The sequence below is a fragment of the Pan troglodytes genome, chromosome 21 (genome assembly GCF_028858775.2).
Source record: "Pan troglodytes isolate AG18354 chromosome 21, NHGRI_mPanTro3-v2.0_pri, whole genome shotgun sequence".
NCBI classification, from domain to species: domain Eukaryota; kingdom Metazoa; phylum Chordata; class Mammalia; order Primates; family Hominidae; genus Pan; species Pan troglodytes.
Genome location: NC_072419.2, coordinates 56187460 through 56328283, shown reverse-complemented (window position 1 = coordinate 56328283; position 140824 = coordinate 56187460). Strand labels below are relative to the sequence as shown.

At 50.1% G+C, this 140824-nt stretch overlaps 3 protein-coding genes, 3 long non-coding RNA genes, 2 other non-coding genes and 1 pseudogene across 11 annotated transcripts; 4 read left to right on the top strand and 5 right to left on the bottom strand.

Moving 5' to 3' along the window:
• The first annotated feature begins 455 nt into the window (after window positions 1-455).
• LOC100615737 (uncharacterized) lies at window positions 456-1377 on the top strand. Its single transcript, XR_676294.3, has 2 exons — window positions 456-708; window positions 1037-1377. It is a non-coding gene; the product is annotated as an uncharacterized LOC100615737 (long non-coding RNA).
• Window positions 1378-11608: 10231 nt separating this feature from the next.
• Window positions 11609-13004, top strand: LOC107969918 (uncharacterized). Its single transcript, XR_001712083.2, has 3 exons — window positions 11609-11724; window positions 12084-12376; window positions 12649-13004. It is a non-coding gene; the product is annotated as an uncharacterized LOC107969918 (long non-coding RNA).
• A 41628-nt stretch (window positions 13005-54632) lies between these two features.
• SNAI1 (snail family transcriptional repressor 1) lies at window positions 54633-60515 on the bottom strand. Its single transcript, XM_009437412.5, has 3 exons — window positions 60387-60515; window positions 59182-59709; window positions 54633-55650 (listed from the first exon to the last, which is right to left on the bottom strand). Exons 1-3 carry the CDS (start codon window positions 60466-60468, stop codon window positions 55466-55468), a joined length of 795 nt encoding a protein of 264 aa, XP_009435687.2. The 5' UTR covers window positions 60469-60515; the 3' UTR covers window positions 54633-55465.
• A 10761-nt stretch (window positions 60516-71276) lies between these two features.
• LOC112206624 (U6 spliceosomal RNA) lies at window positions 71277-71383 on the bottom strand. The gene has a single exon (XR_002941033.1). It is a non-coding gene; the product is annotated as a U6 spliceosomal RNA (small nuclear RNA).
• A 14129-nt stretch (window positions 71384-85512) lies between these two features.
• Window positions 85513-86805, bottom strand: LOC469968 (keratin, type I cytoskeletal 18-like; annotated as a pseudogene).
• Window positions 86806-88496: 1691 nt separating this feature from the next.
• RNF114 (ring finger protein 114) lies at window positions 88497-106766 on the bottom strand. Of its 2 annotated transcripts, none has more exons than XM_016937201.3 (6): window positions 106594-106766; window positions 101444-101594; window positions 97697-97803; window positions 96929-97043; window positions 94160-94267; window positions 88497-88584 (listed from the first exon to the last, which is right to left on the bottom strand). In XM_016937201.3, exons 1-6 carry the CDS (start codon window positions 106731-106733, stop codon window positions 88579-88581), a joined length of 627 nt encoding a protein of 208 aa, XP_016792690.1. In that variant the 5' UTR covers window positions 106734-106766; the 3' UTR covers window positions 88497-88578.
• LOC112206591 (small nucleolar RNA U13) lies at window positions 102767-102871 on the top strand. Its single transcript, XR_002941009.1, has one exon. It is a non-coding gene; the product is annotated as a small nucleolar RNA U13 (small nucleolar RNA).
• Window positions 106767-113103: 6337 nt separating the features above from the next.
• Window positions 113104-125800, bottom strand: LOC107970053 (uncharacterized). Its single transcript, XR_001712288.3, has 3 exons — window positions 125269-125800; window positions 120531-120742; window positions 113104-114394 (listed from the first exon to the last, which is right to left on the bottom strand). It is a non-coding gene; the product is annotated as an uncharacterized LOC107970053 (long non-coding RNA).
• Window positions 125282-136496, top strand: SPATA2 (spermatogenesis associated 2). 3 transcript variants are annotated; one of them, XM_001167299.7, is made up of 3 exons: window positions 125282-125974; window positions 132742-133179; window positions 134490-136496. In XM_001167299.7, the coding sequence occupies exons 2-3, from the start codon at window positions 132844-132846 to the stop codon at window positions 135714-135716; spliced, it is 1563 nt and encodes a 520-aa protein (XP_001167299.1). In that variant the 5' UTR covers window positions 125282-125974; window positions 132742-132843; the 3' UTR covers window positions 135717-136496. The 3 variants fall into 3 exon arrangements, with proteins under 3 accessions (XP_001167299.1, XP_009435686.1, XP_003317053.1); XM_009437411.5 differs by having other exon boundaries at window positions 125823-126099; XM_003317005.7 differs by lacking the exon at window positions 125282-125974 and adding an exon at window positions 127728-127864.
• The last annotated feature ends 4328 nt before the right edge of the window (window positions 136497-140824 follow it).

The following is a 140824-nucleotide window of genomic DNA, read 5'->3' as shown; positions in this document are numbered from 1 at the left end:
ATGTTGGCCAGGCTGGTCTCGAACTCCCGACCTTAGGTGATCCTCCCTCCTAGGCCTCCCAAAGTGCTGGGATTACAGGTGTGAGCCACTGCGCCCAGCCTAATTTTTGTATTTTTAGTAGAGACGGGGTTTCACCATGTTGGCCAGGCTGGTCTTGAACTCCTGGGCTCAAGTGATCTGCCTGCCTCGGCTTTTCAAAATGCTGGAATTACAAGCACACACCACCTTGCCGGCCGCACCTGGTGTTTTTCTTTTGCTATTGTTCCAGCACCCAGAACGGTGCCTGGCACACAGTAGGTGCTTAATATATCTTAGCTGTTGTTATCATCATCATCATCATGATCATCAAGGCCCTGACTTTCCACTTCCCAGCTGTGTGAGGTCTTGCTCAATTTCACTTCCTCCTTCATAAAGTGGAAATAACGATAGTACCTGCCCCTAGAGCTGGTGAGGACCCGTTCCTGCCTCCCACAGACACCTATTAAGTGCCTCCAGTTTTAGGAACTGGGTATAGATATGGCTGGGAACAAAATGGAAGAAAACAAAAACAAAAATCCCTGCCCTCATGGTGCTGACTCTCCTGTGGCAGAGACGGAGAAGATGAACAGGGATTTTATACCAGGCGTCAGAAGGGAACCAGTGCTAAAGAAAATGAAAACACCGGGCTGGGAGAGGCAGCTGGCATGCGGGCCGTGGTGGTTTTACGTGGTGAGGCGGTATCTCAGTGAGTGACAGGGAGGCATTGGGAGGTGACAGGCCTACTCCGCCTTGGCTGGTTGGGCCTGTGGGCTGCGGGAGGGCTCAGGCTTTGTGAGTGGGGTGGGAACCCTGGATGGGCTCTGAGCAGAGGGACAGGGTCTGTCTGACTTAGCTTCTGTGGCCAAAAGGGGACTGAAGGGGACTGAATGGGAGGCAGGGAGCCCAGGAGGCCACTGCAACGGTCCGGGCGTGAGAGGGTGGGGCCAGGCTGAGTGGGTAACAGGGAGGGGAGACTTGGCCGAGTCCTGGGTCTGTTTTCATCCTCAAATCTTCTCAGGCCGATTTGAGAGTGAGACCCCTGGGGTCTTGGAGCCAGGCCTGGGAAAAGCTACTTCACGTCAGGCCAGGGGCTGTAGCCCTGGCAACCTCCACTCTGCCTGGAAATCCTCCACCTCGGGGCCTCTCTTTGCCCAGACCTGGCCCAGGAGGAGCACATGGGAGCCGGGACCTTCCCAACAATCCTTGCCGTTGGCTCCACAAACCTCAGCCAGTCCTGCAACCTGGGATGCCTTCTGCACCAGGATGCCTGCTACTGTCACTGTTGTCATTAGATAATTAATGAACTATAATTAGAAATCATATCAATAAAATTTCACAGTCTAAGGCTGTTGAAATAGGTACCATCATTATCCTCATTTTAGAGCTAAGGACAGTTTTGGGCGGTAGGGGAGGTGCGGGTGTCACTGCCTGAGGTCACACCGTAGCAGGACTGGGATTCAAACCCCCAGACCTCCGGTTCCAGAGGCCAAGCTTTTGTCAAAGACATGCAGTGAAACAGGCTTCTCAGAGGTTCCAGCCAGTCTTCATTGCAAAACAAGAGGGAAAACCGAAGCCAGGACAGGCTCGGGGACCTGGCCCTGCCCCTGCCCCTGCCCCCAGGGCCTAGAGACCCCACAGCAGCCTCTGCTGAGAGGCCCTTCCCAGGATCTCCCACAGGCCAGGGCTCTGGGCCCTGCAGGAAGTGGCCAGGGCTGGGACAGGCCTGCTGCTTTGATCAGCTTTACGAGCCAGGGCTGTTTACGGAGTCTCAGGCCCCCAGCCCCCTGCCACCCGGGGCTGTGTCTTGTCACCAGCACTTGGGATATTAGCAGTCCCAGGAGAGTCTGCTGGCCAGACGGGTCTTGGCCCCATTTCCTCCAGCCTGGCCCGCACCTTGCCTCTTAGCCTCAGCCCCTGGGGACAGGGAGGGGCAGGGGTAGGCTGAGAGGGTCCCCTCAGGCCAGATACCTCCTGGGCTGGGGTGATCCCAGCACTTCCTCTGCAAGTGCAAATGCAAGCTCAGTCCTACCACAGGCCTTTGCCTGAAGCCTGCAGCCCACCCCCAGGTCTCCCCACCTGCTCCTCTTTTCTGCTTCTCCTCCTCGGGGCTTCAGGTCCCTCCTCAGAGAGCCCTCCTTGACCACACTGTGGAGTCACCCTCCAGCACAACTTCAATTTAATTCCTGGTGCCTGCATCACTGTCTGGAATTCTCTTGCTCATTCTTTATCCTTTGGATGTTCTGTCTTCTTCCCCAGTAAGGGAAACTTGTCTGTCCCACTCACTTTTGTGTCCCCAGCACCTAGCATGGTTCTGGCACACAGTAGGAGCTCAATAAGAGTGTGTTTTTGTTTTGGTTTTGAGACAGGTGCTCACACTGTTGCCCAGGCTGGAGTGCAGTGGCGCCATCTTGGATCACTGCAACCTCTGCCTCTGGGGTTCAAGCGATTCTCCTGCCTCGGCCTCCCAAATAGCTGGGACTATAGGGATATGCCACCATGTCTGCTAATTTCTTGTATTTTTAGTAGGGATGGGGTTTGCTGTGTTGCCCAGGCTGGTCTCGAACTCCTGGACTTACACGATCCTCCCACCTTGACCTCCCAAAGTGCTGGGATTACAGGCATGAGCCATCGCGCCCGGCCTTTTCTAAATTAAGTGTTTCTTCAGTAAAAGAATGATGAACCCTTTCTGGGAGGGAGGCTGTGGGCAGACTGAGGCCCCAAATCATCAAAGCCCCCCATCCCCCGCCCCATGCGTGTGCCTGGAAAATTCACTGGGGCACAGAGGGGAGTTTCAGCCCCACTTTGTGAATGAGGAAACAGGCTTAAAGAGGTGACTTGTCCAGTGTTCCCAGCCTGAAGGAGCAGGGCTGGGATTCTATCCCGGGTCTCTCTGCCCTAGACCCCAGAGTCTCTGTCCCCCAGTCCCATCCTCCCCATCTTCTACTTCCTCATCCCACCCCCCACTCCCTCATCCCACCCCCCACTCCCTCATCCCACCCCACCCCTGGGGCCTGGCTCACGCCTGTGTTGTCTCCTGACAAGAAGCTGCAGGGGACAGGTGTCCGACCAGCCAGGCCGGTTCCAGGGCACGCATACGGGGGCACTTCCCCCCAGGGGCGATGCCGTGGGATGACCGTGGACACCTGCTCCCACACCTGCCCTGCCTCCTCACCCGCCGCCATTCAGGCCCTGTGATTCCCTCAATACCCACAGGGCCACAATGGACTGTTTTGTCCTCAGAGACACCAGGAGCCCTGCTCCAGCCCTCAGCTCCCTGCCCCACCCCCTCGGCTCCCTGCTGTGTGCTCTGTGACCTGGGGCAGGTGCACGTTTGTTCTGGCCTGGGGAGGAGGCAGCAGCAAATGGGACTTGTTCAGCACAGACACCATTGGCAGGGGCCTCTCCACTCATCCCTGCCAGCTGGGGAACTTCGGGGCTGGGAAGGTGAAGAGGGTGGCAGGGATGACAGTATATGGGCACCACTTGGGGCTGGCTGGTTCCCATTCTCATCGAATCTCTAGGTTTTCCAACAATCCTGGAGGTAGTCACTGTGGTCATCCCTCAATCTAGCTGAGGAAATGGAAGTCCAGAAGCAGAGAGGGCAGAGCAACCGGGCACGGTGGCTCACCCCTGTAATCCCAGCACTTTGGGAAGTCGAGGTAGGATGATCTCTTGAGCCTAGGAGTTCAAGACCAGCCTGGACAGTACAGTGAGACCCTGTCTCCAGAAAAAGAAAACAAAACAAAACAGAGAGGGCACAGGGCACTTGTCTAAGGTAACACAGCAAGCAGGATTTGAACCCAAGTTTGTGTGATTTCCCTATTCTTCCAACTTGTCTCCCCTCGGGCAGCTGATGTCACTAGAGACTTTGCCAGGCATTTAGCTATGCCCAAGTTCATTCAGAAGACTCCTGCAGCAGACACGGACTTGCCAAACACTGGGCTAGGTCTGGGGACACAGCATGAACGGGATGGACAGACCCAGTCTCAGGGAGCCCACCTTCCAGTGGGGAGACAGAGAAGAAACCAGCAAAGGAAGCAACCAGTGAGATCACATTAGATACGACCAGGACATGAAAGAAAACTTAACAGGGGGCTGAGCTGGGGGCGCTTTAGGGCTGCTGAGGGATCTCCGAAGAGATGAGGTTTGAGCTGAGACCTGAAGGAAGAGAAGGAGCCACCAGGAGAAGAGGAGAAAGGGTGTCCCAGGCAGCTGGACCTGTATAAGCAAAGGCCCTGGGGTGGAAGAGCGCCCAGTATGTCTGAGGAACAGCAAGAGATAGGGGCAGATTACTCAGGGCTCGGAGGGAAGGGGGAGGGAGAGAGGGAGTGTGAGGAGAAGGAGTGCTCACCCCGCAGAAGAAGATGGGCTGCTGTTTTCTCATCTGAAAATGGTATTAAGCTGCTCCTAAGGCTGCAAAATGACACAGACCCCTAAAGAGAGTTGGAGCTGCCATTCCTGCCTGCTGTAGAGTCATCAGACTCCCTCCTTCTCTGGAGAGAACGTTCTCACCCATCTCCCTCCTCGATCTAAGAAGGGTCAGGCAGAGGAGACAGCTCAGAGCTGGAGGAGCTGGGATCTATGATCTTGGGTGAGGTTCCTCTGGGAACCTGTTTTTCCGTCTGTGAAATGGGCATGGCCCTGGCCCCCACCTCACAGGAGAGGGAGGTTGAGGGGTTTCAGAGCAGGAGCCTGGCACTCAGCAGGTGCTTGGTTCAAAAGAGCTCCCATCTCCCTCGTTGGAGGTGGAGTGGGGTAGGGCGTTGCTTAACCCAGTGCAAGCTCAAACCTGCTAGGCAGCTGGAACTCTGAGCTCAGGCCCTGTCCCACTCCGACAAGAAGGTTCTTAGCCCCAGGTCAGGCCCAAAGAGAGCCATCCTCTCTGCCTGCCTGCTGGGGTGAGTTGCCCCGTCTGAGATGAGTCCAGAAGCCACCTCCTCAGAAGCTTTAGTGCCCCTGAGATCTGAGGGGTGGAGGCTCCAGGGCCAGTCGTTACCCGAGGCAGAGCTTGACAGGGGCCCGAGAGAACCCAGATTCCCAGCCTCCAAACTGTTCCATCACACAGATAAGAAAACTGCAGCTCAGAGAGGGTGGGGAACTTGTCTAAGGTCACACAGCTGGAAGGGTAGGCAGTGTAGACCTGAACCCAGTCTGGCTGACTGTGGAACTTTTCCTACAGAGCCACAATCCTCCTCCACTCTTTCATTTCTTTGTCAAAACAACACAATGAGGTTGGTACTTAGAGTATGCCCATTGCATAGATGGGGAAACCAAAGCTTGGAGAGAAGTGACTTGTCGGAGGACCCAAAGGACTTTTGTAATTTATTCAACAAGTATTTATTAAGCATCTACTATATGCCAGGCCAAAATAGATGAGCAGGGACCAAAACAGATAAGCCCAGCGTTTATGGCCCTCACCGCCCCGTGGGAGTGACAGACATCGAACCATTCAGGAAGTGATATGCCCTGGGCTTTGCAGACAGGCCTGGGTTTGAACCCTGGTTGTCACTTGCTAGCTCTATGACCTTGGGCATATTACTTAACCTCTCTGTGCCTCAGTTTCCTCATGTATAAAATAGAAGATAATAATATCACCTACCTCATAGGGTTGTTCACGGTTCTTAGCCCAGGGTGAGTGTTCCCTAAAGCTATTATTTTCTGTCATCTCATTTTACAAATCTTTTTTTTTGTTTGTTTTTGAGACAAGGTCCTCCCGGGTTCAAGCGATTCTCATACCTCAGCCTCCCGAGTAGCTGGGACTACAGGTGCCCGCCACCACACCTGGTTAATTTTTGTATTTTTAGTAGAGATGGGGTTTCACCATGCTTGCCAGGGTGGTCTCGAACTCCTGACCTCAAGTAATCCAACCGCCTCAGCTTCCTAAAGTGCTGGGATTACAGGCATAAGCCACCATGCCTGGCCTACAAATATTTTTTTAATTATTACCTTTTTAGAGGCAGAGTCTCACTCTGTCACCCAGGCTGGAGTGCAGTGGTGCCATCATAGCTTACTGCAGCCTTGAACTCAAGGGACCCTTCCCCATCAGCCTTCTGAGGAGCTGGCACTATGGGTGAGTGCCACCACACCCGGCTAAATGTTTTTGTTTGTTTTTTATTCTGGAGAGACAGGCTGTGTTGCCTGGGCTTGGTCTCAAACTCCTGGCAGCAAGCAATCCTCCTGCCTTGGCCTCCCAAAGTGCTGGGAATATAGGCGTGAGCCACCATGCCTGGCCTATAGATCTTTATTGAGTGCCTGCTGTATACCAGGCTCTGGTCTGGGAGCTGAGGACACAAGTGACTGAGATGACATAGTCACTGCCTTCATGCTTTCCAACCATCTAGTGTGAGCCCAGGTATCCTGACTTCAAGGCTAGCAGCCACAGAGCTACTTTCAGCCCCCTCCTCCAGGAAGGCTGCCATAATGACCCTGGCCTGCTGGGACCTGCCTCACTCTGAAACTTTTTTTTTTTTTTTTTCTGAGACGGAGTCTCGCTCTGTTGCCCAGGCTGGAGTACAATGGTGCGATCTCGGCTCACTGCAAGCTCTGCCTCCCAGGTTCACGCCATTCTCCTGCCTCAGCCTCCCGATTAGCTGGGACTACAGGCGCTTGCCACCATGCCCGGCTAATTTTTTGTATTTTTAGTACAGACGGGGTTTCACCGTGTTAGCCAGGATGGTCTCGATCTCCTGGCCTCGTGATCCACCTGCCTCAGCCTCCCAAAGTGCTGGGATTACAGGCGTGAGCCACAATGCCCGGCCCACTCTGAAATTCTTAAGCCAACTCTGACACCCTACCCCTCTATCCACCCGGCTCCACCCATTAAGCCTAAGGAGGCCAGAGTTTCCCGTGGGTGCCCCAGATACTCAAGCACCCCCATTCCCAGGCCTGTGAATGTCTACTGCTCCCCAACCTCCACATCTTCCATGGGAGCTTCTGACAGGCCCTGAAAGGCCTAGAAAAGGTGGCTGAGCTGAGCCCCTACCCTCATTCTCCACCTGATGCTGCCTGCTGCTCTGGGGCTGCTTGCCCGGCCTCCTCCTGGGGCATCAGAGCGAGTGTTTATCTGCTGCCATGGGAAGCCCTGAGTCACTCATCTGGAGCTGGCACCCACCGCAGGATGGAGAGGAAAACAGGCACTGGCAGGGTGTTTTCTCCATTAAGTTCCCTGCAGATAGCAGGAGACGGGCAGAGTAGGGATGAGAAGAGAAATGACTTTTTCAGGCATGACGGTCCTTCCTCTGCTGTCCAGGTCTGGCTCTCCCCTGGAGAGTCTCAGCTCTCTACCATGTGTGTCCTCCCCAGGGTCTGGCCATGAGGAAATTGAACACAGAGAAGCCCAGGCCCTTCCCTAGGGCACACAGCAAGCACCCAGCCTCTGGCCTCAGTGAACAGGCAGAGACTACAAACGGGGGGTGCTCGGACCAACCAGACCCACAGAGGGACAGAGGAGACTTGTTTGACCCCCACAGAGTTAGAAACAACTGGAATTTCTTGCCCACAAAATCAGCCTGGGAGCAGGGGCTCACACCTGTAATCCCAGCACTGTGGGAGGCTGAGGCAGGAGGATCGCTTGAGCGCAGGAGTTCAAAACCAGCCAGGGCAACATGGAGAGACTCTGGCTCTAAAAAAAAAAAAAAAAAAAAAAAAAAAAAAATTTAATAGCCAGGTGTGGGCCAGACACAGTGGCTCACTTCTGTAATCCCAGCATTTTGGGAGGCTGAGGTGGGCAGATCACTTAAGGCCAGGAGTTGGAGATCAGCCTGGCCAACATAGTGAAACCTGTCTCTACTAAAAATGCAAAAATTAGCTGGGCGTGGTGGCTTGCACCTACTCAGCTACTCAGGAGGCTGAGAGAGGAGGATCCTTTGAGCCCAGGAATTCCAGCCTGCAGTGAGCTATGATCTCACTACTGTACTCCAGCCTGGTGACAGAGCAAGACTCAGTCACTTTAAAAAAAAAAAATTCTATTACAATTCTGACTTCCCGTTTTCCCACAGCAGCGGGCCGGCTTTCCTACGTGGCAATGAGTCACACCCATCACAGTCTCCACCAACCCCTATTGCTTCACCCTTAACTTATTTAAGTACCTGCCTAGCATCTGCAGGCATTGGAATCATCTGACCCTTGCTTAAAGCAAGGAAAAGAAGAAGAAATGGAATTTTAGGCAGAGGTTAGAGTAGGAAGAATCTAGGCTCCGGAAAGCTATCGCTGGAGGTTCTGGAATTTGCAAGCCCTGGCTGGGAGGGAACATTCCCACTGACCATTCCAGCCTCTGCTGACCCCAGGGCCTTTCTGTGGCCACGGTCCTGGCTGTAAATGCATGCACAGTCCTGGGTACCCTTCCAAGTGGATGTGTGGGCCCTGTGTGTGTATTTCTGGGCACAGAAGACTTCCAGGGTACTTGAGTCTTGAATCTGCCATTTCCTGGCTGTGCGGTCCCAGGCAAGGACCTTACTCTTTCTGGGCCCAGTTTTGTTTGTTTGTTTGTTTGTTTTGAAACAGGATCTCCCTCTGTTGCCCAGACCGGAGTGCAGTGGCATGACCATAGCTCATTACAGCCTCAACCTCCCAGGCTCAAGCGATACTCCCACCTCAGCCTCCCGAATAGCTGAGACTACAGGCACACACCATCATGCCCGGCTAATTTTTTTAAAAAATTTTTTGTAGAAATGGGGTCTTGCTATGTTGCCCAGGCTAGTTTTGAACTCCTGGGCTCAAGTGACCCTCTCGCCTTGGCCTCCCAAAGTGCTGGGATTATAGGCATGAGCCACTGCCCCAGGCCTCTTGTCTGTAATATGAGCCTAGGCTGGCACCAGACAGGAGTAAGAGTAACTTTTACTATTTGATGTAAAGCCAAGCACTTGGCATGGGTTAACAGCTTCAGTCCTCGCTAAGAAATGAGGAGACCAAGGCACAGAAAGTAAAGCGCACAGTACAGGACCCGATCACGAAGGCCAAAAGGCAGCCAGGCTTGGCTCCTGGGGCCATGTGCTGGCTCCCCACACAGAGAATGTCAGCCGTGTGTGCTCTCAGCACTCTCCTGATACTGAGGATGAGAGGCACACATTACATTTGGGGACTTTCTTTTTTTGGGGGGGAGACAGAGTCTTGCTCCGTCACCAAGGCTGGAGTGCAATGGCGTGATCTCGGCTCACTGCAATCTCCACCTCTCGGGTTCAAGCAATTCTCCTGCCTCAGCCTCCGGAGTAGCTGGGATTACAGGCGCCTGCCACCACACCCAGCTTAATTTTTGTATTTTTAGTAGAGATGAATTTTCACCACATTGGCAAGGCTGGTCTCGAACTCCTGACCTCAGGTGATCCACCCGCCTTGGCCTCCCAAAGCACTGGGATTACAGGCATGAGCCACCATGCCAGGCCCATTTGGGGATTTTCTGTATGCATAGGGACCCTATATGCATGGTGTGCATGGTAGACCAGGCCCTGCACACACGTGAGTGCATGTCAGTGTGTATGTGTGTGCAAGTGTGTGCAGGAGAGGTTCTGGGGCCCACAAAGGACAATCATGTGTGTCTATCCATGTACACTCACATCCATTTGTGCACATAAGTGTCTGCTCCTGCACCTGTGTGTCTATTTGGATGTGTGTGTCTGTCCCCGCACGCAAATGTTTGTCCCTACATACAAGTGTCTGTGTTCACATGTGTCCGCGCTTGAACACATACTTATCCTTCCATACATGTGTTCATCTGTGCATACGTCGGGCACTGTCTCCTCTCATACTCTGGCATGAGCTCAGTACATGTAGTCGCCCCCACCACGTGTGTGCACAAACCCGGCTCCACCCATTAAGCCCAAGGAGACCAGAGTTTCCCGTGGGTGCCCCAGATACTCAAGCACCCCCATTCCCGGGCCTGTGAATGTCTACTGCTCCCCAACCTCCACATCTTCCATGGGAGCTTCTGACAGGCCCTGAAATGCCTAGAAAAGGTGGCTGAACTGAGCTCCCACCCTCATTCTCCACCTGATGCTACCTGCTGCTCTGGGGCTGCTTGCCCGGCCTCCTCCCGGGGCATCAGAGTGAGTGTGTATCTGCTGCCATGGGGAGGGGCTGCTGCTGGCCTGGGGTGGGTCTGCAGGAAGGCTCCTTCCCATGCCTTTGCACCCCCAGGAACCCCAAAACTTGTCACCATGCCACAATCACAGAAACATAGACTAATGCACACACACACACCCACACATGCACAACATACATGGCAGACAAACAACACTCCACACACACGTCCAGGCACCTGCCAAAAAAAGACGTGACACACACAGACCTGCACCTATACAGTCACACCAAATTCCAGACACACAACACACACCCACAATACACTGCAGATACCCACAGGCACCTACAAATACAGAAGCACTAACTGCCTGAATCAGAGACACATAATGCAGGTGCACGGATGGGCACACACAGACACACAGGGATGCACAACACCACACATGGACCCACATGCACATGTCCACATCACAGACACACACTCACACGCATACCCCCCATCCAAGGCCGTCCAGCTGGCCCCACACCCCAGCAGAACCGCGGAGAGCTCTGTCCCTCTTGCTCTCTCCCACCTGGCTGTAACCTCCTCCAAGCCATGTCCCCACACACCCCATCTTCCCTACTGCTCCCCTTGGCTGCCATACTGGCCTCCTGGCCAGTCCTGGAACACACTAGGCACATTCCAGCCTCAGGGCCTTTGTACTTGCTGTTCTCTCTGCCTAGAATGCTTTTCTTGACCCCGTGATATCTGCGTGCCTCCCTCCCTCAGCTCATTCCCGACTCTGCTCAAGACTGTCATCTTGGCTGGCTGCAGTGGCTCACATCTGTAATCCCAGCACTTTGGGAGGCCAAGGCAGGTGGATCACTTAAGGTCAGGAGTTCAAGACCAGCCTGGCCAACATGGTGAAACCCCATCTCTACTAAAAATACAAAAATTAACCGGGTGTGGTGGCACGCACCTGTAATCCCAGCTACTCCGGAGGCTGAAGCAGGAGAATCACTTGAACTCGGGAGGCAGAGGTTGCAGTGAGCCGAGATTGCAACACTGCACTGCAGCCTGGGTGACAGAGTGAGACTCCATCTCAAAAAAAAAAAAAAAAAAAAAAGACTGTCATCTTGCCAGTGAGGCTGCGGCTGCTCCTGACCCTGCTCCCCTCACTGTGAACGCAGCCTGCACCTCGCTCCTTCTGTGGCTCTCTGCTTTGACACTGCTACTGCTGTTCTCAGCTCTTACCACTACCTGATATTTATCAGTTGCTGGTCTCCCCATGAACGCCCTGGGGCAGAGGTCTCATTTCATCCAAAGTTGTAACTCCATGCAGTGAGCCGAGATCGCGCCACTGCACTCCAGCCTAGGCAACAGAGTGAGTGAGATTCCGTCACAAAATAAATAAATAAATAAATAAACAAAGTTGAGACTCGAGCATCTGGAAGACTGCCTGGCACATAGGGGTGGTCAGTAAGTAACTGCTGAATGAATAAACACAATAGAATAGAAAGGATTGGAAGGCTCTAGAACAGACCAGAACACACAATAGAACAGAAATAATGCAATGGAATAGACAAGCTACACCACAACAGCCCAGTATAACCCATCAAAGCCAGGCTGATGCTCAGGGCTTCAACAGAATAGGACAGAACAGCCACGAACCCCCTCCTAAAACTACGATCTGGACCTCAGCAGACACCATCAGGGTGGGTGGCCATGAACTGCATCTGGACAGGGGTCTTCCCACGCCCCTCTCCCCCGGCTATCCTGGGCTGAGAGCTTTTCCGCCTGCTCTGTCCCTGTTCCTGCCCAGCCGGACAGGTCAGGGGTGGTTTCTGGTCTGGACACCGGGGCTCTGGCTCCTGTCTGGGGTGATTCCTGCTGAGTCACTGGCCACAGTTCTGGCCAGGCTCCCATGGGCCTGATTATGTTGGAGGTTGGGGGACCATGGCCAAGGGATGAGGCACTCAGCCTACGGGTGCGTGGGGTGAGGGTGGTGCTGGGCTGGCCACAGGCTGCTTCTCTCCGTCACTGGTGGCTTTTACTTCACCTTTCCCATGGCCAGATGATGACAGAGAACACTCTCTCCACCAGTCACCTCCCAGGCCTGACCAAAGGTCTGGCTAGGCTGATGGTTACGAAAGAGAGGGAGAAAGAGAAGAAGAGACTTAGGGGACCCCTCCCCCGCAAGCAATCCTCCACGGGGAAGGCTGGCCGTGGGAAGCTGTCCCTACCCAGTGCAGACTCGAGTCTGGCTTGAGAGCCCTGGCCCACCTCTGGACAGGGTCCCGATCCAAGGCTGGCGCTTCATCTCAGGGCAGGGGCAAGGTGGGGGGACCCTGCCTGTCTGCCTGGAAGGTCAGTTCTCGCCCTAACCCCACCTGGAACTTGACCATGTCTCCGCAGCCCCTCTGCTCAGGACCCTCCAGGGGCTCAAGGCAAAAGCCACATCCTCCTCATTGCCTGCCCCACCTGCCCGCCCCATCCCCTTGCTGGCCTCACCTCCTGGCCTCACCCACTCTGCTCCCACCCGACTGGCCTCCTGCCTGCTCCTTGACTCTGCCCACCACACCCCTGCCTCAGGGCCTTCACACTGGCTGTTCCCTCTGCCTGGAACTCTCTCTCCGCAGACACCCACATGGCTTCCTTCGATTCGTCCTGCAGATCTCCCTGGCATCACTTTCTGAGACACCGTACTCAACCCCCTCCAACAGGGAAAGCCCCCGCGCTATGTCCTGACTCCCCCAGCTGTGCCTGGCTCCCCGACCTGTGCCTGGCTCCTCCAGAGGCACCTGTTCCAGCCCAGTGTGCAGTGTGCTCATTGTGCCATCTCCTCGGGTGGAGTGATGGCTCCATGAGGGCAGGCAGGTTGTCTACTCTGTTCACTGTTTAAAGCAGGGCCCAGCCCGAAGGAGGTGCGCAATACCTTCTGGGCAAATAAATGAATGAATGGATGAACTAAAGGAATTGGGAGGGGGAGTAGGAAGAGCACACTTAAAGCTCAGGCAGGTGCCAGGCGTGGTGGCTCACGCCTGTAATCCCAGCACTTTGGGAGGCTGAGGCGGGCGGATCACGAGGTCAGGAGATGGAGACCATCCTGGCTAACACAGTGAAACCCCGCCTCTACTAAAAAAATACAAAAAATTAGCCGGGCATGGTGGCGGGTGCCTATAGTCCCAGCTACTTGGGAGGCTGAGACAGGAGAATGGCGTGAACCCGGGTCGTGAACCTGGGAGGCGGAGCTTGTAGTGAGCCGAGATTGCGCCACTGCACTCTGGCCTGGGCGACAAAGCGAGACTCTGTCTCAAAAAAAAAAAAAAAAAAGAAAGCTCAGGCAGGCCCCAGTGTGGTGGGTCACGCTTGCAATCGCAGCACTTTGGGAGGCCAAGGCTGGTGGATCACTTGAGCTCAGGAGTTCGAGACCAGCCTGGGCAACACAGCAAAACCCCATCTCTACAGAAAAATACAAAAATTAGCAGGGCGTGATGGTGCACGCCTGCGGTCCCAGCTACTCAAGGGGCTGACGTGGGAGGATCACCAGGGCCCGGGGAGGTCGGGGCTGCAGTAAGCCGTGATGGCACCACTGCACTCCAGCCTGGACAGCTTCACTGAAGAGGTGACATTTAAGCTGAAGCCTGAGATTTGAGAAAGAACCTTGAAGTGTTCCAGGCAGAAAACACAGCCAGTGCAAAGGCCCTGAGGCTGGAACCTGGTCAACACACTCAAGAAAGAGAAGGAAAGCCGTGAAGCTGAGTGCAGTGTGTGTGTGTGTGTGTGTGTGTGTGTATGTGTTGGTGGCGAGGGAGGGAGGAGTTTGCAGCCTATAATGCAGGGAAGTGCAAGGACCCCACTCTGACACCCCAGAATCTCCTTGCCCCCCGGCAGGTGGCTTTCTGTCTGTCCCACCCAACAATGGTTACAACTGGTGTCTCACTCTCCACTCCCTCCCTCCCCCAGATTATCCCCTTCCCCTCCCTCCACCCCGCTCCCCCTTTTCCCGCCTGGCCTGGCAGAGCCGGGAAACAGTGACTCAGGAGTCTGGCCGACTCAGGCCTCCCTCCCCTTCGTGTCAGGCTCCTGGGCTGGAGCCAGCTTTGGCCTGACATCCAGCCTCAGGCCTGACGTCCAGCTGGGCTCCGGCCAGGGGTGCCCTCTCCTCAGCATGGCAGACACTCCACGTGGCTTCTTACTGGAGGCAGGAATAAGAGTAACAGCCCAGGTCATGTAAATATAACCTTCCCCACCACGTGCCGTGGCTATCCCCATTTTCCAGGGGAGGAAACTGAGGCTCGGTGAGGCTGTGACACTTGTTACACACCCTGGGGATGTGGTGCTGACAGTGGCGGTGCCCAGTTGGCAAGTGCAGGGCAGGGGGCTGGTTGGGGCTGAGGCTTCACCAGTGTAGACAGGCTGCAGACTTCCCCAGGTACCTCCCAGGCAGGAGGGACCCAGGGCTGCAGGCCTGGCCTTGGATCCTAACACTCCCGCAATGCCAGAGCTGGGGTCTCCCTTTCTCACTAACCCCACCCCACATACACTCACCAAGAAAGAAACAGGCCAAGAGTCAGGGAAGGAAAATACCCAGCAAAGGAGACAGGGGACACTTCCTGGGGGTCCTGGGCCCTCTCCCCATTTCCTCCATCAGTGACCCCCACCATCAGCCAGTGACCTCAGTTGAACAAGTTACTTCATTGTGCAGAACACTAAACCACATTTTTCCAGCCTTCTCTGAGAAAGACACACGTGGTTCAGAGTTTGGGCTCCAGTCAGATCCTGACTGTCTGGGTTCAAGCCCCATCTCAGCCGCTTCTTAGCTGTTCAACTCTGGGCAACCGTCTCCACCTCTCTGGGCCTCAGTTTCCCATCTGAACAACGGAACTTCTAACAGTACAGCCTCCCAGGGTTGTTTTGTGCCTTGGCACACAGCAAGTGCTCAAAGAATGTCCGCGTTGTTCTCCACAAGCCCTGATCTGTGCAAAACCTCAGCAGAGAGGCTCAGGGACCCCCACCCTGTGTCCATGTTGAAAACTCGCCTGTGGAATTCTCGGTCACCCCATTCCTTCTGACGGAGTTACAAATTCAGATTAGATTTTTATTCTCTGACATCCACTTAACAGGCCACAGTTATTATTGTTTCTGGCCTAAAATACAATGTGTTTCTGGTGAATTAATGGGTCCAGGCTACTCTCTCTCCTGAGGAGATAAGGTCCCAGCATTTCTGGAAAACTATGTGCTGTTTTCTGATCTGGAACATTCAGTTGTAGCATGGACATGGGACTTTTGAAGTAGACACTACTTCTACTTCTGGGCCACCCAACATTTCCAACCCTGGGGAGAAGATTCTGGGGGTCCCTGACTCCCCTGTGCCCCAGAGCTGCACCCGAAACAAGAGCATGGGATTCTGGGGCTGGGGGGACCCTTGTGTAGAAAAGGATAATAACAACATTGATAACCATAGCAGCAGGCCAGCCTTATTAAATTTTTTTTTTTTTTTTTTTTTTTTTTTTTTTTTTTTTTTGAGGTAGAGTCTTGCTCTGCCTCTCCAGCTGGAGTGCAGCGGCTATGATCTTGGCTCACTGCAACCTCCGCCTCCAGGTTCAAGTGATTCTCCTGTCTCAGCCTCCCAAGTAGCTGGGATTACAGGTACCTGCCACCATGCCCAGCTAATTTTTGTATTTTTAGTAGAGACAGAGTTTCATCATGTTGGCCAGGCTTGCCTTGAACTCCTGACCTCAAGTGATCCATCCGCCTCGGCCTCCCAAAGTGCTGGGATTACAGGCATGAGCCACCACGCCTGGCCTTATTTCATTCTTATCCTCACCATTTGAGGGAGTTTTTCTCCTTAGCACCATTCACCGGGGAAACTGAGGCACAGAGAGGTGAACCAGCTTGCCCAACCTCACTCAGCCAGGACGGAGCAGGAGGGGGTGGGAATCCATGCAAGTTTGATAGAGAAACACTGACTTTTACCTCTTTCCTCACCTTTTCCACAGATGGCAACTCAAGAGGCTAAGTGTGGACCGAAGTCACCCTTGTTACTGCTCTCATAATCTCTCTTTTTTCTCACACTCTTCCTTCTCAGCTTTAGGTTCAAGTTGGTTTGGAATCCAACAGGCCTGACATCATCATTTCTCACCAGTGTAACCTTGGCTCATGAATTCTGCTTTCTGAGCCTCAGTTTCCTCATCTGCAGAATGGGGGCAGCACAGAGCCTCCCTCATTGCCTTGTTGTGAGCATTCCCCAGGATCATGAGTGCTTTAAAAGGTGCTTAGGTCGGCTGAGCACAATGGTTCACACCTGTAATCCCAGCACTTTGAAGGCTGAGACGGAAGGAAGATCGCTTGAGCCCAGGCGCTCAAGACCAGCCTGAGCAACATAGTGAGATCCCATCTCTATTTATATATTTGAAGTGCTTAGGTGGTAGTTCCTCAATAAATTAAACAGAATTACCATATGATCCAGTAATTCCACTCCTGGGTATATCTCCAAAGAACTGAAGATAGATATTCAAACAAAAACTTATACACAGGCCGGGCACAGTGGGTCACGCCTGTAATCCTGGCACTTTGGGAGGCCGAGGCAGGTGGATCAACCTGAGGTCAGGAGTTTGAGACCAGCCTGGCCAACATCGTGAAGCCCCGTCTCTATTAAAAATACAAAAATTATTTTTTGTATTAAAATTAGCCAGGCATGGTGGCGCACACCTGTAGTCCCAGCTACTCAGGAGGGTGAGGCACAAGAATCGCTTGAACTCGGGAGGCAGAGGTTGCAGTGAGCCAAGATCCCGCCACCCCACTCCAGCCTGGGCAACAGAGCGAGACTCCGTCTCAAAATAAACCAACAAAAAACTCGTACACAGATGTTCATTGCAGCACTATTCATGATAGCCAGAAAGTGGAGGCAACCGAAACTGAAATGGCCATCAACTGATGCAGAAATAAAATGTGTACCTACATGCTACATACCATATACGCACTACAGCATGGGTGAACATGTGAAAGGCCACATAGTACATGATTTCATTAATATGGAAAGGCAAATTCACACAGATGGAAACTAAGTGAGTGGTTTCTAGGGGCTGGGGTGTTGGAGGGATGGGAAGTGATGGCTTGTGAGTCCAGGGTTTCCTTTCGGGGTGGTGGAAATGTTCTGGATCTAGGCAGTGGTTGCACAATACTGCAGATGTACTAAATACCAGTGAATCGCACATGTTGAAAGGTTGCATAGCAGTGCGTGCCATGCAGCAAGCATCCAGTGAAAGTCATGATTGTCTCTGTGATTTTGGGGGAATCTTTTGGGGCTCAAGGCTTGGGTTCCAGAGTTGGCTTCTGAGGCTTAAGTTGAGTCAAAACTGCAATCCACAAAACACGGCACTGATTTTCCCTGCCATCCATCAACAGCACCCATGCTGGGATCCTTGTGGCCACATTTTCTGCACCACGGGGGAGTCAATAGGCATCTCATGATAACTCTACCCAGCTGGCCTTGTAACTGTGGAGGAGGAAAGACAACATATCCCCACACACCCAATAAACAGATACTATGATGCCATGTACAGATAAGGGTAAGGGGTAAAGAAGGGCCTGGTTTAGCCAGGGTCATCAGGGAAGGCTCCTCAGAGGAGGTGACACAGAGTCTGAACAAAGCAAAGGAGGAGCCAAGTGGATCTCTAACTGCGACCTTCGAAGCTCCAGGTGATGCACCCCCACCCACCTCTCCCACCTCAGCCCCACCAGGCTCCCTTTCTATGCATTCCCTGGACAGGCTCCTTCTCTTTTTTTTTTGAGACGGAGTCTTGCTCTTTCGCCAGGTTGGAGTGCAGTGGCACAGTCTCAGCTCATTGCAACCTCTGCCTCCTGGGTTCATGCGATTCTCCTGCCTCAGCCTCCTGAGTAGCTGGGATTACAGGCGCCTGCCACCACGCCCAGCTAATTTTTGTATTTTTAGTAGAGACGGGGTTTCACTGTGTTGGCCAGGCTGGTCTTGAAATCCTGACCTCATAATCTGCCCACCCCAGCCTCCCAAAGTGCTGGGGTTACAAGCATGAGCCACCACGCCCAGCCAGGCTCCTTCTTACCATCTGGGTCTCTGCTCAAATATCACCTCCTCAGGGATGCCCTCCCAGACTGCCTGGTCTCAGTCACACTCCATCACCTTCCCCTGCCTTGTTTCCATCTTAGCACTTTTCCCACCCACAATTATCTTCCTTATGTCTCTATGATCTGTCTCCCCCATCAGACCATCAGCTCTATGAGAGCGAGGCTTTCAGTCTGTCTCATTTTCTGGCATATCCCCATGCCTCATGCCTAGAACGCAACACATAACAGGTGCTCAAGAAATATCTATAGAAGTAAAGCACAAATACATGAGTGAATAAATGTGTGAATAAGTGAATGAATGAATGCTTCTTTGTAGACAGGTGGAGGCTCAGGCCCTGAGAGGGGCCAAGACTTCCCCCAACGACACACAGGTGGGGAGAGGGGTGACTCCAGGGGCCCTCTCTCTGCCCAGGCCCCACCTGGAGTGTAAGCAAGGCCGATTATTGACCTGGAGCTGTGGGGCAGGCAGGAAGCTATGTGGCCAAAGTAGGTTTGGGGACCACTGCCCCACCTATCTCCTTCCCTCTGATGCCCCCTCCGCCGCACAGCTTAGGATTTCTGCCCACTCCACTCCCTAGCCTGCATCCTGGCTACACCAGCCTCCAGCTGTGGGTGACCCATAGGGACTTTCCCCAACAGGTGAGGGCTGGGGCAGGGGAAAGTGTCAGGTGGCTGCCAAGACGGGCTCTCTGTTCCCGAAACTGCCATCCAGGAAGTGAGCAGGGGTGACAGAGTGCCCATGACACTGGGACTCTACCGAAGCCCCCAGCTCAGCCAGAATGCCCGTCCACATGAGCCTGAGCAGAAGGACACACTTCTCTGAGCCTCCATTTCCTCACGGGCAATAATTCTCGCCTTTCAGGGCTATGTGAGCAAGAAATGGGGTTGCACGGGCAAAACACCTCCCACGGGCTTGCCCAGGTGTTGCATAGGACACACTTTCACTAAGAGATAGAGTATGGGACATATTTCTACCAAAAAAGTGTTTGTTGTTTATCTGAAATTCAAATTTAACTAGGCATTCTGGGGTTTGTTGTTGTTGATCTTGTTGGGTTTTGTTTTGTTTTGACACTGGATCTTGCTCTGTTACCCAGGCTGGAATACAATGGCACAATCATGGCTCACTGCAGCCTCCATCTTCTAGGCTCAAGCGATCCTCCAACCTCAACCTCCCGAGTAGCTGGAACTACAGCTACAAATCACCACGCCTGGTAAATTTTTGTATTTTTTTTTTTTGTAGAGATGGAGTTCCGCCATGTTCCCCAGGCTGATAGGCTGGTCTTGAACTCCTGGGCTCAAGTGATCTGCCCCCCTCAGCCTCTCAAAATGCTGACATTATAGGTGTGAGCCACTATGCTTCGCCAGATCTTCTTGTTTTTGTTTTTGCTAAATCTTTTGTTGTTGTTGTTGTTGTTGTTGTTGTTTTGAGATGGACTCTCGCTCTGTCGCCCAGGCTGGAGTGCAGTGGCGCCATGTCAGCTCACTGCAACCTCCACCTCCCAGGCTCGAGCAATTCTCTTGCCTCAGTCTCCCGAGTAGCTGGGATTACAGGCACATGCCACCATGCCCAGCTAATTTTTGTATTTCTTTTTTTTTTTTTTTTTTTTTTTTTTGAGACAGAGTCTTGCTCTGTCGCCCAGGCTGGAGTGCAGTGGCGCGATCTCGGCTCACTGCAAGCTCCGCCTCCTGGGTTCACGCCATTCTCCTCCCTCAGCCTCCCGAGTAGCTGGGACTACAGGCGCCCGCCACCACGCCCGGCTAATTTTTTGTATTTTTAGTAGAGGCGGGGTTTCACTGTGTTAGCCAGGATGGTCTCGATCTCCTGACCTCATGATCTAATTTTTGTATTTCTAATAGAGACGGGGTTCCGCCATGTTGGCGAGACTGATCTTGAATTCCTGACCTCAGGTGATCCACCTGCCTCAGCTTCCAAAGTGCCGGGATTACAGACATGAGCCATGGCACCTGGCTAATTTTTGTATTTTTAGTAGAGACGGGGTTTCACCGTGTTGGCCAGGCTGGTCTCGAACTCCTGACCTCAAATGATCCGCCCGCCTCGGCCTCCCAAAGTGTTGGGATTACAGGTGTGAGCCACTGTGCCCAGCCTGTTTTTGCTAAATCTGACTATCCTAGTCTGGCAGGAAATAAATGTTCAATAATGTTCTCTAAATGAATGAATGAATGAAGCTAAAGTGTACTGGCTGAAGGAATACAAAAATGAATGAGTGATTGAAGAAATGGCAGTATCTCCTTCCTTCCCTATTGTAAACTCTAATATGGTCTACTAGGTCCAAAATACTGGACACTGATACCATATAATTGACATATGTAAGGTTTTTTACTTTAAGATAAGTAAAATTTGATAGTTAGTTTTATTTTTAATAAATAGAATTTTAGGGAAACTTAACAATTTTTTTTAATGAAGGAAAACTGGTTTCTCACCCAAACCACACAAGTCAAAGAATTCTTCACTATAAAATGAACTTTGTTTCATAAAATATGTATGAAAGCAAGTTACTAATATTCTAAACCTTTTAAAAACTGCATACAAAGTTAACACATCAATACTTTCTACAAAACAAAAGAGCATTTAATTCCAAATGGCCTAACCACATCCTAGTTATAGAACTTCAGGGTCTACTCCAGGGACATAAGTCCAAGTATTGTTGGAATTCAGAGATCCTGTAGACTTATGGATCTATCAGTGACAAGTGAGAAGCTTATCCCATCCCAAATAGAGAGTATAAGTTCAAAATCGTGATACATTAAACAAAACATTTTAGTGAATATATTAAAAAATTAAACTCACATATGCCAAAGAACAGAAGTGTGACAGATGAGAAAACTCAAAAATACTCTAACATATGTTTTGGTCCTCTGGCACTTTAATCAATTGAATCAATGTAAATTTTAAGATTGCCAATATTTCTTTGTGAATCTGACACCAAAAAGGCAGCTGGAGAAACAGCATCAAGCGACAATATGGAGAACATAAAAATGGACTCTCATAGGCCAGGCGCGGTGGCTCACACCTGTAATCTCGGCACTTTGGAAGGCCGAGGCAGGCGGATCACCTGAGTTCAGGAGTTTGAGACCAGCCTGGCCAATATGGTGAAAGCCCATCTCTACTAAAAATACAAAAATTAGCGTGTGTGGTGGTGCATGCCTGTAGTCCTGGCTGCTTGGGAGGCTGAGGCAGGAGAATTGCTTGAACCCAGGAGGCGGAAGTTGCGGTGAGCCAAGATTGCGCCACTGTGTTCCAGCCTCGGCGACAGAGTGAGACTCTGTCTCACAAAAACAACAACAAGAAAAACAAAAACGAATGAGTGATTGAAAGCCCTTTTTTATAGGCATTATTACTACGGTTATTACTCTTTTCTCACTTATGGTTCAAAAGTTCCTGCTTTTGAGAACCATCTTTCTCCTTTCTTGGGCTCACGACAGCAGGCTGGGGGAAGCCGAGGCTTGCAGAGGGAAATGACTCACCCAAGGCCCTCCAGGCCTGTCTGCATCGAGGTCGAGGCCTTTTCACACTTCCAGGCAGCTTCTGCCCTCCACACAATCATAACACCTGTCCCAGCCTCACACACAGGACCCCTTCAAATCTCACACAGCCCCACGGAGCTGGGGAAACTGCCAACCAAGAGACTGAGGCTCAGAGAAGTGATGGGACCCCTCTGAGCTCATGGTGGCATCTCCGGGATGCTGCTGTCATCCAGGGGCCCTAGAGCTGTGGCTGGCAGAACTCCAGGCTTGGCTATCAACTGGTGACTCCTGCAGCCCCATGCCTACCTGCCCTGGCCGCCGCTGGACCAAGACCCAGTGAGCAATTACTCAGTCCAGGCTGAACTGCGTGGAGGAAAATCCTCCTTTGCAGCTTTGCTCCCTCGGGCTCCACAGCCGGGAACTACCTCCCCCAAGGCCAGTTCATCTCCTGGCAGCGCCGGCAGATGTAGAAACCCAGGCCTGTCTGTGAGCTGGCAGCAGGTAGGAGGCTGGCAGAGCTTGTGCCAGGCACTCTGCCAATGTAGCCAGCGCTGTTTCATTCAGTCACTCAACAAACATTTATGGAGGGTCTGCTGGGCCAAACACTGGGTCCATTCCTTGTTGGCTGTTGGAAGAAGTAGATCAGATCATGAGTGTTTAAAAAGAGCCTAGCACACAGCAAGCGCTCATGTAGCTATCCTTCTTCCCTGAGCAACTACTGTGTGCCTGGCACCATGTGTGGCCCTGTTTGGCCTGAGAGGGAGATAGGATCAGACAAGGAAATCAGAGTAAAGAAGAGCCTGGGAAACTGATCAAACCTGTTATGGCTCATGGAGCATATACTCCTGTGCTGGGCACAGTCCTGGCACTGTCTCACTTAAGTCATGACAGCCCCGAGCAGTGGGACTGCTACTATCCCTGCTATACAGAGTGGAAAGAGAAGGCCAGGACTCTGCCACAGAATTAGCACTGCTCTAAGATCTCCCGGCCAGGCGCGGTGGCTCATGCCTGTAATCCCAGCACTCTGGGAGATCGAGGTGGGTGGATGGCTTGAGGTCAGGAGTTCGAGACCAGCCTAGACAACATATTTAGGAGAGAAAGAGCAATTGCAGAACACCTACTAATTGAGTCAACTTCCTTCAATGAGCAATCTATCCATCCATCCATCCATTCATTCATTCAACAAATCTTTATTAAGACCCAGCACAAGGCAGGCACTGGAGATGCAGCAGTGAATAAAATAAGCAAAACTAAAGCTTCCTACAGTACCAGTAAGAGCACAGAGTCTGGAGCCAGATGCCTGGGTTCAAGTCCCAGCTCTGCCACCCACCAGCTGTGTGGTCTTGGGCAAGAAGCTTGACCACTCTGAAACTCAGTTTCTTTTTTTTTCTGAGACGAAGTTTTGCTCTTGTTGCCCAGGGTGGAGTGCAGTGGCACAACCTTGGCTCACTGCAACCTCCGCCTCCCAGGTTCAAGCAATTCTCCTGCCTCAGCCTCCCGAGTTCAAATAATTCTCCTGCCTCAGCCTCCCGAGTAGCTGGGATTACAGAGATCTGCCACCACGCCGGGCTAATTTTTTGTATTTTTAGTAGAGATGGGATTTTACCATGTTGGCCAGGCTGGTCTTGAACTCCTGACCTCAGGTGATTCACCCGCCTTGACCTCCCAAAGTGCTGGGATTACAGACATGAACCATCATGGCTGGCCCCTAAGCACAACCTTTAACCTTGGTTTTCCAGGCCCTACAAGACCCTAGACACCCAGTGTCCCAAGAACCACCTGCATCTGAATGTCCACTGGGTGTTCATCTCCTCTGCCTTTGCCCCAAACGCACAAATATGCATCTGCTGGTGTGGGGCCCCAGGATCTGCATTTTATTTATTTTTTTTGAGACGGAGTTTCGCTCTTGTTGCCCAGGCTGGAGTGCAATGGCACGATCTTGGCTCACTGCAACCTTTGCCTCCCGGATTCAAGCAATTCTCCTGCCTCAGCCTCCCAAGTAGCTGGGATCACAGGAATGTGCCACCACACCCGGCTAATTTTTTGTATTTCTAGTAGAGATGGGGTTTCACCATGTTGGCCAGGCTAGCCTCAAACTCCTGACCTCAGGTGATCCATCCGCCTCGGCCTCCCAAAGTTCTGGGGTTACAGACATGTGCCACTGCGCCCTGCCAGGGATCTGCATTTTAATAGGTGTCATTGGTGATGGCTGTACTGGGGCCCAACATGGCCAACTAGGCTTGGAACTGGGCAGAGATGCAAGTCATCCAGGCAGAGGTGAGAGCAGGACCAGGATGTGATATGGGCTGGAGTAAGCTCTGGTTTATTTCAGACAGGAAGGAGAGTGAGGAAGGGGTTAGGAGGAAGGATAGAGGGAAGGAGTAGGAATGGAGGGAGGGAGGGAAGGAAGGAGGGAGAAGGGAAGGAAGAGAGAGGAAGGAAGGGATGGATGGAGGAAGAGAGGAAGGAAAGGAGGAGGTAGGGAGGGGGAGAAAGAGAGAAAGAGGAAGAACGAAAGAAGGAAAGAATTTTCATTTGTCCCAAGCTTGCCCAAACTGAGTTTGCAGCCAGACCACAGGGCTTTCATTTTCTCCCGATTTTTCTGCCAGAGGCAGAAAACATTCTCCCTTGGGAAGCTCAGAAATAGCTGAGCTCAAAAACTAGGCTGGGTGAGGATTTCAGGCTAGAGGGAGGGATTTATACCAAAGGCCTCTGTAGAGTCTGGAGGTTAAGGACACAGCCACTGGCGCCAGTCGGCCTGGGTTCAAATCCCAGTTCTGCCCCCTTCCTGGCTCTGTGACCTTGGATTTGGCCTCAGTTTCTCTCCCACAAAGCAGGAATCAACAACAGTCCCAGGCATGTTTGCATCTGGGCATTCACATTTCATCCATGGGACTTGCCTCCTCTCCATCTTTGCAGCCTCCACTCAGCCAAGCCTCTCCTCAACAAGGCAGGATGAACCCCCAAGTCCAGGATTCCACCCAGCCCATTTAGCAACCCCAATAGAAACGAAGTGCCTCTTTCCCCATGGGTCCAGCAAAAATCCCAGGCCTGTCTCTCATTGGCTGAGAGGATGCAGTGTCCTGATTGGTCAGTACTGAGGGCATGCCCCACCCAAAACCCTTGGACTGAAGCACAGAGAAAAGAAGAGTCCATGCTGGGTGGGAACTTAAAACAGATGTCCCTACAAGGGCCCACAAGGAACAAGAATAGGAGAGAAGCCACTGGCTGGGCACAGTGGCTCAGGCCTGTAATCTCAGGACTTTGGGAGGTGGAGGTGGGTGGATCGCTTGAGGTCAGGAGTTCCAGACCAGCCTGGACAACATGGCGAAACCCCGTCTCTACTAAAAATACAAAAATTAGCCAAGCATGGTGGCGGGTGCCTGTAGTCCCAGCTACTTGGGAGGCTGAGGCAGGAGAATTGCTTGAACCAGGGAGGTGGAGGTTGCAGTGAGCTGAGATTTTGCCACTATACTCCACCTTGAGCAACACAGCAAGACTCTGTCTCCAAAAAATAAAATAAAATAAAAATACAAAAAGTAGCTGGGCGTGGTGGCACATGCCTGTAATCTCAGCTACTCAGGAGACTGAGGCAGGAGGATCCCTTGAACCTGGGAGGTGGGGGTTGCAGTGAGCTATGATCACACCATTGCACTCCAGCCTGGGTGACAGTGTGAGACCCTGTCTCAATTAAAAAAAAAAAAAAAGAGAGAGAGAGAAAAAGAGAGAGAGAGACAGAGAAGCCAACACAGCACTGGTTGAGCACCTAGCATGTGCCAAGTGCTTTCACATGATCCTGTTAAGCCTCCCGACAAACCTGCCTGATGATGTTGCTTTGGGAAACAGGAAAGGGAGCCTTGGAGGAGGTGAACAGACCAGGCCAAGGCCACTCAGAGCAAGCTCTGCTTCTGAGCCCTTCCCTCCACCCCGGCCCTGCCTGATGATGTTGCTTTGGGAAACAGGAAAGGGAGCCTTGGAGGAGGTGAACAGACCAGGCCAAGGCCACTCAGAGCAAGCTCTGCTTCTGAGCCCTTCCCTCCACCCCGGCCCTGCCTGATCTCGACCTCCACGAGGGGGGAACTAATAGGGGCCGTTCATAAGACACTCGCTGCAAGAACAGTCGCTGCCGTTTCCCCATGGCTGAGTCCCTGCTGACCCCTGAGGCTCTGAGTGCTCCAGACACTTGCCCTGGGTCACACAGCAGGGAGAGGGGAGCCAGGGTCTGCACCCAGAGCTGCCTAAATCTAATTAGGGCCTGAAAGGCAGGGCTAGCTCCCACCGTCGGGGCCAGGGTTACAGTGGGAGGAGCCTGCCGCCTTTCCAGCGACCTCCTGGACCTTGTCTCAGCTGGAAGAGGGCCCCAGCCTCTGCTCTCATCTGGATGTGACAAGAAACAGCCCAGCAGCTCACCCTAGACAGGGCAGGGGCGGAGCTGGAGAGGGTGGGAAGGGAGGCGCCAGCCATGCTCCCTGAGGAGTGGTGAGGAGAGCAGGCGCCGGGGATGGAAGGCCTGGGTTTGAACCCATCTCTGCCCCTTAAATCCTGTGTGAACTGGCGAGTACCTGACCTCTCTGGTCTCCTCTGCAAAGTACGTCCAGGCAACCTGCTGGGGGTGTGGGAAGCCCCCAGGAGCTGGTGCTTGTAGCTAACATTTACGAAGCCCTAAGCCTGGCCAAAACCTGGGATTGGCCTAGGATGAGCAAGCACTTCCTTCATCACCGCCTGTGGGGAGGGAGGTGCTCTTATTACCTCCACTTTACAGAGAAGAAACTGAGACACAGAGGAGGTGACTTGCCAGACGATAGTTACACAGTCAGGAAGTGTCAGAGCAGGGACTGGAACCCAGGCAGACCTGGCTCCAGAGCCCACCTCTTCGCCACTCCCCAGCGCCGGAATGCAGTCAAGTTCCAGGTTAGCAGCTCCTTACCCTGTTGCTGTTGACATCTACCAGGGTTTCTGGAGTTAGGGTCCTACCCTGGTCTGGAAACGGAGGCGGGGGGAGGAGGGGAGGGGACGAGGGGGCGCGGTGGGGGGTGGGGGGGAACTTCCCTATATTCCATCCCCAACAGCCACCCTGTCAAGGAAATGGGCCCGGAGGGGGTATGTGCGGCGCCCAAGGGTGCACAGCCGTGGGGTCAGGTGTGGCTTATCAGGGCAGCGTCTTCCCCGCCGGCATCTCCTGGATCCCCCTCATTTATACTCTCTCTCTCTACCCCCCGCTGTGGGGCGGGGGCTGCCTCCATGCCGGCTCCACGCTGACTCCTTCCACGCTGGCTACAGGACATTTGTTACTGTGTCAGTTCTAGCTCCCACCCCGATGGGGGGGCCGGCAGGCAGGGGGCTTCCTGGCGGCCCTGGGAGGGAGGAATGCGCCCCCACCCCCAGCCCCATATGGCCTCCTTCCTGGCCCATCTGCTTCCCATTGCCCTACGCGGCTGCTGCGGGGCCGCTGGAGCCCGCCCGCAGGGGTGTGAAGTTTATGTGGCTGGGCCTGGAGCCGGCGGTGACAGGGCCACACACGTTCACACAGACACACACTGGACACCGCCCACCAACCCTGCTGCATGTGTGCGCACACACACACATCAGTCCACCCCCCACGTCCCCAAATACACCCACAGTCTCACATTCACTCCCATCAACTAACACCAGAGACTTTCAACTCACACACACACACCAGTGAATGCCATACCAAACCCTGACACACACACGTACACAACGCACTCTCAGGACGGACCCCTGCTCACACACACAGCCACACACAACACGCTGACTCACACCGCCTGATACCCTTCCCAGATGTGCCCCTACACTCACACCTGCACACACACACACACATCCACCCCAACACACAAAGACACACCAGCTTATCCAGATGATACAAACACAAAACGGTGACTTCCACACAGGCCCAGACCTCGGAGAGGCCATTGGATGGGGAAGGGGCCCCCTCCAAGGCACAGGATGGCCTCTCCCCCAACCCCTCTATCAACAGCCCAGACCCCTGTGCCAACACAGGCCACACGCTGTCCCACCTCCTCCTTATTCAACCCTAGAGGCCGAGGAGGCCATTCCTCAGAGGAGGCCTGGAGACCAGCAGCCACTGGCCGAGGTCTCCAGGGAGTGTGGGCAGAGACCGATTCCAACCCAGGCCACCTACACTGGGCACTCAGCACTCCAGCTCAAACCCCTGAGGGAGCCCCCATCTGACTCCCCTCCTTCTGGGCACCTGCACCATCCCCAGTGAGATCCTATCACTCACCACCACCTCCAGGGCCCTCGAAGAGAATTCAGGGATCTGTGAACTTGGACTGGGGGAAAAAAAGGGATGTCTTGATTTTCACTAACCGCCAACTGGAATTTGGCATTTCCTTCCCTTACGAGCAGACGTGGGAAACCACAGTGGCAGTAGCTGGACAGTGGCTTTGTCAATCAGAAATCCCTTGTCCATATCTCTTTACAGTGTCATAGAAAGAGCATTCGTCCTCTTCCTGATTTCAAAATTACCATAGTTGGCTGGGCATGGTGGCTTGCGCCTGTAATCCCAGCACTTTGGGAGGCTGAGGAGTTTGAGGCCAGCCTGGGCAACATGGTGAAACCCTGTCTCTACCAAAAATACAAAAAATTATCTGGGTGTGGTGGTGTGGGCCTCTGGTCCCAGCTACTCAGGGAGCTGAGGTGGGAGGATTGCTTGGGCCTGGGTGGTGGAGGCTGCAGTGAGCCATAATCATTCCACTGCACTCCAGCCTGGGCAACAGAGTAAGTGCCTGTTTCAAAAATAAATAAATAAACAAAAACCAAAAAGCACAGCTGTCACCATATCAAACATTCAGCTATTAAATATTTTAATGACTTTAGTTTAATATAATGTTTTACTTTAATGCTATACAAGTTCATTTATAAAGGTAAATCTAAGGCTGGGCGTGGTGGCTCATGCCTATAATCCCAGCACTTTCGGAGGCTGAGGCGGGCGGATCACGAGGTCAGGAGTTTGAGACTAGCCTGGCCAACATGGTGAAACTCCATCTCTACTAAAATTTAGCCAGGTATGGTGGCGCGTGCCTGTCGTTCCAGCTACTCAGGAGGCTGAGGCAGGAGAATTGCTTGAGCCCGGGAGGTGGAGGTTGTGGTGAGCTGAGATTGCCCCACTGCACTCCAGCCTGGGCAACAGAGCGAGACTCTGTCTCAAAAAAAAAATATATATATATATATATATATACACACACACACACACACACACACATGAATCTAAATGTATAATAAAAAAGGGATCTATGGCACAGGAGCTGATCAGAGCCCCGAACTAGGCCCAGGTACTGTATTCTTACACACTTCTACTATTATAGCTTTTTACAGTGAGGACCACAGTACAGCTGGAATAGCTTGCCCAATTCTAAATGGCTGAGCCAGGATTTGAACCCAGGCAGCTGGCTCACCCTTGAGCTCTAAGCTATTCTATCTGTGGGAACCCAGTGCCCAAGCCCCGCCCCCAGGAAGAGGATCCTGGGGTCTGGGAGGCCCCGTCACACACACCATCCATCCTGGGGACCTGGAAACCTCCTGTCCAGCCCAGGGCAGGTCCACCTGGCTGCCCCAGCCAGAAAGGAGCCAGGGCAGCGTTTACAATGTGTGAGAATTCTCACCCCGCAGCAGTGGCAGTCAGAGTAGGCTCCCAGCTCCCAGGCCCCGGCTCTGCTGGAGGTTCTGCAGTAAGCTGAAAATGAGCTTCCTCTGTGGGGCCCCAGGAGGCAGGAACAGCCGGTGGGTCCTGGAGCCTTATCATCCCTTATCGTTGATTCACCTGACCTTCTGCTTATCTGTAACTCAGGAAACCTGTCTTCTGCTAGCCAGAAACCAAGTCACCAGAAAGAAAGCTGAGGCTTTCTTTGTCTTCCACGGCCTGGCTTCGTCCATTCATTCATTCACTGCTTGAGCATTTCTTGAGCACCTACTGTGTGCTGGGTTGGGGGCAGAGGCTATAGCTGTGAACAAAGTCCCACCCTCACTGAGCTCACTGGCAGGTGGAGGAGACAGACAAGAAGCAAGTGAACCAAAGGCATGCAAGATAATAAAAAGAAATAAGTATCTTTGCTGGGGGCAAAGAGAAGGGCCAAGGCAGCAGGGCTTAGACACATGGTCTGAGAAGGCTTCTTTAAAGAGGCGATCTTCAAGCCCCAGCCTAGCGGAAGTGAGGGAAACAGCTGCAGAGACAACAGGGGTAAGAAAGTGTTCCAGGAAGAGGGAACGGCAAATGCAAAAATCAACACCTGGCTACCCTGAGCTTCACTTCTGCCTTCTCTGAGTCTGAGTCTGAAATTGGTCCTTTGTGCCAGGTGTGATGGCTCATGCCTATGATCCCAACACTTTGGGATGCCAAGGTGGGAGGATCACCTGAGATCACGAGTTCGAGATCAGCCTGGCCGAACATGGTGAAACCCCCGTCTCTACTAAAACTACAAAAATTAACCGGGCATGGTGGGGGGTCCTTGTAGTCCCAGCTACTTGGGAGGCTGAGGCAGGAGAATCACTTGAACCCAGGAGGCCGAGGCTGCAGTGAGCCGAGATTGTGCCACTGCACTCCAGCCTGGGCAACAGACCAAGACTCCATCTAAAAAAAAAAAAAAAAAAAAAAAGATAAAAAAGAAAAGAAAAAAAAGAAATTAGGGGTTTGCCCCTTCCCCAAGTCCCATATCCTGGAGGGTCACCTGCCTTCCCCTTCCTCCAGTCATCCTCTCATGCCTCCTCTCTCCTTCCAATCCAAGGACCCAGGGTGTTAATTATATATGCAACCTGTGCAGCTTTTCCCTTCCCTTCCCTTCCCTTCCCTCCCCTCCCCTCCCCTTCCCTTCCCTCCCCTCCCCTCTCCCCTCCTCTCTCTCCTTCCCTCCCCTTTCCCCTCCCCTCCCCCTCCCCTCCCCCACTCCCTTCCTCGCTCCTCTCTGTCTCTCTTTTTTTTGAGACAGTCTCACTCTATCACCCAGGCTGGAGTGCAGTGGCACAATCTCGGCTCACTGCAACCTCTGCCTCCTGAGTTCAAGTGATTCTCCTGCCTCAGCCTCCCGAGTAGCTCGAACTACAGGTGCCTGCCACCATGCCTGGCTAATTTTTGTATTTTTGGTAGAGACGGGGTTTCACCATATTGGCCAGGCTGGTCTCGAACTCCTGACCTTGTGATCTGCCTGCCTTGTCTTCCCAAAGTGCTAGGAGTACAGGTGTGAGCCACTGTGCCCGGCTCTTTCTTTCTTTCTTTTTTGAGACAGAATCTCGCTCTGTCGCCCAGGCTGGAGTGCAGTGGCGCGATCTCGGCTCACTGCAACCTCTGCCTTCTGGGTTCAAGCGATTCTCCTGTCTCAGCCTCCTGAGTGACTGGGATTACAGGTGCACATCACCATGCCCGGCTAATTTTTTGTATTTTTAGTACAGACAGGGTTTCACCATGTTGGGCAGGCTGGTCTCAAACTCCTGACCTCAGGTGATCCACCCACCTCGGCCTCCCAAAGTGTTGGGATTATAGGCGTGAGCCACTGCGCCCGGCTCTTTCTTTCTTTTTTGAAGCAGGGTCTCGCTCTGTCTCCCAGGCTGGAGTACAGTGGCATGATCACAGCTCATTGCAGCCTCAACCTCCCAAACTCGAGCAATCCTTCCACTTCAGTCTCCCGAGTAGCTGGGACTACAGATGCGTGCCACCATGCCCAGCTAATTTTTAAATGTCTTGTAGAGAGAGGATCTCGCTATGTTGCCCAGGCTGGTCTTGAACTCCTGGGCTTAAGCAATCCTCCTGCATCGGCCTCCTAAAGTGCTGGGATTACAGGCCTGAGCCACTGGGCCGGGCTTGACTTTTTGTTTCTATGTCCCTCTGCCAGGGGCATCCGTCTGTTGCCTTGCCTGGGATGGAAACCCAGGAGTCAAGAAGCTAGTGGCTCCTGCCCTCTGTTCTTCGTTGGGCTTCTGACACAGTGCCTGGCCCATCCGCACTTGACAGATGAGAAAACTGAGGTTCAGAGAGGTACCTCGGGGTGGCTCCAGCCCCACCATGGCAGCTCCGGGCTGGGCACCTGCAGGTCCTGGGCCCTTAACTTTGATCTTATTAATGACCTCCACTTTCAGGGGCCGCTCCAATTTCTAGTGTGGTTCAGGTGTCCCCTTAGGCCATGGGGCACGGCCCTGGCATCTGAGTGTGCCACCGTCTCCTGAGTGTCTCAGCCTCAACTTGTGGTCCATGGGGCGGACCATCGTGTTAACAGCATCCGTAAGTGACCGGTGTCGCTGGTTGCTCCAGTGTCCTGGGCCCCAGGCCGCAATTTAGTCCTGCCGCCCCAAAAGGGAAGGGCCGATTCAGCGGAGGGGGTCAACGAGGCCTGGAGAGCTTGGCCCTGAAGGCGTTCTCCCAGGGCGGGGACGGTGAGGGCGCCTCCTGCTCCTCCACCTGCCGGCCGGGGCGCGCGGTGGTCCCGGGAGGGCCGGGGAATGCGCGGGGGTGGTCGCCGCCCCCAGCCCGGCTCACGTTTCCGGCCCGGGCCGCACAGCCCCCGCCGCCCCCTCGCCGCCGCCGCCGCCGCCGCTGGCCGCCCCCTCATTAAGGCGCCTCGCCTTCCACCTCCGAATTTTCCACGCAGGGTTAGCCTGGCGACGCGCTGTCTGCGGGCCCCATAAAGGCGGCCGTGTGCTGCATTCGTCTCGCCGGGGCCGCGGCCTGGAGGGGCGCCCGGGCTGCGAGGGGCCTCCCCCTGCGGCTGCAGAAAGGGCCCCCTCCTCGGCCCGGCAGGCGCAGCCTCCAGAACTCCAAGTTCAGAAACACCGTAAAGACAAAGAGCAAACATCGCAGCCAGCCTGCGCTGGGCCCTGCTAAGGGTGCGGAGGGGCTTCAGAACCCATGGCATCCTCCTAGCCGACCTGGGTGGCAAAGCCTTCTCTGAGCCTTTGCAGGAGGGTAGAGGAGGCTCAGAGGTTGGAAGAAGTTGTCCAAGGTTGTGCAGGAGGAATGGGGCAATTACAATGAGTCGGGCTCCCAGCCCAGCTTCGTTGTGGAGCCTCTGCTTCGTGCCAGGCACTGCTCTAGGGCTTGGAGTATTGCAGTGAACAGATGCAAACCTCCCTGCCCTCCTGGGGCTGACATTCCATCGGGGGAACCAGACATTGGCAAAGAAACCCCTGAAATAAAGTGTCAGGTGCCAGTGAGTGCAGGGGCGGGGGGGGCGGGGCGGGGGGAATAATGCAGGGAAGGGGGTTGGGAAGTGACGGTGGTGGGCATGAAATGGCTCCTGGGATGGTCAGGGAAGGTCTTTTGTTTTTCTTTCTTTTATTTTTCGTTTTATTTTATTTTATTTTTGGAGCCAGAGTTTTGCTCTGCCCACCAGGCTGGAGTGCAGTGGCACCATCTTAGCTGACTGCAACCTCCACCTCCCAGGCTCAAGCCATTCTCCTGTCTCAGCTTCCTGAGTAGTTGGGACTGCAGGCATGCGCCACCTAGCTAATTTTTTTTTTTTTTTTTTTTTTTTTTTTTTTTTTGAGATGGAGTCTCACTCTGTCGCCCAGGCTGGAGTGCAGTGGCGCGATCTCGGCTCACTGCAAGCTCCGCCCCCCGAGTTCAAGCGATTCTCCTGCCTCAGCCTCCTGAGTAGCTGGGATTACAGGTGCCTGCCACTGCGCCCAGCTAATTTTTGTATTTTTAGTAGAGACGGGGTTTCACCATCTTGGCCAGGTTGGTCTTAAACTCCTGACCTCGTGATCCACCTGCCTCAGCCTCCCAAAGTGCTGGGATTACAGGCGTGAGCCACCGTGCTTGGCCCTTTTTTTTTTTTTTTTTTTTTTTTTTTTAGATGGAGTCTTGCTCTGTTACCCAGGCTGGAGTGCAGTGGCCGGATCTTGGCTCACTGCAACCTCCGCCTCCTAGGTTCAAGCGATTCTCCTACCCCAGCCACCCGAGTAGCTGGGATTACAGGCACCTGCCACCCCGCCCAGCTAATTTTTGTAGTTTTAGTAAAGACGGGGTTTTTCCATGTCGGCCAGGCTGGTCTCGAACACCTGATCTCAAGTAATCCACCCACCTTGGCTTCCCAAAGTGCTGGGATTACAGGCTTGAGCCACCACATCCAGCCTGTTTTTGTTTCTTTTAAATAAAAACGGGTCTCACTATGTTGCCAAGGCTGGTCTCGAACTCCTGGCCTCAAGCGATTCTCCTGCCTTGGCCTCCCAAGGTGCTGGGATTACAGGCATCAGCCACCATGCCTGGCCAGAAGGTCTTTTTGAGGGATGGAGTCCTGTGGACAGCTAGACCCTGCCCGCCAGGCCCTGCTGTCCTGTTGCCACTGGTGATGCTGCTGGAAGTCCCCTCATTAAAGCATCTTCCTGGAAGAGTGTTCCAAGAAGCAGAAATAGAATGCACAAAGGCCCTGTGGAAAGACCATGCTTAGCTATCATTCCTTCATCATTTACTATAGGTACCTCTCATGCTTTCTTTCTATCCCTTTCAACCACTCTGCCAGTCCAGGAATCTGTGGAATGTTCCTTTTCCAGCTGAGGGCACTGACGCTCAAAGAGGTTAAGAGGGTGAACCAAGAGGTTAAGAGACCCCCTAGCAGGTCAGTAGCCAAGCTGAGAGTTGAACCAGGGTCTCTCCTGCTGGTACATTGCTGTGACCGGGCAAGGTCAGGTCTGATTCACCTCTGATCCCCTATCCTTGAGCACAGGGACTGTCCGGGGCAGCAAGGGAGGGACAAAAGAGAGGAAGAGTTTGAGAACAATGCCCACCTCCACACCCATTGGTAGGATTCTTCCTGGTGGCTCATCTCTATGTGAAGATGCATGCAATAAAAATATCCTTTTCTTGGCCGGGCACGGTGGCTCACGCCTGTAATCCCAGCAGTTTGGAAGGCCGAGATGGGAGGATCACTTGAGGTCAGGAGTTCAAGACCAGCCTGACTAACATGGTGAAACCTTGTCTTTACTAAAAATACAAAAATTAGTTGGGTGTGGTGGCACACGCCTGTAATCCCAGCTACTCAGGAGGCTGAGGCAGGAGAATCACTTGAACCTGGGAGGCAGAGGTTGCAGTAAGCTGAGATAGCGCCATTGCACTCCAGCCTGGGCAAGCAGTGAGACTCTGTCTCAAAAACACAAAACAAAACCCTTTTCTGAGCCTTTACTCTGCACCGGGGACTTGCCATGCATTCATGTAAGTCATGTATTCAAGCCTCATATCTACCACATTACAGATGGGGAGACCGGGACACGGGAGAGTCTCTTGCCCAAAGTCATGCAGCCAGGGAGTGGCAGAGCTGGGATTTGAGACCTAACACTTGCACTGTAAGCCACATGTAGACAGCTACAGTGGTGGAAATGACAGTAATAAAACTGCCAGCCAGTGTTTCCAGCATATTCCATGCGGAAACTCACATGGAATTGAGTGAGTGGAATAAGAGGTGAGGCTACTTTATTTATCCCCATTACATGAATGAGCAAACTGAGGCTGTGTGAGGTGCAGTGAAGGGCAGAGATAGAATTTGTCCCTGGATTACACGGTGTTTCTCTTTCCACACCCCCAACTCAACCTCCTGAGTGAGGGAGGCGGAGTTTGTAGCTGGAAATTGAAGATTGAAAGAAATACGGGCCGGGCGCGGTTGCTCATGCCTGTAATCCTAGCACTTTGGGAGGCCAAGGCGGGTGGATCACGAGGTCAGGAGATCGAGACCATCCTGGCTAACATGGTGAAATCCCATCTCTACTAAAAATACAAAAAAAAAAAAAAAAAAAAATTAGCCGGGCGTGGTGGCAGGCGCCTGTAGTCCCAGCTACTCGGGAGGCTGAGGCAGGAGAGTGGTGTGAACCTGGGAGGTGGAGCTTGATGTGAGCCAAGATTGAGCCACTGCACTCCAGCCTGGGCAACAGAGCTAGACTCCGTCTCAAAAAAAAAAAAAAAAAGAAAGAAATACAAAGCCCTCTTAAACATCAGTAACACCATTCAATAGCCCAATAAAAAGCTGGGCAAAGGATAATCAGAAAAGCAATCCCCACAGACTAGAAAGAAACCATGTGTCTGATAACGAACCTGTGGCCGGGTGTGGTGGCTCACGCCTGTAATCCCAACAGTTTGAGAGGCTGAGATGGGAGGATCACTTAAGCCCAGGAGGTTAAGGCTGCAGTGAGCTATGATCCAGCCACTGCACTCCAGCCTGGGCAACCAAGCGAGATCCTGTCTCAAAAACAAAAAACAAACAAACAAAAACTTATCAAAGCGAGACGTGGTGGCCCCTTGGGAGGTTGAGGTGGTAGGATTGCTTGAACCCAGGAGTTTGAAACTAGCCTGGGCAACATATCAAGACCCTGTATCTATGAAAAATAAATTAGCCAGGCATGGTGGTTTGTGCCTGTAGTCCCAGATACATGGGAGGCTCAGGCAGGAGAATCACTTGAGTTCAGGAGTTCAAGGCCACAATAAGCTATGATTGCACCACTGCACCCCAGCCTGGGCAACAGAGCAAGATCCTGTCTCTAAAAAAATCAAAAATCAAAATAAATAATAATAATTAAAAAGAAGCTAATTTGTGTGGGACTGAAATGTTTTGTTTCTTGATCTAGGTGCTGATCACACAAATGGGTTCACGTTGAAAACAGGCATTGAGATGAACACTTCTGGTCTTTTTTATTTTGGGGGATGGACACTTCTGATTTGCATCTTTTATATTGTCATGCTTTCGTTAAAGTTTTTTTTTTTTTTAATCCAGACAGTTCAAGAAAGAAAAAAATGTAACAAGTCAGTCTCCTTCCTGCCCTGAAACAAACCCCAAGTTTCCTCCACGGAGGCCACCAGACACAAGTGTTAACACGTCTGTATTTATGCTTAAAAATACTCTGAGCCAGGCACAGTGGCTGGGGCCTATAATCCCAGCTACTTGGGAGACTGAGGCGGGAGGATCACTTGAGTCTAGGAGTTCAAGACCAGCCTGGGCAACATACAAAGACCCCCATCTCTAAAATACAATTTTAAAAAATTAGCCAGGGGTGGTGGCACATGCCTGTAGTCTCAGGAGGCTGAGGCAGGAAGATAGCTTAAGCCCAGAAGTTTGAGACTGCAGTGAGCCATGATTGTGCCACTGTACTCCAGCCTGGATAACAGGGTAAGATCCCATTTCTGAAAAAAAAAAAAAAAAATAGGTAGATAGATAGATAGATTGTGGAAGACCCTGTACTTAGAGGAATTCTTTCTTGTCCCTTGGGCCTTTATGTTTTTATTTTTCTAAAAAGCCTTTGCTGGACACAGTGGCTCACACCTCTAATCCCAGCACTTTGGGAGGCCGAGGTGGGTGGATCACTTGAGGTAAGGAGTTCAAGACCAGCCCCTGTCTCTACCAAAAATATAAAAATTAGCTGGGTAGGGTGAGGCGCACCTGTCATCCCAGCTACTTGGGAGGCTGAGTCAGGAGAATCGCCTGAACCCGGGAGGTAGAGGTTGCACTCAGCTGAGATTGCGTCACTGCACTCCAGCCTGGGCAACAGAGCGAAACTCTGTCTCAAAAAAAAGAAAAAAAAAAAAAAAAGGAAATGCAGCCGGACGCAGTGACTCACGCCTGTAATCCCACCACTTTGAGAGGCTGAGGTGGGTGGATCACCTGAGGTCAGAAGTTCAAGACCAGCCTGGCCAACATGGTGAAACCTTGTCTCTACTAAAATATAAAAATTAGCCGGTCAAAGTGGCGGGCGCCTGTAATCTCGGCTACTCTGGAGGCTGAGGCAGGAGAGTCACTTGAACCCAGGAGGCAGAGGTTGCAGTGAGCTGTGATCGTGCCATTGCACTCCAGCCTGGGCTACAGAGTGAGACTCCGTCTCAAAAAAAAAAAAAAGAAGTAAAATGCATTTCTACGTTTTCCTCCCTGTCTCTTCCCCTGGGCACCCAGTCTTGGTGCCACCATCCCCCTACCCTTTCATGAGGGCTGCAACCCTTCTCCAGCCTGGTCCTTGCATTCACTCACTCTCCAACCCCACCCAGCCCATCCACAAAGACAGCTCCCACCCCTTCTTCCTCTCTGACCTGCCAGGGAAAGCCACAAGCTGCAGGTGCCTCCTCCCCGGCCTCCCACTTCCTTCAGTCCCCACAGCCTATTTCCCACACGCAGCCAGAGGGAAGTCACTCCTCCGCATAAAATCCCCTGGTGGCTTCCCACAGCTTAGAATAAAATCCAAATGCCTGGCCTTTGGCTGTGGCCTATGAGGCCTGGGGGATGCCAGCCCCTGCCCGCCTTCTTCCTACCTCTCTCCCCCAGCCACACTGACCTCTTGCCATTTCTTCAACACCCCAAACATTTCCCCACCCCAGGGCCTTGGCACTTGTCATGCTCTCTGCCTGCAACTTCCTCCCCCTCTTCCAGTTATCTTTGCCTGGGTAACTCCTACTTCTTCCATCTCTGGGAAGGCTCCGCCTAATATCCCCAAGTCTCTGACTAAGCTGGTGCCCCCCGTGGCTCTCCCATAGCACCCTGCACTCTTCCCGGGCAACATCACTCCCTTCCCTGAGAAATGGGTTCGAATCCCTGCTCAGCCATTATCACCTGGAATGACCTTGGGCAAATCCCTCTTTCCTCTGGGACTTGGGCCTCCTCATCTGTCTGAATGGGGGTGTGATAGTAACAGCACTGTGCTTCTCTGAAGGGCTGCAGGGAGAACCTATTCCTGGGCTCCAGAACCAGTTGCTTTGCCTCAGCCAGGACCCCAGACAGACTGTATCCTTCTCAAACAGCGCATATATATATTTTTAAGACAGAGTCTTGCTCTGTCGCCCAGGCTGGAGTACAGTGGCCTGATCTCGGCTCACTGCAACCTCTGCCTCCCGGGTTCAAGCGATTCTCCTGCCTCAGCCTCCCGAGTAGCTGGGACTACAGGCACACGCCACTACGCCTGGCTAATTTTTCTATTTTTAGTAGAGGCGGGGTTTCACCATGTTGGCCAGGCTGGTCTTGATCTCCTGACCTCATGATCCACCCGCCTTGGCCTCCCAAAATGCTGGCATTACAGGTGTGAGCCACTGCGCCTGGCCCAAGGCTGTGTCCTTCTCAAGCCAAGGTGAGTTGTCAGCATCCTGAGAACAGGGACTTGTCTGTTCCCTGTTGTGTCACTCCTGGCCTGGCGACCTTAGGACTGAGGGCACATGTGGTGAATGCAGGAAGGACTGAGCTATGATTGCAGGGGCTCAGAGCTGGATCCTTGAACCTTCTGCAGACTTGTCCCCTTCCCAGAGAAAAGAGTCGGGATGAGAGCCAGGGCTCAGCTTCTCCTTCCCAAGGCGGTGGACTCTCCAGCAGAAGTGACCCTAGCCCTGCCACAGGACAGATCCCATTCAAATTTTGGTGCCTAAAGAGAGTTACTACGTGACCCAGAAATGCCACTCCTTTATTTCCCAAGAGAAAGAAAAAGTTATCAAATTTTGTACTTTATATATGGCACTTTACTATTTGTCAATTACATCTTGCGAAAACTGTTACGCACACACAGCTACTAAAATGGCTAAAATAAAAGATAAAAACAGGCCGGGTGTGATGACTCATCCCTGTAATCCCAGCACTTTGGGAGGCTGAGGTGGGAGGCTCACTTGAGCCCAGGGGATTGAAACCAGCCTGGGCAGCATAGCAAGACCCTCATCTTTACAAAAAATTAAAAAATTACCCAGGCATGGTGGTGCACACCTGTGGTCCCAGCTACTCAGGAGGATGAGGTGGGAGAATCATTTGAGCCCAGGAGGTCGAGTCTGCAGTGAGCTATGATCATGCCACTGCACTTCAGCCTGGGTGACAGAGTGAGACCTCGTCCCCAAAAAACAAAAACAAAACAAAACATTAAAACTGGGCTGGGTGCGGTGTCTCATGCCTGTAATCCCAGCACTTTGGGAGGCCGAGGCGGGTGGATCGCCTGAGGTCAGGAGTTTGAGACCAGCTTGGCCAACATGGCGAAACCCCATCTCTACTAAAAATACAGAAATTAGCCAGGAGTGGTGGCACGTGCCTGTAATCCCAGCCACTTGGGAGGCTGAGGTGGGAGAATCGCTTGAACCCAGGAGACAGACATTGTAGTCAGCCGAGGTCACACCATTGCACTCCAGCCTGAGTGACAGAGTCAGATTTCATCTCAAATAAATAAATAAATAAATAAATAAATAAATAAAACTGATAATGACAAGTGCTGACAAGGATGCAGAACAACTTCAGCTCTCTCAAATGTTGCTCGTAGTCCACACACAAACCTGGACAGGAATGTTCACAGCTGCATTCTTCATAATAGCCCCAAAGTGTTTCCACTCATGAACCCAAATGTCCATCGGTTGATGAATGAACAAATAGAATGTGCTGTATTCATCCAGACACAAAAATAATGAAGTTCTGTTATGCACTGCAACATGGATGAACCTCAAAACCATTATGCTACGTGAGAGAAGCCAGACACTAAACACCACGTGATGACTTGTATGATCCATTACTATGATGCCATTTCTATGAAATGTCTAGGATAGGCAAAGCCATAGAGACAGAAAGCTGATTAGTTGTTGCCAGGAGCTGAGAGGAGGAGGAAATGGGGAGTGACTGCTCATGGCTATGGGGTTTCCTCTTCAGGTGATGCAATGTTCTAGAATTAGATAGGGATGATGGTTGCACAACCTCGTGAAGATACTAAAGCCTGCTGAATATCCTTTAAGTGGATGTAGCCTTTAAGTGGATGAATTGTGTGGCATGTGAGTTATATCTCAATATAGCCATTTTTTAAAATCCTGGTGCAGGGCCGGGTGTGGTGGCTCATGCTTATAATCCCAGCACTTTCGGAGGCCGAGGTGGGTGGATCATGAGGTCAGGCGATTGAGACCAACCTGGCTAACACGGTGAAACTCCATCTCTAAAAAAAAATTAACCGGTCGTAGTGGTACTTGCCTGTAGTCCCAGCTACTTGGGAGGCTGAGGCAGGAGAATCACTTGAACCCGGGAGGTGGAGGTTGCAGTGAGCAGAGATCGCACCACTGCACTTCATCCTGGGTGACAGAGTGAGACTCTATTTCAAAAAAAAAAAAAAAAAATCCGGGTACCAGCCAGGCGCAGTGGCTCACGCCTGTAATCCCAGCACTTTGGGAGGCCGAGGCGGACAGGTCACCTGAGGTCAGGAGTTCGAGACCAACCTGACCAACATGGAGAAACCCTGTCTTTTATTATTATTGTTATTATTTTCGAGACAGAGTCTCTCTCTTGTTGCCCAGGCTAGAGTGCAGTGGCGCGATCTCAGCTCACCACAACCTCTGACTCCTGGGTTCAAGCTATTCTCCTGCCTCAGCCTCCCAAGTAGCTGGGATTACAGGCATGCACCACCACGCCTGGCTAATTTTGTATTTTTAGTAGAGACAGGGTTTTCCATGTTGGTCAGGCTGGTCTCAAACTCCCGACCTCAGGTAATCCGCCTGTCTCAGCCTCCCAAAGTGCTGGGATTACAGGTGTGAGCCACTGCACCCAGCCTGAGAAACCCTGTCTCTACTAAAAATACAAAAATTAGCCAGGCGTGGTGGCGCATGCCTATAATCCTAGCTACTCGAGAGGCTGAGGCAGGAGAATCGCTTGCACCCAGGAGGCGGAGGTTGTGGTGAGCCAAGATCGCGCCACTGTACTCCAGCCTGGGCGACAAGAGCAAAACTCCATCTCCAGAAAAAAAAAAAAAGAAAAAAAAAAACCTGGTGCCACCACTTACCTAATGGCTGTGCATTCTTGGACAAGTCCTTTGTCTTTTCTGAGCTCAGTCCCTGACTCTCTCGAAGGGGCTGTCACCCCATGCAGCTCATTCCCTGGAATGATTGAGTCACAGCAGTGCGCACCTGCAAGGTGAAGATTTGTGGTCTTGGTGAAGATTCGTGGTCTGGGTGAATATTCGTGGTCTTGGTGAATATCGGCCCCCCAGAGTTGAAGAATGAGCTGTCCATAGATACTGAGGTAGAGGATGGATTCAGTTCACTGGCAGTGCTCAGGGTGGGCACCACAGGGCACCCAAATGTCACTCCATGGCCCTCAAGATTGACAGGGTGGCCATGACTGCAGAGTGCCAGACCCCCTATGTCCCGGAACATTGCCAAGTGTTACATGTTTTTCCTCTGTGTGTGTGTTTCTGTTTAAAAAGAAAAATACATACTCCTTACTGTTACTATTTTTTGTAGAGGTGGGGTCCCATTATGTTGCCCAGGCTGGCCTTGAACTCCTAGCCTTAAGGGATCCTCCTGCCTGAGCCTCCCAAAGTGCTGGAATTAAAGGTGTGAGCCTGTAAAAACCCAAAACCCATGCCTGGTGCATGCTCATTACAGAAATTCAGAGACCTATAAAAAAGAAAACTTAACCCCAGCCACCCCACTATCCAGACAGAACCACTGTTGACCCCCAGGGCAGACAGGCGCTTCCCTCTGTGTGAAGGCAAGGATGGATAAAGCTAGAGGTAAAATTTTATAGAAATGGGGCCTTGGCCAAGCGCAGTGGCTCACGCCTGCAATCCCAGCACTCTGGGAAGCTGAGGTATGTGGATCGCCTGAGCTCAGGAGTTCAAGACCAGCTGAGCACCATGGTGAAACCTCATCTCTACCAAACATTAGCCAGGTGTAGTGGCATGCACCTGTGGGTCCAGCTACTTGGGAGGCTAAGGTGGGAGAATTGCTTGAACCCAGAAGGTGGAGGTTGCAGTGAGCTGAGATCGTGCCACTGCACTCCAGCCTGGGTGACGGAGTGAGACTCAAAAAAAAAAAAAAAAAGAAAAAAAAAGAAAAGAAATGGGGCCATATCATTTTTTCAGGCTGCTTGGCAAACTGCTTTTTCTGCCTGTCAGCACCTTCTCAAGGCGATGTGTGACAATCGAGTTTGTCCGTGGGACTATTGACTGCTTGCTTGTGAACTAAAAGATGCTCCCTTAGGGGAAGCTATCATAATACAGACGCAGAAGAGGTTAAACATTACCTAACAGGAAATGCCCTCCTCCTCGCCATTGCCTCAGCCTCCTCTCCCAGAAAATCACTGTGACTGTGGGTACAAACCTTCCAGATCCTTCCTTTTTTCCTTTCTTTTTCTCCTTTCCTTTCTGTCAACAAATATTCACTGAGTACTGACCGCTTATTCGTTCATTCATTTAATTGTTCAAGAAACATTTTGGGGCCGGGCACTGTGGCTCATGCCTGCAATCCCAGCACTTTGGGAAACCAAGGCAGGCGGATCACGAGGTCAGGAGTTCGAGGCCAGCCTGGCCAACATAGTGAAACCCCATCTCTACTAAAAATACAAAAATTACCCAGGCGTGGTGGCGTGTGCCTGTAGTCCCAGCTACTGGGGAGGCTGAGGCAGGAGAATCTCTTGAACCCCGGAGGTGAAGGTTGTGGTGAGGTCAGACTGTGCCATTGCACTCTAGCCTGGGCAACAGAGCAAGATTCCAGCTCAAAAAACAAACAAACAAACAAACAAAAAAACAAAACCTAAAAATTAGCTGGATGTGGTGGTGCATGCTTGTAATCCCAGCTACTCGGGAAGCTGAGGCAGGAGAATTGCTTGAACCTGGGAGGTGGAGATTGCAGTGAGCCAAGATTGCGCCATTGCACTCCAGCCTGGGTGACAGAGAGAGACTCCATCTCGAGAAGAAGAAAAAAAAGCACTTTGGGCTGCTAATCATGTGCCAGGCTTATTCTTTCTCTGTTCATATGAGATACATATAATGGGCCGGGCATGGTGGCTTATGCCTGTAATCCCAGCACTTTGGGAGGCTGAGGTGGGAGGATCACTTGAGCTCAGGAGTTTGAGACCAGCCTGGGCAATGTGGCAAGACCCCGTCTCTACAAAAATAATAATAATAATAATAATGCAAAAATTAGTCAGGCGTGGTGGCATGCACCTGTAGTCGCAGCTACTAAGGAGGCTGAGATGGGAGGGTCACTTGAGCCCGAGAGGTCAAGGTTGCAGTGAGCCGAGATCTCACCATTGCACTCCATCCTGCATGACAGAGCAAGACCCTGTCTCCAAAAAAAAAAAAAAAAAAAAAGAGAAAAATATACATACCATGTATATTTTAGGGATTGTATAATCATCTATAATTGCAAAGTTTTCAGAACACACCAGGACTCCAGGTAACATATACAATCCACTTGTGCTGGGCATGTAGATTGTTGATGGTGTTTGCTCTACTGAAACGTGCTGGGTAAAATGTGTGTGTTAAAGTGCTTTTTATTTTATTATTGGGTCAAAAGTTAAGCACATTTTGGTGACCTGCAAAGCGAAGCTGGAGAAGGCAAGGACTCATCCAGGGTCACAAAGTGAGACATTGGTGGCATTTGTAACCGCAAGCAGAAGATTGACAGCCTTGGGAAAGCCCCGTGCCCAGCGCTGGGTCTTTCCCTGGGGTAAAGATGAGTTTCTCTGAGGGATCCCCGTCCCGAGGGCCCCCATGAGTGACACACGGGTTTCATTTCTCCTTGCTGCTACCTTTTCAGCCCCATTTAAGCTTTTATTTCAGGCCATAGCTCCAGCTAAACAGAATTGAGTTTGGTGCCCTGCGTCCCCTAGCCTGAGGACCTTCCAGGTTGTACCCAGAGAGGAAGGGTGCACGGCAAGTGTCCCGGCTCCTCCAGGTCTGGGCTACCCAGCCCTGGCACTCAGGATTCCAGGGGATGAAACAGGATGCCAGACCCTGGGATCTGCAGGCCAGCTCAGGTCCCCAGACTTTGGTAAGAGACGCAGAGTGCCTGAAACCGTAGGATTATCCTCTAGATGAACTTGGAAAGCTTCGCTACTCTCCCTTTCTTCATATCCGTAAAATGGGCATAGTTACAGCCACTGTTTACTAAAGCTTACTCTTCCAGGCCCGAGGGCAAGCAATTTACAAGTTTTTTTTTTCTTTTTTCTTTTTTTTTTTTTTTTTGAGACAGAGTTTCTCTCTTGTTGCCCAGGCTAGAGTGCAATGGCACGATCTCAGCTCACCGCAACAACCGCCTCCTGGGTTCAAGCGATTCTCCTGCCTCAGCCTCCTGAACAGCTGAGATTACAGGCATGTGCCACCACGCCCAGCTAATTTTGTATTTTTAGTAGAGATGGGGTTTCTTCATTTTGGTCAGGTTGGTCTTGAACTCCCTACCTCAGGTAATCCGCCCACCTCGGCCTCCCAAAATGCCGGGATTACAGGCGTGAGCCACCGTGCCGGCCAATTTACAAGGATTTACTCACTGAATCTGTACAACAACCCCAGGAAGGAGAGGCTGCTTGTCAGATAAGAAAATGGACACTCAGAGAGGTTGAACAACTTGCTCTAGGTCACACAGGAGGTAGGCAATGGAGCAGAGACTGAACCCAGGAAGTTTGACTCTAGAGCCCCTAAACTCTTTAGAACCTTCTCTTATACCCATATTGCCTCAGGCTGTTGTGATGATTAAATTAAATAATCGGTGCAAAACAGGTAGTGAACTGGAATGAAGTGTTTCTGTTACCATCATCGTCATTATTATTTGCCTGAGTGTTTGCTCTTTGCCTCCCTGGGTCCTTATTTCCCTCACTTGGCGAAAAATCCTGTCCCGGCATCATCCTTGTCTCCTCCCTCAGTCTGCTCATCCATGTGTCGCCAAACAGCACCCCTGCCTCATCTGCCACCATCACGGGGCCGTGGCCACCTCCTCAACTGCTCTTCCTGCTGCCAGACCTGCTCCCATCACAGTGGCCCCAGGGATCTTTCCAAAGAGTAAACCCACTCAGTCCCCTCCCTGCCAGCCCCTCCCATGGCTCCCCATTGCCCTCAGGATAAATCTGTAGTTCCCCCCTCTGAGGCCCGCATGGCCTGGCCCTGATGCAAGCCGACCTCTCCCTCTGCGGCTGTCACCCAACCCTGGGGTACCTGCTCATGCAGTAACCTCTGCAATCAGGGCTTGGTGGAGTTTTGACCTAGGGCTCTCTCTCTCTTCCTGGAGCCACAGAGGCAAAATCCTACTCACCTCCCAAGTCTCCTCCTAAGGGTCCCCTCCTCCAGGCCACCTTCCTGACCCTCCTGCAGGGTTTGGTGAGTGAATAATAAAAACTTCCTGGATCTGCTTAAGGCTACAGTGAGCTGTGATTGCACCACTGCACTTCCACCTGGGCGACAGAGTGAGACCCCCCCCCCCACCTCCGCCGACCTCCAAATAAATAAACAGATAAGTGCACCTGGATTCATTCCAGACCCTGAGAAAGCCTTGCCAAGCCTTTGGTTGTAGCCACCGGTACACCTGGGGTTGAATTGTAGAACCCAGAGATATGTTCAAGTCAATTCCCAGGACTTGGGAATGTGACCTTATCTGGAAATAGGATCTTTGTGGATGCAATCAAGTAAAGATTAGATAATCCTGGATTAGGGTGGCCCCTACATCCAATGACTGGTGTCTTAAGAGAAATAGAGACGGCTAACCAGTCGCAGGGGCTCACGCCTGTAATCCCAGCACTTTGGGAGGCCGAGGCGGACTGATCATCTGAGGTCAGGAGTTCAAGACCGGCCTGGCCAACATGGTGAAACCCTCTCTCTACTAAAAATACAAAAATTAGCCGGGCGTGGTGGCACATGCCTGTAATCCCAGCTGCTCTGTAGGCTGAGGCAGGAGAATCGCTTGAAGTAGGAGGCAGAGGTTGCAGTGAGCAGCCTGGGCGAGAGAGTGAGACTCCATCTTGGAAAAAAAAAAAGAGAAACAAAGACACAGAGAAGAGACAAGGAAGGCGTCTACCCTACAGTCTGTGGAGGAAACACAGCCCTGTGGATGCCTTGATGTCCTGCTTCTGGCCTCTGGGACCATGAAGGAATAAACTTCTGCTCTTCCCACCAAGTTCATGGGAATTTGGTGGGGGCAGCCCTAGGAAACTAATATATCACCCAACTGTGGGTTTCACAGCAGAAGGAAGTCTAACCAAACAAACTCAAAAACAAAAATTCAAAATGGGCCAGGCGCAGTGGCTCATGCCTGTAATCCCAGCACTTTGGAAGGCTGAGGTGGGCGGATCACTTGAGGCCAGGAGCTTGAGACCAGCCTGGCCAGCATGGTGAAACTCCGTCCTACTAAAAAGACAAAAAAAATTAGCTGGGCTTGGTGACACACACCTGTAATCCCAGCTACTTGGGAGGCTGAGACATGAGAATCATTTGGACCCAGGAGGCAGAGGTTGCACTGAGCTGAGAGCGAGCCACTGCACTCCAGCCTGGGTGACAGTGAGACTCTGCCTCAAAAAAAAAAAAAAATGCTGGGCGCAGTGGCTCACGCCTGTAATCCCAGCACTTTGGGAGGCTGAGGCAGGTGGATTACCTGAGGTCAGGAGTTCGAGGTCACCGTGGCCAACATGGTGAAACCCCATCTCTGCTAAAAAGACGACAACAACAAAAGGCATGATGGCAGGCGCCTGTAATCCCAGCTACTCGGCAGGCTGAGGCAGGAGAATTGCTTGAACCCGGTAGACGGAGGTTGCAGTGAGCTGAGATCACACTACTGCACTCCAGCCTAGGCGACAGAGGGAGATTTCATCTCAAAAAAAAAAAAAAAAAAAAAAAAATGGTGACCACACAGTGTTTCTGACAGGCACATATCAACTCACTCATCATTCCTTCAGCAATGTTTCCCGGAGCGTGTGCCTCCCACATGTGAAAGGGACTCCAGGGATCACTGCACAGTGAACGAAGAAGACAAAATTTCTACCTGCATGGCTGGGCATGGTGGCTCATGCCTGTAATCCCAGCATTTTGGGAGGCCGAGGCGGGCGGATCATGAGGTCAAGAGTTCGAGACCAGCCTAACCAACATGGTGAAACCCCGTCTCTACTAAAAATACAAAAATTAGCCATGCGTGGTGGTGTGCACCTGTAATCTCAGCTACTTGGGAGGCTGAGGCGGGAGCATTGCTTGAACCCGGGAGGCGGAGGTTGTGGTGAGCTGAGATTGTGCCATTGCACTCCAGCCTGGGCAATAAGAGCGAAACTCCATCTCAAAAAAAAAAAAAAAAAAATTCCACCTGCATGGAGCTGACATTCTGGTGGGGGAAGACAGTCAACAGAGAAACTCTGAACAGGGAAATGAGTGTTTTGTCAGATGGAGAAAATAACAACAGGGAAAGGGGTTGGAATGAAAGGGAGAGGGATGGGAGGTGAGTGGCCATGTGGCTCTCTAGGGTAGTGCTCCTGGCAGAAGGAGTGGCAGTGCAAAGGCCCTGAGGGGGCAGGGAGCCTGGTGTGGCTGGAAGGAGTGAGGGGGGCGGGGAAAGGGATGAGGTAGAGGTGGTGGAGGCCCTTGTGGAACCAGGTGAGACGGAGCCATGTATGCATGGAAATATATTTGCTCATTTTTTTTTTTGCTGGGTGCAGTGGCTCACATCTATAATCCCAGCACTTTGTGAGGCTGAGGCAGGTGGATCATCTGAGGTCAGGAGTTCAAGACCAGCCTTGCCAACATGGTGAAACTCCGTCTCTACTAAAAATACAAAAATTAGTGGGGCATGGTGGTGGGCGCCTGTAATCCCAGCTACTTGGAGGCTGAGGCAGGAGAATCACTTGAACCCAGGAGGCAGAGGTTGCAGTGAGCTAAGATCAGATCATGCCACTGCACTCCAGCCTGGGCAACAGAGTGAGACTCTGTCAAAAAAAAAAAAAAAAAAGAGAGACAGAGAGAGAGAAAGAAAAGAAATATAGTTGCTTTTTTTTTTTTTTTTTTTGGAGACAGAGTCTTGCTCTGTTGCCCAGGCTGGAGTGCAGTGGCACAATCTCGGCTCACTGCAACCTCCGCCTCCTGGGTTCAAGCTATTCTCCTGCCTCAGCCTCCTGAGTAGCTGGGATTACAGGCGCCCGCCACCACGCCCAGCTAATTTTTTTGTATTTTTAGTAGAGACCGGGTTTCACCATGTTGGTCAGGCTGGTCTCGAACCCCTGACCTCATGATCCACCCACCTCGGCCTCCCAAAGTGCTGGGATTATAGGCGTGAGCCACCACGCCCGGCCAGTTGCTAATTTTTTTAACTGACAAAGATGTAAACCAAGATCTCCATGGCGTCATGCTGGGGACAGTAAAGGCATAAGGATAGAGAGTGTTGATCACATGCCACTGGAGCTTCACATGTCACCTTCTCACTCTTTTAAAAGAGGGAATACATTCCTGTAATATTTATGAAACTGACAATTTGGGCAGGTGTAGCGGCTCATGACTGTAATCCCAGCACTTTGGGAAGCTGAGGTGGGAGGATAGGTTGAGTCCAGGAGTTCAAGACCAGCCTGGGCAGCATGACGAAACTACATCTCTGCAAAAAACACAAAAATTAGGCGGGTATGATGGCGTGTGTGTTTAGTCACAGCTACTCAGGAGGCTGAGCTGGGAGAATCTCTTGAGCCCAGGAGGTTGAGCCTGTAGTGAGCTGAGACTGAGCCACTGCACTCCAGCCTGGGTGACAGAGTGACACTCTGTCTCAAAAAAAAAAAAAAAAAAAAAAAAAAGGAAAAACGAAAAAAATAAACAGTTTGAAAGCAAAGAAGAACAAGGACGGTCCTGATCCCTGTCTACCAGGAGACCCTCGTCCCAGCTCAGAGGACACCCATAAGTAGCCAACAGGTCACTAATGCAGCCCAGATGTGCCCAGAGATGGCCTTGGCCCCAGACCTGCCTGCCTTGACACTTGCATGGAGACTGGCTTTATAGCCAGTTTATTTCCTGGACTCGTTTTGAAGAAAATCCCCGGGGAGGATCTAATGGCCTGGCCAGATCCTGCTGCTCCTGGCCCCATTTCTCCCAACCCACAGCTCTAAGCCGCTGCCCCGACAGAGGGGAAGTCCTGCAGGAGAAAGCCAGCCAGTGAAGTAGAAGGAATGATGGGGTTAGAAAATCACCGTTTGGGCCGGGCGCAATGGCTCACGCCTGTAATCCTAGCACTTTGGGAGGCCGAGGTGGGCGGATCCCAAGATCAGGAGATCAGGACCATCCTGGCTAACACGGTGAAACCCCGTCTCTACTAAAACTACAAAAAATTAGCCGGGTGTGGTGGAGGGTGCCTGTGGTCCCAGCTACTCGGGAGGCTGAGGCAGGAGAATGGCGTGAACCCAGGAGGCAGAGCTTGCAGTGAGCCAAGATCGTGCCACTGCACTCCAGCCTGGGCGACAGAGCAAGACTCTGTCTCAAAAAAAAAAAAAAAAGAAAGAAAGGAAATCACCATTTGGTAACCACCATAGTAAAATGTAATTGATTTAGGCAAAAAGAACCTGAAAGGGATGAAACTTGTGGATGGAAGTTTGAGGCATCATAGGATCACATGGTCCTTTCCGTATCTTGTGAGGAGATACTCGGAGGCATCACATGGTCTTCAAGTATCTCTTCACAAGATACAGATTGAGCGCAAAGGGAAAAAGAGGAACTTCAGCAAGGAGGGACCTGGCGGGCCCCACCTTAACCAAGCAGTCAAAGTTGATGTCAGTCTGGGATGAGCCGACCTCATGTGCTTCATGACACCTTGCACCAAACAAGACACATGCTGCTTCTGTGGTTCTGCCCAAAGTGCATATCCCAAATGTAATTATGAGGAAACATCAGGAAAAAAACTGGAGGGCATTCAACAAAACAGCTGGCCTGTACTCTTCAAAAAACGTCAATGTTGTGAAAGACAAAGAAAGGCTGAGGAGCTGCCTTGGGTAAAAAGAGATTAAGTGAGCGGTGGCTCACGCCTGTTAATCCCAGCACTTTGGGAGGCCGAGGCAGGTGGATCACCTGAGGTTGGGAGTTCGAGACCAGCCTGACTAACACGGAGAAACCCCATCTCTACTAAAAATACAAAATTAGCCGGGCGTGGTGGCTCATGCCTGTAATCCCAGCTACTCAGGAGGCTGAGGCAGGAGAATCACTTGAACCCGGGAGGTGGAGGGTGCAGTGAGCCGAGATCATGCCATTGCACTCCAGCCTGGGCAACAAGAGAGAAACTCTGTCTCAAAAAAAAAAAAAAAAAAAAAGAGTCAGGACAAGTAGCTGGGCATGTCTGTAATCCCAGCATTTTGGGAGGCTGAGGCAGGCAGATTGCTTGAACCCACAAGAGTTCGAGACCAGCCTGGGCAACAGAGTGAGACCTTGTCTCTGTTAGAAAAAAAATTTTAAATAAATAAATAAAAGAGTGAGGACAAGTGAATGCAGTGTGTGATCCTTGCATTGCATCCTGGTCATTCCCCACCAGCTACGCCCCCCAAAATGCTGTGAAAGACATCATTGGGACACTTGCAGAAATGTGATTATGACTATGGATTACAGAGTAGCATTCCACCAATGTTAAATTTCCTAATTTTGATCATGAAACTATGGGAGAATGTCCTTATCCTTAGGACACATAGCTTAAATATTTAGCAGTAAAGGGGCATTGTGTCTATAACTTACTCTCATATGGTTCAGGCCGGGCGCCGTGGCTCACAGCTGTAATCCCGGCACTTTGGGAGGCTGAGGCGGGCAGATCACTTGAGGCCATAAGTTCGAGACCAGCCTGGCCAATATGGTGAAACCCCGTCTCTACTAAAAATACAAAAATTAGCCGAGCATGGTGGCACATGCCTGTAATTCCAGCCACTGGGGAGGCTGAGGCACAAGAATCGCTTGAACCCAGGAGGCAGAGGTTGCAGTGAGCCAAGATCACGCCATTGCATCCCAGCCTGGGTGACACAGTGAGACTCCATCTGAAAAAAAAAAAAATTCAAATGGTTCAGAACTAAATAATGTGTGTGTATGTCTAGGAAGAGAGGGAAGATGTATCCATGATAAAACGTTAACGTATTGAAGAATCTGAATGTACGATTCCAGTTTACTGTTTCTTGCAATTTGTCAGGCTGCAATTATTTCAAAGTAAAACGTCTTAAAAATCTTTGAAAAATGGCTCCTTTCTTCCCTCCCTTCAGTCCTTATCCACCCCAATCCCACCTCCTGCAACCCATCAGGGAACCACTTTTGTTAGTATATTGTCCTAACCTCCAGAGTCTCCGTATGCAAATACAAACAAGAATGAATCACATGTTGATGATTTTCATCCCTCTTCTGCCCACAGAAGGGAGCACATCTGCCGGTGATTTCTTTTTCACTTAGTGCTTTGGGGTTTGCTCAGGATCAGAATATAGAGGCTTTCCCCATTCTTTTCTCAGCTTCATAGTATCTACCCCCACTAGATCCAACATCCTCTTGGTGGTGTGCTCCACCAAGCCCGGCCTTTTTTTTTTTTTTTTTTTTTGAGACGGAGTCTCACTCCGTAGCCCAGGCTGGAGTGCAGTGGCACGACCTCGGCCTACTGCAACCTCTGCCTCCCGAGTTCAAGGGATTCTCGTGCTCAGCCTCTCAAGTAGCTGGGATTACAGGCGTATGACACCACACCCAGCTAATTTTTGTATTTTTAGTAGAGACGGGGTTTCACCATGTTGGCCAGGCTGGTCTCAAACTCTTGGCCTCAAGTGATCTGCCCCACCTTGGCCTCCCAAAGTGCTGGGATTACAGGTGTGAGCCACCTCGCCCGGCCAATTTTTAAATTTTTTTGTAGAGACAATGTCTTGATCTGTTGTCCAGGCTGGCCTTGGACTCCTGGGCTCCAGCAATCCTCACACTTCAGCCTACAAATAGCTAGGACTACACAGATGTGAACCACCATGCCCAGCTTCCCCAGATAATAATACTAAATAACTCTCACCCACTAGGGCTCAGGTGTGCTGGGCCATGGGCTGGGTGGCCACAACTGCCACAAGTTTCTTAAATACAGGCTTCATCTCCAAGGCCACCAACACCCTGAACCAGGCCACCATTCTCCCTCCTTTCCCTCCCTCCCTCCCCTCTGGCCCTTTTTTGTTTGTTTGTTTGAGACAAGGTCTCCTTCTGTGACCCAGGCTGGAGTGCAGTGGCGAGATCTCAGCTCCCGACCTCAAGCGATTCTCCTGCCTCAGCTTCCCAAGTAGCTGGGACTACAGGCATATGCCCCACCATGCCCGGCTAATTTTTTATTTTAGTAGAGACGGGGTTTTGCCATGTTAGCCAGGCTGGTCTCGAACTCCTAGCCTCAGGTGATCTGCCTGTCTAAGCCTCCCAAATTGCTGGGATTACAGGCATAAGCCAGGGTGCCTGGCCCCCTCTGGCTTTCTCATGGTCTCCCTGCCTTTGTCTTTCTCCTCCTGGATCCCTGAGATCCATTCTCCCAAGCAGCCAGGGAGATCTTTGTAGGAAAGGTACAGCAGGCCTCAGCACTCTCCTGCTTTACAGCCCCAGTGGCTGCCCTAGGGGCTTAGACAAAATTCCCACCTGCTTAGCACCACAAGCTCTGCAGAGCTGGGCCCACTCTCCTCTCCCACCCTGTCTTCCCAGTCCCTCCGCCATCCTGGTCTTTCTCATGGGGGCAGCACATTCCAGCAGGCTTGCTATTCCCTCCCCCAGATCCTTCCCTGCCGGCATCTTTCTCCTCCTTCAGGTCCGGGCTGGAATTCAGCTCTTCCAGGGCTCTCACTGCCTTGGCCTGGGGAGCCCCACCCCGTTGTTCTCTAGTGCCTGGCACCCTTTCATTCTGTCCTGGCACCATCACTGTAGAAAAGCGGCTTGTTTATTTAATCACTTGTTTGCTTTCTCTCTCCCCGACCAGAACATACGTCCCATGAACGCAGGGATGGCCTGTCTTGTTCACGGGTGTAACCCCAGGGCCTGGCACACATGGTACCCTCGAAACCCCTGAATGAATGAATGCCTCTGTACAGTCTCCGAGAGGAAGGCACTACTGTCACCCTGTTTTATAGACACAGAAACTGGGGCCCCCAGAGGGAGAGAGCCTTACTCCAAGTGCCCTGAGAGTCAGCGGCAGGAGCCCAGCCTACGGAACTCCCAGGATGACCTGAGGGGCCGGGCTTGGTGACCTCAGGCAAGCCCACCTCTGTGCCTCATTTTCCGGAGGCCCGACCCCCAGGGATTATGTGAAGTCATGAAATCATTCATTCAGCACCTACTGTGGGTGGATGGAGACGACCTAGAGGGACCCGCAGGGACCCAGGACACAGTAGGCCTTCAGCTCATGGATGCCCAACCCCCATCCCCCCAACTCCCTAACTTCCCTTCAGGGAGGCAGGCCACAATTTGGCGATTGTTAGAGAACGTTTTTTTTTTCCTTTTGGGAGGAAAGCTGCAAGTCATTAAGGGCTGCTCCCGGCCTGTGGGTCACCATTTCCTGTTTAGAAGAAAGAATCATCTCTCCTTTGGAACATGAAGCTCCCCCCACCCCCAGCCTGACTCTGGGGCTCCGAAGCTCTGGGACGCCTCAGCTCCTCACAGGAAACTGGCACCTCCAGCACCTTTTGTGTTCAAAAAGGACACTCATTTTCTCCTGGCCCCAAGAGGCCCCCAGTGGTGAGGTCACCACCATCAGCTGGCAGGGAATGAATTACCCTAGCCCAAGACGCAAGCTGACCGTCCCGCCGTCCTCGGAGCAGGAAGCTGAGTGACCCCTACCCTTTGGCCTGGCTTCTCACCCTACTGGCTCCAGCCAGCCAATTTCCTCGCATCAAAGGCCATTTGGTACCCAGCAGCAAGACGGAGGTGTGGGACTGACAAGGAGGCCCAAGGGGGCCTGGAGCCCTTGGAAACAGGAAGGACATCCTCTGTCTCCTTGGTCGCATTCCACTCGCATCTGGGGGAAGCGGACAATCCCACCCCAAAAGACCTGCAGTGCTGGGGCAGAGCTTTGCAGCCTGTCTAGTTGATAAGACCCAGGAAGCCAGCTTTGCACTCCGTGGGCCAGATCAACTTCAAAATTCAAGAACGAGAAAGTAAAAAGCCACAGTGTATAGTGAAGAGCTCGTATGGATGCCGCTGGCTCACCCAAACAGCAGCAGACAGGACACCCAGGCCAACGGGAAAACCCAGTCTCATAAGGTCCCTGACAGCGACACCCAGGACTCCAAAGCCCTATGTTTCCAAGGACAAGATTTAAGGCTGTGTCAGAAATATCTAAGCTTCAGGAATTCCTGTCCCCTCCTCCCTTATCAAAGACCTTTCAAAATACCCACTCCTCTATGACACCAAAGACTTTTTAATATATAAATTAACTGCTTTATTGAATATCAATAAACTGTACATATAACTATACAAAACGTTTCCTTGATACAAAATGTTTGAAATATAAATACCAGTGTACCTTTAAAACTGTAAACATCTTCCTCCCAGGCCAACCTGTCGGGCCCCCAGAATAGTTCTGGGAGACACATCGGTCAGACCAGAGCACCCCACTTGGGCCCCCGACAAGTGACAGCCATTACTCACAGTCCCTTTTCAGACATTGTTAAATTGCCCGGGAAACAGGTGCCACCCCGCCAAACAGGAGGCTGAAATAGCTGCCTGGGCTCGGGGCATCTCAGACTCTAGTCTGCCACCGCCTCCGCAGGCCCCGGGGCTGCACCTGGGGGTGGATTATTGCATAGTTAGTCACACCTCGTGGAGGGTGGCCTGAGGGTTCCTTGTGGGGGGGTGTGTGTGAGGGGAGTGGGGTCCCCTGAGTGGGGTGGGAGCTTCCCAGTGAGTCTGTCAGCCTTTGTCCTGTAGCTCAAAGCAGCTGTATCCAAACAGCTCTGGATACAAAAACCCACGCAGACAGGCCAGCTCAGGAATCCCCCAGGGCTGGGGGCCAGCTGCCCTCCCTCCACAGAAATGGCCACGGGAAGGCCTCTTCCAGAGCCCAGGCAGAGGACACAGAACCAGAAAATGGTCTTCATCAAAGTCCTGTGGGGCTGATGCGGCCAGAAGTGGGGCACTCAGGAGGGAATTCCATGGCAGGGAGAAGGATGTGGGGTCCTTCCTGCTGGAGCTGGGGAAGGCTGTCAGGCAGGGGCAGGTATGGAGAGGAAGAGGGATCCTCGAGGGTCAGCGGGGACATCCTGAGCAGCCGGACTCTTGGTGCTTGTGGAGCAGGGACATTCGGGAGAAGGTCCGAGCACACGCCTGGCACTGGTACTTCTTGACATCTGAGTGGGTCTGGAGGTGGGCCCGCAGGTTGGAGCGGTCAGCGAAGGCACGGCTGCAGTGGGGACAGGAGAAGGGCTTCTCGCCTGGGGAGAGAACGCCAGAAAGGCCGAGAAAGGCCGAGTGAGCCGTGGGACAACAGCTGGCAGTGATGGGAATCCCTCCCCGCATACCCCAAACCCTGAAGGAATCCCATGATCCCAGGAAAGCCAGGCCTCCGTCAAACACGCAGCCAGGGTCCAAAGGCCGGGACCTGACGGAGCTCTGCTGCTTCCCACTGTGCAACTCTGGGCAAGTTGTCTGGCTTCTCTGAGCCTCCATTTTCCCACCTGTAAAGTGGGGCTATTCACCCCCCACTCATAGGGGTTGGTAAGTGACAGAAGGTAGGGTACTCATCCACATCCCGCAGGGACGTGCGAAGTGGTGAACAATGACTCAACACCTTTACTGATTCATCCTACTGTCACTTGATCCTACTGTGGTCTCATTTCAGAGACAGTGAAACTGAGGCCCAGAAGTAGCATGTTCAGGGTCCCCTGGCAGGACCCCAAAGCCTCTGATTTCACCTACTGCCCTTACTGCCTTCAGTCAAGGGAGGACGTGACTGGTGTCCTTACGATCAGTCCTGGAGTCATTCCTTGATTTACTCTGTTGGGGGCCAAAGCCAGAGTCAGCCTTAAGAGGCTTCCCCACCCCCACCTCCAAGCTGGTTAGGCCACTCCTGGGGCCCGGCCAGCAGCCTGCTTTCCTCACCACCCCACCTCCTGCGCTGTAATCCCAAATCTCCTTGTCTGTTCTCCAATCAGGCTGAGTCCCATAAGGGCAAGGGCCTCCTTTGAGTCCCTTCTAAGCCCCAGCCCAGGGCCTGGGACCCTTTCTATCACCCAAGAGGCTACGGAAACCTGTGGCCCTGACACACCATCTGCCTGGCCAAGGCTGTGTTGGGAAAAGTCTTGCACATGGAGCTGGGTGCCCAGTAAATCCTCAACAAGCCCTTAGAGAATAAATAAGTCTGTTTTAAAAATTAAAGAGGCCTCAGAGGAGTCTGCCCCCTCACTCATGCCTCATAACAATCCCTGCTCCAACCAAAAAGCTATATAGTTCCAAAAACACCAATAATGTTGATTTGTTTTTTTCTGGGGAATGCAGCATTTTCCAAATAAAAGGTCATAACAGTAACTCATTAAACAAAAATCTATTGAGGCTGGGTGTGGTGGCTCACGCTTGTAATCCCATCACTCTGGGAGGCCGAGTGAGGCAGGATTGCTTGAAGCCAGGAGTTTGAGACAAGCCTAGGCGATAAAGCAAGACCCTGTCTATAATTTTTTTTTTTAATCTACTGAGCTCCTACTAAGTGCTAGACACTATTCCATAATACTGAATAGTCTTTTTAAAAAACATGCAATTCTCCAATCCCCTCACGCCCAGTCTGATATGCCCGCAAGGTCAGGGCCCGCCTGTGAAATCCCAGCGCTGGATGGAATTTAAGAGCTGAGAGTGAATTCATTCCATCACCTCCTGGGTGCCTAGGGTGCCACACTGAGCTACCAGGGTAGGAGAGAGTCCAGAGGATGGCTCCAATGGGACCCATGCATTCAATAGGGACTTATGGAGCGCCTGAGAGCTGGACTCAGTCTCATGGGGCAGAAATGGAAACTCGCCACTCCAAAGGGTGGGGGACATAGAGGATTGGGGGAGGGGTGCCTGAGCACTACTCCACTCTGCCATTACTCAGCAGCCTCCACACGCCACGCCTGAAGGGTTTGTTGATTGCATTCTAAGTCTTCATGTGAATGAGAAGGGTAAGTTCACCCTTGTGAACTAAGGGCTGACTCTGGAGATCTGGAAAAGGGGCTGGAGTCCATTTGTAAGACCAGAGTTACGACAGCACCTCCCTTCCCTTCCCAGGGCTGTTGGTGAAGTCCTGAGCACTACCTCCTGCACAGTAAGTGCCCAAAGTGTGATGAGACCTGAACCCGAACAAAAGGGGAAGGAGACATTCTAGGACATGAAGGGCTGGGGGCGGGGGCTGTGTGCACACGCAGGAGGCACAGACCCCCACTCCTTGGATCCCTCGCCCCCCAGACGCCTTCATGGTACTCCTGGCAAGTGTGAAATCGGCACCAGGCCGGCGGGGACAAAGGGCGCCGAGGGGGGCACTGTACATGCGATATCCCCGGATTAAAGGGGCCTGCCATGCAGTGGGCCAGCAGCTGTGACTGGAACAGGTGCTGGGCACCGCTGCCCCATGCACCTGCTCCACCCCTCCCAGCCCCCACCCACTGGGCCCACCATTAAGGCACACAATGGGAGTCAATGAGGACCGCAATGATACATTTCAAGGGGATTTCTGTGTCTCAGCCATGGCTTTACATTAAAATAATGTCCGGATGGGAGGTGAGAGAGGCAGGCAGGACTGCAGCACCCTGAGGGGTTCAACTGTCCCAAAATAGAGCCCTGTGAGCTGGGCAGGCACCCAGGAGGCCAGGCAGTTGGACCTTTACATGTTAAAATCAGAGCAACTGGTGCACGAAGGAAGAGAAATGGGTAGCCTTAGTCGAATAAGATGCCAATAAAGCCCGCGAAATGCCAGTCCTCCCAGATACCTCACTGACCCTCACCGCTCAGAGGTCAGGCGCCAGGCCAGGAAATGGCAGAACCTGGCCAGCTTGAACCCTGTGGAATCTTCTCCCTCAACTGTCACTCTCCAAAGAGCAGCTCCAGGCACAGTGGCTGCCACCATTCAAGTTCTAAAAAGTTCTACCTTTTCTCCATGTCCAGAAAGTTTTTTACACATTTAGTAAATTTTCGAAAGACGTGATTGTGTTTTCTGCCCCAAAGATGCCGTTTCCTGGTCTGTGTGCTAGGATTGAGTGGGGGTGGGGAAGCCGACCTGAGAACCGTTCGGGTATAATAAATTACTATAAAGTGATTAGCCACCTTTACAGCCACTCTCTAAAACATACGCTATCATAGTTTTCCCCTGAGGCTCAGAGAGGTTAAGTTGCTTGCCCAAAGTCACACAGCAGGGAAGCAGAGCAAATGCCAAGGAACCATTTTTGTGAGAGTTTAGCAGGTACCGGCACTTTGCCAGGTGCTTCCCATATGCATTCCTGCATTTAGCCTGTATAGAAACCCCACGAGCTGTTCTCATGCCCATCTGAAAGATAGAGAAAATGAGGCTCACAGAAGAGAAACATCAGCCTAAGCTTTGAGAAAGTTCTCAAAGAAGGATTCAGAGCCAGGCGGGGGGTCTGACAACATCCTGTCTGGCTAGGGAGGGGGCGGACCCGGGAGAGGGTGTGGCCGGGTGGGCCCCTTCACACCTGGCCCCCACAGCAAGGTGTTGGTTGCACCTTTCCCATATCCAGCTCCGACCCATTTGGCTGAGAAACAGGCTGCAGGGGATTGGGAAGGTGTCTGCTTTGCCCATCTGCTTAGCTGATGAAGAAAGTTTCTGCCAAACGTTTCCAGAGAGCCAGGCCCTGGAACTTGAGCTAGAAGTTAGAATACTCGGGGCCTCAGTGTCCACAACTTTGGGAATGAGAACAGCAAGCCCAGATTCACAAAAGCTGCCAGAGAGAGCAACGGTGGGGGGCGCCTGGAGGGGCACGTACCAGTGTGGGTCCGGACATGGCCTTGTAGCAGCCAGGGCCTAGAGAAGGCCTTCCCGCAGGTTCCACAGACGCAGGGCAGCGTGTGGCTTCGGATGTGCATCTTGAGGGCACCCAGGCTGAGGTATTCCTTGTTGCAGTATTTGCAGTTGAAGGCCTTTCGAGCCTGGAGATCCTTGGCGTCAGAGAGCTGGGCCAGCTGCTTGGGCACTTGGCCCAAGCCTGGGAAGGCAGCATAGGCCTCGGCCTCCAAGGAAGAGGCTGAAGTAGAGGAGAAGGACGAAGGAGCCGGTGAGGGTGGGCTGGGGGGCTGGGAGCCTTTCCCACTGTCCTCGTCTGACAGGGAGGTCAGCTCTGCCGCCCTGGGACTCTCCTGGGGCCGAAGGGAGGCCCAGGCAATTGGCTGGGCTTGGGGCGCCAGGACAGAGTCCCAGATGAGCATTGGCAGCGAGGCGGTGGGGTTGAGGATCTCCGGAGGTGGGATGGCTGCCAGCAGGTGGGCCTGGTCGTAGGGCTGCTGGAAGGTAAACTCTGAGGGAGAAAAAGCAGAGTCAGGCGTTAATTAAATCATTCACTCAATCAACAAACATGAGCCCACCGCTGGCCAGGGGCTGGGTGGGGCCGATTCTCAATACATAATTAGATCAAAAAAATTATCCACAGGACAGACCAGGTTCCTGCCGTCCTCGCCCAGGTCACCCAATCTGAGTCTCTCACAGACCCCCAGTTGAAGGAGGTCATTTCCTGATCTCCCTCTCCTAAGTCCCCAGTCTCCAGCCTGAGGCCAGAACCCCATCATCCCAGCCCCGGAGCCACCACCCTGCCCCAATCCCCCTCCTCACACACATCTCGTCTCCCCACCCCTCCCCTCAACCCTCTGGACTCCGGACTCTCCCCAGCAGCGTCCAGAGGGCCCTCCTGACACAGGCCTCCTCTCCTTCCCCTCTTGCGGAGCTCCTCCGCCTCTCGCCGGCTACAAAGGCCCCCCAAGCTCAAGACCCCTGCCCTCTACACGGCACTCCCCCAACCACCCAGACAGATCCCCGGAACTGGGGACCCACCTGCCCGGTCTCCCGAGCCCGCAATGGTCCACAAAACATCCTGTGACTCGATCCTGGCTCAGGCAGGCCGCCTCCCTCAGGTGCCCCCCACGCAGCCTTCGCCTGTCTCCCCCAAACCTCCTGGAGCCCAGAACCCCTCCAACGCACCTGGATTAGAGTCCTGCAGCTCGCTGTAGTTAGGCTTCCGATTGGGGTCGGAGGGCTTCCTGACGAGGAAAGAGCGCGGCATAGTGGTCGAGGCACTGGGGTCGCCGATTCGCGCAGGAGTAGCGCAGAGTAACCACTCGCTAGGCCGTGCCGCGGCGCAATGAATGCAGCAGCGCCGCCAACTCCCTTAAATACTCCAGGGGGGTGGGAGGGGAGGGGCCTTATCTGCCACGCCCCTTTGTCACCTCCGCGCCAATCGGAGGCTCGTCTCCGCCGAAGGCCACTCCCCGAGCAGGTGCGCCGGGGGCCGGCCGGGCTCGCGCCGCGTGGCGGTGAGAGCCCGGGCGGGGACTCCTCCGAGGCGGGGTTCGCTGGCGCAGCGCGAGTCGTCCCCCGCGCTGGGGCTGTCCGGGGCGGGACGTCAAGCGAAGCGAGGCCCCTGCGAGGTGGGACCCCGGCAGGGCGCCGCGCGCCCACCGGCTCAGCGCCCGGTGGTCGGAGCGCTTCTGACGCCCCCTGGCGCTGTGCGCCGGCCGGGACACCTGACCTTCCGACGCCCGCCCCCGCCTCGGGCTTGGGAGGGGGCGGAAATTTCCTCCGCCCGGCTGGCGCCTGGAGAGCGTGGCATTGACGAGGGAAACGCACATCGCTGGGGAGGAAGCGAGGAAAGGGACACCGCACGTGGCTCTCGGCGGCTTGAAATGCCACGGACTTTTTGCAAAGCAGCCTGGCCCAGCTAGCCAAGAGCACCCGTTCCTTCCCTTATCCAGTGTTTACGGAGCGCCCAGCACGTGCGGGGCACTGTACCTGGGGCCAGGGCACAGCCCCGGACAGGACACTCAGAGCCTCTCCCGAAGGGTAGCTCCTGGTCCAGTGAGGGAGACAGACGAAGTAAACAGATAATTACAATGCAAAGGGAAGTGTGCTTTGGTGGGGGAGAGACGGGACGCGGCGACCGTTAAGAGGCGGGTCACCTGACAGGGGGTCGGGGTGACTTCCCAGAGGAAGTGAAGAATTATCAAGGGAAAAGGCCCGAGGTAAGAAGTGGCAACTGCTTCAGAGTAACTCCTAGAGAGCAGCTTCCAGGGATGGGGTGGGATGGGCATGCCCGGAGGAGTCAGATGTGCTGGGCCCCAGGGCCTCGTAGGAGTTTGGACTTTGCCTCAAGGGCACTGGGGAGCCACCGAAGGATTTTCAGCTGAGGAGGGACCTGGTTAGAGTTTCGTTGAAAAAGATCCCTGTAGGCTGGCGGGAGAAAGAAGGCATGGGCCGGGCGTGTCTCCTCACCCCGTGAAGATCCTCGATCCTGTGTCTAAAGGCTGTAACACGGCTCCATAGGGGCCCTGACTGAATGCATGTGGGGTGGGCCCAAGTGAGGGGCAGCTGCACCCCCACCCCAGCTTCCCTGGGAGGCGTACCAGGCCCGGGGGTGGCGCTGAAATAAACCTCACAGGTCTCACCGTTCTTGTTTCCACCTGTGAAGGAAGACTATAAAAACCTATAAGCACCCCACACCACCACCACCACCAACCTGAAGGGCAGAACTACTGTCTGTTTAGTCACTTGGTGCCGGGTGTGACAGCCGTGAACAAAATCGTCCTCCCCTGGTTCTAGCTGGAGAGCGGGGAGTAGGCGGGGGACAGAAGCAGTAAGCAGTCATTAAGCGGAATACTCCCTGTCCCGTGTCAATTTAGCTCCAATCAGGATCCTTTGCTTGAAGCCAGAGTGAGGCCAGATCACCCCCTCCTCTGCTCAAACCCTCCCATGCGCCTGTCTCAGAGTAAAAGCCAAAGTCCTCTTCTCAGCCAACTCGGCCCCGCTGCTCTGACCCCAGCTGACCTTGGCTTGAGCCTCTCTCCCTCCCCCATGCACAAGGATCCCGCCCCCAGCCTTCCTTCTGTTCCTCCAACATCCCAGACCTTTCCCACCTTGGCACCTGCTGCTCTTCCTCCTCTTCTCTACGTCTCTTGCTCCTAGATCTTCAAGCTGGCTTCCTTTCATTCTTTGTTTCAGCAGCAACTTCACCAACTGCTCAGCCTCGTTTAGTAAAGAGAGAAATGGCAAATCCAAGCCACAGTGAGCTGCCATTTCATGCCCATGAGAAGGACAACAAGGAAAAATTTGGTCACTATCAAGAGTTGATGAGGAGGTGAGAGCTGGCGAGAGGGTCGGTGGGCATAGTCACTTTGGAAAAGTTTGGCATCAGCTAGCAACAGGTGACTCCTCTCCCTGCCTGTCCTCAAGCCATCTGCATCCCAGGGGCTGCAGCTGACAAGTCTGTCCTCAAACCAACTGCATCCCAGGGGTTCTCAGCTCTGGCAGCACATTAGATCCCCACAGGGAAGGATTAAAACACCTAAGCCTCGGCTCACCCCACCCCCACCTACATCTTGATTTAATTAGTCTGGGGCCTCTGGCTTCAGCATTTTAAAAAACTCCCCTGGGGATTATAATGAGCAACCAAGCAAAGTAAAGAACTGTTGTCCAGCCCAAACCCCGAAAAAACAAAAAAGGATATTCATTGTACCCTCGTTCCTAATAGCAAAAAAAGCAAAAACAAAAACAAAACTGGATACAACACAAATGTTTATAAACAGTAGACTGGATTAATGAACCCTGGTGCAATCCTGTAATAGAATACTATACAGCAATAAAAATGAACTACAACTCCATGCAGCAACAGGGATAAATCTCAAAAACACAATGTCGAGCAGAGGTCACAAACAAATGCATAGTTATTTGGATTTATATGAGGTTCTGAAGCAGGCAAACGAAACCCTATATTATTTAGGGATGTATGTGGGGGTTGTAGAATTAGAAAGAAAAGCAAGGAAGTGTTTTTTTGTTTTGTTTTTGAGACGGGGTCTTGCTCTGTCACCCAGGCTGGAGTGCAGTGGCACAATCACGGCTCACTGCCACCTGGAACTCCTGAGCTCAGCCTGCCAAAGTGCTGGGATTACAGGGGTGAGCCACTATGCCGGCTGCAAGGAGATGTTTGATACAAAATTCTGAAGAGTGGCTGGTGAGGAGGGGAGGCAAGAACAGGCTGCACATGAAGCTTCTAGAATTTTGGTAATGACCTGTTTCCTAGGCAGGGAGGGATCTTTATTGTTAGTCTTTCTACTGTACATAGACTATTTTACCGTATCTTCATGACATGGTAGTGTACAGAGACAATTTAAACACTTTTAGGTATGAATAATATATTTAACACAAAAAATGTTAGTCAGTTCCTCAGGGGAGCCTTCCCTGATCACCCTAGCCAAAGTAGGACCCACCCTTGCCCCAGCACCCACCTTCTTTTTTCTTTTTTTCCCCCTTTTTTCACTGAGACGCGCTACCATGCCTGGCTAATTTATTTTTTGTAGAAATGGGGTCCCACTATGTTGCCCAGGCTGGTCTCAAACTCTGCGGCTCAATTGATCCTCCCACTTTAGCCTCCCAACTTGGTGGGATTACAGGAGTGAGCCACCGCGCCCAGCCCACCTTTCTCTCTCATTGTCTTATTCTGTTTTCTTCAAAGCACATAATGGGGGCTCAATCAAGTACTTGCAGGCAGCCACTGCCTGGGCCTCCCGCTTTCCACTTTCCTTCAGTGGTCAGGCACCTGCGCGGGGCATGGGGGTGGGAGGCAACGCAGAGGGGAGGGGCCTTGCTCAGATCGGATCGAATTGTCCCCGCCGCCCCCTCCAGGCCCGCCCTCGCTCCACTCCCTCCTGCAGGCGGCGGAGACCACGAGGTGAGAGGAGGCTTCGGGCCAGGCCTCTCGGCCGCAGACCCAGCTCCCTTTGCAGGGGAAGGTGAGGTGACACTTTTGATACTGTGGGGTCAGGTCCTCCCGGAAATGGGCGACATCTGCAGCCCAGGTGGCCTGGGACCCGGCAGGGCCAGGCCCTCCCCAGCTCCCCACACGAGGGGTCCCGCCCCAGGCCTGGGGCGCGGTCCTCTAGCGCCCTCTGCTGGCCAAGGCGCCTCCCTGCAATCGTCGCGGGGTGCAGGGGGCACGCGCCTTTCAGGGAGGTGAAGGCTGGTATAACTGCCGGGAGGGCAATCTGGGAATACCTAGTGTGCTCACGAAAGGCTTCTGGAAGGAAGGTACATTTGAATAGACACCTGCATTTTCTGCAGGTGCCAATCTCCCACTAGAAGTAAAACCAGTAGCTAAATAATGTGATTTACAGTTACCCAACTAAAAGAAGAGTCTCCCTCCATTCCAGACCAACTTTTCCCTCCCCAAAGCAACCTTTTTTTTTTTTTAAACCAGTGTCTTGTATGACCTTCCAGGGATGGCCTATGTATATATTAATATGTGCATGGGCAGTGCGTGGTGGCTCACACCTCTAATCCCAGAGCTTTGGGAGGTCAACGTGGGAGGATCGCTTGAGCCCAGAAGTTTGAGACAAGCCCGGGCAATATAGCAAGACCCTGTCTCAAAAAAACAAAACAAAACAAAACAAAAAATAGGCAGGTTACATGCCTGTTGTCCCAGCTACTCGGGAGGCTGAGGTGGGAGGACCACTTGAGCCTGGGAGGTAGAGGCGTCCATGAGCCAAGATCATACCACTGCACTCCAGCTTGGGCAACAGAGTGAGATCCTGTCTTTAACTATATACATATATATATATATATATGTACAGCCCTTTATGTATTACAAATAGGAACCTCCACACTAACCTACACCTTGCTATAGTAACATTTTTTTGTTTTGAATCGTCATCACATGGGTAATGCTATAACAATATTCAGTGTTTTGAAAATCATTCCATATCATTACACGCAGCTCCCTTAATTTTCTGCAGGGATGCGGACTATTCATTGTATGGATTATACTACAGTCACGCAATTTACCTAACACGAAGACTCATGATGGGCATTTAGGTTAGATTGCAATTTATTGGCTACTACAAATAATGTGGCAATTTCAATGAATGCCCTCTACACACATCATTGCACTCCACATCAAATGGTATGTTATATAAAATGTTGATACATTTGTCCAAATGCCATCCAAAAAGATTAAACTGAACTATACTCCCACTAGCAGGGAGTTGAGGGCCCCTTTTCAAAAGTTGCCCAACACAGAGTATTGTCTTTTTGTTTTTCTTTTTTGAGACAGGGTCTCGCTATGTTGCCCAGGCTGGAGTGCAGTGGCATGATCATAACTCACTGCAGCCTCCATCTCCTGGGCTCAAGTGATTCTCCTACCTCAGCCTCCTGAGCAGCTAGGACTACAGGCCTACAGGCATGAGCCACCACACCTGACCCTGTCTATTTTTTATTTTTTGAGACAGTCTCACTCTGTCACCCAGGCTGGAGTGCCATGGCATAATCCCTGCTCACTGCAACCACCGCCTCCCAGGCTCAAGTGATCCTCCCACCTCAGCCTCCAGAGTAGCTGGGACTATAGGTGCGAGGCATCACATCTGGCTAATTGTCTTTTGCATTTTTTTTTTTTTTTTTTTTTTTTTTGTAGAGCCGAGGTTTTGCCATGTTGTCTAGGCTGGTCTCAAACTCCTTGGCTTAAGTGATTCACCTGCCTCGGCCTCCCAAAGTACTGGGATTACAGTCATGAGCCACCTTGCTGGCCTTTAACTTTTTTATCTTTGCCTGTCTGATAAGGTAAAATGGGATCTCCTGTTGTCATTTGCATTTCACATGACTAGGGTGGAGCATTTTTTTTTTTTTTTTTTTTGCGACAGAGTTTCACTGTTGTTGTCCAGGCTGGAGTGCAATGGTGTGATCTCGGCTCACCACAACCTCCGCCTCCCACGTTCAAGTGATTCTCCTGCCTCACCCTCCCATGTAGCTGGGATTACAGGCATGTGCCACCACACCCATCTAATTTTGTATTTTTAGTAGAGATGAGGTTTCTCCATGTTGGTCAGGCTGGTCTCAAACTGCCAACCTCAGGTGATCCACCTGCCTCGGCCTCCCAAAGTGCTGGGATTACAGGCATGAGCCACCGCGCTCAGCCGTGAGCCACCACGCCCAGCAGTGTGGAGCATTTTTTACATACACCAAAGCCATTTCTGTTTCTCTGTGTTCTGAACTATTGCTTCATGTCCTTTGGTCACCAAATTGATGAACTTGATTTCTTTCCTTTTTTAAAATCCTGCATGTCCTTCCAGTGAATGAACTTCTTAATTTCTAAGAGCTCTTTATTAGACTGGTGGCCCCTGTTGATTAGCTCGTTATCAGTGAATGAATTGATCAGGAGTTGGAAAGTTAATCTTGACCAGGAGAAAGACATTGTCTACAGAAAGTTCAATGAATGAGTCAATGCTCTACTGCCATCCTCATCCTGGATTTAACCTCTTCCTATGCCTCACACTTGCCTAAAAACAAACAGTGATTCAGCCGTGGGCCTTATCCAATAAGCCCTCTGTGAAGTCACCATTTCAGAATACAAATTGCTTCTAAGGGAGGTTTCTGGGTCGAGGTCTGAGTCTGTTGGGCATTACCCATGGGGGAGGCTCCAAGGTAAGCTATGCAAGCCTTTGTAAAATGGTATTTATTTTTTATCATTTTAAAAATTAGAGATGGGGGTCTCACTATGTTGCCCGGGCTAGTCTCAAACTCCTGGGCTCAAGCGAACCTCCCACCTAATCCTCCCAAAGTACTAGTATTACAGCTAGCCTTTTCATTCCTATTTACTGAGCACCTGCTGGGTGCCAGGCTCGTTGTAGGAGGCTCACCTCAGGGATGTCCCTATAGCATCCCAAAGTTGTATTCTAGGCTCCTGCATACAGGCCGAGGCCATGCGGGGACCAATGAATACATTACCCATCTGCCCCGAAAAGAAGGAAAAAGCTCTGGATGTAATGAAATCATATCAAGATATTAAGTGCTAAAAAGCAAGGTGCAAGACGTGCTCGGTGGCTCACGCCCGTAATCCCAGCACTTTGGGAGGATGAGGCAAGTGGAGCACCTGAGGTCAGGCATTCAAGACCAGCCTGGCCAACATGGCAAAACCCCGTCACTACTAAAAATGGAAAAAATTACCTGGGCACGGTGGTGTGCGCCTGTAATCCCAGCTACTTGGGAGGCTGAGGCAGCATGGCTTGAACCTGTGAGGTGGAGGTTGCAGTAATCCGAGATTGCACCACTGCACTCCAGCCTGGGCAACAGAGTAAGACTTTGTCTCAAAAAAAAAAAAAAAAAAAAGCAAGGTGCAAAACACCATTATACAGGTATTTCTTAGGACATTAAACCATCTCTGGAGAGAGGGTAATGTGCCTGTCTCTGAGGAGTAGCTGGTAGCTGTCAGCAGGGGTGGAAGGAAGATTCTTTACTAAATATCCTTTCCCATGTCTTGATTTTATTTTTTATCATTTACAAGTATTATCGGCATTATTATTATTATTATTTTAGAGACTGGGTCTCGCTATGTTGCCCAGGCTGGTCTCGAACTCCTAGGCTCAAGCAATCCTCCCTCCTCGGCCTCCCAAAGTATTGGAATTCGGGTGTGAGCCACGAATCTGGACAATTGGATTAATTTTTAATAGGGTAGCAAAAGTCGTCCATACGGCCAGGCGCAGTGGCTCACGCCTGTAATCCCAGCACTTTGGGAGGCCAAGGCGGGCGGATCACGAGGTCGGGAGATCAAGACCATCCTGGCTAACACAGTGAAACCCCATCTCTACTAAAAATACAAAAAATTAGCCGGGCATGGTGGCAGGCGCCTGTAGTCCCAGCTACTCGGGAGGCTGAGGCAGGAGAATGGCATGAACCCAACAGGCAGAGCTTGCAGTGAGCTGAGATCACGCCACTGCACTCCAGCCTGGGCGACAGAGCAAGACTCCGTCTCAAAAAAAAAAAAAAAAGTCGTCCATGATAGAGGAACTGTTGAGTGTAAAACAGGCCCATCAATGGAATCTTTCACGACTGTTAAAATGTTCACACCTGGCCAGGCGTGGTGGCTCATGCCTGTAATCCCTGCATTTTGGGAGGCCAAGGTGGATGGATCACCTGAGGTCGGGAGTTCGAGACCAGCCTGACCAACATGGAGAAACCCTGTCTCTACTAGAAATACAAAATTAGCTGGGCATGGTGGCGCATGCCTGTAATCCCAGCTACTTGGGAGGCTGAGGCAGAAGAATCACTTGAACCCAGGAGGCGGAGGTTGCAGTGAGCCGAGATTGTGCCATTGCATTCCAGCCTGGGCAACAAGAGCAAAACTCCGTCTCAAAAAAAAAAAAAAAAATTATGTTGATGCTCGGCCAGGCGCGGTGGCTCACACCTGTAATCCCAGTACTTTGGGAGGCCAAAGTGGGAGGACCACTTGAGGTCAGGAGTTCGAGACCAGCCTGGCCAACATGGTGAAACCTCATGTCCACTAAAAAGACAAAAAATTAGCTGGGCATGGCAGCAGGCACCTGTAATCCCAGTTACTTGGGAGGCTGAGGCAGAAGAATTGCTTGAACCCAGGAGGCGGAGGTTGCAGTGAGCCGAGATCGTGCCACTGCACTCCATCCAGCCTGGGTGACAGAGGAAGACTCCATCTCAAAAAAAAAAAAAAAAATGTTGATGCTGTTCTGTGGGTACATAAACCCTCCCTGGTCCCAGCTCTCTTGTAGGAAAATCCAGAGCCTTCACTATGGCCCACAACAAGGCCCTACAGGATTGGCCCCCTGTGGCCCCTTGAGCTCCCCACCCTAGCCCCCATACTCACTATCGCCCACAAGGCTCCGGCTGCAGGGCAAACCACATCAGCCATGCTTCTGCTTTGGGGACCTTGCATCTGGTGTTCCCTGTCTCCTCTCAGCTCTTCTCCCAGATAGCCACAGGGCTCACCCCCCATCGCAGCAAAGCCTCCCAGGCCACCACTTCATCCCCCTGTCCTCCCTTTCCCTCTGGCACGCCTTCCCCTCTTGCTGCTTAGTTTTTCTCCACTTCGCTCATAATCTGGCATGGTGTATGTTTCACTGATTTTGTTGATTTCCCTTTAGACTGGAGGTTGCCAAACTACAGCCCTCAGGCCAAATCTGACCAAGGTTTGTTTCTTGTATGGTCCTTGAGCTAAGAGTAGCTTCTACAGATGAACACTGCAACCGATTTAATGATAGATAACAGTTACTTGGAACCTCAATTAAGGCAATATGTGAACCTTCAAAATTCCATGCTTGCTGGACCTCATGGTTCATGCCGGCAGTCCCAGCACTTTGGAAGGTGAGGCGGGCGGATTGTTTGAGCCCAGGAATTCGAGACCAGCCCAGGTAAAATGGCAAAACCTCACCTTTACAAAAAGTACAAAACTTAGCCGGGCATGGTGGCATGTGCCTGTAGTCCCAGCTACTTGGGAGGCTGAGGTGGGAGGATCACTTGAGCCCAGGAGGTCAAGGGTGCTGTGAGCGGTGATTGTGCCATGGAACTCCAGCCTGGACAACAGAGATTCTGTCTTGAATTAATAATAATAATAATAATAATTCATGCTTACAAAAAAAACTGGCTGGGCCCAGTGCCTCACACCTGTAATCCCAGCACTTTGGGAGGCCAAGGCGGGAGGATCAGTTGAGTCCAGGAGTTCCAGACCAGCCTGGACAATGAATGTATCAAGACCCTATCTCTATTATTTATATTTTAAAAACAGACAGGCTGGGCACGGTGGCTCACGCCTGTAATCCCAGCACTTTGGGAGGCCAAGAAGGGTGGATCGCTTGAGTTCAGAAGTTTGAGACCAGCCTGGCCAACATGGCAAAACCCTGACTTTACCAAAAAATAAATACAAAAATTAGCCGGGTGTAGTGGTGTGTACCTATAGTCCCAGCTACTCAGGAGGCTGAGGTGGGAGGATTGCTTGAACCTGGGAAATCGAGGCTGCAGTGAGCCAATACTGCACCACTGCACTCCAGCCTGGGTGACAGTGAGAGACCCTGCCTCAAAAAAAAAATTAAATTAAAAAAATGAAAAACAAAATTGTACTCAAATATTATTATAAATATTGTCCATAAAAATTTTGTGGGAATTTGTTTTCTCTTGTTATATGAGTACTGACATAACATCCTTGCTATTTAAGTCTGCAAAACCTAAGCATTCACTTTCTGCTCTAGACAGCTCCACACAGGCAGGAACTTTGTCTTGTCTGCTACTATGACCTGAGCACCAAGAACAGGGTCTGGTTCAGTAATTATTAGCTGAATGAAATGAATGAATTCATATATATATATGTGTGTGCGTATATATACATATATATACATGTATATATATGCTTTTTTTTTTTTTTTTTGGAGACAGAGTCTTGCTCTGTTGCCCAGGCTGGAGTGCAGTGGGATGATCTCAGCTCACTGCAGACTCCGCCTCCCAGGTTCAAGCAATTCTCGTGCCTCAGCCTCCCAAGTAGCTGGGATTACAGGTGCGAGCCACCATACTGGGGTAATTTTTGTATTTTTAGTAGAGATGAGGTTTCACCATGTTGGCCAGGCTGGTCTCAAACTCCTGACCTCAGGTGATCTGCCCGCCTCGGCCTCCCAGAGTGCTGGGATTACAGGCATGAGCCACCATGCCCAGCCGGAACTCATATTTTTAACTGAAAAAAATATCAGGTGTTAAAAAAAAAAAAAGAAGAAGAAAAAATTCAAGTGGGCTGGGTGCAGTGGCTCACGGCTGTAATCCCAGCATTTTGAGAGGCCAAGGCAGGAGGATCAGTTGAGCCCAGGAGTTCAAGACCAGCCTGGGCAAGATAGCAAGACTCTGTGTCAACAACAACAAAATCAATAATTAGTTGGGCATAGTGGCACACACCTGTAGTCCCAGCTACTTGGGAGGCTGAGGTGGGAGGATCCCTTGAGCCCAGGAGTTGGAGACTGCAGTTAACTATGATCATGCCACTGCGCTCCAGCCTGGGTGACAGAGCAAGACTCTGTTGCTTTTTCTTTCTCTTTCTTTTTAATTAAAAATATGGAATGCTTTATGAATTTGTGTGTCATCCTTGCATAGGGGCCACACTAATGTTCTGTGTATCATTCCAATTTTAGCATATGTGCTGCTGAAGCAAGCACAGGACTTCATCTCTTAAAAAAAATATATCAGGTGAACAGCATATGTAATAGGCTGCCTTTTGTGCAGATGTAAATAATATCTGTCTCTGAGAGGTCCAAGAAGCTGACTGCTTCAGAGGACAGGAACAGGGTGGGGTAGAAAGATGTCTTCTTTTTCTACAAGCATTTTTTTTTTTTTTTTTTTTTGAGATGCAGTCTGGCTCTGTTGCCCAGGCTGGAGTACAGTGGCTCGATCTCGGCTCACTGCAACTTCCACCTCCCCGGGTTCAAGTGATTCTCCTGCCTCAGTCTCCTGAGGAGCTGGGATTACAGAAACCTGCCACCGTGCCCAACTAATTTTTGTATTTTTTTAAGAAACGGGTTTTTGCCATGTTGGCCAGGGTGGTCTCGAACTCCTGACCTCAGGTGATCCACCTGCCTTGGCCTCCTACAATGCTGTGATTACAGGTGTGAGCCACTGCGCCCGGCCTCTAGGAGCCTTTTTGTTTGTTTTTTGTTTTTGACGTGGAGTCTCTCTCTGTCACCCAGGCTGGACTGCAGTGGTGCGATCTTGGCTCACTGCAACCTCTGCCTCCTGGGTTCAAGCGATTCTCCTACCTCAGCCTCCCCAAGTAGCTGGAACTACAAGTGTGCACCACCACGCCCAGCTAATTTTTTTTTTTTTTTTTTTTTTTTAGTAGATATGAGGTTTCACCATGTTGGCCAGGCTGGTCTTGAACTCTTGACCTCAGGTGATCCACCTGCCTCAGCCTCTGAAAGTGATGGGATTACAGGCGTGAGCCACTGTGCCCGGCCTAGAAGCCTTTTTTAAAGAATATGAATGTTTTATTTCAGATATATGTGTCACCATTTCAAATAAACTTTTCATGAAAAAAACCCAGCCCCCAAAAATGAGGCAGATACTGACAGCCTCTGAGACTCTTCTTCCTCTGTCCAATGGAGTAATATGTCTGGTGACCAACCAGCCCAGTTTGCCTGGCACTGAGGGTGTTCTGGGGCAATCCTGGACAAAGTGGGATGAGGTGGTCACCTTGGAAAACAGAAAGCTGTGGAAGCCTTCGAGGGTGGACATGTGGGGGCTGAGCTGGGCCCTGAAGCCAGGCCTCTCTGCACCTGCCCGAGTCCGATCACACACCTGCCAGAGCCCAGCTCTACACCTGGGAGATCGATGCCTCTGGAGCTCAAGGACTGAGATAGGCCATTGGGATATCTCTATAGTGCAAAACACACCTTCCCCAGTGAGTCTCCAGGCACTTGCAGGGTGGGCGGGCTCAGGGGCTCATACACGCACACTTGCTCGCAGACTGTCTCAGGCCTTGGCCCCTTACCCATCAGACTGCACTGATAGAGCCCTGCTTTCTCCATCTTCCTCGCAGAAGGCTGAACCTACCTCCAGGAAAGCCCCAGGGTCTCCTGGCTCCCCTACCTGCACCTACCTTGCATACCTGTAGAGCTTTGTGCACCTTTGACCCACAGCAGGTGAGAGGTATTGGCAAGAAGGGGAAAATGAGAGCAAACTCTTTTGTTTTTTCTTTTTTTTTCTTAGGGACTTGGCTGCCACACAGACCACAGTGACCTGGCTCTCACGGCTGCCCGCAGTCTCCTTTTTTTCCCCAAGGATGCCTGGAATACCCTTCCCCAGATCTTCCCAGTGCTGGCCTCAGTTGAAATATTACCTTAGTGATGCTAATGCCATTTCCCTTTCCCATCTCTGTCACATTGGCCTTGAGTGGTAGGCAAGATGATCAGCTCCATTTTACAAATGAGGAAACTGAGGCTCAGAGAGACGCTTTACTAACATGTCCAAGGTGTAGTGAGTAAGCTGTGGCGTGTACCTGGCTGAATGGGCTAGGATACTGTGATAAACCAGCTGCGCACAGACAAAGTTCCTGCACCTGCGTAGCTCACAGGCGAGGGGGGAAAGGGGGTAACAGCTGGTTCAGTGTTCTTGCAACTCCAAGGCACCTAAGGTGACTCAGAGGAGTGAGAACCAGGCTGACTCCAGGTTGAGGTCACAGGCATGAGCAGGTGAATGAGGGGGTTGGGGGTGGGGTGGGGTAAGAGGGCATTCCAGGTGACAGTGATAAAAAAGTCCAGGGGCAGATGAGTGTTCCAGGAAATGAAAATGTTCAGGGAGTCCCCTTAGAGTTTCTGAGACTGCCAGTTTGTTGTTGTTGTTGTTTTATTTTATTTTATTTTATTTTTTGGTGAGACAGAGTCTCACTCTGTCGTCCAGACTGGAGTGCAATGACGTGATCTTGGCTCACTGCAACCTCTGCTGCCCAGGTTCAAGTGATTCTCCTGCCTCAGCCTCCCAAGTAGCTGGGATTACAGACGCCTGCAACTGTGTCCGGTTAATTTTTGTATTTTTAGTAGAGACGGGGTTTCACCATCTTGGCCAGGCTGGTCTTGAACTCCTGACCTCGTGATCCACCCGCCTTGGCCTCCCAAAGTGCTGGGATGACTGGTGTGAGCCACCACACCCAGCTGAGACTGCTAGTATTATTTTTTTAAATCAGAAATGTTTAAATGGAGTTTAGAAAATTGTGGTCTGTTTGTCATACTTTTATTGAAAACATTAACACTTTTAACACATACATACAAATCACTACAGAGCACGGACCCTGGAGTGGAGCCTAGCCCTTCAACCTCTGCTTATGTGAGCCCGGATCAGTCCCTTCCCTTCAACTGTAACCACACCCAGGACAGGAGCTGAAACTGACGGCCACCTCGGCAGCCCAAATACACACACACCCTCACCAAGAGCAACCCCTCTCCTGACCTCACCTGGCTTTTCTCACTTATCTTGGAGATTAATAGTTTCCAGATAAAATATACATGTGAATTTTAGATAAACAACAAATAGGTTTTTAGTGTATAAGGAAGGCTGCATGAGACATATGCTTCATTTTAAATTCAAATTTAACTGGGCCTTCTGTGGTTTTATTTGCTATTATCTGCCAACCCTACTTGGAGATGGGCTTCTATCAGCATTTCCAGCACAATCTATAACCAGTCCCCTGTTGATGGGCAATTAGGTCGTTTCCCATTTTTTGCTTTCCAGGAACAATAGCCCCGTGAAGATCCTTGCACAAAGGACTCTGACCTCATCTACGATTGTATCTGCTGGGTGTGTTCCTAAAAGTCACTTAGTCACTTTCCTGACTGGATTCCTGTGGCCATAGAGACCCCATGGATCAGAGGAATTCCTTCTCAGTCTCCATCGAAAGCAACTCCCTGTCACCCTCCCAATCTTGCTCTCTCTCAACCCTGCTCTTTCTTGTCTCTCTCCATCTCTTTTTTTTTTTTTTTTGAGACAGAGTCTCACTCAGTTGGCCAGGCTAGAATGCAGTGGTGCAATTTCGGCTGACTGCAACCTCTGCCTCCCAGGCTCAAGCGATTCTTGTGCCTCAGCCTTCTGAGTACCTGGGACTACAGTCATGTGCCACCAAGCCTGGCTAATTTTTGTATTTTTAGCGGAGACAGGGTTTCGCCATGTTGGCCAGGCTGGTTTCAAACTCTAGAACTCAAGTGATCTGCCCACCTCAGCCTCCCAAAGTGCTGGGATTACAGGCGTGAGCCACCGCACCCAGCCTCTGTTTCTCTCCATCTGTTTCTTTCCCCCTCTCTCTGCTTCTATAGATCTCTCTCTCTCTCAGTCTTTCTCTTGCAATCTCCCCGACTGTCAGCCTCTGTCCCTTCTCAGAGACTCTCTCCTTTTGACCCAGCAGCTCTGCAAACAAAATAATCTGACAAGTTGGGGAAGATGTATTTTTAAGGATGCTCACTCTAGTACTGTCTGTAGGAGTCAAGCTGGAAACAACCTAAACACCTATTGATAAACAAAGTATGCTCTGTCCCTACCAGGCAGCATCATGCGGCCATTTGAAACACCACCACATTAACATGGAAAGATATTGACATATATCAGAGTGAAAAACACAACTTACAGATGGAAAGTAAAGCATTCACGCATTTCAGTTTCAATCAAAAATACAATGCCCCAGGCCAGGTGAGGTGGCTCACGCCTGTAATCCTAGCACTTTGGGAGGCCGAGGCGGGTGGATTGCCTGAGCTCAGGAGTCGAGACCAGCCAGGGCAACATGGTAAAACCCTGTCTCTACTAAAATACAAAAAAAATCAGCCTGGCATGGCGGCATGTGCCTGTAATCCCAGCTACTCGGGAGGCTGAGACAGGAGAATCACTTGACCCTGTGACCCTGACCCTGGGAGGTGGAGGTTACAGTGAGCCGAGATCGTGCCATTGATCCAGCCTGGGTGACAGAGCAAGACTCTGTCTCAAAAAAAAAAAAAAAAAAAAAAAAAAATATATATATATATATATATATATACACACACACACACACACACACACATATATATACATATATATATGCACATATATACATATATATAAAATGACCCAAAGACATGTAAGAGTTTCACTGCTGATTGAAATAGTCATCCTGGTTGTCTCGGGGATGGGGGATAGGGGGAGGCAGGGAGGGAAGTGGGGGCAGGGGGGTAGGAGGAGCAGTGGCTTCCATTTTCTTCTTTATATTTTTCTTCCCGGTTATTTTTAACAAGCGGCATTATAATTTTTAACACTGTGCATTTTTGCATATTTACTTTATTATACCCTACCTGCATGTTCATGTGTGTATATATATTTTTATATGCACATACACTATTATTTTCTAAACCATATCAGAGTGGATTAGAGATGTCATGCCCCTTTACCCCTATACTCTTTAGTGTATGTCTGCTAAGAACAAGGACATTCTATTATGTAACTCTGATATCATTATCAAAATCAGGAAATCTAACATGGATCAATTACTTATTCCTTATTCCATAGGCCATATTCAACTGGCCCAATAACATCCTTTATAGCAACCCCCACACCCTCAAAGATTCAATTCAGGATCATGCAGCATTGCAGTGTTGTCAGGCATCTGTAGTTTCTGATCTTGACATTTTGGAAGATTTGTGGACTGTCCCTCAATTGCATTTGCCTGGTGCTTCCTTATGACGACACTGAGCTTGTATGTTTTCCTGCCTGGAACCACAGAAGTGGTGCTGCCTCTTCAGTGCATCCCATTGAGTCATCTATGGTCTGTTCCATTATCTGTGATAGTAACTTTCATCACTTAGTTAAGATGGGATTAGCTAGGTTTCGCCACTAGCAGTGATTCTACAAAGTCACTAATTTCCCTTTCTAAATAATGTATGTGATCATCTGAGACCATGTAAATAGACTAGTTTTTGTTTTTTGTTTTTTTTTTTTTTTGAGACAGCGTATCACTCTGTTGCCCAGCCTGGAGTGCAGTGACAGGATCTCGGCTCACTGCAACCTCCACCTCCTCGGCTCAAGAGATCCTCCCACCTCAGCCTCCTAGCTGGGATTACAAGTGTGCGCCACCAAGCCTGGCTTATGTTTTACATTTTTTTGTAGAGATGGGGTTTCACCATGTTGCCCAGGCTGGTCTCGAACTCCTGGGCTTAGGCGATCTTCCCACCTAGGCATCCCAAAGTGGTGGGATTACAGGTGTAAGCCACCACGCCCAGCCCTAGATGATTTTTATAATCAGAAAAGGTAATCATTACTTTAAATTCTTGTAACCTGTAAGGGCTGAGCTAGTCCACCTGATTCTAATCACCGGGCGTCTCCACCCCACCCCTGTCACAATGTGTTTGCTGTAGCACTATCCGGTCTTTTTCTTTTTTTTTTTTTTGAGACGAGTCTCGCTCTGTCAGCCAGGCTGGAGTGCAGTGGCATGATCTTGGCTCACTGCACCCTCCACCTCCTGGGTTCAAGCGATTACTCCTGCCTCAGCCTCCAGAGTAGCTGGGACTACAGAAGCATGTCACCACACCCAGCTAATTTTTGTATTTTTAATAGAGACGAGGTTTCACCATGTTGGCCAGGATGGCCTCGATCTCTTGACCTCGTGATCCAACTGCCTTAGCCTCTCAAAGTGCTGGGATTACAGGCATGATCCACCGCGCCCTGCCTTTCCGGTTTTACATTACATAAGGACTTTTGAAATCAGCCTACAGATAGATTTCACCCGAGGCTTTTTTAAAGATACAGATTCCCAGGCCCCACCAATTAGAATCTCTAAGGCAGGGACCTGAGAATAGATTTCTGTAGCGAGTGCCTTCCAGGTAATTCATCTCTTCAGGCCAAATTAGGGAATCACTTCACTTCATAGTAATGTTTAGTCATCAAACATTAACAGCTAGCCTGCTGGGGTGGGGTTGGGCCCTGGGAGGGCTCAGGAATGGAGGGGACAAACAATAGTGACATTGGTAGCTCGCATTGATTAAGCACTTACATTGTGCCATGCTCTGGATTATTTCACTAAATTCCCACAACTCTATGAGAAAGACACTTATTAGCCCCATTTACAGATAAGCACAAACAGATTAGAATAACTTGTCCAAGGTCAAGCTAGTGAGTGATCAGCTGACCCCTAGATCAGCTAGTGAGTGTGGATGCTGGGAATAGGAGACTCCACACAGTCTGTGTGGGGGACTATACATCTAATTGCACCTCTGCACTGGAATATCAAGTCTCACTTCTTGTCCTGGGCAAATGACCTCAGCTTCTCTGGGCTCCATTCCCTCATCTGTAAAGGTAATGCTATTTAGTATCCCTCCACCAATGCTGGCTAAGATAATTCCATGAGATCCACTTTCCTGGAGAAACTGAATGCCTGGTTTTGATCACCTTTCAGGGCCTAAAGTGGGGAGGATTAAATCAAAATTATTGTCAGGAACCAGGAATGAAAATAATTACCATCATTGTTGCTATTCTTGTATTCATAGGGCCCAGCTGAGCCCTGCATGGGACATTCAGCAGAAGACACTGCAGAAAGCCAAGGAATAACAAGGGAGGAATAAAGGGACCACATTGAAGACCTGGGCAGGTCAGACCCCCTTGGCAGTAGCCATCTTGCCTGCCCACCTGTCTTGCCTCCTCTGCCTTCCAAGTTCCGGTTTCATGTGCTTCCGATTTGAGGCCCTGCCTCCCCATGGTGATGGACAACAGGAAGCCAGAGCCAGGGGGTGACACTGCCCCCTTCAGGCTCTCCTTACTGCTGCACCAGACTCCTTCCAGGGTGGACAAGCTGCCATGTTAAGAAAGTAACCACTGGAAATTCTTTTTTAGTTCTATTTCAATTCTAGAAACATTTATTGAGTCTACCCGGGGTCAGGCATGGAGGCCAGTGGTGCATAAGACAGACACAGCCATTACCCTCAAGAGCTTAATTTCTTGTAATTGCACAAATAACTTAATGAGAAAGTGTGAGTTGCCTGGCACAGAGCAGATGTTCAGAACATTTGTTCTGCAAACATGTCGAGTAGGGTTGCTAGAGTTAACCAATAAAAATACGGAATGCTCAGTTAACTGTGAATTTCAGATAAATAGCAAATAATTTTTAGGATGAATATTCCTGGCATTTACTTCCTGGCCTGCTTGTGCAAATTATTCACACTCGTATGCAATATTTGGAAAATATTTATACTAAAAAAGTATTTGGCCAGGTGCGGTGGCTTGTGCCTATAATCCCAGTACTTTGGGAGGCCAAGGCAGATCCCTTGAGCCCAGGAGGTAGAGGCTGCAGTGAGCTGTGATGGTGCCACTGCACTCCAGCCTGGGCAATGAAGCAAGACCCTATCTGAAAAAAAAAAATTTAAAAAAAAGGCAAAGATGGGCCTGGGGCACCAAATATTCCAGAGGAAAGGGAACGTGTGTACTCCTTGAGGTGGGGAACATGACCCACTTGAGGTGCAGAAAGAAGACTTGTATGGGGCTGGGCGTGGTGGCTTACCCCTGTAATCCCAGCACTTTGGGAGGCCGAGGCAGGCGGATCACCTGAGGTCAGGATGTCGAGGCCAGTCTGACCAGCCTGAGAAACCCCGTCTCTACTAAAAATACAAAATTAGCTGGGCATGGTGGCGCATGCCTGTAATCCCAGCTACTCGGGAGGTTGAGGGAGGAGAATCGCTTGAACCTGGGAGACAGACGTTGCGGTGAGCCAGGTTGGGTTGCGCCATTGCACTCCAGCCTGGGCAACAAGAGCGAAACTCTGTCTCAAAAAAAGAAAAAAAAAAAAAAAAAAAAAAAGAAGGCCCGTGTGGTTGGAGTAAAAAGAGTGCAGAAGTAGATGTGAAAATATCAACCTAAATAACAGAGAGAGAGGCTCTCTAAAAGAGAAAGGGTCCTCAGCCTCCTGAGTAGTTGGGACCACAGGGGTGCATCACCATGCCTGGCTAATTTTTTATAGAGGTGGAGTCTTGCTATATTGTCCAGGCTGGTTTAGAACTCCTGGCCTCAAGCTATCCCTCCTGCCTCCACCTCCCAAAGTGCTGGGATTACAGGTATGAGCCACTGCACCTGGCCATATACAGTATTTTAAGATAACAACCAGAATCATGACTGACACAGTCACACAAGAAACATCAGACTTTTATAAATTGAATATAATCTTTAGAATATTCACATTAATTGGCTGAGCACGGTGGCTCACGCCTGTAATCCCAGCACTTTGGGAGGCCAAGGTGGGCGGATCACAAGGTCAGGAGTTCGAGACCAGCCTGGCCAACATAGGGAAACCCTGTCTCTACTAAAAAATACAAAAAATAAGTCAGGCTGGTGGTGGGTGCCTATAATCCCAGCTACTCGGGAGGTTGAGGCAGGAAAATCGCTTGAACCCGGGAGGCGGAGGTTGCAGTGAGCTGAGACTGTGCCATTGCACTCCAGCCCAGGCAATAGTGTGAGACTCTGTCTCAAATTAAAAAAAAAAAATTCACGGCCGGGCGCGGTGGCTCATGCCTGTAATCCCAGCACTTTGGGAGGCCGAGGCGGGTGTAGCATGAGGTCAGGAGATCGAGACCATCCTGGCTAACATGGTGAAACCCTGTCTCTACTAAACAAAATACAAAAAATTAGCCTGGCATGGTGGCGGGCACCTGTAGTCCTAGCTACTCTGGAGGCTGAGGCAGGAGAATGGTGTGAACCTGGGAGGTGGAGCTTGCAGTGAGCTGAGATTGTGCCACTGCACTCCAGCCTGGGCAACAGAGCGAGACTCCATCTCAAAAAAAAAAAAACAAACTCACATTAATAAAATATCCATACAAATTTAACTTTAGAAGAGATTAACATAACCAAAATTATGACAGATAACATTAGGTATCTATGAATTTATATAATTTTTGAAATATTTATATCAATAACAGACCCATAAATGTAACTGAAAGATCTAGTAATAGAATCACTTATCACTTGACAATGCTTCCTGTACAACTTACCAGATAAACCTAATCATTTAATATCTCTACAAGCTGAGAAATACATCATTAGAGGCCCTCCATTGGCCCAACTGCAAAATCCCTAAGTTCATTCCAGTTCAAAAAGACTTAATTGGCTGGGTGTGGTGACTCAGACCTGTTAATCCCAGCACTTTGGGAGGCTGAGACATGAGGACTGCTTGAGGCCCGGAGTTCCAGACCAGCCTGGGTAACATAGTGAGATTCCCATCTCTACAACAAAAAATAAATACAAATTTAAAAGAAAAAGAAAACCTGCCAGGCAAGGTGGTTCATGCCTGTAATCCCAGCCCTTTGGGAGGCCGAGGGGGGCAGATCACCTGAGGTCAGGAGTTCGAGACTAGCCTGACCAACATGGTGAAACCCTCTCTCTACTAAAAATCATGGTGGTGTGCGCCTGTAATCCCAGCTACTCAGGAGGCTGAGGCAGGAGAATGGCTTGAACCAGGGAGGCAGAGGTTGCAGTGAGCCGAGATCACGCAACTGCACTCTAGCCTGGGCGACACAGCAAGACTCTGTCTCAACAACAACAGTAACAAAAATTAGCTGGGCGCGGCAGTGTGCCTGTAGTCCAAGCTACTCGGGAGGCTGAGACACGGAGAATTGCTTGAACCTGGGAGGCGGAGGTTGCAGTGAGCTGAGATCGCGACACTGCACCCCAGCCTGGGTGACAGAGCGAGACTCTGTCTAGAGAAAAAAAAAAAAAGAAGAAGAAAACCTGGGCCAGGGGCAGGGGCTCACGCCTGTAATCCCAGCACTTTGGGAGGCTGAGGCAGGCGGATCACGAGGTAGGCGGATCACGAGGTCAGGAGATTGAGACCATCCTGGCTAACACAGTGAAACCCGGTCTCTACTAAAAAATGGAAAAAATTAGCCGGGCGTGGTGGTGGGCACCTGTAGTCCCAGCTACTCGGGAGGCTGAAGCAGGAGAATGGCGTGAACCTGGGAGGTGGAGCTTGCAGTGAGCTGAGATCGTGCCACCGCACTCCAGCCTGGGCGACGGAGCGAGACTCCGTCTCAAAAAAAAAAAAAAAAAGAAAAGAAAAAAGAAAACCTAGTTGTTTTAACATAGGGGATATGAATTTTTTAGTTTTGTATCAGTGTATTTTTAATCTATCTTTAGAAAGACGTATAAATAATTCCCTTCTAATTACAGCCAACTTGATCACACACAAAATGCCTTTCATAAGTTTTCCCTTCATGAACACCATCATGACTTATTCGGACCATTGATGATGTGCTTTGACTCTGTGCCCTGTCTTATACTGCCTCTTCATTAAGTACCAATCATTTTACTTTAGAACATAAATTTACCAGAGACTCTTTCCCACACAAAATTATTCTTTTCTTTTTAACTTTCCTTTTAAAAAATATATCTTCATATCCATAACTTCCTTCATATCTCTGTCTCTCAGTTATTGGTTTCTTACTATCTTGTTTCTATTTCCTTCATAAGTCCATATTTTCTTTTTTTTTTCTTTTCTGTTTTTGAGACAGAGTCTCGCTCTGTCGCCCAGGCCGCAGTACAGTAGCGCATTCTCGGCTCACTGCAAGCTCCTCCTCCTAGGTTCAAGCGATTCTCCTGCCTCAGCTTCCCATGTAGCTGGGACTATAGGCACGTGCCACCACGCCCAGCTAATTTTTGTATTTTTAGTAAAGATGGGGTTTCCTCATATTGGCCAGGCTGGTCTCAAACTCCTGACCTCAGGTGATCTGCCCGCCTCAGCCTCCCAAAGTGCTGGGATTACAGGCGTGAGCCACCGCGCCCAGCCAGCCCATATTTTCAAAAAACTTACATAACCTCCAAATTAAACAAAATTATTCTTTTATTTTCAGTAAAGAACACATTTTTGGCCAAGTGTGGTGGCTCACGCCTGTAATCCCAGCACTTTGGGAGGCCGAGGTGGGCGGATCACCAGGTCAGGAGATTGAGACCATCTTGGCTAACACAGTGAAACCCTGTCTCTACTAAAAATATAAAAAAATTAGCCAGGCATGGTGGCGGGCGCCTGTAGTCCCACCTACTCGGGAGGCTGAGGCAGGAGAATGGCGTGAACCCGGGAGACAGAGCTTGCAGTGAGCAGAGATTGCACCACTGCACTCCAGCCTGGGCGAAAGAGTGAGATTCCGTCAAAGAAAAAAAAAAAAAAAAAAAAAAAAGCGCACACTTTCGGCCAGGCATGTGGCTCACGCCTGTAATCCCAGCACTTTGGGAGCCCAAGGAGGGCGGATCACTTGAGGCCAGGAGTTCAAGACCAGCTTGGGCAACATAGCGAGTCCCCGCTTCTACAAAAAAAAATTAGGTGGGTGTGGTGGCACATGTCTATAGTCCCAGCTACTTGGGAGGCTGAGGCAGGAGGATCACTTGAGCCCAGGAGTTCAAGGCTGCAGTGAGCTATGATTGTGCCATTATATTCCAGTCTAGGGGACAGAGTGAGACCCTGTCTCTAAAACAAAACAAAACAAAACAAAACAAAACAAAAAAGCCTCTACCAAAAAGAGGGAGGCTCAACCTGAGAGAAGACTCACCAGGGCAGAAAAGGTGAGCCATGGAAGCAGTGCGCTCAAAGGGCTCTAGTGAATACTGTACACCAGTTCCAAGAATCACCGATTTCTTCCAGTACTAATCTTTTTCAGGTCCCATTTCAGACACCATGTATGTCAACCTAAGTAACAGAGAGAGGCTCCCTAGAAGAAAAAGATATTTAGTCAGGAATAGAGCATTACCATGAGAATACATGTGTCATAGCAAACTACTGCATTGTCAGGGAGGTAAAGGAAGACAAAAGTTTTTGTTTTGTTTTTTGAAACAAGTTCCCCGTCGCCCAGGCTGCAGTGCAGTGGCACAATCATAGCTCCGTGAAGCCTTGAACCCCTGGGCTCAAGTGACCTTCTCGCCTCAGCCTCCTGAGTAGCTGGGACTGCAGGCACGTGCCACCACACCTGGATAGACAAAGGTTGGTTCTTTTTGATGATCAAGTATCAACCAAGCTATGGAACAGACAAAGTTGTTTAAAGGACAAAATGAGGGTTACTTTTTAAAAATTGTTATTTTTTTTATCTTTGAGATAGGGTCCTGTTGTGTCATCCAGGCTGGAGTGCAGTGGTACAATCTTGGCTTATTGCAGCCTTGACCTCCTGGGCTCAAGCAATCCTCCTGCCTCAGCCTCCTGAATAGCTGGGACCAGAGGCGGGTGCCACCACACCCAGCTAATTTTTTTTTTTTTAAGAGGTTAGTCTGGCTTTGGTCCTGAACTCCTGGGCTCAAGTAATCCTTCTATCTCTGCCTCCCAAAGTGCTGGGACTATAGGCATGAGCCACTGTGCCCAGCCTACATAATTAAAAATAATTTTTTTTTCAAAGACGAGATCTCACTATGTTGGCCAGGCTGGTCTCTAACTCCTGGCCTCAAGTGATCCTCTTGCCTCGGGCCTCCCAAAATGTTGGGATGATAGGCGGGAGCCACTGCACTGGGCACGTAATTTTTTTGAAGATTTATCTTTGGCTACAAAGATCATTAACAAGGGTGAAGGCAGCATGAGGTTGTATAGGCAGTTGCCGGGCAGATGTCCTTGTAGAAGTATTTTTTGTATTAAGTTGCATTCTGGGCTGGGTGCAGTGGCTCATGCCTGTAATCCCAGCACTTTAGGAGGCTGAGGCGGGAAGATCACCTGAGGTCAGGAGTTCAAGACCAGCCTGGCCAACATAGTGAAACCCTGTCTCAACTAAAAACACAAAAATTACCCAGGCATGGTGCTGCGCACCTGTAGTCTCAGCTACTAGGGAGGCTGAGGCAGGATAATCGCTTGAACCTGGGAGGCAGAGGTTGCAGTGAGCCAAGATCATGCCATTGTGCTCCAGCCTGGGCAATAAGAGTGAAACTGTCTCAAAAAAAAAAAAAAGTTGCATTGCGATGGCCTTTGTGCAAGGTTGTGTTTTTGCAGTCTTTTGTGATGGTTTTTGTTATCAGGCATGCAAGCATTCACTGCATAGCCTTCCCTGACTCTATGTGTCAGGGTTTTTTGGGGGTTTTTTTGAGACGGAGTTTCGCTCTTGGTGTCAGGGTTGTTTTGTTTAATACTGGTGACTACATTTTGATTCTGACCTTTCACAAGAAGCCGATGTTGGAGACGTAGGCAGTTGGCAGAGGTCACAGGGTCTTGAGGACCCTGTGAGGTGTGGGGCTTTGAGGGTAACTGAAGCCACTGAAGGGTGTTAAAGGATATGGTCGGTCACATCTGGATTTTTGGAAGATCCTTCTGGCTGCTTGGTGGCGGAGGACTGGATGTTGGCTGGGCAGCAATGGAGAGAGGTCAAATGGAAAGTTGTGGCAGTATTTCAGATGAGATCACAGTGGCTTTTAAGATGTAGGTGTCGGCCAGGCGCGGTGGCTCACGCCTGTAATCCCAGCACTTTGGGAGGCTGAGGCGGGTGGATCACGAGGTCAGGAGATCAAGACCATCTTGGCTAACACGGTGAAACCCCGTCTCTACTAAAAATACAAAAAATTAGCCAGGTGCGGTGGCGGGCGCCTGTGGTCCCAGCTACTCGGGAGGCAGAGGCAGAAGAATGGCGTGGACCTGGGAGGCGGAGCTTGCAGTGAGCCGAGATAGCGCCACTGCAGTCTGGCCTGGGCGAAAGAGCAAGACTCCATCTCGGGAAAAAAAAAAAAAAAAAAATGTAGGTGCCAGTGGGATGATAAGAAAACACAAATGTGGGGTTTGTTTTGTTTTTTTACCTCTGAACTTTTTATTGGCCTCCTGTTTCCCAAAGGGTACCCTGCTTCTGCTGGCTTAATGTCTCAGAACTTTGGTATCGTTGGTCTCAGACACCACTTTGCCATCCACTGTCTGGCGGGTGGTGGTCTTTTGGATGGTTTGCATGGAGTTGCGGCTGTCCAGGGCATCACCAAGATTGAAGTCCTCGCTGTCTTCCAGCAGGCGGCAGTAGGTGGTGATCTCAGCCTCCAGCTTGACCTTATGTTCAGCAGGGCCTCCTACTCGTGGGCCTGGCACTGTCCCTCTGCCTGGGTCTGTGCCAGCTCTGACTCCAGGTACAGCAGTATCCCACTGAGCTGTTCCATCTGCAGGACATAGCGGGCCTCCCCCTCCCTCAGGCTGTTCTCCAAGCTGGCCTTCAGATTTCTCATGGAGTCCAGGTCGATCTCCAAGGACTGGACTGCATGTTTGAGTTCTGAGAGAGTCATCTCAGCAGTTCCAACCTCAGTGGACTGCGTGGTGACTTCTGTGGTGTTCTCCTCAATCTACTGAGACCAGTACTTGTCCAGCTCCTCTCAAGTTCTTCTGAGCCAGCTCGTCATATTGGGCCTGGATGTCTGTCATGATCTTGCTGACGTCCTGAGATTTGGGGGCATCTACCTCCACAGTCAACCCACAGCTGGCAATCTGGGCTTATAGGCCTTTTAGTTCCTCTTTGTGGTTCTTCTTCATGAAGAGCAGCTCCTCCTAGAGAGCCTCGATCTCTGTCTCCAGCTGCAGCCAAGTGACATTGGTGTCATCAGTGACCTTGCGGAGCCCATGGATGTCGCTCTCCACGGACTGGCGCATGGCCAGCTCTGTCTCCTACTTGACTGTAAAGTCATCAGCAGCAAGACGGGCATTGTTGATCTGCAGAACAATGCAGGCATTGTCCACAGTATTTGTGAAGATCTGAGCCCTCAGGTCCTCGATGGTTTTGAAGTGATGGCTCCAGTCTCTGACCTGGGGTCCCTTCTTCTCCAGGTGCTCCCGGATTTTGCTCTCCGGCTTCCAGTTCTTGGTCTCCAGGCTCCCCATTCTGTCCAGGTAGGAGGCCAGATAGTCGTTCAGGCTTTGCATGGTCTCCTTCTCGTTCTGGATGCCTCCCATTCCTGCCAGATCCCCAGCCATCCCCCCGGCCAGGTCCCCGGACCCCATGCCGCCCCAGAAGCTGGTGGAGCGGGACTCGGAGATCCGGGAACCAGAGCCCCGGGCACCTGCATAGACGCTAACCATACTGCTGACCGGCCGGGCGCCATAGCTGGGCGCCTGGACAGAGCCCAGGGACTGGTAGTTAGTGGAGAAGGTGGAGCGAGTGGTGAAGGTCATGCTGTCCAGTGGGGAGAGCGAGAGGACAGGACTCAGGCTTTGCCAACAACATTATTTATTTTTTTGTTATTTTTTTGAGACGGTGTCTCACTCTGTCGCCCAGGCTGGAGTGCAGTGGTGTAACTGCGGCTCGTTGCAACCCCTGCCTCCAGGGTTCGTATGATTCTCCTGCCTCAGCCTACTGAGTAGCTGGGACTACAGGCACCCGTTACCATGCCCAGCTAATTTTTGTATTTTTAGTAGAGACAGGGTTTCATCATGTTGGCAAGGCTGGTCTCGAACTCCTGACCTCAAGTGATCTGCCCGCCTAGGCCTCCCAAGTGCTGAGATTACAGGTGTGGGCCCCCACATCTGGCCCAAATGTGTTATTTAAGAGCTAAAATTAACTTGAGGCAAGAGAGCAAGAATCTGTCTCAAAAAAATAAAAATAAATAAAATTAACTTGATTTGGTAATATGGGGCATGGAGGTGGACAAGGAGTTAAAGATGAGGTGTGGGTTCATTCTTGAGCAATTAGAAGGATGGTGGTTACGTCTGCCGGGAAAGAGAAGCCGAGCACACAGCGTGGGGTGGTAGGAAGGTGGTGGATGAGTTCAGTTTGAGCCATGCAGAACTTAGAATGCCTTTATTTATTTAGAGATGGAGTTTCACTCTTGTTGTCCAGGCTGGACTGCAATGGCGCAATCCTGGCTCACTGCAACCTCCGCCTCCCGGGTTCAAGTGATTCTCCTGCCTCAGCCTCCAGAGTCGCTGGGATTACAGGCATGCACCACCACGCCTGGCTAATTTTGTATTTTTAGTAGAGATGGGGTTTCTCCATGTTGGTCAGGCTGGTCTTGAACTCCTGCCTCGGCCTCCCAGGTACTTGAGAGGCCAAGGCGGGAGGATCGCTTGAGCCCAGGGGTTCGAGACCAGCCTAGGCAACATGGTAAAACCTCGTTTCTACCAAAAATACAAAAATTACCTGGGCGTGGTGGCTACGCCTGTAGTCCCAGCTACTCGGGAGACTGAGGTGAGATGACTGCTTGAGCCCAGGAGGCAGAGGTTGCAGTGAGCCAAGATTGTGCCACTGCACTCCAGCCTGGGTGACGGGGTGAGACCTTGTCTCAAAAAAACACAGAAAACATACCTGACCACATCAGACTACTTCAAAATCCCACCACCACCATCACCACGCAGTTCCAAGCCCCCATCACCAGCTGCCTGGATTCCTGCAGCCGCCTCCCTGGTCTCTGCTTCCTGTTTCCCTACTACAGTCCCTTCTCCAAACACAGCCAGAAGCATCCTTTAGGAATCTAAGCTGGATCACCTCACTTAGAACCCAAGAATGCTGAGAAAAGCCCAAGGCCTGACCATGTGTACACAGCCCCTCTGGTCTGCCTTCCAGACTGCCCCGCGCTGCCTCATTCTCTCCCTCATTCACTCCACCATGGGCTTACCAGCCGCCTCCTTGCTGCAGGGCCTCAAGTGTAACCCATGTGCTCCCACCTTAAGGCCTCTGAACTTGGTTCCCTCTGCAAGGAATCCTCTTCCCCAACATGGTCACTGGGCTTCTCCCCATTTCATTCAGGTCTCAGTTCAAGTGTCATTTTCTCGACCTGTTTTGGCATGACACGGGATTTCATTTCCAGAGGATGTCAGACCTCAAAGAAACAGGCACAAATTGCAATATTCTGAGGTAACTGGCGTCCAGGACTCAGCTGATACTTAGACAGAGGTGGCCTGCACGGATGTGAGGGAGGAAGAGGCCTCCCAGGTTTCTGGCTTGGGTAGTTACCACTGCAAGATGGAATAATACAAAAGAAGGCATGGGTGAAGATTGGAGATGCTGAACTGTCTCGGCTGTATTAAATTTGAGGTTCCAGGGCCGGGTGCAGTGGCTCATACCTGTAAAACCAGCACTTTGGGAGGCCGAGGCAGTCGGATCACGTGAGGTCAGGAGACCAGCCTGACCAACATGATGAAACACCACCTCTACTAAAAATACAAAATTAGCCGGGTATGGTGGTGGGTGCCTGTAATCCCAGCTACTCGGGAGGCTGGGGCAGGAAAATCACTTGAACCTGGGAGGCAGAGGTTGCAGTGAGCCGAGATTGTGCCACTGCACTCCAGCCTGGGCAAAAAGAGCGGAACCCTGACTCAAAAAAGCAAAACAAAACAAATAGGTTCCAGGCCAGGCTCGGTGGCTGACACCTGTAATCCCAGCACTTTGGAAGGCCAAGGTGGACCACCTGAGCCCAGGGGTTCAAGCCCAGCCTGGGCAACATAGTGAGACCCTCTTACTAAAAAAAATTAAAAAATAACATTTCTATGGGATTGGAATGAAGCTCAAGCAGCCAAACACTACAGTGAGCACCCACGATGCAGCGCTGTGCAGGGAGAGCTCTGTATACTTTGCTCCTTGGATCCTAGCATCCTTAAGAGGCAGATAAAATTATCCCCACTTCATAGGAGACAGGTTCAGAAAATATTCACTAGATGCCCCACAGCTAACAGCAGAGTATGAACTTAAACACATCCAGGACCTGAAACTTGACCCTGCGGAGCCCCTTTACTACAAGCCCTCAGCACTGCTGCTGTTATCCGCACGTAGCAGAAGCCGCATGTCTAAAGCCTTGCTATATGGAGCGCTGTCACTTCTCACCTCCCAGAGCCTCCCAACTGTAACAAGTGTTCTTTTTCCAGAGGACAAGCACCATGAGGCCCAGCTGGTGGCATCAGCTGAGATTTGACGCCAAACAGGACTCAGCAACAAGCAAGAACTTCCCTTCTAGAAAGGGTAACCATCTTCTGGAGACTCCCCAAGCCCATGCTATGGCAAATGTGTTGAATGAAAACAAGAACCATAGCTTACCACTTAGATTAAGTTATGAAATTTATTTATATTTTACCTTTTAAAAGCCGGAACATAACAAATCTCACTTTCTGGAAAGTCATCTTATTAGAAATACAAGAAGTGCACTTAATACAAGGAAGTAAGTTTCTCGGTGCCACCAGTGAGGTGGACATACACTCACATCAGTCCCTCAAACGAAGGTTTCGCCAGATTTCCCTCCAGACTTCTGAGATGATCTAAATTCAGGAAGGTCTGAGTGAACTTTTTCCAGAAATTACAGTGAACAAGCTGACCTTAACTTTTGGGTCCTCCCGAGAAATACTAATGAAAAAACTATTTTTTTCCAGTGGGCCCTGTCTTTGCTGGCTTCTCGGCATCTGCAGCTCTTCACCGGCAGGCGCAGAGCCCCACAGCAGCAGTGTACAAGCGCGAGGTAGCACTTGCAGCCCCATCAGAGACATATGACATCAAAGAACCAACCTAAACCCATATGCCTTTTGGTCAATCAGAGGTTCTGCTCCTACAGATTAGGCTGACAGCTCTTGGACTTATATTTATTAATATTTGTGAAATATGAACTCCAAGGTTCTTGAGCTGTTCCTAAAGCAAGTTTCCAGCAACAGCTTTTATTAACAACTGTTCATCTTGCGATGTGCTGTGCCTTATGAACGATGTCTCGTCAGAACAGACCAGGGGTGGTACTGGGTTTCCTATAGCTTCTCTCTGCATCTACAAAGCAGGTTTTCAAACACATTTTACATGTCGAAACCAGTGTCATAAGGAAAACATTTGTGACAGAAAAACAATGCTCAGTTTAATCTAAGTTACCAAGCAGAAGGTAAAAGAACTAGTACCCGCTGAGTCCCCAAACCTCTTTCTTCTAATTCATCTGAGGATTTTTTGTGCTTCTAGAACAAGAATGTAGGCAGGCTCCCAAATGGAGAGGTAAACATGACCGCGTTGTCTGAAACTACTTCATTAATTGTAAATCAGAACCAAAAAGCTCTGGCCCTCCCACTTCTCTTAGCTGACCCTCCTCCCCACTTACGGATAAACAGACTTTAACTTCCCTAACCCAGAAACACTTCCACCAAAAATGTATGGTTATACCTTATCCTAAAAAGGCACCATGCAGGCATTTAAGACTGAACCAGTGAACTCTAAGTATGTAGTAGTAGAAAATATCACTAATCAAAACTTCCAGCATCAGATGGTACAAAACCCCAAGAGGACTGGTGACATGTACCCCGGGATGGCAACCCCAGCTTCTGGCAACCCCACAGCCCAGCGGGAGCTTCAGCTCTGGTCAGGTGCACGGCTGCCAAAGTCTGCACACCTTGGGGACAAGGAAAGGAGACACTTGCTTCATTGTGCTATTCATGACCCAGAAAAGGTCCTGGCTGGCTTGAAGGACCCAAGAGACAAACACTGGATGGGAGGAATGAGTGTGAAACAAGAGGTGGAGAAGCTAGATTATCTTCCACAGGAGGCGGCAGAAGCTCCAGGAAGTAGCCGAGAACCAATACGAACTCGACCGTGTGACAAACAAGGTTAACAGTAGGGGAAGACAGCTTTGGCAAGAGCCCAAAGGGAAGAGAAGGGCTGACCTGGGGACCCACTTCCCCTGTCAGAAGTGACCCTGTTCCAATGCCATGGCTCATTTTCAGGTCTGTTGAACAGGTAAGGTACAGGAGTCATAGGTTTCACGTTTAATATGTAATGGAAGCTCTGTAACATGAGACAGATAGCAAGCACGGACTCTGCTCACTGGTCGATGATGGAGCGCTGCAACACCTGATTCATCATGTCCTCTTCATCAACATCATAATCCTAAGGGCAAAAACAGACATGCAGCCTCAGCAACTGTTTCCAGATGCAAAGACTGGCTTTCAGTAGAAGCAGGACAGCCTAGCAACTGGATCCGGAGCAGGTTGCCAGGGACCGGATCCCCAGTGCAACTGTTTGTGATGCTAGGTATGTAACTTTGGGAAAATTAATCTGTCTCTGCTGCCTTCTCTTTTTTTTTATTTGATGGAGTCTCGCTCTGTTGCCAGGCTGGAGTGCAGTGGCACAGTCTTGGCTCACTGCAACCTCTGCCTCCCAGGTTCAAGTGATTCTCCTGCCTCAGCCTCCCGAGTAGCTGGGACTACAGGCGTGCACCACCATGCCCAGCTAATTTTTATATTTTTAGTAGAGACAGGGTTTCACCATGTTGGCCAGGATGGTCTCAATCTCTTGACCTCGTGATCCACCCGCCTTGGCCTCCCAAAGTGCTGAGATTACAGGCATGAGCCACTGCACCCAGTCTGCTGCCTGATTCTTAAATGAAGTTAAGGATGCCTCCCTTAAATGGAGATTGAGAAACCCAGACAGCACACGAATGGAGCCTGGCACAGACCAAGTGCTCAGAACGTTTGTAAGTCTGTCGGAACAGAGCACGCAGATGCACTGAGCTGAAGAGTTGTTTCTGAGAGGTGGAATCAGTGCGCAGTACAGAATCAGATTTTTAGAGCCATACAGTACAGCAGAAACTATAGCGCAACTAGCCCTCTTTAATGAGTCATTTTTGTTAATGTGACACAGATGAATTACATTCATCTGTGTCACATTAACAAAAAGGGCAGTTATTCTGAAGTCTGAGTTTCAGACACTGTCAGACTGAGAATAAATATTCTTTATGACAATTTAGCAGAGAGCTTTCTTTCTTAGATACTGAAATTCAGCCATCAAGACCGAATACCACTCTAAAATCCTAACTTGACATCTATATATGTAAGTAAGAGGTTTACTTGATATAGTTGGCCAAATTTACCTATTACTATAATGGCAAGACAACAGTGTGCCCCTTTGAAACCATCCAGCTCTAGGGAAAGAATATAAACCTGACAGCCGTATTTGGCTAGTGGATATATGCTATTTGACCTGAAGTATTTTTGAAGATAATTAAAACCTGTGAAACCTCCTGTGAAATTTTCCTGTCCTGCTTGGGCATGGGGGGGTGGAGAAGCTAGGCAATGCTGCGCCTGCATTTCCACAGGAAAACAAGGTGATGGCAGCATAACGAGTCAGGCACCACCTGGCTTGGAAATCCTCAGGAGGATCATTTCAATTATGGTCCCCATGGACATGCAAGATTGAGCCTCCCAAGTCCAAATTGTTGTTGTGTGTGTGTGTTTTTTTTTTTTTTTTTGAGACAGGGTCTCATTCTGTTGCCCAGGCTGGAGTGCAGTGGCATGATCTCAGCTTGCTGCAACCTCCGTCTCTTGGGCTCAAGAGATCCTCCTGTCCCAGCTCCCTCAAAGTAGCTAGGACTACAGGCAGGAGCCACCACACCTGGTTACTTTTTGTATTTTTTGCAGAGACAAGGTTTTCCCATGTTGCCCAGGCTGGTCTCGAACTCCTGAGCTCAAGCGATCCACCTGCCTCAGCCTCCCAAAAATGCTAGGATTGTAGGTATGAACCACTGCACCACACCTGTCCCCAAACCAAGTTCTATAACAGGCAGAAATTATATAAACCACAAGAAAAGTAGACAAAAATTTGGTGGCAGGGCTAGGAGATGGAAAGAGCAAGTATCACTGTCTCTGTCTCAAAGACTTACCAGATCATCTTCTTGTTTGTTTTGAGACAGTCTTGCTCTGTTGCCCAGGCTGGAGTGCAGTGGCACGATCTTGGCTCACTGCAACCTTGCCTCCCAGGTTCAAGCGATTCTCCTGCCTCAGCCTCCCAAGTAGCTAGGATTACAGGTGCCCACCACCACACCTGGCTAATTTTTTTTGTATTTTTAGTAGAGACGGGATTTCACTATGTTGGCTAGGCTGGTCTCGAACCCCCGACCTCAGGATCCGCCCACCTCGGCCTCCCAAAGTGCTGGGATTACAGGTGTGAGCCACTGCGCCCAGCCCAGATCATCTTCTTAAATGTCACTCTGGGCTGGGCGTGGTGGCTCACGCCTGTAATCCCAACACTTTGGGAGGCCAAGGTGGGCAGATCACGAGGTCAGGAGTTCGAGACCAGCCTGGCCAACATAGTGAAAGCCTGTCTCTACTGAAAGTACAAAAAGCAATGGGGCATGGTGGCATGCGCCTGTAGTCCCAGCTACTCAGGAGGCTGAGGCAGGAGAATCACTTGAACCCGGGAGGTAGAGGTTGCAGTGAGCTGAGATCACGCCACTGCATTCCAGCCTGGGCAACAGAGCAAGACTCCATCTCATATAAGTAAATAAATGTCACTCTGGCCACCTGCCTGGCCCATGAATAGAAACTGTATAGTAGCTACAGTATACAGACTGGAAGCCCATCTAGCTCCCCAGCTACAGCTGCCTGCCCGCCTCTTCCACTTAGTCTTCTTTTCTCTCTTGTCAATCCCCTTTATCACTGTATCCAGTATACAGACTGGAAGCCCATCACAACAGTGACAAAGTTCAACACTGGGGATCCCCATTTCCCCTTTTGAGAAGAGTGAAGTAGCCGTGCCACTCCCCCAGGGGAGGGATCAGAGCCCAGGCTCCAGACTTACCACAAAAGTGTCATAAGAAAACCGGTGCCGGCGCTGGATGTGCTCTCTGAAGTTGGCGCTGCGGTAGTTGGGGTCTCCCCAGGGCATCGAGGCACATATTGGACAAACCTTTCAACACAAAAGCAAGGTCTTAGGCACCCAATTTCCAAGCTTGCACCAGCCCTCTGTGGCCTGTGTCTGGCCTCCTTTCTTCCAGGACAGCTTTCCTGACATACTGTCCAGGGCCAGTAACTCCTTCCTGTGCACATCAGCAGCCCCAAAAAAAAACTGCAAATTTCCAGCTCAAGTCAAATGACACGTGGGACTGGGTAAAGTTCAAATCATGATACCACCCTTTCTCATTCCCTACTGTAGGCAGAGAAGTGAGTCAGCCTGGTGGGGGGCCTAGACTGGCCTTCCAATCCAGCACACAAGACAATCCAAAAGCATGAGGAAAACTAAGAAAATAAGCCGATGAGCAATGTCCCAGGGAAGTAAAACACAGCCTTACATGCATCTTAACAAAGGAAATGCTCAGAAGAGGGGGATCAGGCTGAAAAGCCCTCACACAAAAGGTTGATTTGGTTTTTCAAGATTGGGAAGTATTTGGAAAGGCAAAGAGGACATGAAAGAGTGCTCCAGGCCGGGCACAGTGGCTCACACTTGTAATCCCAGCACTTTGGGAGGCCAAAGCGGTAGATCACCTGAGGTCAGGAGTTTGAGACCAGCCTGGCCAACATAGTGAAACATCTTCTCTACTAAAAATACAAAAATTAGCCTTGCATGGTGGCACACGCCTGTAGTCCCAGCTACTTGAGAGGCTGAGGAATGAGAATCGCTTGAACCCTGGAAGTGGAGGTTGCAGTGAGCCAAGATTGTGCCACTGCACTCCAGCCTCCAGCCTGGGTGACAGAGTGAGACTCTGTCTTAAAAAAAAAAAAAAAAATTGTGCTCCAGAAGAGAGGCAGCAGCACAGAGAAAAGGCCAGAAGGCGGCAGTTACTGTCAACACATGTAAACAACCAGACCAGTGAGTGCAGAAAACTCATGCCAGGGAGAGAGAAGACCTAAGTGCCCCCACTTAAAGGTGGAACCCTACTCCACAGCAAGGAAGATACAGTGATAAAGGGGATTGACAAGAGAGAAATCTGGGATGGTAGAAGACTGAGTGGAAAAGGTGGGCAGGCAGCTGTAGCTGGGGAGCTAGAACATAGGGTGGGACTAGAGACTGAAAAGGAGATGGCTTCCAAAGGGAAGGGAGAAACGCAGAGTTAAGAACTTGCAGAGGGAGAGGAAGACAGAACAGAGGGCCAAAGGCTGAAGAGAAGGCCTCAACATAGACAACATAATCAGAGGGATTTCAGAAGCCAAAGGAGGGGAAAAAGACAGAAAATTAGGCTGCCATACCAGAAAAGTTCAGCAATAACAGTATCCAACAAAATTATGAGTGCAAGTAACATTTAACCAAGTCAATCTGTATCTAAGACTTTAGCTTATAAACATACATAGATACAGGCAAAGATATGTTTCTCAAAATGGCCAGTTCCATCTTAAGATGAGCATTGATAGCTGCCCTAGTACTCTCACAAAAGCTCATTAAAATTCTAAAATTTCTGCACCACTGTTTACAGCAATGGAGCTGAAGGCTGCCCATACAACAGAGTATGTAGTTCAAGAGAAGCAGTATGAGATAAATGGAAAAATTAAAACTACAGAGGAAGTATACACCTAACTATAAAAAAAGACCTGGTCTGTCAATCACATTGAGAGAGAAAGGTAACACATTGCTAAGATGGAACAAATACTTTTTTTGGGAGGCGGGGGAGGGGGCAGTTTTGTTCTGCTGCCCAGACTGGAGTGCAGTGGCAGGATCTCAGTTCACTGCAACTTCTGCCTCCCAGGTTCAAGCAATTCTCATGCCTCAGCCTCCCAAGTAGCTGGGATTAAAGGTGCCCGCCACCATGCCTGGCTAATTTTTGTATTTTTTGTAGAGATGGGGTTTCACCATGTTAGCCAGGCTGATCTTGAACTCCTGACCTCAACTGATCCACCCGCCTTGGCCTCCCAAAGTGCTGGGATTACAGGTGTGAGCCACCGTGCCCAGCCTACATTTTTTTTTTTTAAAGGAGACTACACATGCCAGTAGGTGATATCTGAGTAAAATGTCCAAGGATTGATAAGCCTTTTCCTAATAATTTCACCTAAATCCTCTTTCCCCACAACTATGAAGAAGCTACTTCCAAAAATAAAATGGCAGCTTCATGGAGAAATTTGGTGGACACCAAGGGAACCAAGTTAATGTTACCAACAACAGACATCACATGACTTAATGTAGCACCCAGAGGACAGAGAACTCGTGTACCATCCCTGCCTCTGCCTTGGGGGGAGGGGGAAATTGCTATGAAAGACATTACAATTGTTAAAATTAAAACATGAATTTCACATTAGACATTAGATTGAATCAATGTTAAATTTCTTGAATGTGATTAATTATACACACAAAAATATAATTTTCCAAGAAAACATTCTTGTTCTTAAGACATACACACTCCTGTATCAGGGTGCGAAGTATGCAGGGTGCAAAAATGGTCATGGTATCTGTAGCTTATTCCCAAGTGGTCAGCAAAAAATGTGTACTATAGAGCATGGTTAAGCAAATATGGTAAAATGTTAACAATCTGTCAATCTAGGTGAAGGGCACACAGGAGTTCATTCTACTAATCCCGTCATTTTTCTCCAAGCTTGATCCTTTCCCTTAATGAAGTTTAAAAAAAAAAAAAAGGTTACTCACCACAGATTTGGTATCCGTGCTATGGAATAATTTGCAGTGTTCCACAAGTCCTTCCTGATCAAAGTTCTTCTCAGGACAGTAAGGACAAGGAAAGGTATAACGGTTTGGAACATTCCTGGAAGGTGAAACACAGGAAAAAAGAAAACTTTTCTGTGAGTACCTTTCCATTAAACTTCAACCACAGTACACTCCAAAAAGGAGCAAAGCTCACCGAATGTGTAATGATAAGGATGCTGATGATCACTTCAGACTCAGGTCAAGTGTTGTGAAAATAATAGCTCAGCTGGCCGGGCGTGGTGGTTCACGCCTGTAATCCCAGCACTTTGGGAGGCCAAAGCAGGCGGATCACCTGAGATAAGGAGTTCAAGACCAGCCTGACCAACATGACAAACCCTGTCTCTACTAAAAAATACAAAATTTAGCCGGGCATGGTGGCAGGTGCCTGTAATCCCAGCTACTTGGGAGGTTGAGGCAGGAGAATCGCTTGAACCCGGGAGGCAGAGGTTGCAGTGAGCTGAGATTGCACCAGTGCACACCAGCCTGGGCAACAGAGCGAGACTCCGTCTCAAAAAAGAAAAAAATATAGCTCAGCTAACATCTGAAGTGAACACCAGAGTCCTCCCTTGCATACTCCTCCCAAAATACTTGTATCAGCTTTAGCCAGCATAACAATTCATACAACTAAACCCCTGGGCATGCAAGGTGTCCAACCTCTTTGTATTAATAGCAAGAGATGACCTCCACCTAAGGGGAGACTGAGTCATTTACCTTGGCTGAAGAGATGCATCCTTAATGGTGGCCTTCACACCTTCCATGATGTAATTCTGGTATTTGGAACAAGTAGCCACGTGGGACCGGATCTTGGACAGGAAGAACTCAAATAGGAAGAATCAGAGCCCACAAGTTAGTGAGGACCTTGCAACAGGCAAAATATAGTCCCAAACAAGGGCACAAAGAAAACTAGACCTACACCACCCTGGCAAATAATCTCACCAAACTCCTGACTGTGCTGATGGGGCTGAAACCCTGATTATTGCAGATTTCCCATTAATACCAAGGCTGCTATTTTATTCGACTAAATCAGGATATCCACTTCCACTCCAAAATAACTCTCCTAGAGGTTTGCTCCTATTCATGATAGGCTGTCTGCTCACAGACAAGCTCCAAATCTAGGATGTTTTTTAAAGTTTTCTATACTAGCATTTAAACTAGTCTCCTTACAGCAAGCCAAAAACCACATTCTGTTATGTGCAGCAGAGAAAAGTGATCCTTTAGGTAAAACATATAAAAGCCACTAACCCTGGTTAAAGTATCTATCACCAGCCTCTGAGAAATAATCTTAAATTCTCTCTCTCTTTTTTTTTTTTTGAGACGGAGTCTCACTCACTCTGTCGCCCAGACTGAAGTGCAGTGGCACCATCTCGGCTCACTGCAACGTCCGCCTCCCGGGTTCAAGTGATTCTCCCACCTCAGCCTCCTGAGTAGCTGGGATTACAAGTGTGTGCCATCAGGCCCAGCTAATTTTCATATTTTTAGTAGAGATGGAGTTTCACCACGTTAGCCAGGCTGGTCTCGAACTCCTGACCTCAAGTGATCTGCCTGCCTCAGCCTGCCAAAGTGCTGGGTTTACAGGCGTGAGCTACCACGCCCGGCCCAGCCTTTCATATAAAATCTAGGCTGTGCAACAGTAAAACAGAAAGAGAAGAAAACCCAGAGAATAGTGCTTCATTACAGGTTTTCTAAAAAGAAAGAAAGTTTTAAGAATTGAAGAAAAGAGGGAAGATAAAGGAAAGAAAAACATTTTCAGAGGCATGCCAACAGTACAATCACTAATCTTGAAACTGGAGAAAGGCAAAAGCATACAGTAAAACAAACAAAAAGCCCATCATGGGCGGAGTACGGTGGCTCACACCTGTAATCCTGAGGGAGGCTGAGGTGGGCCATCACTTCACGCTCCCAAGTTCGAGATCAGCATGGGCAACATGCAAAACTCGTCTCTACTAAAAATACAAAAAAATTAGGCAGGCATGGTGACACATGCCTGTAGTCCCAGCTACTTGAGAGGCTGAGGTGGGAGGATGGTTTGAGCCTGGGAGGCAGAGGTTTCAGTGAGCTGAGACCACGCAATTGCACTCCAGCCCAGGCAACAAAGCCAGACCCTGTCTCAGAAAAAAAACAAAACAAAACCAAAAACCACATTATGCATGCATAAATAAAGATGAAGAGACCGGGTGCAATGGCTCATGCCTATAATCCCAGCATTTTGGGAGGCTGAGGCGGGCGGGTCACGAGGTCAGGAGATCGAGACCATCCTGGCTAACACAGTGAAACCCTGTCTCTACTAAAAATACAAATATATATATATATCTGTGTGTGTGTGTGTGTGTGTGTGTGTGTATATATATAGCTGGGCGTGGTGGTGGGCACCTGTAGTCCCAGCTACTCGGGAGGCTGAGGCAGGAGAATGGCGTGAACCCAACAGGCGGAGCCTGCAGTGAGCTGAGATCACGCCACTGTACTCCAGCCTGGGCAACAGAGTGAGACTCCATCTCAAAAAAAAAAAAAAAAAAAAAAAAAGAAGGCAGTAGGGAATTGTATTTCAATATCTTGAGTTTCTAAAAGTAAACTTCAAAGGGGGAAAAAATGCTCTAATATTTGAGCTCCAGCTTACCATGATGATTGTCTCACCTCCAGCTCAAGAACTTGACTTTAAGCTACAAACTGAGGAATCCTCAATTTTTTTTCCTTTTTTTGTAGAAACTGGGTCCACTATATTCCCCAGGCTGCTCTCAAACTTCTGGGCTCAAGCAATCTTCCCACCTCAGCCTCCCAAGGAGCTGGGACTACATGCATACACCACTACACACAGCTGGTTTTGTTTGTTGGTTTGTTTTGGTATATACAGAGTCCCACTATGTTGCCCAGGCTGATTTCGAACTCCTGGGGTCAGTGATCCTCTTGCCTTGGCCTCTCCAAATGATAGGATTATAGGCATGAGCCACCATGCCCAGCCTCAAGAGTGAAGCCCCCAATTAAGACACAGAAAATAGCCCTATTCAGCATTGAAATGGCCCTACTATGCATCCCTAATACTAAATCACGCTGAAAAGGAGATGGTAAGGTATATTCTTACTATCGGCATCCATACCGAAGTGTTAAAAACAATGAAACTGACATGCAAGGCTGTCCAATATGTAAGAGAAAAAAAACCTGAAAGTGGAAAAAAAAAGTTGGGAATGAATGTACATTTGAAAAAGTGAAAAAAGTTGAAGAAATATATATATTATAGTATAATCTCATTTTGCAAAAATCCTACAACTTGGTTGGTAAAAATTCTACAGTGTTTGTCAAAGGGCAGAAAATGTTATGCAGCTTTCGAAATTGAATCACTTTTTTTTTCCTTGAGACAGGGTCCAGCTCTATCGCCCAGGATGGAGTGTAGTGGCACGAACTCAGCTCACTGCAACCTCTGCCTCCTGGGTTCCAGCCATCCTCTCACCTCAGCCTCCCGAACAGTTGAGACTACGGGCACACACCACCATGCCCTGCTAGTTTTTTGTATTTTCAGTAGAGCCGAGGTTTCACCATGTTGTCCAGGCTGGTCTAGAACTCCTGGACTCAAGCAATCCACCCACCTTGGCCTCCCAAAGTGTTGGGATTACAGGCATGAACCACCTTGCCAGGCCTTAAGTTGAACGAATTTTGAAGTAATCTCTGGAATGAGGAACAAGCCTACATTGTTGTGTATTTTTGTACGGTCTGCAATTTTAAAAATTTTAATGATTCTAAAATCAACAAGGCTGTGTATATCTCTTGGAAAATAAGACAACAGTATTTTTCCTTTCCAGTAGCAGTTATAACAGGTATGAAAATAAATATACTTGACTCTGATTATACAAGAGCATGGATGCATTTCAAATGTTAGCTATTGTTATTACAATCCAATGATTTCATATTGACTTTTTTTTAAGAGACAGGGTCTTGCTGTCAGCCAGGCTGGAGTGCAGTGGCATGATCATAGATCACTGTAATCCCAAACTCCTGGGCTCAAGTGATCCTCTGGCCTCTGCCTCCTGAGTAGCTGGGCCTACAGGTACATACCACCACACCCGGCTAATTTTATTTTTTTGTAAAGATGAGGTCTCACTACGTTGTCCAGGCTGGTCTCTTAACTCCTAGCCTCAAGCTCTTGCCTCGGACTCCCAAAGATCTGGGGTTACAGGAATGAGCCACCACGCCTGGCCATAATTGATCTTTTATAGGAAAAAACTGGGATAACTGATTTCTATGGCTTTCAAACCTAAAATATATACTTAACCAACTCTTAAAAAAAGAAACAAAAACCAGTAAGGTTATGAAAACAAACCAGCCCAGCCATCACCACAGGTAATTGGCATGCACGCGTGCTGTTAGTGACCTAGTCATGCTCTAACTTCAGCAACAACATGGCAGCTGTACGTTTTACCCCAACTTATCATGGAAAGACATGGACTCTTCCACATCACTTCCACATACATTCTTACGGCAGCCATGGCAAGAAGTCTCTGTGCTCTCGATCTGCCGCTCGAGCTCCACGGCTCGGACGCCAGGTGCCAGAGCGCTGCGACACACCCCACAGACAGGCTTCTTCGGCTTCAGACATTCCTGCAGGCATGCAGAGCAAAAGCTAGAACAAGACATACAGAGAACCTCTGTCACGCATCATGGAGACAAGACGACAAATATGGATCAACTTTTAAAAAGACATCAATGGATAATGGAGTAAAAAACAACTTGCTCTCTCCTCCCAGTTCAAATACTAAGTCTTTCCAAGCCAGAAAAAATGAGGGATAGGAGTGGACTACAAAGAACACACAACTACAGAAACAAATGCAAACTCCTGTGATAGACACAGTGAAGGTGTTAAGGTTGAGGCTTCAAGCCTTAGGCCCTGCTACTGAAGGATCTCAGTGGGGTTTCTTGAATCTCCATTTTTTCCTTTGTGAAATGGAGAGAGTAATACCTACCTCTAGGACTGCTGGGAGGATACAGTTTGTATAGCAGACCCCTGGCAGAGTGTCCAGCACGTACAAAACGCACCACAAACGGGAGCTGCTATCATTACAGGTGAAGGCAAAGCACTACAGGAACATAAAGGGAAAAGCAACTAGTGACCTGAGAAGGAAAGGGCTGGTAAGACTGCAGTGAAGGCTGGGAGCGGTGGCTCACGCCCGTAATCCCAGCACTTTGGGAGGCCAAGGCGGGCAGATCACGAGGTCAGGAGTTTGAGACCAGCCTTACCAACATGGTGAAACCCGTCTCTACTAAAAATACCAAAATTAGCCAGGCATGGTGGCAGATGCCTGTAATCCCAGCTACTCGGGAGGCTGAGGCAGGAGAATTGCTTGAACCTGGGAGGCAGAGGTGGCTGCACACTCCAGCCTGGGCAACAGAGTGCGACTCTGTCTCAAGGGGGGGGGTGGAGGGGAAGACTGCAGAGACGGCATCTCTGATCAGCCTTAAAAGGGTTCAGCTCAGCCAGGTGCGGTGGCTCATGCCTGTAATCCCAGCACTTTGGGAGGCCGAGGCGGGCAGATCACAAGGTCAGGAGATCGAGACCATCCTGGCTAACACAGTGAAACCCTGTCTCTACTAAAAATACAAAACTTAGCTGGGAGTGGTGGCGGGTGCCTGTAGTCCCAGCTACTCAGGAGGCTTAGGCAGGAGAACGGCATGAACCCAGGACGCAGAGCTTGCAGTGAGCCAAGATCGCGCCACTGCACTCCATCCAGCCTGGGAGACAGAGCGAGACTCCATCTCACAAAAAAAAAAAAAAAAAAAAAAAAAGGGTTCAGGTGGATCCTTTTGTAGTTCATGAACCTGAGGACTGGGTGTTCATGCGCATGTGTGAGATGTGCCACCCTCGAACCTTGTTACAGATGTTGGCCCATTACCCATCTGGCATTTTAAAAAAAGAGGTCAGCTAGCAGAGGAAGGGAAGACTATTCTAGGCCTAATTTAGGCTTAAAATTCATATGTATCTGAGGAAATAAAAATCTAACAGACTTTTCCTCATAAACAGTAGGGAGCCAGGAGTTTAAAAGGAAGGTATTAACAAAACAAGGCCAAATCCAGGTTTCAGAAAAATATCTCTGTGCTATCATGGAAAACAAAGTTTTGTTACTTTTTTTTTTTTTTTTTTTGAGACAGAGTCGTGCTCTGTTGCCCAGGCTGAAGTGCAATGGTGCGATCTCGGCTCACTGCAAAATCTGCCTCCCCGGTCCAAGCGATTCTCCTGCTTCAGACTCCCAAGTGACTGGGGTTACAGGCGCGCATGACCACACCCAGCTAATTTTGTATTTTTAGTAGAGACGGGGTTTCACCACGTTAGCCAGGCTGGTCTCGAACTCCTGACCTCTGGTGATCCACCCGTCTTGGCCTCCCAAAGTGCTGGGATTACAGGTGTGAGCCACTGAGCCCAGCCCTATAGTTTTTTTTTTTAGGTGAGAAGGTGAGAAGAGACAAAGTAGAAACCAAACAGACGGCTAAAGGCAGAGGATTGTGAGGGTCTGACTGAAGCAGCAGGGGATGAATTCAGGAAACCATTCACAGAAAGGTAGAATCAGGAGGACTTGATAACTTACTTACTTTGAAGAAAAGAAGTCAAAGATGACCAAGTTCCTATCCTGAAGCCTAGGAAGATGGTAATGCTGAGATAAGGCATACAGAAAGAATGGAGAAGACACCCTGGGCTACTTACCCAACCTGATAGATTAAGACAGTATAACCAAATCTGCCAGAAAGAACTAAAGATATATAATGAAAGGCCATCTTCTGAACACTTGACCATTTTCTACTGCCTCTAAGAATCTCCTTCCTCCTTGTCATTAAGTTAGATGTTAATGCTGTTAGGCAAAATTCCAGACCAGGTACAGAGAAGGTGAGGGAGTCTATTCATTCACCACTGAGGGCAATGGAAACTTGACAAAGCCCTGTTCTCATGATGCTTACATTCTAGAGTGAAGGGAAACACAAATGTTAATTTCAGATAGTGATTAAAAATATGAAGGAAATATGGCAAACAGACCAGCTGGGGTGATCATAGAAAGCTGCTTCTGAGGAGTTGGCATTTGAGCTGGGTGGGACCTGATTACGAGGACAGCCACACAGATCTGGGTGCAGAGCTCCACACCAAGATCACGCCACACACAAATGAGGACTGGAAAGGGAGGCAGGCAGACCTTGGGGGCCACGATGCGGTAGACCATGGTGAGAAGGGCAAGCAATGAGGCAGTAGAGACAGGCAGGGCCTGTGGCCATCACTTGTGTTGCCTGTTCACAAAGGCAGATGACAAGAGGAACCCAAGAGAGCACAGAGGGTCCAGTGAGTATAATGGAACCAAACCCAGCATGCAGATAAAAGCAGCTCGAAGTCTCTTCTCAAGCACACACACAGGTACAGCTCATCTATCAAATGTTCACGAGTCACTTTGTGCCTGAGACATGCCCAAACTACCAGCCTGCTTTTGAACAACTCAAATATCCTGGGATGGCTTTTCAGTTTCTATTTCCTACTTATGCGCCCTTTTCTAGTTCAGCCTTCCGATGCTCCACTCCGTCACAGTGCTAGGAAGAAATTCCCTTCTCTTGGGCACCCAGCCAGCTGCCTTTCTCCAGCTGTATTCTACCAGATTGGAGAACACAGTCATTCAGGGCTTGAAATAAAGTTTTATAAAAATCCAATGCCCCAGCCAGAGTTGCAGTGATGCTCAACTTTCCAAGCACAAAAGGTAAAAATCAACTAGGCACAGGAGAAAGCAGTCGGTTGGAGCTAAGGGGGATTTGGGCTGCCCTCACAGAGGTGCTTCCATCTGTCTTCAATTTGCACTGAACTGCTGATCACGTGGGGCTAGGACAGCGAGGATAGAGAAGAGCCAAGGTTTGAAAACCAGTACTGTTCCTTGCCCTCTGACCTAGGAAAGGTTCACCAAGCTCAAGAAAATCTCAAATTTTGCTGCTCTTCATTTAGCAAACTGTGCTGGGTCTAGCCTTTTTACAAATGTTAATAGTAAATGAAATCCACTGAATTAATCCAAAATCAGGTAAATCTGATCCAAGGATAAGTGGATTCAATGAAAAAGCTAAAGACCACTTCAACTCTCGTGAAGCTTGCTTACACGACTTATTAGTTCATTCAACCATTACCTGATCACTCACCCCACGCACAGAGGTGTGATCCCTGAAATACCCTCCCACTTGCAGAATGAATTTTTACAATAGTTTGACCAGTCATTGGTACTTATTTATAATCAATTCACTGGACTAAACTCTGAAGGCAGAGTCTACCCCAAAATCTGGCACACAGAGGCCATTCCAGTCAGTTCAGGGGCAATAAAGATATGGCCACTCCGTCATGAGCTGTTAAGTTTTGCTCTGTGCAAGCAAGGAGAAGGAAGTTAAGTCCCAGAAAGGAAGTGGGGGAATTTAGATGGGGATGGTATTTGGTGAGGTAACTTAACCTGGGACTTGAAGCCTGAAAAGGGAGGGGTGGGGGGAAGAGTTCCAGGCTAACCGAATTGCAAAGATGAATAGCCTAAAGCAACATGATGAAGCAAAAAGCAGCCAGCTAGATGCCAACCACTGTTCTCTGGACTATTGAAATGGTCACCTGCAGTACATCTGGGAAGAGCTAGGCCACGGTGACCCTTCCCTAAGAGAGCCTCGGACCCTAAGTGTATTCACCTGTAAAATGGCTGCCAACCCTCCCCCGCTGCAGGGTGGCTACAGAATAATGCCCATGGAGTGCAGTGGCTACTGTGCCCGCTGCCAAGACCAATGCCAAGGTGATCCCACGATAAGCACTGAGAGAGGCCAGAGGAAAAGCCAATTCTGAGGCAAGAAGCAGGTGGCCACGTTGTCTACAATTCTTTCAACTCAGATGTGTTTGTGCGTCTGATGGAACAAGGCTTAGATTCAAATCGACCAACCTCGAAAGCCCCGGCCACAGCCCAGGACCTGGACTGGACATTTATACACATATCTGCTTTAATCATTATAACCACTCTATTCACAGTATTCAGGTCATGAAGGCTTAATTGAAAACTGAAAGAAACAAACCTCCTACACAGGAAGTAGAATGCTAACAATCCCATCTGCCAACTCCCACCCCCCTTTCACAGCTAAGGGCAAACTGGCCAGATCCCCATAAAGACTTCCCTTTTGTTGTTTTAGTCTAGTTCAGCGTTTCTCCCGACTTTAGTGCACAGTAGAATAACTCGCCACAGCTAGACACGACGCCAAATGTCCTATGCTTTAAGAGCGACGTGGACTAGAAAGGAAACGTCGGCTCTCCAAGGGCGGACTTCGGAGCCTAAAGTCCCCGCAGGGCACGAGTCCACTATCACGTGTGGGAAGGAGACTGACAGGCCGCCTGGAACATCGCAGGCGCTCAACAGACAGCAGCTGCCCCGCTAAGACGGGCGGAGGGACGGGATACTTAGGAGTGAGCGGGGCGGGACAGAAGAGCGCCCCGGCAGCTTTCACGGCCCTTAGGAGCCCCGGGGGACACCCCCGGGAGGCCCCTCTGGGTGGGTCCTCTGGCTCCCGCCCTGAGACCCATCTCGCTCCTCGGCTCCATTCCCTTCCCAGTTAAGCGCCCCCCGACCAGGCCCGGGCTCGCCGCTTACACGTGTCCGCAGGGCACCTGTACCGGCTTCTCGTACACCTCTAAGCACACGGGACACGTGAAGCGTCCTAGGGGGTCAGCCTCCGCCGCCGGCCCCGCCAGCTGCGCAGCACCCCCGCAGTCCCGCTGTTGCGCCGCCATCTTGCTGCCGCTCTGCGCCGCGCAACGGCGGCCGATGAGGAGGAGGCCGAGGGGGCGGGGCTCGCGGGGCGGTGAGCGGTTGGGGGCGGGGCTAGCGGGTGGGCCGCCCCTCGGGGCCCCTCTGACGCAAGCGAGCTAGAGGCCGAGGGAAATCTGGAAAACGTGGAAGCCAAATCCAAAGGCTGCCAGAATTGGGACGGGCTCTGCGCGTGGGCCGCTGTTTTCCAAATTTATCGTTAGTTCGGCACCACTGGCACTATCACTATTTATCTTCGAATCAAGTTGCTTTTTCCTTAAATTTATTTATTTATTTATTTAATCTATTTTGGGACAAGGTCTTGCTTTGTCGTCCAGGCTGGTGTTCAGTGGCGCGCACGATCATGGCTCCCTGCAGCCTCGACCACCGGGGTTCAAGCGATCCTCCCACCTCAGCCTCCTGCGTAGCTGGACCACAGGCAGTCACCACCATGCCGGACTAATTTATTTATTTTTGTATTTTTTGTAGAGACGGGGAAAGGAGGGGGGGAAGGAGCGGTGCAGAGAGCGGGCGGGTCTCACTGTGTTGCCGAGGCTGGCCTTGAACTCTTGGACGCAAGCAATCCGCCTGCCTCGGCAACCCGAAGTGCTGGGATTACAGCGGTGAGCCACAGTACCCAGCCATTTCTTAAATTTAAGCAAATTCTAATAACAGATCTAATTCCTGAGCTGCAAGAAGAAAATCAATATCATTTATTTATACAAAGGAGCTGGGCAAGGTGGCTTACTTCTGTAATCTCAGCACTTTGGGAGGCCGAGGTGGGCGGATCGCTTGAGCCTAGGAGTACTAGAGCAGCCTGGCCAACATGGTGAAACCCCGTCTCTACTAACAATACTAAAATTAGCCAGGCGTGGTTGCCCATGCCTGTAGCCTCAGCTACTCAGGACGCTGAGGCAGGAAAAGCCTTTGACCTGGGAGGCGAAGGTTGCCGTGGGCCAAGATGGCTCACTCACTCCAACAGTCACTAAACTCCAGCCTGGGCAACAAGAACGAAACTCCGTCTGAAAAAAAAAAAAAAAAAACACAACCTGGCTAACAGGGTGAAACCCCGTCTCTACTAAAAATACAAAAAATTAGCCGGGCGTGGTGGCGGGCGTCTGTAGTCCCAGCTACTCGGGAGGCTGAGGCAGGAGAATGGCTTGAACCTGGGAGGCGGAGCTTGCAGTGGGCCAAGATCGCGCCACTGCACTCCAGTCTGGGCGACAGCGCGAGACTCCCTCTCAAAAAACAACAACAACAACAACAAAACAAAACAAAAAACCCCAACAACAAAGTACATTCATTTCATATTGTGCAATCATCACCATCAGCTATCTCGAAAATTCTGGTCTTCTTGCTAAACTGAAACTGAAATTCTGTCCCCATTAAACAATAACTTCCTCTTCCCTCCTCCCATCCCCATACCCCCAGGCCCTGGCAATTTTCTGTCTATGATTTTGAAGCACTTATAGCTATAAAATTTCCCCTGAGCATTGCTTTCACTGTGTCCAGTAAATTTTGGCCTGCTGTGTTTTTGTTTTCATTTGTTTCTCAATATTTTCTCTATTTATTTAATTAATTTATTTATTTTGAGATGGAGTCTCACTCTGTCGCCCAGGCTGGAGTGCATTGGTGCGATCTCTGCTCGCTGCAGCCTCCCTCTCCTGGATTCAAGCAATTCCCTTGCCTCAGCTTCCCAAGTAGCTGGGATTACAGGTGCCTGCCAAAATGCCTGGCTAATTTTTGTATTTTTAGTAGAGACAGGGTTTCACAATGTTGGCCAGGCTGGTCTCAAACGCCTGACCTCAAGTAATCTGCCAACCTCGGCCTCCCAAAATGCTGGGATTACAGGTGTGAGCCACCCAGCCTGGCCTGTTTCTGAGTATTTTCTAATTTCCCTTGTGATTTCTTCTTTGATCCATTGGTTCTTTTAAGAGTGTGTAAATTTCCACAAATTTGTGAATTTTCCAGTTTTCCTTTGATATTGATTTCTTTTTTTTTAACCCCCCCATATTGATTTCTAGCCTTATCCAATTGTGCTTGGAGAAGATATTTGGTATGATCTCTTTTATTTCTTCTTTCTTTCCTTCTTATCTTTCTCTCTTTCTCCTTTTCTTCTGTCTCTTTTCGTAGAGATGAAGTCTTGCTGTGTTGCCCAGGCTGGTCGCAAACTCCTGGGCACGAGCCATCCTCCTGCCTCAGCCTCCCAAAGTGCTGGGATTACAGGCCTGAGCCACCACGGCTGGCTGATGTCTACCTTTTAAAATCTCTTGAGGCTTAATCTGTGGCCTAACATATGGTCCATCCTGGAGGATATCCCATGTGTGCCTGAGAAGAATGTGGATGCTGTTGTTGCTGGGGAGTGTCTGTACATGTGTTAGACCTGGTTGTCTTACTGTGTCGCTCAAGTCCTTTATTTCCTTACTTGTCTCCTGTTTGTTCTATTTATTCTTGGGAGTGGGGCATTGAAGTCTCTAACTATTATTGTGGAATTGTCTATTTCTTCCTTCAATTCTACCAATTTTTGCTTCATATGTTCTGATGGTCTGTTATTAGGTATATAAATGTTTATAATTGTTATATCTTCTTGCTGTATTGAACTTTTTATTAACATACAATGCCTTCTTTATCTCTTGTAACCTTTTGGACAAGTAATTTTTCTTTTTTCTTTTTTTGAGACAGGGTCTTGCTCTGTCGTCCAGGCTGGAGTGCAGTGGTGTGATCTCAGCTCACGGCAACCTCTGTCTCCTGGGTTCAGGTGATTCTCCTGTTTCAGCCTCCTGAGTAGCTGAGACTACAGGCATGCACGACCACGCCTGGCTAATTTTTGTATTTTTAGTAGAGACAGGATTTCACCATATTTTTTAGGCTGGTTTCAAACTCCTGACTCAGGCGATGCACCCGCCTCGGCCTCCCAAAGTGCTAGGATTACAGGTGTGAGCTACCGTGCCCGGCCTGGACAAGTAATTTTTCTGATATTAGTATTGCCAGCCCTCCTCTTCTTTGGTCAAGCAAAAAGATATTTGCATGAAATATCTTTTTCCATCCTTTCAGAACCAGTCTATAAAGTGAGTTTCTTATAGACAGCAATACAGTTGAATCATGTTCTTTAAAAAAAAAAAAAAAAAAGCTGGGTATGGCGGCTCATGCCTGTAATCTCAGCAGGAGGAGGCTGAGGCGGGTGGATCACCTGAGGTTAGGAGTTCAAGACCAGCCTGACCAACATGGTGAAACCCTGTTTCTACTAAAAATACAAAAATTAACCAGGCCTGGTGGTGCATGCCTGTAGTCCCAGCTACTCGGGAGGCTGAGGCAGGAGAATCGCTTGAACCTAGGAGGCAGAGGTTGCAGTGAGTGGAGAACGAGCCACTGGACTCCAGCCTGGGCAACAAGAGTGAAACTCAGTCTCAAAAAAAACTTCTTTTAAATTAATTTTTTTTTTTTTTGAGACAGAGTCTCCCTCTGTTGCCCAGGCTGGAGTGCAGTAGCACAATCTCGGCTCACTGCAAGCTCCGCTTCCTGGGTTCACGCCATTCTCCTGCCTCAACCTCCTGAGTAGCTGGGACTACAGGCGCCTGCCACCACGCCCGGCTAATTTTTTTTGTATTTTTAGTAGAGACGGGGTTTCACCATGTTAGCCAGGATGGTCTCGATCTCCTGACCTCATGATCGGCCCACCTCGGCCTCCCAAAGTGCTGGGATTACAGGCGTGAGCCATTGCGCCCAGCCTAAATTTTTCCTTCCTTTTTTCCTTCCTTCCTTCCTTCCTCCCTCCCTCCCTCCTTCCCTTCCTTCCTTCGTTCCTTCCTTCCTTCCCTCCTTCCCTCCCTTTCTTTCTTTCCTTTTTTTTTTTTTTTTTTTTTGAGACAGAGTCTCACTCTGTCACCCAGGATGGAGTGCAGTGGTGTGATCACAGCTCACTGTAGCCTTGACTTCCCAGGCTCAAGTGATCCTCCTGCCTCAGCCTCCTGAGTAGCTGAGACTACAGGCATGTGCCATCACACCTAGCTATTTTTTCTATTTTTTGTAGTGATGGGGTCTCACTATGTTGCCTAGGCTTTTTTTTTCTTTTTTGAGACAGGGTCTGGCTCTGTTGCCCAAGCTGGAGGACAATGGCAAAATCTTGGCTCACTGCAACCTCCACCTCATGGGCGCAAGCCATCCTCCCACCCCAGCCTCCCAAGTAGCTGGGACTATAGGCGTGCACACCACACCCAGCTAATTTTTAAATTTTTTGTAGAGACAGGGTTTCACCATGTTGCCCAGGCTGGTCTCGAACTCTTGAGCTCAAATGGTCCTCCTGTCTTGGTCTCCCAAAGTGCTGGGATTACAGGAGTCAGCCATCATTATTAAAATTTGTTTGCTTAAATTTAAGAAAGGGCTGGGCATGGTGGCTCACGCCTGTAATCCCAGCACTTTGGGTTGCTGAGGGGGGTGGATCACTTTTGTCCAGGGGTTTAAGACCATCCTGGGTAACACAGTGAGACACCCCACCACCCCCAACTCCCTCCCCCATCTCTACAAAAAATACAAAAATAAGTGGGAGGGTCACTTGAGGCCAGGAGTTCAAGATCAACCTGGGCAACGTACCAAGACCCTGCTGTCTACAAACAAACAAACATAAAATAAGCTGAGTGCAGTGGCATGTGCCTGTAGTCTTAGCTACTCAGAGGAGGGTTGCTTGAGCCCAGGAGTTCAAAGCATCATTGAGCTGTAATCTTGCCACTGCACTCCAGTCTGGGCAAGAGCAAGACCCTGTCTCAAAAAAAATAAAATAAAATTAATGCCAGGTGCAGTGGCTCCCACCTGTAATCCCAGCACTTTGGGAGGTCAACATGGGAGGATCGCTTGAGGCCAGGAGTTTGAAACCAGCTTAATCAACATAGCAAGACCCCGCCATCTCTACATTAAAAAAACTAGCTACGTGTGGTGGTGCACACTTGTGGTCCCAGCTACTCAGGAGGCTGAAGTGGGAGGATTGCTTAAGCTCTAGAGATCGAGGCTGCAGTGAAACATGATTGTGCCACTGCATTCCAGCCTGACTGACAGAGACCCTTTCTCAAAAAAAAAAAAAAAAAAGGCCAGGCGCAGTGGCTCACACCTGTAACCCCAGCACTTTGGAAGGCCGAGGTGGATGGATCATGAGGGCAGGAGATCGAGACCATCCTGGCTAACACAGTGAAACCCCGTCTCTACTAAAAAATACAAAAAAAATTAGCCGGGCGTGGTGGCGGGCGCCTGTAGTCCCAGCTACTCGGAAGGCTGAGGGAGGAGAATGGCGTGAAGCCGGGAGGCGGAGCTTGCAGTGAGCTGAGACTGCGCCACTGCACTCCAGCCTGCGCGACAGAGCAAGACTTTGTCTCAAAACAAAACAAAACAAAACAACTAAATAAAATATAAAATTCTATTCCCCAGTCTTACTAGCCATATGTCTAGTGCTCAATAGCCACAAGTGACTCGTGGCTACATATTGAAAAGATCAGACACAGAACATTTCCATCGTCGCAGGAAGATCTATTGGACAGCGCTGCTATAGATACCCTCATGCATGTGAGACAGCTACATGCACACGGATATCCAGGACAGCGTTGTCACACTAGGAAGATACTGGAAGCAACCAAAATGATGATTGGGGGGTGATTAAATAAATGCAATAGATATAATTACTAGTATATCAATTCCATGAGGTCAGGAGGTTTTGTCAATTTTGTTTACTGCTGTATCTTCAGCTTCCAAAATAATGCCTGGTGCATGCTAGGTAATTACATAAATATTTGTTAAATAAATATGAAGCTGATATTGAATCATTTCACATATATATATATAACTTTTTTTTAAAATGGAGTCTCACTCTGTCACCCAGACTGGAGTGCAGTGGCACGATCTCACCTCGCTGCAACCTCTGCCTCCTGGGTTCAAGAGATTCTCCTACCTCAGCCTCTCGAGTAGCTGGAATTACAGGCACGCGCCACTGCACCTGGCTAACTTTTGTATTTTTAGTAGAGACGGGGTTTCACCATGTTGGCCAGGCTGGTCTTGAACTCCTGACCTCAAGTGATCTGCCCACCTTGGCCTCCCAAAGTGCTGGGATTACAGGTGTGAGCCACTGCAACTGGCCCAAAAAATATTTTTAATTAAAACAACATCAAGATGCCAAGTAATGCAACTAATATATGTATATGTTTGTATATGATAAATAGATGCCTTTGGAAAGTAGGGTGACCAAGTGTCCAGGTTTGCCTGGGAGTGAGGGGTTTCCCAGGATGTGAGACTTTCAGTGCCAAAACTGGGAAAGTCCCGGGCAAAACAGGATGAGTCAATTGCCCTACTGGAAAGATTTTTTTTTTTTTTTTTCTGAGACGGAGTCTCACTCTCACCCAGGCTGGAGTGCAGTGGGACCATGTTGGCTCACTGCAACCTCCATCTCCTGGGTTCAAGCAATTCTCCTGCCTCAGCTTCCCGAGTAGCTGGGATTACAGGCGCCCACTACCACGCCCGGCTAATTTTTTTATATTTTTAGTAGAGACGGGATTTCACCATGTTGGCCAGGCTGGTCTCGAACTCCTGACCTCAGGTGATCCACCCGCCTCGGCCTCCCAAAGTTCTGGGATTACAGGCGTGAGCCACCGCGCCCGGCCTCCTGGGAAGATTTCTGAGAATCTGGTACCAATGGTTCCTATTAGAAAGGGAAAATGGCCCGGGTGTGGTGGGTCACGCCTGTAATCCCAGCACTTTGGGAGGCTAAGGCAGGTGGATCACTTGAACCTGGCGGTTTGAGACCAGCCTGGGAAACATGGCAAGACCCTGTCTCTATTTTATATGAAAAGAAACAAACAAACAACCAAAAAACAAAAGGGGAGCTAAGGGACTGGGTCTTAGGTTCTGGGCCTGGAGAAAGACTTCTCCTTCTGTTTCCTCTTGTGTTGTCTAAATATTTATATCAAGTTCATGCACCACTTTTTAATTAAAAATTCGGGACCAGGTGAGGTGGCTTACATCTGTAATCCCAGCACTTTGAGAGGCTAAGGCAATTGCCTGGAGCCCAGGAGTTCAAGACCACCCTGGGCAACATAGCGAGATCCCATCCCTACAAAAAATACAAAAAATATCTGGGCATAGGGGCATGCACATGTGGGCTCAGCACTTGGGGAGGCTGAGGAGGACTGCTTGACCCCAGGACGTTGAGGCTGCAATGAGCCATGATCGTGCTATTGCACTCCAGCCTGGGTGACTTTTTTTTCTCTTAAAAAAAGAAAAAATAAACAATGATGCATTAGGAACAGTTAAGATGAATCGGAAGTAACTCCAGCCCTCAAATCCTGTAACTCTCAGGCGTCACAGTTCTATCAGCCTCAGTCCACATGTAAAATTTATCGCTATACTTGTCTAAGTTAGGCATAATTTACCCCATCATGTATTGCTACATTTTTAAACCTGTGGGCAGATAATTTCATCTTGATTTCAGCCGGTTCTTCAAGATTGCCAAATTGCTGAGCGCCAGGAAGAATTCCTACTGACACCACCAGGGGGCGTGTGAGCATCTCACAGACTCACCTGGCCCTGCGAAGAGAACACCGGCTCCTTTATTCTTTCCAGTTCTCTAAGTATTTCCTGCCTCTGCCCATCATGGCTTACTGTACATTGCCTGAAAACAAAAATTAAAAAAAAAAAAGAGTCTCAGCCTAAAAGGAGTCTTAACAGAGGAGACACTGGCATGTAAATATTCATTCAACCAATAACCCTATGTGCTAAGTATCCTGGTAAGTGTTGGAAATGTAACAGTGAATTATTCAGTCTCAAACAGGAAAGCCACGTGGGGATGATCACATAAAAATGCGGCCCCTGGCAGGGTGCAGCGGCTCAAGCCTGTAATCCCAACACTTTGGGAGGCAGAGGCCGGTGTATCACTTGAGGTCAGGAGTTTGAGACCAGCCTGGCCAACATGGTGAAACCCCGGTCTCTACCAAAAAAAATACAAAAATTAGCCGGGTGTGGTGGCGCATGCCTGTTAATCCCAGCTACTAAGGAGGCTAAGGCAGGAGAATCGCTTGAACCCAGGAGGCAGAGGTTGCAGTGAGCCAAGACTGCGCCACTGCACTCCAGCCTGCGCGACAGAGTGAGAGCCTGTCTCAAAAAAAAAAAATTAAAAAAAAACTGCCTCCAGAAAATTGCATTTCATCAGTTATCCCACCAGCTCATAGCATTTTACAGTTTCTATTATATCAAGGGTCAGCCACATAATGAGGTAAAAACATAACGATCTCATAATATCTGACAAGAACTACAACCAAATAATGAATACTAACAAGAAGACATTGAAATAGGGGATTTGAATCCACCTTCATCTACAATAAACTGCACCTCATGTGTATATTGTGACTTGAGACATTGGCTAAGGATAGAAGAAAGTCATCACAATTAACAAGACATTTCAAAACTAAGCATTCACATAGAAGTAGAATTTCCGGGTCATTTCGTAAATGTGTGTTTAATTTTTTTTGTTTTGTTTGTTTGTTTGTTTGTTTGTTTTGTTTTGTTTGTTTGTTTTTGAGATGGAGTCTTGCTGTTGCCCAGGCTGGAATGCAATGGCACGATCTCGGCTCACTGCAACTTCCGCCTCCTGGGTTCAAGCGATTCTTCCGCCCCAGCCTCCTGAGTAGCTGGGATTACAAACACCTGCCATCATGCCCGGCTAATTTTCGTATTTTTGTAGAGATGGGGTTTCACCATGTTGGCCAGGCTGGTCTTGAACTCCTGATCTCAGGTGATCTGCCCGCCTTGGCCTTTCAAAGTGCTGGGATTACAGGCATAAGCCACCGTGCCCGGCCAATGTGTGTTTAATTTTATTAGAAACTGCCAAACCAAGCCATTTTCCAACTATTTCCCATGACCACTAACAAGGTATGAGTTGCTTCACGTCCTCACCAACATTTGGTTGTCAGATACTTTTAGCCATTCTAGTGAGTGTGTAGTGGTACTGTGCAATTTTAGATTTCATAATGATTAATGACGTTGAGTACCTTTTCATTTGTTTATTGGCCATTTTGTATGTTTTACCTCTGTGAAGTGTCTGTCCAGATCTTCTGTTATTTATTTATTTATTTATTTATTTTGAGATGGAGTCTCACTTTGTTCCCAGGCTGGAGTGCAGTGGTACCATCTCGGCTCACTGCAAACTTTGCCTCCCGGTTCAAGTAATTCTTCTCCCTCAGCCTCCCTAGTAGCTGGGATTTCAGGTGTGTGCCACCACGTCCAGCTAATTTTTTTGTATTTTTAGTAGAGACAGGGTTTCACCATGTTGGCCAGGCTGGTCTCGAACTCCTTACATCAAATGATCCACCCAGATTGGCTTCCCAAAGTGCTGGAATTACAGGCATGAGCCACTGTGCCCAGCCACACCATTTTTTTTTTTTTGAGACAGGGTCTTGCTCTGTTGCCCAGTCTGGAGTGCACGGATTCCAATGGTGTGATCGTGGCTCACTGCAACCTCCACCTCCTGGGTTCAAGCAATTCTCCTGCCTCAGCCTCCCGAGTACCTGAGATTTCAGGTGCGTGTCATGAGATCCAGCTATTTTTTTTTTTGTATTTTTAGTAGAGACAGGGTTTCACCATGTTGGCCAGGCTGGTCTCGAACTCCTGACCTCAAGTGATCCACCCACCTCAGCCTCCCAAAGTGCTGGGATTACAGGTGTGAGCCACTGGCCTGGCCCCCCCAAAATTTTTTTATTGTGATAACATACATAACATAAAAATTGCCATTTTAACCACCATAAAGCATATACTTTAGTGGCAGTAATTACATTCACAATGTTGTGCAAACATCGCCTCTGTTTCCAAAATTTTTTCAGCAACCTAAACAGAAACTCCATCTATAAGAAATAGCTCCCCATTCCTCCCTCTCCAGCCACTGGTAACCTCTAATCCTTTTTCTGTCTCTATGAATTTGCCTATTACAGACATCTCATCTAAGTGGAATCACACAATATTTGTCCTTTTGTGACTGGCTTCTTTCACTTAACATAATATTTTTAAGGTTTATCCATGATGTAGCATTGGAATTTCCTCACTTTTTAAGGCTGAATAATATTCCATTGCATGGATGTACCACATTTTGTTTATTCATTCATCTGTCAGCAAACACTTGGGTCGTTTCTAGCTTTTGGCTAATGTGAATAATACTGCAATGAACACTGATGTACAAGTGTCTGTTTTGAGTCCTTATTTTCAATTCTTTCAGGCATATGCCTAGGAGCAGAATTGCTGAGTCATATGGTCATTCTGTATTTAACTTTTTGAGGAACTGCCAGACTGTTCTATACAGTGGCTGCACCATTTTACATTCCCACCAGCAAGTACGAGTATTCCATTCTTTACATCATTGCCAACATTTGTTATTTTCCTTTTCAAAAACATTTTATTATAGCCACCCTAGAGGGTTTGAAGTGGAATCTCACTGTGGTTTTGATTTACATTTCCCTAAAGATTAGTGATGACACACATCTTTTCACATGCTTATTGGCCATCTGTGTATCTTCTTTGGAGAAATGTCTATTCAAGTCCTTTGCCCATTTTTAATTTTATTTATTTATTTATTTTGAGATAGAATCTCACTCTGTTGCCCAGACTGGAGTGCAATGGTGAGATCTTGGCTCACTGCAACCTCCACCTCCTAGGTTCACATGATTCTCTCACCTCAGCCTCCCAAGTAGCTGGGATTACAGGGGCCTGCCACTACACCCAGCTAATTTTTGTATTTAAAAAAATTTTTTTTTATTATTTTTTTTCAGACAGAGTTTCACTGTTGTCACCCAGGCTGGAGTGCAATGGCGAAATCTCGACTCACTGCAGCCTCCGCCTCCTGGGTTCAAGCGATTCTCCTGCCTCAGCCTCCCAAGTAACTGGGATTACAGGCACATGCCACCATGCCTGGCTAATTTTTGTATTTTTTAGTAGAGACAGGGTTTCACTATGTTGGCCAGACTGGTCTCGAACTCCCAAACTCAGGTGATCCACACACCTTGGCTTCCCAAAGTGCTGGGATTACAGGCATGATCCACTGCTCCTGGTGTATTTCTAGTAGAGATGGAGTTTCACCATGTTGGCCAGGCTGGTCTTGAACTCCCGACCTCAGGTGATCCTCCTGCCTCGGCCTCCCAAAGTGCTGGGATTACAGGTGTGAGCCACTGTGCCCGGCCAACTTTTGTATTTTTAGTAGAGATGGGATTTTGCCATGATGGCCAGGCTGGTCTTGAACTCTTGAGCTCAAATGATCTACCCCCCTTGGCTTCCGAAAGTGCTGGGATTACAGGTGTGAGCCACCATGCCCAGCCACCTTTGCCCATTTTTAAATTGGGTTGTCTATTTGTTGTTGAGTTATAGAAATTCTTCATATATTCTGGATATTATACAATTCTACACTTTTTTTAACTTATTTTTTTTTTTAGAGACAGGGTCTCACTCTGTTGCTGAGGCTGGAGTGCAGTGGTGCCATCACAGTTCACTGTAACCTCAAACTCTTGGGCTCAAGAGATTCTCCCACCTCAGCCTCCCCAGTAGCTAGGACTATGGGCTCATGCTACGTGTCTACCTAATTTTTAAAATTTTTTGGAGAGATGGGGCTTTACTATGTAGCCTAGACTGGTCTCCAACTTCTGGCCTCAAGCAATCCTCCAGTTTCACCCTCTCAAAGCATTGGGATTACATGCGTGAGCCATGGCCCCTAGTCAAAATCCTACTCTTTTGAGCAGCATAAATGCAAGGTGTCAAGGCCTGACCATAATGGCATAAGTCCCATTATGTTCCCCATTGGTCTGAGGCTGACTCTACACCCCAGCCTGGCAAGCCCTGTGACTGAGTCAGTCATATCTAGCTTGTGTTGAATGCTCACTCTGCACTTGGCATCGTATATTATTAGCTCATTTAATCTCTCAATAATCCTCAGGGGTACTATTAATCCCATTTTACTGATAAGGAAATAGAGGCAGTCCCAGAGAGGTTAGTTAGCTTGTCCAAGGTCACACAGATGGAAAGCGGCAGGGCTAGGATCTGAACTTAAGCCTTTCGGCTCCAGAGCCTACTTCGACTTCTGGTCTAGGGATAATGTTGCTATGTAATAAGGACAACCTGTGTGTGGCTTTCCTTTGCTTGCTTCAAGGGAGAGGGAAGGACAAAGATGTTTGCTTCCAGCAAGCCGTCTTCTAAGACCCAATACTTTTTTTTTTTTTTTTTGCGATGGAGTCTCACTCTGTTGCCCAGGCTGGAGTGCAGTGGTGCAATCTCGGCTCACTACAACCTCCGCCTCCTGGTTCAAGCAATTCTCCTGCCTCAGCCTCCCAAGTAGCTGAGATTACAGGCATGCGCCACCATGCCCGGCTAATTTTAGTATTTTTACTAGAGATGGTGTTTCACTATGTTGGCCAGGCTGGTCTGGAACTCCTGACCTCAAGTGATCCGCCTGCCTTGGCCTCCCAAAGTGCTGGGATTACACAAGTGAGCCACTGTGCCCAGCCCTGAAACCCAGTACTTTAAGAGACTGTTATAGTACACACTGGGGCTCGTAACTTTGGGGTTACTGTTTTCAGGAGCAATTAAGAATCATAAGGAAGAAATGCTGAGTTGCCCACATCCAGTCCCATGAAGTGTGTCTCCTTGGAGCTGGGCTGGGCTGGGTGGATCCCACTAACAACAGCCCTCTGCCAGCTGCCTCACCTTTGGACTCGTGGGTTGCTCCTGCTGCAGACATGAAGACTTTAAAGCGATTGGCAGTTGGGTTTCTATTTAGGGAAAAGGGGGAAGAAAGCCGTTCTTACTGATTGTGAAGAAGCTTGACAGCGCCAGCTTTCAGTTCAAGACGTGCCATCTTTAGAGTTACAAACCTCCCCCAAACCCTGCCTCCACCCGTGGGAGGCCAGGATGAATTCTGAGCTTTGGGAGCCAGACAGAATCTGTAGCACCCAGCAAATTCATGTGGGACAACAAGAATCCTAATCGTGGATAACATTTGCTGCAGGATCACTGCCTTCCAGGCACTGGGGGAACTTCTTTGCACATGTTATCCCATTCAATATGCAAAATAACCTTATGAAGAAGATACTATGATCAGCTCCATTTTACAGGTGGGGAAACTGAGGCTTAGAAAGATGATGAGGCTGGGCACAGTGGCTCACGCCTGTAATCCCAGCACTTTGGGAGGCCAAGGCGGGTGGATTGCTTGAACTCAGGAGTTTGAGACCAGCCTGGGCAACATGAATAAATCCTGTCTCTACAAAAAATACAAGGGCATGGTGGCGCACGCCTGTAGTCCCAGTTACTTGGGAGGCTGAGGTAGGAGGATCGCTTAAGCCTGGGAGGTGGAGGTTGCAGTGAGCCAAGATGGCACCACTGCACTCTAGCCTGGGCGACAGAGAGAGACCCTGTCTCAATAAATAAATAAATAAATAAATAAATATGATGTCCCAGGCAGTCTGACTCCATGTCATAACCCTGAAGATAAGCTGTCTGACAACACAATTAAATTATGCTCTTAGATCAGAGTGAGGATCCTGAAAAGAAAACAGTATGGGAAGTAAGAGCTAGTAGTTAGCAAAACTGTATCATTTCATTCAATCAAGAGAAATGTAATAAATGTAATAAGCAGCCACTGTGGATAAAGTGCTTCTCTAGGCTTTAAAACATATAAAAAGATTGATTAATGATAGCTAATGCTAATTGAGTAATTAACATGTTATCATGTCACAAGGACTATCTCATTTAACCTGTATTTTGGTAGGTACTATCGTTACCTGTAGCACCAACCAGCTCGACTGCCTGTCGTTCCTCACCCATCCTTAGTGCAGGGTGCAGACCTGGCACCCAGGGCCAAACACAGCCTCAGCCACGCTCCTGTGATAACCATGGTATTGACTGGTCCAATTGCAGTGGTGCTTACAACTAATTCATCACAACCAGTTATAGATTTGTTTCTTCTCCATTCCCATTGCTTCACTTGACTAGCCTAAAAAATAAAAAATAAAACATGGTTGTTGTTGTTGTTTTTGAGACAGAGTCTCGCTCTGTCACCCAGGCTGGAGTGCAATGGTGCAATCTCAGCTCCCTGCAACCTCCACCTTCTGGGTTCAAGTAATTCTCCTGCCTCAGCCTCCCAAGTAGCTGGGATTACAAGCACCCACCATCATGCCCAGCTAATTTTGTTTTGTATTTTTCTAGAGATGGGGTTTCACCATGTTGACCAGGCTCCTGACCTCAGATGATCTACCTGCCTCGGCCTCCCAAAGTGCTGGGATTACAGGCATGAGCCACCATGCCTGGCTGAAGCATGATATTTTATGTTTAGCATTAGTATGGGCTCATAACTTCTCTCCTCACAATTAAGTTATTATAATCTGTTATTATTATTTATTTCGATACTCACATTGCCCCATATCTGGCCAATAGGGACCCTCCATCCTGGCTTTTGTGTGCTTTCAACACGTCCCATCATTCTTTGGGCACTTCCTACTTTCTGGCTCAATAACATGTTCCAACCTCATGTTGTAATTTCCCTGACCTACCCCTGGGAATCAGCCATTTCTCCAGGAAGCCCTGGTTCCATGGACTAAGATCTGGTTAGTCTTAGTCTACGTGCTTGTTGCTACAGGTGTGCCATTTCTTCTAGGCCCTCTCAACAGGTAGAAACAGGAGGTATATTTACAAATATTGTTTATAATTAAGAAATTTTATTTAAAAATCTGGATTCCAGGCTGGACGCAGTGGCTGGTGCCTGTAATCCCAGCACTTTGGTGGGTCGAAGTGGGAGGATCACCTGAGGCTAGGAGTTTGAGACCACCCTGGGCAACACAGCAAGATCCCATGTCTTCAGAAAATAATTAACTGGGCATGATGGCATGAGCCTGTAGTCCCAGCTGTGTGGGAGGCTGGGGTGGGAGGATCCCTTGAGTCCAGAAGTTTGAGGTTGCAGTGAGCCATGATCATGCCACTGTACTCCAGTCTGGATGACAGATCAAGACCTTATCTTTAAATAAATAAATAAACAAACAATCTGGATCTCTAACTCCTCTCCAAAAATCAGAGTATCTGGTCATGCCTGGTGAGCGGGGATCTTGGCCACAAGTCAGCTGAAGCATGGAAGGAATTCAACAATATTTGTTTTCTCACTGAAGTACTTATTGGATGCCTACTGTGAGCCAGGTACCATGTTGGATTACGTTACTCATTTCTGGTCCTACGCAGTGTGAGGCTATAGTACTCTAGTACCTCGTATTTGCCCACATTATGTGCTTGCAGGTAGCTGAGTTTGTGTTTTTGTTTTTTGTTTTTGTTTTTGCTTTTTTGAGACAGGGTCTCCCTCTGTGTCCCAGGCTAGAGTGCAGTAGCGTGATCTTGGCTCACTGCCACCTCCGCCTCCCAGATTTAAGCGATTCTCCAGCCTCAGCCTCCTGAGTAGCTGGGACCACAGGTGGGCACTACTACAGGCTGGCTAATTTTTGTGGTTTTAGTACAGATGGGGTTTCACTGTATTGGTCAGGCTGGTCTCAAACTCTGGGCCTCAGGAGATCCGCCTGCCTCGGCCTCCCAAATTGCTGGGATTACAGGCTTGTGCCACTGAGCCCAGCCACAGGTAGCCGAGTTTTTGATCTCAGGTCCTTGCCTTTGATTGCTCCCTTTACTCCAGCTGGAAGGAAAGCTGGACAGCCTCACAGGTCCAGGTCACTCAAAGCCCAGCTCAAATGCTACTTCCTCCTGGAGGCTATCCTTCATTTACCCTGTCAGAGGTCACTTCTCCATGCTCTAAGCTCTATACCCCTCTCATATCATTTACCATCTTCTATCCTGAATTCTAGGGTTTTATTAATCCTACTCCTATGTTATGAATATTCTCTTTCTGTTAAGGAGGCTGGATGCTCTGTGAGGGCAGGAACTGTGTCTGTCTCACTCACAGTTATGCCCTTTAAACCTAACATCAGGCTGGGCATGGTGACTCATGCCTGTAATCCCAGCACCTTGGGAAGCCAAGGTGGGAGGATCACTTGAGCCCAGGAGTTTGAGAGCAGCCTTGGCAAAATTGCGAGACCCTCCCTCTACAAAACAGTTAACAAAATTAGCCAGATGTGGTGGTGTGCAACTGTGGTCCCCGCCACTCAGGAGGCTAAGGTGGGAGGATCGCTTGAGCCTAGGAGGTTGAGGCTGCAGTGAGCTATGATCATGCCACTACACTCCAGACAGGGTGACAGAGTGAGAGACCCTGTCTCAATTAAAAAAAAAAATCTGACATCAAACTTGGCACATGGTAGGTATTCAGTGAAAATTCTGGTCAGAAACAAATTATGTTGAACAACCTATTGCATGCTAGGTAGTGCATATATGTCAGGTAGTAGTAATATAATTGTGAACAAAACAGACATAGTTTTGTCCTCATGGAGTTCACTGACTTCTAGGGGAGAAAGATATTAATACAGATCACATAAATGTGTGTTTGTGGAATGAAAGACAGATATCTGTATCTGTGTTCCTGTCCCCAGTTGACTTTTTTTGTTTTGTTTTTTTGAGACAGAGTCTCACTCTGTAGCCCAGGCTGGAGTGCAGCGGTGCCATCTCGGTTCACTGCAACCTCTGCCTCCCAGGTTCATGCCATTCTCCTGCCTCAGCCTCCCGAGTAGCTGGGACTACAGGCGCCCGCTACCGCGCCCGCTACCACACCCGGCTAATTTTTGTATTTTTAGTAGAGACAGGGTTTCACCGTGTTAGCCAGGATGGTCTCGACCTCTTGACCTCGTGATTTGCCCACCTCGGCCTCCCAAAGTGCTGGGATTACAGGCTTAAGCCACCGCGCCCGGCCATGCATCACCCTTTTTAAGTGATCCACAGTATTTGTTAGTATGGATATACCATTACCCCAGTGATGGAGATTTAAATATTTCCTATTACTGCTTTTGCATTAGAAACAATGATGCAACAGGTCTCTTTGGGCACAGTGTATGTTTCTCTAGCAGATTTTGAGAAATCCAATTGCTGGGTCATGGGGTAGCTTTTCTGTTTTGCTTTTTGTTCTATACTCCTCTGTATTGTTGGAATCATGTATTACTTTGGTGATGGAAAAAAAAACTAAAAAATAGAAAGAGGTAGGTAGATTGTTCGTGTTGTTGGCTCTTCGGAAGTAGAAGTGCCTAATCATTGTCACGTGACCCTTACATAATCTGCTAATCATTATATAATAAAGTCGGGAAAGGACGCTCCTGTCATTTCTACATCACCAAGTAGAGAAATCACAAGCCTTCAACTGTGTTTAAAAGATGAGAAACATGGCCGGACACAGTGGCTCACGCCTGTAATCCCAGCACTTTGGGAGGCCGAGGTGGGCGGATCACGAGGTCAAGAGATGGAGACCATCCTGACCACCTTGGTGAAACCCCGTCTCTACTAAAAATACAAAAAATTAGCCAGGCGTGGTGGCGCGTGCCGGTAGTCCCAGCTACTCCGGAGGCTGAGGCAGGAGAATGGCGTGAACCCAGGAGGCGGAGCTTGCAGTGAGCTGAGATCGTGCCACTGCACTCCAGCCTGGGTGACAGAGCGAGACTCCGTCTCAAAAAAACAAAACAAACAAAAAAAACAAAAAAAAAAAACTGAGAAATGTGACTGTCTTTGGAGACTTTGGGTCTTTTCTGATAGTAGATACCACCAAGTTTCGATGACCAGGGTTTCCTACTGGTAAAGCCCTTCTTCAAAATCTTTGTTTCTCTTTTGCCTGTCACAGACCCACAGAGCTGGAGGGGACTTTTTTAAGCAGCCCCACGTGAAAATGCAATATTGTAAGAGCTACCAAACCAGAGTGCTGAGTTGCTGTAAGAGGCAGACTTAAGGTGGGACAGTTTGTCTCAGAAGGAATTCCTGTGAACATCATCACATTGCAGATAATTAAGAGAGGAGCTTAAACATGAGCTGATAAAGAACACAGGGACCTTGAGCGGTGCTCAGGCAACGACAGGTAAACACAGTAATGCTACTGTTTGGACAGCAGATTGCTGGTTCTCCAAACGTTTCCCAGTATTGTGTCACTGACTCATCACACAAGCCCCACCGGTTTTAGCTGGGGTCACCAAGACTCAGAGTGAGAATCCTACAATCAATGAACATCTGTTGTGTGCCTCCTTATCAGACATGTGCAGAGCTCGGGGGGAAATAGATGAATAAGAAGCTCAGGGTCTGGTGGGGATGTCAGATTATATATATATATAGTTTATCCGAAAGTGCTGGGATTACAGGCGTGAGCCGCCGTGCCCGGCTTTTTTTTTTTTTTTTTTTAAGAGACGTGGCCTCGTTATGTTGCCCAGGTTGGTCTCGAACACCTGGGAGCAAGCCATCCTCTCGCCTCAGCCTCCCGACTAGCTGGGACTACAGTCGCGTGCCACCACGCCTGGCTTTATTATTTAATATTACAGGTTAGAAAGCTGAGGCTCAGAGAGGTTAGGTAACTTGTCCAAGGTCACACAGCTAGTAAGTGGCAAAACTAAAAATAGAACCCACGCTCTTAACCGCCGCCCACGGCCCGTAACACCCGCAGCCCTAGCAAGGCTGGATTCCAATCACGCGTGATTTCAGCATCTCACTGGCTCTCTTTGAGCCTCGGTACTTCTGTCCGTAAAATGGGGGCGAGGGATCCGACCGTCAGCCCCTGCTTGCTTGTGCGGAGTCATGAGTACAGCTCGTGGATCATGATAAGTGGCAGGTCCGGGAAGTGGAGGCCGAGTTCACGCAGTCAGCACTCATAGCTCCCAGCTCCCGGCTCCGGAGCGGTTTCCATGACAACCCGGCCAGCCACCATCCCTAGGCCGAGCGGCTTGCGTCACGTCCGGCCTGTTTACTTCCGGGTCCCAGTCTCAGACGCAGCGATGGCTCGTTAGGCTCCAAAGTGCGGTTCCGCCGGTTTCGTCCTCGCTCTTCGGCCTTCCGCTTTGTCCTCCGCCTCTGGGTTGTAGTCTCCGTCGGCCGCGGGCATCGACCGCTTCCCGGAGCCAGCGCGCAGCCGTGGTCCACCCTCTCTTCGGGCCCGCCTCCTGGTGACATCATTTCCGGGCCGAGTGTTTCCGGGTCGCTGCTGGCCCCCGGGTACTGGTCTCAGTACCCCTGCAGCCGGCCGGAGAGGCTAGAGCCCGACGGGGCCCGGCTCCGGCGGCAGCCGCGCCTCTCGCTTGCTTCCCTCGGCCGGGCCGTCCTCGGCGGCAGTGTCAGGGTGAGTGACGGGCGGCCGCGGGCGGAAACTGCCTTCGGGGCTTCCCCAGGCGGAGGGGGCGCCAGACAGCGGCAGGGCTCGGCTGGCCCGGGAGCGGGGTACCCTCACGGCAGGCAGGACTACAGGTGGGCCCGCTGTTTCGGCGCTCCCGGGACCCCCAGCCTATCCTCAGGATCCCCATTCTCCCGGGAGCTGCCTCGCAGGCTCCTGGGACCCGCCGAGGGTGGCTCAGGGCCGCTCAAGAGGAACACCCCTCTTCGGCGACTGGCCAAACAGGAGGACACCCCAATTTCGCCACGAGGCAGTTACCGCGCAGGGGTTCCCAGTTCAGGCTCTGGCGGCACACCTGGGTTTGTACTCACTGTGTGACCTTGGATAAGTCACTTCATCTTAAGAGCCTCAGTTGCCTATTTAAGTGATTGAACCTGGTTGCTAGGGCTGGAGTGGAGATGGAATGAGATCATGCAGGACCTCTGGCATACAGCAGGCGTCCAATAAGTGATAGTTCCTGTTAGTTCATTCAATTCACGAACCCGTAGGGGGGGCCAGAATTTGAGACTGGGCTGTTTTTCACAACTGACGTGGCCCCCCGAGGCTGTAGGAATGACCGAGCTGGGACTTAGCAGCCGCCAGCTTCTGTCCCCTGCAGGGAGGGAAACAGCTTCCTTCAGAGCTTCTCCGAGAGAGGCAGCTGCCACTAGGGAAGCTTCTTTCAGCACCGCTGAGGTTATTTTCAGAGGTTTGGAAGGACTCTGTGTGAATTTCTTTGGAATCTAGTAGGAGTGTGGGGACCTTCTGGTGTTTCACAGCCAGTGGAAGGTGCCTTGGATGTTTCTCGGAGCCTCTTGCTTGGAACGAGTGCATTGGTGTGGGTGGGGAGGTGGAGGGGGTTGAACTGACTTCCCCGTCTCCTGTTTGGAGGCTGATGGAGCTAGACCAGGGATGTGTAAACCTGTGGACAGGGGCAGTGCACAGACCAAAATAGCTCTGCCTGTGCAGAGAGGGGGCGCCTTCAAATGCTGCTTGGGGAACATTTCTGCTTGAATGGGCCAGCTGAGGTAAAGCCAAGCTAATGCTTAGCTACTCGGAATCACTTCACTTCCATGCAGTGGGACTCTAAACAGATACAGCTTTCCTCTTAGATGTTCAAAAAATAACTAAAGAAGCCACTGCCTCCCTGACTGTGCAGTATCTCTTTTTCCATTGACTTGCTTTTCAAGAAGGTACCTAGATTGTGGGTGCAGGAGGTGCTGACTGGAGCCGTTGACTCTGGGCACCTGCCTGTCTCTGTGTTCAGGATATTCACAGTGCTGTTTTTTTGTTTTTTGGGTTTTTTTTTTTTTTTTTTTTTCCACGAGACTGGCACGGTTTGGCGTTCCAATCCTTGGGTTGCTTGGAGAAATTAACAGCTTCTGTCGCTGGGCTGTCTCGGTCTCCTGTAACCACGATGTTTTTGCAGAGAGCGTATTTTGTTGTTCTTGCAGAGTGCTGGGAATGAATTGCTGGCTCTGTGCTCAGAAAAAACACCAGCTATGACCAGCTACAAGGCATCTTGTATTCTCAGAAAATGTTTTCAGCAGGGATGATGTCAGCTGCTTCATCACTGGCCGATGTCTCTGACCAGCCTCTTTCCTTGGCCCTTGAGCTTACATCATATAGAGATTAGCTCTCCTAGCCCCATTCGGTGTGGGAAGATGGGAATTTTGCTACTACAGGAATTTTTGTAACTCAACTCTGCTTGCGCCGCCATAAGGCATTCTAACTTAGCCAGACACTTTCGAGTAGAGCTGTCCAGCAGATGCAGCAGGATGGCTTTGCAAGAGTCGGAGTTTTGGCGTTAGACCTAGGTTCAGAGCTCAGATCCACTTCTTCCTAGCCTTACGACTTACGGTAAGTGAGTTGGCCTCTCCGAGCCTCAGTTTCCTCTTTAACCTTGGATCTATCCTGTGGATTTCGTTGGTTTTCACAGAGCAGTTAGCAGAGGGATGCCACACAGTAATCCCTTGGTAAATGGTACTGATGTAACAATAAATGAGTGAGGTAAATTGGAGAAAGCCCAGGCATCAAGGGCCTCCCAACAAGAGTTCAGATTCCAGCTCTGACCCTTTCAAACTCTGTTGGGCAGGTTGTTTTAATGGGAGAGCCTGTTTTCCTTATAGAGTTGTGAGGATTAAATGGGATGATGTAGGTAAAGTGGGAAGCCCAATGCTTAGCACATAGTAGAACCTCAGTAATTGTTAGTCTCTTTCTTTCCTTTCCTTATTGACTGATTGAGACAAGGTCTTGCTCTGTCACCCAGGCCGGAGTGCAGTGGTGCCATCATAGCTCACTGCAGCCTCAAACTCCTGGGCTCAGTGGATCCCCCCACCTCAGACTCCCAAGTAGCTAAGACTACAGGTGCGTGTCACCACACCCACCTAATTTTTTTTTTGTAGAGACGGAGTCTAACTATGTTGTCCAGGCTTGTCTTGCCCTTAATTATCTTTTAGCTTTTACTTTCTTCCGCCTTTTCCCTCACCTACCCAGGTTGGTTTGAGATTTGTTTTAGATAGGCTTCCTGTCCTTATTGTGAGTATTTTGAACATCAGCTGGGCTGTTTGGATCCCTTTCCTTTATTTATTGTTTTTCAGCAACAAACAAGGGTGTGGACTGTGGTGCGATTATAGAGCAGCAGACGCTGAGCCGAGCTTGAGACTGGCTGACTTTGTAAAAAATCAGTCTCTTTGAGTTCAAGGCTGACTTCCTTGGAGAAAAATTACAGCAGTATTCGGAAGCTTAATGTCTCTGTGTTTGAATGGTTCTCAGACTACCAAAAAACAGACCCTGGGGCCAGAGGCGTGATGGCAGCTTCTCTTAGATAAGTCAAGAATGGTAAATGCATGTGTGACTATCCTCTCCAGTGGTGCAATACATTTATTTATGTAGAGATGGAGTTTTTGCTCTGTTGCCCAGGCTGGAGTGCAATGGCACGATCTCAGCTCACTGCAACCTCTCCCTCCTGGGTTCACGCCATTCTCCTGCCTCAGCCTCCTGAGTAGCTGGGATTACAGGTGTTCGCCCAGCTAATTTTTGTATTTTTAGTAGAGGCGGGGTTTCGCTATGTTGGCCAGGCTAGTCTCAAACTCCCAATCTCAGGCGATCCACCCACCTTGGCCTCCCAGAGTTGTAGGATTACAGGCATGAGCCACTGCGCCTGGCCTATATTTTTATTTTTTAAGAGAATATACATTTTAAATTGTTTATTTTTTTATGGACAGAACAGTATGAAGTTAGAGCACATACCTACTTTGATACTAGGTGGTATGCTCTTCCAGCTAGAGCTGCAGGCAGGATGTGTCTCCTTTATTGCTGTCCTCTACCTGTCCCACCCATCCCCATTCCCCGACTGGGTCCAGCTCAGGCAGAGGGTGGGGGCTGCAGAAATGCTTGCTGGACATGGGAATCGTGGGGTGGTGAGAGGAATACAGGTTCCAAGTCAGAAGGCCAGGCTTGGATTATCAGGTCCATCATCTGCTAACCTTGAGCTACTTGTCGTACCTCATGCCATCTTTCTGAGCCCGTTTCTTTGCTCTCCAGCTGATCTCCCAGGATTCTTGGGAGGTACCAATGAGAAACTAAAGTGATGGCATCGTGAATGCAGACATCCTTTGCAGCATCCATTTCTCTTTTTTTCTTTTCTTTTTCTTTTTTTTTTTAGAGACGGAGTCTCGCTCTGTTGACCAGGCTGGAGTGCAATGGGGCGATCTCGGCTCACTGCAGCCTCCGCCTCCTGGGTTCTAGCAATTCTGCCTCAGCCTCCCGAGTAGCTGTGATTACAGGCGCATGCTGCCACACCTGTCTAATTTTTTTTTTAATTTTGGTAGAGACGGGGTTTCACTGTGTTGCCCAGGCTGGTCTCGAACTCCTGAGCTCAGGCAATCCACCTGCCTCGGCCTCCCAAAGTGCTAAGATTACAGGCGTGAGCCACCGTGCCTGGCTGCAGCATCCATTTCACCTACTTTATCAAGCACAGGCAGGCTCTGTGTTAGGCATCGTGGTGAACAACACAGACATGGTCCTTGCCTTTATGGAGCTTACCACGAGCTTACCAGCTTACCAGGGAGGGTGAGGGGTGGACAAAGAGAGGAAGCTAATAAATGAATGAAGTTGATAGTTTCAGATTGTGGTTATCGTAGGAGAATGTGACAATGTGGAACTGGGAAGGTGAGATAGGGTGGTACCTCTAGAGGCTGATGTTTGAGCTGAGGCCTGAATGATGAGAATCTTCATGAGGCAGAATTTTATCCCAAGTGGATTTTGTTTTCTTTTGTAAAGACAGGGTATTGCTATGTTGCCCAGGCTGGTCTCGAACTCCTGGCCTTGAGCAATCCTCCTGCCTTGGCCTTCCAAAGTTCAGGGATTACAGGCGTGAGCCCCCGCACCTGGCCCCTAAGTGGATGTGTTTGCCTCCTGTACTCCTCAGCCTTATTTGTCGCTGTAGCACTGGGCTCCCTCAGCAGTGCAGTGTGTTGGAGACAGTGGCCTCTCTGTGTCCCTAGTTTTGCTACACATCCCACCTCTCACCGCACCATTAGTACTCCCAGGAGTCTCCTCCTGGGGACAAAATCCGTGGAGGAGCCAGACTACTGGCTCTTTGAGATGAGGATGATTTTGTTGACCTCCTGATAGTTGCTGGGCTCGTAGGACCTTCCTAGCTGAACACAGGTCTGCTAAAGGAGTCCCCCACATGCCAGGCCCAGTCCTGCTGCAGCTTCTCTCAGCCCCTTGCTGTCTCCCACACTCAGCAGACATGAAGCACACAGGTCACCTTACTGAGCAAGATGGTCACAGGCCTGCACCCACGGAGCTTCTGGGCAGGAGCAGCAGGACCAGAGCATGTGAAAATGCACATCTACCACCCAGTCAGAGGTATTTGCCCCACTCAGAGAAGGCCTGTCCACTTAGGGGTACAGCACCTTCAGACAACAGCAATGGCCATCAAGGACTTCCCCGAGCCGGCTCTCTGAGCAGCTTCATATTCCATCATGCATAATCCTCTCGCCAGCTCTGGACAGAGGCGCTATTATTAACCCCGTTTTATAGGAGAAAACCGACACCCAGGGAGGTGGAGCAATTTGCCCAAGTAACCTGGAGAAGCAGCCCTGGCCTCGCTCGCAGGTGCCTGGCCTTGGACCCCGTGTCCGTGACCCTGCGCGTGTTGTCTCCCCTGGCCCTGGCAGTGTCCCTCCATTAATCCGGATTCGCTCCCAGCATTGTGGTGACAAGAATATTGCTGGATCTGTGCCTGTTCTACTAACAAGTGGCTAAGCAGATGACAAGATTGTATAAAGCCTGTGTCCCAGCTCAGAACATTCTATCCTCTCCCAACAGGGGGCTGTCAAGCGCTCTGGTGATAAAGGGGCCGCAGGCTGTCAAAGGCCGGTAACAGCACTCCAGGGGCCGGTAGCCACGGTGGCCTCTTTTGAAAATTGTAAATAAGACCGTATCTCTCTCCCCTCGCTGTAAACTCTTCAGTGGCTTCACATGGCTCTTTGTATAAAATATCGAATTCTGAACGTGCTCTTGCGGCCTTGGGGCTGAGGGTCCCGCTGATGCTGGCATCTGCCTCTCCTCATGCCCCTGCCCTCGTGGCCTCGGCCTCACTGGCTGCAGTTCTGTTACTGTTCCAGGCTTCCTGCCTCAGGAAAGCAGGGTGTGGTGGGTAAGGGCATGGACTTTGGAGCCAGATTGCCTGGGTTCTGAGCTCAGCTTCTCTGCCTCCTGAGAGTTCTATAACCTTGGACAGTTTCTTTTTCTTAAAAATTTTTTTGTATTTTTGTAGAGACGTGGTTTCACCGTGTTTCCCAGGCTGGTCTCGAGCTCCTGGACTCAAGCCATCCTCCCCCGTCAGCCTCCCAAAGTTCAGGAATTACAGGTGTGAGCCACTGTGCCTGGCCTACCTTGAGCAGTTTCTAATGTCTGTGTCTCAGTTTGCACATGGTCCACTGGGGCTGCCTGTAGCGTCTCTCTCCTAGGATTGTTTAAGAAGAAAAAGTGAGGCTGGGTATGGGGGCTCACACCTGTAATCCTGGCACTTTGGGAGGCCGAGGCTGGTGGATCACTTGAGGTCAGGAGTTCGAGACCAGCCTGGCCAACATGGTGAAACCCCATCTTGACTAAAAATACAAAAATTAACCAGGCGTGGTGGCAGGTGCCTGTAATCCCAGCTACTTGGGAGGCTGAGGCAGGAGAATCGCTTGAACCTGGGAGGCGGAGGTTGCAGTGAGCTGAGATCACGCCACTGCACTCCAGCCTGGGCTACAGAGCAAGGATCCGTCTCAAAAAAAAAGTAAGCGAGTTAGTGTGTGTGAAGCTCGTCACGTGTCTGGAGCCTCTGGTACTATTAGCTCAGGGCCTTCCTCTACTGCGACTCCTTCCCCGGCCTCTTGGCCTGGCAAACTCCTCATCCTTCAGGTCTGTTGCTGTCTCAAGAGGGCTTTCCTAAACTCGCCCTTCCCCAACGAAACCAGGACAGGAGCCCCTGCTGTACTCACCCGAATTTCTCTTTCAGGAATATTAATCGTATTTTTCATTTGTGAGCACAACAAAGTCAAGGTCCATCTCTCTCTGGCCTCTGTTGTAACCCTGCTTGTAGTACATGCTCTGTAGTGTGCTGCTGGGGTCCAGTGTAGCCCAGGCCAGTTCTGCTGTTCATTTTGCCTCAGCGACCTGAAGCCGAAGCGCGACCGTATCGAGGAATGACATGCTTCTTGTTCCCCTCCTTCCAGAGCACTCTGCTGGTCCAGGCAGCAACATGTCCATGCTTTTAGTGATGTCCCTGCCTCTAATCCAGAAGCCATGGAGGAGATAAGGTAGCCCCCCTCGATCGGATGGGGAAGCCCAGTTCAATGGATACTAAATTCAAGGATGACTTATTTCGGAAGTACGTGCAGTTCCATGAGAGCAAAGTGGATACCACCACCAGCAGGCAGCGGCCTGGCAGCGATGAGTGCCTGCGGGTGGCAGCCTCGACCCTGCTCAGCCTGCACAAGGTGGATCCCTTTTATCGATTCCGGCTGATCCAGTTCTACGAGGTGGTGGAGAGCTCCTTGCGCTCGCTCAGCTCCTCCAGCCTGCGGGCTCTGCACAGCGCCTTCAGCATGCTGGAGACGGTGGGCATCAACCTCTTCCTCTACCCGTGGAAGAAGGAATTCAGAAGCATCAAGGTGAGGTCCTGGAGCAGCCTCCATACAGGCCCTCCTTCTCTCTTCCTGCCCCTGGCAGTCCCTCCTGAGAGGCTATGCCAGTCTGATCCCATCCATCCTCTGCTCTCAGATCCTTCCGGGCTCCGAACCTTCCCCGTCTCTCCAGCATCACCTCTGAACCGTTTCTGGCCCGGCTGCCACACCTTAAGCAGAGAAGCTGGGAAGGCAGGGGCAGCCAGGTTATGCAGGGTCTTGTGGCCCAGGGCAAGGCTTGGATTTGTTCTGAGTAGGCGGGGAAGGAGGCAGTGTGGGATCTGGCTTGCATCTGAAGAGGGTCATTCTGGCTGTGGTATGGGAAGTAGGCTGTAGAGGGGTGGGGGGAGGTGGGAGGGATGGGGAGAGCAGTTAGGAAGCTTCTCAGCGGTCCCAGCAAGCTGAGGGGTGTTCTGTACTAAGTGGGAACAGTAGAGGAGGAGGGGGAATTGAGAGAGGGATCCTGAATCAGACCACGCGGGGGATGGCACAGGAGAGCTGTCACCTAGCCAGGCTTCTTCATTCTGCCATGGGAGGAGTGGTAATCAAGAGAGGGGATGGCACAGGAGAGCTGTCACCTAGCCAGGCCCTTCAGTCTGCCGTGTTACTCAGCCCCTCATGGAAATACCAGAGAGGAATGTTCTGATTGTCATCGCGTTCTGCCTGTAATCTGGCCCCTTTATTCAGCCATGTTTGCCCAGGCTCCCTCTTCATATGGAGTAGAGTCTTCATGCCCCACTAGGAAGTGAGAGGTTTTGCTTCCTGTGTTTAAGAAAGTAGCTGCTGCCAGGCGCGGTGGCTCACACCTGTAATCCCAGCACACTGGGAGGCCGAGGCGGGCGGATCACGAGGTCAGGAGTTTGAGACCAGCTTGACCAGCACGGTGAAACCCTGTCTCTACTAAAAACAGAAAAATTAGCTGGGCGTGTTGGCGGGCGCCTGTAATCCCAGCTACTCAGGAGGCTGAGGCAGGAGAATCGCTTGAACCCAGGAGGCGGAGGTTGCAGTGAGCCAAGATCCCGACACTGCACTCCAGCCTGGGTGACAGAGCGAGACTCCATCTCAAAAAAAAAAAAAGGAGCTGCTGGGTCATTTCCTTGCACAATTCCTGAGTGCTTAGCAAGCCCCAGCCCCTGCGTCTTCTGCCTCCCGCAGGGTGAGGCTGTCGAGATCCTTCCCTGCCCTGCCCTCTCCCCGCCGCCCCACTTCAGAGCTGGACATCCTTTGCTTTGACATAGTCTCTGTCTTGTGTCTCTGACAGAAAACCCCACCTTTCTTTTCTACTCCCTCCCTTCTAGACCTACACGGGCCCTTTTGTTTATTATGTCAAGTCGACATTACTGGAAGAGGACATCCGAGCCATCCTGAGCTGCATGGGCTACACACCTGAGCTGGGCACTGCATACAAGCTCAGAGAGCTCGTGGAGACCCTCCAGGTGAAGATGGTCTCCTTTGAGCTCTTTCTGGCCAAAGTCGAGTGTGAGCAGATGCTAGAAATCCACTCACAAGTGAAGGACAAGGGCTACTCCGAGCTGGACATTGTGAGCGAGCGCAAGAGCAGTGCAGAGGATGTGCGCGGCTGCTCGGACGCCCTGCGGCGGCGGGCGGAGGGCCGGGAGCACCTGACGGCCTCCATGTCACGAGTGGCACTCCAGAAGTCGGCCAGCGAGCGGGCGGCCAAGGACTACTACAAGCCCCGCGTGACCAAGCCCTCGAGGTCAGTGGATGCCTATGACAGCTACTGGGAGAGCCGGAAGCCACCCCTGAAGGCCTCATTGAGTCTTCGGAAGGAGCCTGTGGCAACGGATGTGGGGGACGACCTCAAGGATGAGATCATCCGCCCATCCCCTTCGCTGCTGACCATGGCCAGCTCCCCCCACGGCAGCCCGGATGTGCTTCCACCCGCCTCCCCCAGCAACGGCCCGGCCCTGCTGCGCGGTACCTACTTCTCCACTCAGGATGACGTGGATCTGTACACAGACTCTGAACCCAGGGCCACCTACCGTCGGCAGGATGCTCTGCGGCCGGATGTGTGGCTGCTCAGAAACGATGCCCACTCCCTCTACCACAAGCGCTCGCCCCCTGCCAAAGAGTCCGCCCTCTCCAAGTGCCAAAGCTGCGGGCTGTCCTGCAGCTCCTCCCTCTGCCAGCGCTGTGACAGCCTGCTCACCTGTCCTCCAGCTTCCAAGCCCAGCGCCTTCCCCAGCAAGGCCTCCACTCATGACAGCCTGGCCCACGGGGCATCTCTGCGGGAGAAGTACCCAGGCCAGACTCAGGGCCTCGACCGCCTCCCGCACCTTCACTCCAAATCCAAGCCCTCCACCACGCCCACTTCCCGCTGTGGCTTCTGCAACCGCCCAGGCGCCACCAACACCTGCACCCAGTGTTCAAAAGTCTCATGTGACGCCTGCCTCAGCGCTTACCATTATGACCCCTGCTACAAAAAGAGTGAGCTGCACAAGTTCATGCCCAACAACCAGCTGAACTACAAGTCCACCCAGCTCTCCCATCTCGTGTACAGATAGACCGGCCTCGCCCCTTCCAGCTCCAAGGGCTACATCAACCGACCTTTCGGGTTTCACGGTGAAGAAGTACTAACGCATTGATCTCAGAGGCGGAGGCCTGCACTTGACCATGTAGGTGGCAGAGATCGTGGGCTGGCTGTGTCCACGTGGGAGTTCACTTAGCGACTCAGATGTCTCAACCAATGGCTGCTTTGTTGTCTGACAAGGGAGAAGGTGGCACTTCCGTTCAGATTCATTTTGCTAATCTCTCCACTCCCTGTTCAGTTGGTTCTTTTTTTGGGGTTTTGTTTTGTTGTTTTGTTTTTTCCTTTAAAGAGGATTTCTGTCTCTGGGACCCTCGCCACACCTACCCCTCCCATTGCAAAGCCAACTTGGACTGGGAAGGGCCCTTCAGGTCACCAAACATCCACCTGGAGCGGCGAGCTAGAGGCCTGTTGGCTTGTGAAATGAGCCCTCCTGCCACACGGGGCCTCTCCCAAAGGCTCATCCCTTGGCCGCCCCCTTCCTAAACACAAGGATCCCCAGCTGGACTCCCCACCCCCTGGCTTCCCCACCTCTCCAGGTGTCAAAGGTGAACCGAGTCCAGTATTAGCTGAATGTCATTTCGTACACCACAGCTCAGTCAGCCCATGGCCTTCGTGAACTTTGCTCCAACACACTGATGTGTGGGCTTCCCACAGCAGGACTGACTTCCCCCTTTCTGTTGTTTGCACATGCCCCTCTTACTGTACTGTCAATAGATATTTTTGAGATTTATTTTTAAATAAATATTCAACTTGCTGTGTGTTTCAACGTGGTTAAAAAAATGAATTATGTAGCTATTTATTAAATGCCCTGGGTTCTTTAGTCTTCCAAGGGAGGGCCTCGCGCCCATTCGTGTTGTATCCTCCACTCACTACGGCCCGAGGGGAGAGGAGAGTTTGGGGCAGGGAGGAACAGACATGAAGCCTCCTTTTCTTGAGCTGGTGGAGAGCCACTGTCTTCCCTGCAGTAACTATCTATACACCTACCTCCAGTGTGCACTTAGGGGGTGAGCGCGGGTGTCGAGGTCTGTGTGCCTGCAGACTGCTAACCTAGTGACAATTCAGGGACCTCACCTGTCGGACCTATAGCTTGCTGAGCAGGAACCTTGCACTTCACACTTCTTGAGTCTTGTTTCAGAAGGAAAATCATTTGGGATTCCTACTGCCCCTCCATCTCAATACTCTTCTCTTCACCAGTTTCCAGGACTCATCTGCAACATTTGCAATCTTTTTGCACTAAAAGTGGGCAGGAGTTGGCATGTGCCCATCAGACAGACGGCTCCTCAGATGCTCAGCTAAGCCTAAGCGCTTCCAAGCCTGAAGGCCCCTTCAGCTTCTCATGTGAATTACCAACCCCTGGATTTTCCTTGTGGGGGTACAAGAGCAGGAGTGGGGCAAGAGTTTGAAAATAAAGCCGCTTCCTTGTGAACTAACTATATTTTAGCCATAACTGTTTGTGATGTACACAATGTTAAGGGATTTATATGCAGTGGGCTTTTCTGGGAGAAAGTTATTCAGCTCTTGAGCAAGTTTAAGTCTGGCTGAATCCTGAGGCCACTGTGAAATTGCTGATGTTCTTCCAACTCAGTTGAGTGATTTTAAGGTTTTCCAAATCTTCTATGGCTCTCTTTTTAATATATATATATATATATATATATATCTGGTAGATCACATGTAGATGTACAGTGTGTATATTAAGCTGAATTTCAACCAACTTTATTACTAAGACCAGCCTAGCAGGGCATTCATCTTTGATGTTCTTCCTTTTCACATTTCAGAATCGGCAATGCCTGGCCCACTCCTGAGAGCTCTAGTTTTCTAGTTTTCCATTTCCAGATTGCGCCAGCATTACAGTAACTAACTCTTTCTAACCAACCGTGATGCCACGTAACTTACCCTATGGACAAAAGCAGGAATGACTAACACATCCTAGGAGGGAAAGTCCAGTGTACCTGTCATCACGGACGCACTGTGGTCACAGACTGGAATATGAAATACTACAGCCCTGCTCCCAGGTGTGCATCTTACTGGATGAGGTTGCTGTGATTGAGATAGTTAAATACATGCTAATTTAAAAATGCAGATGTTTTGCATTTGATTTCTACCAAGAGTTGAAATGTTGAGAGATGATTAAAAATAATAATAATAAAGTGTCTTCCATTGTTAAATGAAGTGTTTGGGGTTTTATGTCCCCTGGCCCTGCTTTGAAGTTTGGTTACTTGGGAGTTTATTTTTCCTCAAGCTGTATTTAGTTTTTTAATGACAAGACTTAAATTTTCTCTTCCATGAAACTGACAAATAGTATTTGAGTGCTATACTGTGAGCCTGGCACTTTTTATTTTTTTAATTTTTTGTAAAAAAAATTTTTTTTTTTTTTCGAGACGGAGTCTTGCTCTGTTGCCCAGGCTGGAGCGCAGTGGCGCTATGTCAGCTCACTGCAAGTTCCGCCTCTCGGGTTCACGCCATTCTCCTGCCTCAGCCTCCCAAGTAGCTGGGACTACCACGCCTGGCTAATTTTTCGTTATTTTTAGTAGAGACGGGATTTCACTGTATTAGCCAGGATGGTCTCGATCTCCTGTCCTCGTGATCTGCCTGCCTCGGCCTCCCAAAGTGCTGGGATTATAGGTGTGATCCACTACGCCCGGCCGTGTTTTTTTTTTTTTTTAATTTAAGACGGGCTCTGTTACTTCCCAGTCTGGAGTACAGTTGTGTGATCATGGCTAGCTGTAGCCTAGACCTCTTGGACTTGAGTGATCCTCCCACCTCAGCCTCCCAAGTAGCTACAGGTGGGCACCACTATGTCTGGCTAATCTTAATTTTTTGTAGAGGTGGGGCCTCACTATATTGCCCAGGCTGGTCTCAATCTCCTAGGCTCAAGTGATCCTCCCGCCAGGCGTTTGTATCCTGAGACTATGCATGATCTTGTTTACTAGCTTCAGTCATCCTATTAAATAGGCACTGTTACCATCTCCATCTTACATATGGGGAAATGGCGGTACACAGAGTTCAGATGTTTCCCAAAGAGGGGACTGCATCATCCAGGAGAAATGCTTGTTAGTAGAGACAAAGAGGCATTAATAACATTGGAAGATGTTTTTTAAAAGTTAATTCCATTTGAATTTTTTTCCATCCATTTAACTGTCTTGAGGAGGGAGTCAGTTCGATGCTACCTTGTCTTTAACAGAGAAACCTGGCATCAGACACAGCGTGTGGCAGGCTCTTAGCCAGGTTTTGTTACCTTCCAGGGCAGGCCATACTACTTTTCCATTGTAACAGTGATAGGTTTGCTTTAAAAATCAATTTAAGGGCCGGGTGCGGTGGCTCACGCCTGTAATCCCAGCACTTTGGGAGGCCGAGGCAGGAGGATCACCTGAGGTTAGGAGGTTGACTAGCCTGGCCAACATGGTGAAACCCCGTCTCTACTAAAAATACAAAAATTAGCTGGGCATGGTGGCGGGTGCCTGTAATCCCAGCTGCTTAGGAAGCTGAGGCAGGAGAATCGCCTGAACCCGAGAGACGGAGGTTATAATGAGCCAAGATTGTGCCATTGCACTCCGGCCTGGGTGACAAGAGTGAAACTCCATCTCGGAAAAACAAAACAAAACAAAACAAAAAAGGTGTTTTTTTCTTAAGTGAGGATTGACTTAAAAGCAAAATACATGGCAGAAACCTTAAGGCGGCAGCAGCAGGCCTGTGCCCACCCACTGACCACGCTGCTGTGTGGGCTCCCACCAGGCAGCTCAGCTGTCAGGGCAGACACTGAACAGGTTTCTCCATTTCATTTGCTGGCTGAACAAATACCCAGGCCTTGGGCCAAAGCCAGGCTCAGGTGCTGGATTGCTTTGAGCTACAGCATAGGAAGCGGCATTGCCACCCTGGCTGTCGGGGGTAGCAGTTTCCTGGAGACGCACACCTACCCTGGGAGAGCTAAGGAAGCCAGGTGCTTGCTCCCCATCCAAAAGGGAACAGAGACTTCAGAGCAGATTGCTTCATGGACATTACATGTACATGTAAATGACAAACATATTTAAACCTCTTTGGGCCCACCAGCTGGACAGCATTAGCTCTGCTGGCCGATCTGTGGCACCTAGGATGCTAGATTACCAATCTCAGGGATGAGAGCTGTGGCAGACACCAAATCTTACCCCAGTCTCCATCCCCTCCCCCTTGGTAGTAGAAGCCCCGGTTTTCAAATCTGTGGCCACCTATAGTAAAGATTGCCTTCCCTAGCCTCTCCTGCAGCCACGTGTGGTCAGATGACTGTCTGGTCCCTGGATGGAGAGGTGCTTTGTGTGGTGTCTGGGCATGGCCTTCAAGGAAGGGAGCTTGCCCTTCCCACCCAGCCCTTCTTCCTGGCTGGAATGGCTGTGATGGCTGGAGATGGAGCTGCTCTATGAAGCTGAGGGGGCCAAGCGAGGAAGGGGTGGGCAGCAGCTACAGCAGCTGGCCCTGATGCTCTGGAAGCTGCCCCCATGGCCTGCCCGTGCTGCCTGCCTCTAGGTCTGTTATATGAAAAATAAACTGTTATCTCACTTAAGCCCCAATTTGTCTATTTTTTTTTTTCTTTGAGACGGAGTCTCGCTCTGTCACTCAGGCTGGAATGCAGTGGCGCAATCTCGGCTCACTGCAAGCTCTGCCTCCCGGGTTCACACCATTCTCCTGCCTCAGCCTCCTGAGTAGCTGGGACTACAGGCGCCTGCCACCACGCCCGGCTAATTTTTTGTATTTTTAGTAGAGACGGGGTTTTACCATGTTAGCCAGGATGGTCTCGATCTCCTTACCTCGTGATCCACCCGCCTCGGCCTCCCAAAGTGCTGGGATTACAGGCGTGAGCCACCACGCCCGGCCTAATTTGTCTGTTTTTAAAACCTTTTTGTTTACAAAAGACATGAAGCCTAATCGGGCAACATAGTGAGACCCCATTAAAAAAATTAGCTGGGATGGTGGCACATGCCTTTGGTCCCCAGCTACTTGGGAGGCTGAGGTGGGAGGATCACTTGAGGCCAGAAGTTTCAGGCTTCACTGAGCTGTGATGGCACCAGTGCAGTCCAGCCTGGGCAGCAGAGTGAGACCCTGTCTCAAAAA

What these genes read in the sequence shown, in the direction of transcription:
- SNAI1 (XM_009437412.5), bottom strand. Translation starts at nt 60,468, where the DNA reads ATGCCGCGCTCTTTCCTCGTCAGGAAGCCCTCCGACCCCAATCGGAAG. An exon ending in GCTGCAGGACTCTAATCCAG is followed by an intron (nt 59,710 to 60,386) that starts GTGCGTTGGAGG and finishes TTTCTCCCTCAG; the next exon opens with AGTTTACCTTCCAGCAGCCC. An exon ending in CCATGTCCGGACCCACACTG is followed by an intron (nt 55,651 to 59,181) that starts GTACGTGCCCCT and finishes TTCTCTCCCCAG; the next exon opens with GCGAGAAGCCCTTCTCCTGT.
- SPATA2 (XM_001167299.7), top strand. Translation starts at nt 132,844, where the DNA reads ATGGGGAAGCCCAGTTCAATGGATACTAAATTCAAGGATGACTTATTT. An exon ending in AGGAATTCAGAAGCATCAAG is followed by an intron (nt 133,180 to 134,489) that starts GTGAGGTCCTGG and finishes CCTCCCTTCTAG; the next exon opens with ACCTACACGGGCCCTTTTGT.
- RNF114 (XM_016937201.3), bottom strand. Translation starts at nt 106,733, where the DNA reads ATGGCGGCGCAACAGCGGGACTGCGGGGGTGCTGCGCAGCTGGCGGGG. An exon ending in CAGGTGCCCTGCGGACACGT is followed by an intron (nt 101,595 to 106,593) that starts GTAAGCGGCGAG and finishes GTCTTGTTCTAG; the next exon opens with CTTTTGCTCTGCATGCCTGC. An exon ending in GCACGGATACCAAATCTGTG is followed by an intron (nt 94,268 to 96,928) that starts GTGAGTAACCTT and finishes TTGTGTTGAAAG; the next exon opens with GTTTGTCCAATATGTGCCTC.